Source organism: Oncorhynchus clarkii, chromosome 7, assembly GCF_045791955.1.
Source record: "Oncorhynchus clarkii lewisi isolate Uvic-CL-2024 chromosome 7, UVic_Ocla_1.0, whole genome shotgun sequence".
NCBI lineage: Eukaryota > Metazoa > Chordata > Actinopteri > Salmoniformes > Salmonidae > Oncorhynchus > Oncorhynchus clarkii.
The window spans coordinates 3,679,254-3,801,753 of record NC_092153.1 but is presented as its reverse complement, the minus strand read 5'-3'; the positions used below and the strand labels follow the sequence as shown (position 1 = coordinate 3,801,753).

The 122,500-nt window shown below is 47.7% G+C and overlaps 7 protein-coding genes across 8 annotated transcripts in view; 5 read left to right on the top strand and 2 right to left on the bottom strand.

The window, feature by feature from the left end:
• Positions 1–28,215, top strand: part of LOC139412752 (ras GTPase-activating protein 3-like) — a 141,318-nt gene extending 113,103 nt beyond the window's left edge. Inside the window, exons 15-23 of the mRNA XM_071159438.1 lie at positions 1–69; positions 1,435–1,590; positions 13,467–13,540; positions 14,494–14,600; positions 19,545–19,627; positions 22,227–22,435; positions 25,026–25,129; positions 25,514–25,697; positions 26,090–28,215. The exon at positions 1–69 is cut by the window's left edge and continues 38 nt beyond it. Coding sequence (XP_071015539.1) covers positions 1–69; positions 1,435–1,590; positions 13,467–13,540; positions 14,494–14,600; positions 19,545–19,627; positions 22,227–22,435; positions 25,026–25,129; positions 25,514–25,697; positions 26,090–26,165 — 1,062 coding nt within the window. The 3' untranslated portion in view covers positions 26,166–28,215. The remainder of the gene's footprint in view (positions 70–1,434; positions 1,591–13,466; positions 13,541–14,493; positions 14,601–19,544; positions 19,628–22,226; positions 22,436–25,025; positions 25,130–25,513; positions 25,698–26,089) is intronic.
• Positions 28,216–33,156: 4,941 nt separating this feature from the next.
• LOC139412751 (vitamin K-dependent protein S-like) lies at positions 33,157–70,153 on the top strand. The gene is made up of 14 exons (XM_071159437.1): positions 33,157–33,374; positions 36,368–36,525; positions 39,478–39,502; positions 45,751–45,837; positions 51,754–51,876; positions 52,884–53,015; positions 56,382–56,510; positions 58,521–58,761; positions 58,949–59,135; positions 65,174–65,338; positions 66,464–66,632; positions 68,103–68,239; positions 68,373–68,595; positions 69,812–70,153. The coding sequence occupies exons 1-14, from the start codon at positions 33,293–33,295 to the stop codon at positions 69,973–69,975; spliced, it is 2,022 nt and encodes a 673-aa protein (XP_071015538.1). The 5' UTR covers positions 33,157–33,292; the 3' UTR covers positions 69,976–70,153.
• A 2,350-nt stretch (positions 70,154–72,503) lies between these two features.
• Positions 72,504–75,277, top strand: LOC139414035 (thioredoxin-like protein 4B). Its single transcript, XM_071161911.1, has 3 exons — positions 72,504–73,726; positions 73,906–74,057; positions 74,267–75,277. The coding sequence occupies exons 1-3, from the start codon at positions 73,595–73,597 to the stop codon at positions 74,430–74,432; spliced, it is 450 nt and encodes a 149-aa protein (XP_071018012.1). The 5' UTR covers positions 72,504–73,594; the 3' UTR covers positions 74,433–75,277.
• A 2,986-nt stretch (positions 75,278–78,263) lies between these two features.
• On the bottom strand, positions 78,264–81,206 carry LOC139413982 (cotranscriptional regulator ARB2A homolog). The gene is made up of 3 exons (XM_071161867.1): positions 80,933–81,206; positions 80,284–80,803; positions 78,264–78,510 (listed from the first exon to the last, which is right to left on the bottom strand). The coding sequence occupies exons 1-3, from the start codon at positions 81,204–81,206 to the stop codon at positions 78,264–78,266; spliced, it is 1,041 nt and encodes a 346-aa protein (XP_071017968.1).
• An 8,939-nt stretch (positions 81,207–90,145) lies between these two features.
• LOC139412750 (large ribosomal subunit protein uL16m-like) lies at positions 90,146–96,359 on the top strand. Of its 2 annotated transcripts, XM_071159435.1 has the most exons (6): positions 90,146–90,212; positions 91,425–91,496; positions 92,536–92,684; positions 92,947–93,240; positions 95,833–96,034; positions 96,144–96,359. In XM_071159435.1, exons 1-5 carry the CDS (start codon positions 90,146–90,148, stop codon positions 96,022–96,024), a joined length of 774 nt encoding a protein of 257 aa, XP_071015536.1. In that variant the 3' UTR covers positions 96,025–96,034; positions 96,144–96,359. The 2 variants fall into 2 exon arrangements, with proteins under 2 accessions (XP_071015536.1, XP_071015535.1); XM_071159434.1 differs by having other exon boundaries at positions 95,833–96,359.
• An 826-nt stretch (positions 96,360–97,185) lies between these two features.
• Positions 97,186–110,911, top strand: LOC139412749 (centromere protein Q-like). The gene is made up of 8 exons (XM_071159433.1): positions 97,186–97,458; positions 97,793–97,914; positions 98,010–98,179; positions 100,169–100,237; positions 106,258–106,387; positions 106,474–106,593; positions 108,412–108,483; positions 110,299–110,911. Exons 1-8 carry the CDS (start codon positions 97,341–97,343, stop codon positions 110,464–110,466), a joined length of 969 nt encoding a protein of 322 aa, XP_071015534.1. The 5' UTR covers positions 97,186–97,340; the 3' UTR covers positions 110,467–110,911.
• Positions 110,912–115,630: 4,719 nt separating this feature from the next.
• Positions 115,631–122,500, bottom strand: part of LOC139414034 (C5a anaphylatoxin chemotactic receptor 1-like) — a 10,772-nt gene continuing 3,902 nt past the window's right edge. The window contains exons 2-3 of the mRNA XM_071161910.1: positions 121,032–121,225; positions 115,631–118,323 (exon numbers count right to left, since the gene is read on the bottom strand). Coding sequence (XP_071018011.1) covers positions 117,352–118,323; positions 121,032–121,178 — 1,119 coding nt within the window. The 5' untranslated portion in view covers positions 121,179–121,225 and the 3' untranslated portion in view covers positions 115,631–117,351. The remainder of the gene's footprint in view (positions 118,324–121,031; positions 121,226–122,500) is intronic.

The following is a 122,500-nucleotide window of genomic DNA, read 5'->3' as shown; positions in this document are numbered from 1 at the left end:
ATCTTCCTGCGATTCTTCGCCCCGGCCATCCTCTCTCCCAACCTGTTCCAGCTGCGACCGCATCACCCAGTGAGAACACACTTCTAGCTCCTTGAGTGTTTCATACAGAATTCACCCTGCTGTGGGTCACAGTGTTTAATACAGAATTCACCCTGCTGTGGGTCACAGTGTTTAATACAGAATTCACCCTGCTGTGGGTCACAGTGTTTAATACAGAATTCACCCTGCTGTGGGTCACAGTGTTTAATACAGAATTCACCCTGCTGTGGGTCACAGTGTTTCATACAGAATTCACCCTGCTGTGGGTCACAGTGTTTCATACAGAATTTACCCTGCTGTGGGTCACAGTGTTTCATACAGAATTCACCCTGCTGTGGGTCACAGTGTTTCATACAGAATTCACCCTGCTGTGGGTCACAGTGTTTCATACAGAATTTACCCTGCTGTGGGTCACTGTGTTTAATACAGAATTCACCCTGCTGTGGGTCACAGTGTTTCATACAGAATTCACCCTGCTGTGGGTCACAGTGTTTCATACAGAATTTACCCTGCTGTGGGTCACAGTGTTTCATACAGAATTCACCCTGCTGTGGGTCACAGTGTTTCATACAGAATTCACCCTGCTGTGGGTCACAGTGTTTCATACAGAATTTACCCTGCTGTGGGTCACTGTGTTTAATACAGGATTCACCCTGCTGTGGGTCACAGTGTTTAATACAGAATTCACCCTGCTGTGGGTCACAGTGTTTAATACAGAATTCATCCTGCTGTGGGTCACAGTGTTTAATACAGAATTTACCCTGCTGTGGGTCACAGTGTTTCATACAGAATTCACCCTGCTGTGGGTCACAGTGTTTAATACAGAATTCACCCTGCTGTGGGTCACAGTGTGTTAGTATGTTGCGGGTCACAGTGTGTTAGTATGTTGTGGTTAACAGTGTGTTAGTATGTTGTGGGTCACAGTGTGTTAGTATGTTGTGTGTTAGTACGTTGTGGGTCACAGTGTGTTAGTATGGTGTGGTTAACAGTGTGTTAGTATGTTGTGGTTAACAGTGTGTTAGTATGTTGTGGGTCACAGTGTGTTAGTATGTTGTGGGTCACAGTGTGTTAGTATGTTGTGGTTAACAGTGTGTTAGTGTGTTGTGGTTAACAGTGTGTTAGTATGTTGTGGTTAACAGTGTGTTAGTATGTTGTGGTTAACAGTGTGTTAGTATGTTGTGGTTAACAGTGTGTTAGTATGTTGTGGTTCACAGTGTGTTAGTATGTTGTGGTTAACAGTGTGTTAGTATGTTGTGGTTAACAGTGTGTTAGTATGTTGTGGTTAACAGTGTGTTAGTATGTTGTGGTTAACAGTGTGTTAGTATGTTGTGGTTAACAGTGTGTTAGTACGTTGTGGGTCGGTATTGTTCTAACCTTAGTCCGTCTCCTCCTCAGGACCCCGCCACGTCTCGGACCCTCACCCTCATCTCTAAGACCATCCAGACCCTGGGTAGCCTGGCCAAGTCCAAATCAGCTAGTTTTAAAGAGACTTACATGGCGGCCTTCTACGATTACTTCAACGAGCAGAAGTATGGCGACGCTGTGAAGAACGTGAGTCTCTGCTCTGCTCTGTGGCTGGGAGAATGAGAGTCTCTGCTCTGTGGCTGGGAGAATGAGAGTCTTTGCTCTGTGGCTGGGAGCTCTATAGTCATGTTACTGTCCAGCCCCCAGTGATCAGAATGAGAGCTCTAAGGTTCTGGTACTGACCATCCCCCAGTGATCAGAATGAGAGCTCTAAGGTTCTGGTACTGACCAGCCCCCCGGTGATTAGTCAGTGTGGATAGTCTTTGGGAGAAGGAGAGAGGAAGTTGATAGCGATTTAACAGACTTATGGCCAGGGGATAGAAGCGGTTTAGGAGTCTGTTTGTCTGAACCTTGATGCACCGGTACCGCCTGCAGGACAGGAGCAGGGAGAACAGTCCTTGTCTTATGGTCAGGGGATAGAAGCGGTTTAGGAGTCTGTTTGTCTAAACCTTGATGCACCGGTACCGCCTGCAGGACAGGAGCAGGGAGAACAGTCCTTGTCTTGTGGCCAGGGGATAGAAGCGGTTTAGGAGTCTGTTTGTCTGAACCTTGATGCACCGGTACCGCCTGCAGGACAGGAGCGTGGAGAACAGTCATTGTCTTATGGCCAGGGGATAGAAGCGGTTTAGGAGTCGGTTTGTCTGAACCTTGATGCACCGGTACCGCCTACAGGACAGGAGCAGGGAGAACAGTCATTGTCTTATGGCCAGGGGATAGAAGCGGTTTAGGAGTCTGTTTGTCTGAACCTTGATGCACCGGTACCGCCTGCAGGACAGGAGCAGGGAGAACAGTCCTTGTCTTATGGCCAGGGGATAGAAGCGGTTTAGGAGTCTGTTTGTCTGAACCTTGATGCACCGGTACCGCCTGCAGGACAGGAGCAGGGAGAACAGTCCTTGTCTTATGGCCAGGGGATAGAAGCGGTTTAGGAGTCTGTTTGTCTGAACCTTGATGCACCGGTACCGCCTGCAGGACAGGAGCAGGGAGAACAGTCCTTGTCTTATGGCCAGGGGATAGAAGCGGTTTAGGAGTCTGTTTGTCTGAACCTTGATGCACCGGTACCGCCTGCAGGACAGGAGCAGGGAGAACAGTCCTTGTCTTATGGCCAGGGGATAGAAGCGGTTTAGGAGTCTGTTTGTCTGAACCTTGATGCACCGGTACCGCCTGCAGGACAGGAGCAGGGAGAACAGTCCTTGTCTCGGGTGGCTGGAGGCTTTGGCGATTTTTCAGACACTGACTGTACGTCCTGGATGTCTGGGAACTCATCCCCCAGCTCACTCCCAGCTCACCCCCCAGCTCACCCCCCAGCTCATCCCCAGCTCACCCCCCAGCTCACCCCCAGCTCATCATGGGGCGGCAGGGTAGCCTAGTGGTTAGAGCATTGGACTTGTAACCGAAAGGTTGCAAGTTCAAATCCCAGAGCTGACAAGGTACAAAATCTGTCGTTCTGCCCCTGAACAGGCAGTTAACCCACTGTTCCTAGGCCGTCATTGAAAATAAGAATTTGTTCTTAACTGACTTGCCTAGTAAAATAAAGGTAAAATAAAATAAAAAATCCCCCAGCTCACCCCCAGCTCATCCCCCAGCTCATCCCCCAGCTCATCACTCTCTGTAGGGCCTTCCGGTCGAGAGCGGTGCAGTTGCCATACCAGACGGTGATACAACCAGTCATCTGCGGTGGCCATGCCAAATGGTTTCAGCCTCCTAAGGGAGAAGAGGTGTTGCCGTGTCTTCTTCACGGCTGTTCTGGTATGAGAGGACCCATGTGAAGTCCTCAGTGATGTGGACAACGAGGACCTTGAAGATCTTGACCCTCTCCACTGCGGCTCCGTCGACGGGGTGGGGGGGTGAATCCTCTCACCGTTTCCTGTATTCCACCATCAGCTTGATGACGTTGAGAGAGAGGTTATTGTCCTGGCACCACACTGTCAGGGTCTCTGACCTCCTCCCCATAGGCTGTCTCCTCTCTCCTCCCTATAGGCTGTCTCCTCCCTGTCTGTGATCAGGCCCTACCACCAGGTCTCTGACCTCCTCCCTATAGGCTGTCTCCTCCCTGTCGGTGATCAGGCCCTACCACCAGGTCTCCTCCCTCCTCCCTATAGGCTGTCTCATCGTTGTCGGTGATCAGGCCTACCACCAGGTCTCTGACCTCCCTATAGGCTGTCTCATCGTTGTCGGTGATCAGGCCCTACCACCAGGTCTCCTCCCTCCTCCCTATAGGCTGTCTCATCGTTGTCGGTGATCAGGCCTACCACCAGGTCTCTGACCTCCTCCCTGTCGGTGATCAGGCCCTACCACCAGGGTTCCTCCCTCCTCCCTATAGGCTGTCTCATCGTTGTCGGTGATCAGGCCTACCACCAGGTCTCTGACCTCCTCCCTGTCTGTGATCAGGCCCTACCACCAGGTCTCTGACCTCCTCCCTATAGGCTGTCTCCTCCCTGTCGGTGATCAGGCCCTACCACCAGGTCTCCTCCCTCCTCCCTATAGGCTGTCTCATCGTTGTCGGTGATCAGGCCTACCACCAGGTCTCTGACCTCCCTATAGGCTGTCTAATCGTTGTCGGTGATCAGGCCCTACCACCAGGTCTCCTCCCTCCTCCCTATAGGCTGTCTCATCGTTGTCGGTGATCAGGCCTACCACCAGGTCTCTGACCTCCTCCCTGTCGGTGATCAGGCCCTACCACCAGGTCTCTGACCTCCTCCCTGTCGGTGATCAGGCCCTACCACCAGGTCTCTGACCTCCTCCCTCCTCCCTATAGGCTGTCTCATCGTTGTCGGTGATCAGGCCCTACCACCAGGTCTCCTCCCTCCTCCCTATAGGCTGTCTCCTCCCTGTCGGTAATCAGGCCCTACCACCAGGTCTCCTCCCTCCTCCCTATAGGCTGTCTCATCGTTGTCAGTGATCAGGCCTACCACCAGGTCTCTGACCTCCTCCCTATAGGCTGTCTCCTCCCTGTCGGTGATCAGGCCCTACCACCAGGTCTCTGACCTCCTCCCTATAGGCTCTCATCGTTGTCGGTGATCAGGCCCTACCACCAGGTCTCTGACCTCCTCCCTATAGGCTGTCTCATCGTTGTCGGTGATCAGGCCCTACCACCAGGTCTCTGACCTCCTCCCTATAGGCTGTCTCCTCCCTGTCGGCGATCAGGCCTACCACCAGGTCTCTTACCTCCTCCCTGTCGGTGATCAGGCCCTACCACCAGGTCTCCTCCCTCCTCCCTATAGGCTGTCTCATCGTTGTCGATGATCAGGCCCTACCACCAGGTCTCCTCCCTCCTCCCTATAGGCTGTCTCATCGTTGTCGTTGATCAGGCCTACCACCAGGTCTCTGACCTCCTCCCTGTCGGTGATCAGGCCCTACCACCAGGTCTCTGACCTCCTCCCTCCTCCCTATAGGCTGTCTCATCGTTGTCGGTGATCAGGCCCTACCACCAGGTCTCTGACCTCCTCCCTATAGGCTGTCACCTCCCTGTCGGTGATCAGGCCCTACCACCAGGTCTCCTCCCTCCTCCCTATAGGCTGTCTCCTCCCTGTCGGTGAACAGGCCTACCACCAGGTCTCCTCCCTCCTCCCTATAGGCTGTCTCATCGTTGTCGGTGATCAGGCCCTACCACCAGGTCTCCTCCCTCCTCCCTATAGGCTGTCTCATCGTTGTCGGTGATCAGGCCTACCACCAGGTCTCTGACCTCCCTATAGGCTGTCTCATCGTTGTCGGTGATCAGGCCCTACCACCAGGTCTCCTCCCTCCTCCCTATAGGCTGTCTCCTCCCTGTCGGTGATCAGGCCTACCACCAGGTCTCCTCCCTCCTCCCTATAGGCTGTCTCATCGTTGTCGGTGATCAGGCCCTACCACCAGGTCTCCTCCCTCCTCCCTATAGGCTGTCTCATCGTTGTCGGTGATCAGGCCTACCACCAGGTCTCTGACCTCCCTATAGGCTGTCTCATCGTTGTCGGTGATCAGGCCCTACCACCAGGTCTCCTCCCTCCTCCCTATAGGCTGTCTCATCGTTGTCGGTGATCAGGCCTGCCACCAGGTCTCTGACCTCCTCCCTGTCGGTGATCAGGCCCTACCACCAGGTCTCTGACCTCCTCCCTGTCGGTGATCAGGCCCTACCACCAGGTCTCTGACCTCCTCCCTCCTCCCTATAGGCTGTCTCATCGTTGTCGGTGATCAGGCCCTACCACCAGGTCTCTGACCTCCCTATAGGCTGTCTCATCGTTGTCGGTGATCAGGCCCTACCACCAGGTCTCTGACCTCCTCCCTATAGGCTGTCTCCTCCCTGTCGGTGATCAGGCCCTACCACCAGGTCTCCTCCCTCCTCCCTATAGGCTGTCTCCTCCCTGTCGGTAATCAGGCCCTACCACCAGGTCTCCTCCCTCCTCCCTATAGGCTGTCTCATCGTTGTCGGTGATCAGGCCTACCACCAGGTCTCTGACCTCCTCCCTATAGGCTGTCTCCTCCCTGTCGGTGATCAGGCCCTACCACCAGGTCTCTGACCTCCTCCCTCCTCCCTATAGGCTCTCATCGTTGTCGGTGATCAGGCCCTACCACCAGGTCTCTGACCTCCTCCCTATAGGCTGTCTCATCGTTGTCGGTGATCAGGCTCTACCACCAGGTCTCTGACCTCCTCCCTATAGGCTGTCTCCTCCCTGTCGGTGATCAGGCCTACAGCCAGGTCTCTGACCTCCTCCCTGTCGGTGATCAGGCCCTACCACCAGGTCTCCTCCCTCCTCCCTATAGGCTGTCTCATCGTTGTCGATGATCAGGCCCTACCACCAGGTCTCCTCCCTCCTCCCTATAGGCTGTCTCATCGTTGTCGGTGATCAGGCCTACCACCAGGTCTCTGACCTCCTCCCTGTCGGTGATCAGGCCCTACCACCAGGTCTCTGACCTCCTCCCTCCTCCCTATAGGCTCTCATCGTTGTCGGTGATCAGGCCCTACCACCAGGTCTCTGACCTCCTCCCTATAGGCTGTCTCATCGTTGTCGGTGATCAGGCCCTACCACCAGGTCTCTGACCTCCTCCCTATAGGCTGTCTCCTCCCTGTCGGTGATCAGGCCTACCACCAGGTCTCTGACCTCCTCCCTGTCGGTGATCAGGCCCTACCACCAGGTCTCCTCCCTCCTCCCTATAGGCTGTCTCATCGTTGTCGATGATCAGGCCCTACCACCAGGTCTCCTCCCTCCTCCCTATAGGCTGTCTCATCGTTGTCGGTGATCAGGCCTACCACCAGGTCTCTGACGTCCTCCCTGTCGGTGATCAGGCCCTACCACCAGGTCTCTGACCTCCTCCCTATAGGCTGTCTCATCGTTGTCGGTGATCAGGCCTACCACCAGGTCTCTGACCTCCTCCCTGTCGGTGATCAGGCCCTACCACCAGGTCTCCTCCCTCCTCCCTATAGGCTGTCTCATCGTTGTCGATGATCAGGCCCTACCACCAGGTCTCCTCCCTCCTCCCTATAGGCTGTCTCATCGTTGTCGGTGATCAGGCCTACCACCAGGTCTCTGACCTCCTCCCTGTCGGTGATCAGGCCCTACCACCAGGTCTCTGACCTCCTCCCTATAGGCTGTCTCATCGTTGTCGGTGATCAGGCCTACCACCAGGTCTCTGACCTCCTCCCTGTCGGTGATCAGGCCCTACCACCAGGTCTCTGACCTCCTCCCTCCTCCCTATAGGCTGTCTCATCGTTGTCGGTGATCAGGCCTACCACCAGGTCTCTGACCTCCTCCCTATAGGCTGTCTCATCGTTGTCGGTGATCAGGCCCTACCACCAGGTCTCTGACCTCCTCCCTATAGGCTGTCTCCTCCCTGTCGGTGATCAGGCCCTACCACCAGGTCTCCTCCCTCCTCCCTATAGGCTGTCTCCTCCCTGTCGGTGATCAGGCCTTACCACCAGGTCTTCTCCCTCCTCCCTATAGGCTGTCTCCTCCCTGTCGGTGATCAGGCCCTACCACCAGGTCTCTGACCTCCTCCCTATAGGCTGTCTCATCGTTGACGGTGATCAGGCCCTACCACCAGGTCTCTGACCTCCTCCCTATAGGCTGTCTCCTCCCTGTCAGTAATCAGGCCCTACCACCAGGTCTCCTCCCTCCTCCCTATAGGCTGTCTCATCGTTGTCGGTGATCAGGCCTACCACCAGGTCTCTGACCTCCTCCCTGTCGTGATCAGGCCCTACCACCAGGTCTCTGACCTCCTCCCTATAGGCTGTCTCATCGTTGTCGTTGATCAGGCCCTACCACCAGGTCTCCTCCCTCCTCCCTATAGGCTGTCTCCTCCCTGTCGGTGATCAGGCCCTACCACCAGGTCTCCTCCCTCCTCCCTATAGGCTGTCTCATCGTTGTCGGTGATCAGGCCCTACCACCAGGTCTCCTCCCTCCTCCCTATAGGCTGTCTCATCGTTGTCGGTGATCAGGCCCTACCACCAGGTCTCTGACCTCCTCCCTATAGGCTGTCTCCTCCCTGTCGGTGATCAGGCCCTACCACCAGGTCTCTGACCTCCTCCCTCCTCCCTATAGGCTGTCTCATCGTTGTCGGTGATCAGGCCCTACCACCAGGTCTCTGACCTCCTCCCTCTAGGCTGTCTCATCGTTGTCAGTGATCAGGCCCTACCACCAGGTCTCTGACCTCCTCCCTATAGGCTGTCTCCTCCCTGTCGGTGATCAGGCCCTACCACCAGGTCTCCTCCCTCCTCCCTATAGGCTGTCTCATCGTTGTCGGTGATCAGGCCTACCACCAGGTCTCTGACCTCCTCCCTATAGGCTGTCTCCTCCCTGTCGGTGATCAGGCCCTACCACCAGGTCTCTGACCTCCTCCCTCCTCCCTATAGGCTCTCATCGTTGTCGGTGATCAGGCCCTACCACCAGGTCTCTGACCTCCTCCCTATAGGCTGTCTCATCGTTGTCGGTGATCAGGCCCTACCACCAGGTCTCTGACCTCCTCCCTATAGGCTGTCTCCTCCCTGTCGGTGATCAGGCCTACCACCAGGTCTCTGACCTCCTCCCTGTCGGTGATCAGGCCCTACCACCAGGTCTCCTCCCTCCTCCCTATAGGCTGTCTCATCGTTGTCGGTGATCAGGCCTACCACCAGGTCTCTGACCTCCTCCCTGTCGGTGATCAGGCCCTACCACCAGGTCTCTGACCTCCTCCCTCCTCCCTATAGGCTCTCATCGTTGTCGGTGATCAGGCCCTACCACCAGGTCTCTGACCTCCTCCCTATAGGCTGTCTCATCGTTGTCGGTGATCAGGCCCTACCACCAGGTCTCTGACCTCCTCCCTATAGGCTGTCTCCTCCCTGTCGGTGATCAGGCCTACCACCAGGTCTCTGACCTCCTCCCTGTCGGTGATCAGGCCCTACCACCAGGTCTCCTCCCTCCTCCCTATAGGCTGTCTCATCGTTGTCGGTGATCAGGCCTACCACCAGGTCTCTGACCTCCTCCCTGTCGGTGATCAGGCCCTACCACCAGGTCTCCTCCCTCCTCCCTATAGGCTGTCTCATCGTTGTCGGTGATCAGGCCTACCACCAGGTCTCTGACCTCCTCCCTGTCGGTGATCAGGCCCTACCACCAGGTCTCCTCCCTCCTCCCTATAGGCTGTCTCATCGTTGTCGGTGATCAGGCCCTACCACCAGGTCTCTGACCTCCCTGTCGGTGATCAGGCCCTACCACCAGGTCTCTGACCTCCTCCCTCCTCCCTATAGGCTGTCTCATCGTTGTCGGTGATCAGGCCTACCACCAGGTCTCTGACCTCCTCCCTATAGGCTGTCTCATCGTTGTCGGTGATCAGGCCCTACCACCAGGTCTCTGACCTCCTCCCTATAGGCTGTCTCCTCCCTGTCGGTGATCAGGCCCTACCACCAGGTCTCCTCCCTCCTCCCTATAGGCTGTCTCCTCCCTGTCGGTGATCAGGCCTTACCACCAGCTCTCCTCCCTCCTCCCTATAGGCTGTCTCATCGTTGTCGGTGATCAGGCCCTACCACCAGGTCTCTGACCTCCTCCCTATAGGCTGTCTCCTCCCTGTCGGTAATCAGGCCCTACCACCAGGTCTCCTCCCTCCTCCCTATAGGCTGTCTCATCGTTGTCGGTGATCAGGCCTACCACCAGGTCTCTGACCTCCTCCCTGTCGGTGATCAGGCCCTACCACCAGGTCTCTGACCTCCTCCCTATAGGCTGTCTCATCGTTGTCGATGATCAGGCCCTACCACCAGGTCTCCTCCCTCCTCCCTATAGGCTGTCTCCTCCCTGTCGGTGATCAGGCCCTACCACCAGGTCTCCTCCCTCCTCCCTATAGGCTGTCTCATCGTTGTCGGTGATCAGGCCCTACCACCAGGTCTCCTCCCTCCTCCCTATAGGCTGTCTCATCGTTGTCGGTGATCAGGCCTACCACCAGGTCTCTGACCTCCTCCCTTTCGGTGATCAGGCCCTACCACCAGGTCTCCTCCCTCCTCCCTATAGGCTGTCTCATCGTTGTCGGTGATCAGGCCTACCACCAGGTCTCTGACCTCCCTATAGGCTGTCTCATCGTTGTCGGTGATCAGGCCCTACCACCAGGTCTCCTCCCTCCTCCCTAAAGGCTGTCTCATCGTTGTCGGTGATCAGGCCTGCCACCAGGTCTCTGACCTCCTCCCTGTCGGTGATCAGGCCCTACCACCAGGTCTCTGACCTCCTCCCTCCTCCCTATAGGCTCTCATCGTTGTCGGTGATCAGGCCCTACCACCAGGTCTCTGACCTCCTCCCTCCTCCCTATAGGCTGTCTCATCGTTGTCGGTGATCAGGCCCTACCACCAGGTCTCTGACCTCCCTATAGGCTGTCTCATCGTTGTCGGTGATCAGGCCCTACCACCAGGTCTCTGACCTCCTCCCTATAGGCTGTCTCCTCCCTGTCGGTGATCAGGCCCTACCACCAGGTCTCCTCCCTCCTCCCTATAGGCTGTCTCCTCCCTGTCGGTAATCAGGCCCTACCACCAGGTCTCCTCCCTCCTCCCTATAGGCTGTCTCATCGTTGTCGGTGATCAGGCCTACCACCAGGTCTCTGACCTCCTCCCTATAGGCTGTCTCCTCCCTGTCGGTGATCAGGCCCTACCACCAGGTCTCTGACCTCCTCCCTCCTCCCTATAGGCTCTCATCGTTGTCGGTGATCAGGCCCTACCACCAGGTCTCTGACCTCCTCCCTATAGGCTGTCTCATCGTTGTCGGTGATCAGGCTCTACCACCAGGTCTCTGACCTCCTCCCTATAGGCTGTCTCCTCCCTGTCGGTGATCAGGCCTACAGCCAGGTCTCTGACCTCCTCCCTGTCGGTGATCAGGCCCTACCACCAGGTCTCCTCCCTCCTCCCTATAGGCTGTCTCATCGTTGTCGATGATCAGGCCCTACCACCAGGTCTCCTCCCTCCTCCCTATAGGCTGTCTCATCGTTGTCGGTGATCAGGCCTACCACCAGGTCTCTGACCTCCTCCCTGTCGGTGATCAGGCCCTACCACCAGGTCTCTGACCTCCTCCCTCCTCCCTATAGGCTCTCATCGTTGTCGGTGATCAGGCCCTACCACCAGGTCTCTGACCTCCTCCCTATAGGCTGTCTCATCGTTGTCGGTGATCAGGCCCTACCACCAGGTCTCTGACCTCCTCCCTATAGGCTGTCTCCTCCCTGTCGGTGATCAGGCCTACCACCAGGTCTCTGACCTCCTCCCTGTCGGTGATCAGGCCCTACCACCAGGTCTCCTCCCTCCTCCCTATAGGCTGTCTCATCGTTGTCGATGATCAGGCCCTACCACCAGGTCTCCTCCCTCCTCCCTATAGGCTGTCTCATCGTTGTCGGTGATCAGGCCTACCACCAGGTCTCTGACCTCCTCCCTGTCGGTGATCAGGCCCTACCACCAGGTCTCTGACCTCCTCCCTATAGGCTGTCTCATCGTTGTCGGTGATCAGGCCTACCACCAGGTCTCTGACCTCCTCCCTGTCGGTGATCAGGCCCTACCACCAGGTCTCTGACCTCCTCCCTCCTCCCTATAGGCTGTCTCATCGTTGTCGGTGATCAGGCCTACCACCAGGTCTCTGACCTCCTCCCTATAGGCTGTCTCATCGTTGTCGGTGATCAGGCCCTACCACCAGGTCTCTGACCTCCTCCCTATAGGCTGTCTCCTCCCTGTCGGTGATCAGGCCCTACCACCAGGTCTCCTCCCTCCTCCCTATAGGCTGTCTCCTCCCTGTCGGTGATCAGGCCTTACCACCAGGTCTTCTCCCTCCTCCCTATAGGCTGTCTCCTCCCTGTCGGTGATCAGGCCCTACCACCAGGTCTCTGACCTCCTCCCTATAGGCTGTCTCATCGTTGTCGGTGATCAGGCCCTACCACCAGGTCTCTGACCTCCTCCCTATAGGCTGTCTCCTCCCTGTCGGTAATCAGGCCCTACCACCAGGTCTCCTCCCTCCTCCCTATAGGCTGTCTCATCGTTGTCGGTGATCAGGCCTACCACCAGGTCTCTGACCTCCTCCCTGTCGTGATCAGGCCCTACCACCAGGTCTCTGACCTCCTCCCTATAGGCTGTCTCATCGTTGTCGATGATCAGGCCCTACCACCAGGTCTCCTCCCTCCTCCCTATAGGCTGTCTCCTCCCTGTCGGTGATCAGGCCCTACCACCAGGTCTCCTCCCTCCTCCCTATAGGCTGTCTCATCGTTGTCGGTGATCAGGCCCTACCACCAGGTCTCCTCCCTCCTCCCTATAGGCTGTCTCATCGTTGTCGGTGATCAGGCCCTACCACCAGGTCTCTGACCTCCTCCCTATAGGCTGTCTCCTCCCTGTCGGTGATCAGGCCCTACCACCAGGTCTCTGACCTCCTCCCTCCTCCCTATAGGCTGTCTCATCGTTGTCGGTGATCAGGCCCTACCACCAGGTCTCTGACCTCCTCCCTATAGGCTGTCTCATCGTTGTCAGTGATCAGGCCCTACCACCAGGTCTCTGACCTCCTCCCTATAGGCTGTCTCCTCCCTGTCGGTGATCAGGCCCTACCACCAGGTCTCTGACCTCCTCCCTCCTCCCTATAGGCTCTCATCGTTGTCGGTGATCAGGCCCTACCACCAGGTCTCTGACCTCCTCCCTATAGGCTGTCTCATCGTTGTCGGTGATCAGGCCTACCACCAGGTCTCTGACCTCCTCCCTTTCGGTGATCAGGCCCTACCACCAGGTCTCTGACCTCCTCCCTATAGGCTGTCTCCTCCCTGCCGGTGATCCGGCCCTACCACCAGGTCTCCTCCCTCCTCCCTCCTCCCTATAGGCTGTCTCCTCCCTGTCGGTGATCCGGCCCTACCACCAGGTCTCCTCCCTCCTCCCTCCTCCCTATAGGCTGTCTCCTCCCTGTCGGTGATCCGGCCCTACCACCAGGTCTCCTCCCTCCTCCCTCCTCCCTCCTCCCTATAGGCTGTCTCCTCCCTGTCGGTGATCAGGCCCTACCACCAGGTCTCTGACCTCCTCCCTATAGGCTGTCTCATCGCTGTCGGTGATCAGGCCCTACCACCGTCGTGTCGTCCAGCATATTTGATGATGGAGTTGGAGTCGTGCATGGCCACACAGTTGTGGGTAAACAGGGGTTACAGGAGGGGGCTAAGCACACACCCCTGGGGGGCCCCCGTGTTGAGAGTCTGCGTGGCGGAGGTGATGTTGCCTAGGCTCTGGTCAGAAGTAGTGCACTACATAGTGAAAAGGGTGTGATTTGGCATAGGTAGCATAAGCGATTTCAGAGCTGAAAGGTCACCGGTTCGAATCCCCGAGATGACTAGGTGAAAAATCTGCCGATGTGCCCTTGAGCAAGGCACGTAAACGCTAATTGCTATTGTAAGTCGCTCTGGATAAGAGAGTCTATTAAAATGACTAAAATGTAAAAATTTAAATTTGAGATGCGCCGTCTGTCTGTCTGTAGTTCCTGGACCTAATCTCGTCGTCAGGGAGATGGAACCAGAAGAGTATCGAGACTCCCATCATGCTGAAAGAGGGGTAAGAGAGAGAACACAGGGGGTAACACTGGGGGGGTTAGGGGTAAGAGAGAGAGAACACAGGGGGTAACACTGAGGGGGTTAGGGGTAAGAGAGAGAGAACACAGGGGGTAACACTGAGGGGGTTAGGGGTAAGAGAGAGAGAACACAGGGGGTAACACTGAGGGGGTTAGGGCTAAGAGAGAGAACACAGGGGGTAACACTGAGGGGGTTAGGGGTAAGAGAGAGAGAACACAGGGGGTAACACTGAGGGGGTTAGGGGTAAGAGAGAGAGAACACAGGGGGTAACACTGAGGGGGTTAGGGGTAAGAGAGAGAACACAGGGGAGAACACAGGGGGTAAGAGAGAGAGAACTAATCAACAATATGCCCCAGACTCACTACTGAACCTATATAACCTGGTATCTCTACAGTAGTATTGGATCAGGCCCCAGACTCACTACTGAACCTATATAACCTGGTATCTCTACAGTAGTATTGGATCAGGCCCCAGACTCACTACTGAACCTATATAACCTGGTATCTCTACAGTAGTATTGGATCAGGCCCCAGACTCACTACTGAACCTATATAACCTGGTATCTCTACAGTAGTATTGGATCAGTTCCCAGACCCACTACTGAACCTATATAACCTGGTATCTCTACAGTGGTATTGGATCAGTTCCCAGACCCACTACTGAACCTATATAACCTGGTATCTCTACAGTAGTATTGGATGAGGCCCCAGACTCACTACTGAACCTATATAATCTGGTATCTCTACAGTAGTATTGGATCAGGCCCCTGACTCACTACTGAACCTATATAACCTGGTATCTCTACAGTAGTATTGGATCAGGCCCGTCCTGCCTGTCCTTCACCTCGTGTGTTTCTCTGAAGACCTCTCTGTCTGATTATCTCTCCTGGCGATCTCTTCCTCCTTCAGTCAATCACTCATTTCTTCTTCTCTCCAGGTTCATGATCAAGCGAGCCCAGGGGAGGAACCGTTTTGGGATGAAGAACTTCAAGAAGAGGTGGTTTCGCCTCACTAACCATGAGTTTACCTACCACAAAACCAAAGGTAACTGCTGGAGGTTTGTGGGGGCTCTTCTACGGGTTGTCAGGCCTGGTTCTACGTCTGGTCTGTCTGTGTGCTCAAGATCTCGTTAGATGGTATCCACCGTGTGTTATAGAGGTGTAGTTAGATGGTATCCACTATGTGTTATTGAAGTGTAGTTAGATGGTATCCACTATGTGTTAAAGAGGTGTAGTTAGATGGTATCCACTGTGTGTTATAGAGGTGTAGTTAGATGGTATCCACTGTGTGTTATAGAGGTGTAGTTAGATGGTATCCACCGTGTGTTTTAGAGGTGTAGTTAGATGGTATCCACTATGTGTTATAGAGGTGTAGTTAGATGGTATCCACTATGTGTTATATAGGTGTAGTTAAATGGTACCCACTATGTGTTATAGAGGTGTAGTTAGATGGTATCTACTATGTGTTATAGAGGTGTAGTTAGATGGTATCCACTATGTGTTATATAGGTGTAGTTAAATGGTACCCACTATGTGATAGAGATGACAGTGTGCAGTATGTGGGAGATTGCAGTGTGCAGTATGTGGGAGATTGCAGTGTGCAGTAGGTTTGAGAAGGTACTTTTCTCCAGTAGTTTTCCAGGTGTAGCCAGCCTACTGTTCTCCAGTCCTTTTCCAGGTGTAGCCAGCCTACTGTTCTCCAGTCCTTTTCCAGGTGTAGCCAGCCTACTGTTCTCCAGTACTTTTCCAGGTGTAGCCAGCCTACTGTTCTCCAGTTCTTTTCCAGGTGTAGCCAGCCTACTGTTCTCCAGTCCTTTTCCAGGTGTAGCCAGCCTACTGTTCTCCAGTCCTTTTCCAGGTGTAGCCAGCCTACTGTTCTCCAGTCCTTTTCCAGGTGTAGCCAGCCTACTCTTCTCCAGTACTTTTCCAGGTGTAGCCAGCCTACTGTTCTCCAGTTCTTTTCCAGGTGTAGCCAGTCTACTGTTCTCCAGTCCTTTTCCAGGTGTAGCCAGCCTACTGTTCTCCAGTTATTTTCCAGGTGTAGCCAGCCTACTGTTCTCCAGTCCTTTTCCAGGTGTAGCCAGCCTACTGTTCTCCAGTCCTTTTCCAGGTGTAGCCAGCCTACTGTTCTCCAGTCCTTTTCCAGGTGTAGCCAGCCTACTCTTCTCCAGTAGTTTTCCAGGTGTAGCCAGCCTACTGTTCTCCAGTACTTTTCCAGGTGTAGCCAGCCTACTGTTCTCCAGTTCTTTTCCAGGTGTAGCCAGCCTACTGTTCTCCAGTCCTTTTCCAGGTGTAGCCAGCCTACTGTTCTCCAGTCCTTTTCCAGGTGTAGCCAGTCTACTGTTCTCCAGTCCTTTTCCAGGTGTAGCCAGTCTACTGTTCTCCAGTCCTTTTCCAGGTGTAGCCAGCCTACTGTTCTCCAGTCCTTTTCCAGGTGTAGTCAGCCTACTGTTCTCCAGTAAAATGTAATATGAACTTTTAAGCAAAACATCAGTCAATGTAGCTGACTACATTCTTTCTATGGTAAACATTAGAATAAGATAAGCTAAGATGACCATGCATCGTTTTTTGCTAAACAAACAAAAAATACCTTGTTTTTCATTATCAGCTCATTTACTGGCTACCAACCACATAGCGTTCTGTTGTCATCTGATGAAACTGAAGCTATTTTCTGCAGAATGTGTTGCAGTAATATCCTGTGTATTTCTCTCGTTGTGCTATTTACAAACAAACACATGACTGGCTCAAATGCTTTGAGGAACTATGATAATCTTCATAATGTGAGATAATGTGAGTTAATGTGGGATAATGTGAGATAATGTGGGATAATGTGAATTGATGTGAGATCATGTGAGATCATGTGGGATAATGCAGATTAATGTATGATACCGTGAGATAATGTGGGATAATGTGGCTGGCTCAAATGCTTTGAGGAACTATGATAATCTTCATTATGTGCGATAATGTGAGTTAATGTGGGATAATGTGAGATAATGTGAATTAATGTGAGATCATGTGGGATAATGCAGATTAATGTATGATACCGTGAGATAATGTGGGATAATGTGGGTGGCTCAAATGTTTTGAGGGACTATGATAATCTTCATTATGTGCGATAATGTGTGATAATGTGAGATAATCTTCATAATGTGAGATAATGTGGATAATGTGGCTAATGTGAGATAATCTTCATAATGTGAGATAATCTTCATAATGTGAGATAATGTGAGATAATCTTCATAATGAGAGATAATGTGAGGTAATGTGAGATAATCTTCATAATGTGAGATAATGTGAGATAATCTTCATAATGAGAGATACTGTGAGGTAATGTGAGATAATGTGCGATAATCTTCATAATGTGAGATAATCTTCATAATGTGAGACAATGTGCGATAATCTTCATAATGTGAGATAATGTGAGATAATCTTCATAATGTGAGATAATGTGAGATAATCTTCATAATGTGAGATAATGTGACCCGGGGAAATGAACAACGCTTTATCTCCTAACGTGTTTTGCACAAGTTGACGGCAGGTTCTTACTTAAAAAAGGTAGCAAAAATATTAAAATGTATTGAAAAACTTTGAAGAAATAGTTTTCAACGGTATTGACAGTATTTAAAAACCAACCTGTGGCTACTTCCAAATACCTCGTGTGTCACGACTTCCGCCGAAGTCGGCCCTTCTCCTTGTTCGGCGCCGGCCTTCTAGTCACCACGATCCATGTTTCAGTCGACCCTTCTCCCTGTTCGGGTGGTCGACATCGCCGGCCTTCTAGTCACCACGATCCATGTTTCAGTCGACCCTTCTCCCTGTTCGGGTGGTCGACGTCGCCGGCCTTCTAGTCACCACGATCCATGTTTCAGTCGACCCTTCTCCCTGTTCGGGTGGTCGACGTCGCCGGCCTTCTAGTCACCACGATCCATGTTTCAGTCGACCCTTCTCCCTGTTCGGGTGGTCGACGTCGCCGGCCTTCTAGTCACCACGATCCATGTTTCAGTCGACCCTTCTCCCTGTTCGGGTGGTCGACGTCGCCGGCCTTCTAGTCACCACCGATCCATGTTTCAGTCGGCCCTTCTCCCTGTTCAGGTGGCGTTTGGTGATCGACGTCGCCGGCCTTCTAGTCACCACGATCCATGTTTCAGTTTAGTTTTGTTTTGTCTGTGTTACACACACCTGGTTTCAATCCCCATATCATGTTCCTTATTTAACCCTCTGGCATACATTTCTGTCCTGTCCGTGATTGTTGGAGTCTTACTGGTTGTTGTAGGATTTAGTGTGTATGTATTTTCCTAGTCTTGACTTTTGTGAGTAAACTCTGTTGTGTTGCTCAAACCTGTGTCCTGCGCCTGACTCCGCCTACATATCTGCACCCAATCGCTGACATCGTGTGGTAACCTATTTCCAAATACCCCCCCGTGTGGTAAACCGTGGGGTGTTGGGGCTATGTCTAAAAATACCCCCCCGTGTGGTAAACCGTTGGGTGTTGGGACTATTTCCAAATACCCCCCCCCCCCCCGTGTGGTAAACCGATGGGTATTGGGACTATTTCCAAATACCCCCCCCGTGTGGTAAACCGATGGGTATTGGGGCTATTTCCAACTACCCCCCCCGTGTGGTAAACGGTGGGGTGTTGGGGCTATTTCCAAATACCCCCCCCGTGTGGTAAACGGTGGGCTGTTGGGGCTATTTCCAAATACCCCCCCCGTGTGGTAAACGGTGGGCTGTTGGGTTGAGTTTGCAGAGATGAACACAGAGACGGGGAGTTTCTAGTCAGAAAATCCGACTTTACTTGGAAACAAAATAAACATAACAACAAAATAACTGACGTTCGGCTCGGTCCTTCTTCTCAGACTCTGCGCCGTGTCTGTCTCTCGCGGGGGTGCCATGGTGCTCCCTTTATGTGGCCTGCACGGCTGGTTGGCATGCTCCCCTAATTTCCTCTACTTGGAGCCATCAGCGTCGGGGTACCCAGCCTGTGTACTCCCAGCAGAGGGAGCCAACGTTGGGGCAGTATGAAAATTATAGTGGGTCAAGCGTGTCGTGTGTGGTGGAGATTCTAGCCTTTCAAAGCGCTTCATGATGACAGAAGTCGGTGCTCCAGGGCGATAGTCACTTAGTTCAGCTTTCTTGGGTACAGGAACAATGGTGGCCATCTTGAAGCAAGTGGGGACAGCAGACTGGGATAGGGAGAGGTTGAAAATGTCGGTAAACACTCCAGCCAGTTGGTCTGCACATGGTCTGAAAACGCGGCTTGGGATGAAGCCCGGGCCGACAGCATTGCGAGGGTTAACACGCTTGAATGTCCTACTCACGTCGGCTACAGAGATCTGGAGCCTAAAAATAACATTTGATTTGATTCGGTCCTCGTGAGCAGCGGGGGCCCACGTCGGTGGCTGTGAGTTGTTTTCCTCGAAGGGTGTGATAAAGGTGTTCAGCTTGTCTGGCGGTGAGGCGTCTGTGTCCGCGACTTGGCTCGTTTTTCCTCTATAATCCAGGACTTTCTGGAGTCCCTGACAACTCCACTTTGACCCTATAATATATCTTTGCCTGTTTGATTGTCTGTTTGTACTCGTCCATGTTTCCAGTCCCTCATCGTGGTTAAATGCGGTGGTTTGCGCTGCCATCTGGTTTTGGGTTCTAATGGTCACAGTAGGAACAACATCCTCTATTTTATTTAACCTTTATTTAACTAATCAAGTCAGTTACGAACAAATTCTTATTTACAATGACGGCCCTATGGAACTCCCGATCACGGCCGGTTGTGATACAGCCCGGGATCGAACCCTGGGTCTGTAGTGACGCCTCTAGCACGGCCAAAGACAGAGTCAGTGTTTTTTGTTGATTCATCGTGTTAATGATTAACTTTGTGAACAGGAATCAAAGCTGAGCTGCAATGGGAGAAAACCACCCAATACACACGCACACGCGCACACACACATAGCTGTTTGTTCTGGTGTCTGATGCAGTACCTTGTTTTCTCCAGGTGAGGGCGCTCTCTGCAGAATCCCCATAGAGAACATCCTGGCTGTAGAGAGACTGGAGGAAGAGTCATTCAAGATGAAGAACGTAAGAATACAAACCATCAAACACCAACTACCAAACACCAAATGCCAAACACCAACTACCAACTACCAAACACCAACTACCAAACACCAACTACCAAACACCAACTGCCAAACACCAACTACCAAACACCAACTACCAAACACCAACTGCCAAACACCAAACACCAACTGCCAAACACCAACTACCAAACACCAACTACCAAACACCAACTGCCAACTACCAAAAACCAACTACCAAACACCAACTACCAAACACCAACTACCAAACACCAACTACCAAACACCAACTACCAAACACCAACTGCCAAACACCAAACACCAACTGCCAAACACCAACTGCCAAACACCAACTACCAAACACTAACTACCAAACACTAACTACCAAACACTAACTACCAAACACCAACTGCCAAACACCAACTACCAAACACCAACTGCCAAACACCAACTACCAAACACTAACTACCAAACACTAACTACCAAACACCAACTGCCAAACACCAACTACCAGGGTATTAATTGACGTTATGATCCTAAACACCTTAGCGATCCAGACTCTAGATAGTATTGACTGTTATGAGTCTAAACAACTTAGCGGTCCAGACTCCAGATAGTATTGACTGTTATGAGTCTAAACAACTTAGCAGTCTAGACTCTAGACTCTAGATAGTATTGACTGTTATGAGTCTAAACAACTTAGCAGTCCAGAGTCTAGATAGTATTGACTGTTATGAGTCTAAACAACTTAGCGGTCCAGACTCTAGATAGTATTGACTGTTATGAGTCTAAACAACTTAGCAGTCTAGACTCTAGATAGTATTGACTGTTATGAGTCTAAACAACTTAGCGGTCCAGACTCTAGATAGTATTGACTGTTATGAGTCTAAACAACTTAGCGGTCCAGACTCTAGATAGTATTGACTGTTATGAGTCTAAACAACTTAGCGGTCCAGACTCTAGATCGTATTGACTGTTATGAGTCTAAACAACTTAGCAGTCCAGACTCTAGATAGTATTGACTGTAGATCTATTTAGATAGACATTGTGTTCTAGGACTGTCTGGAAGGACCGGTGTCTGCTGCAGGAGTTAGAGACGGAGACCTGAGGAAGGTGTATACACTGCTGGTTGTAACATGTCCCTCTCTCCCTCCTCCTCCCCCCCTAGATGTCCCCCTGGATGTTCCAGGTAATCGAGCCCAGAGAGGGCTAATGACTGTGTACTCTCCTCTCAATTCAGTGGGCCTCCTCTCAATTCATTGGGCCTCCTCTCAGTTCAGTGGGCCTCCTCTCAAATCAGTGGGCCTCCTCTCAATTCAGTGGGCCTCCTCTCAACTCAGTGGGCCTCCTCTCAATTCAGTGGGCCTCCTGTCAACTCAGTGGGCCTCCTCTCAATTCAGTGGGCCTCCTGTCAACTCAGTGGGCCTCCTCTCAATTCAGTGGGCCTCCTCTCAATTCAGTGGGCCTCCTCTCAGTTCAGTGGGCCTCCTCTCAGTTCAGTTGGGCCTCCTCTCAATTCAGTGGGCCTCCTCTCAGTTCAGTGGGCCTCCTCTCAGTTCAGTGGGCCTCCTCTTAGTTCAGTTGGGCCTCCTCTCAGTTCAGTTGGGCCTCCTCTCAGTTCAGTGGGCCTCCTCTCAGTTCAGTGGGCCTCCTCTCAGTTCAGTGGGCCTCCTCTCAGTTCAGTTGGGCCTCCTCTCAGTTCAGTTGGGCCTCCTCTCAATTCATAGCCTGTCTTCTCTTGAGAGCCATGTCTTTCTACGGCGGCCTTTCTCAATAGCAAGGCTATGCTCACTGAGTCTGTACATAGTCAAAGCTTTCCTTAAGTTTGGGTCAGTCACTGTGGTCAGGTATTCTGCCACTGTGTACTCTCTGTTTAGGGCTAAATAGCATTCTAGTTTGCTCTGTTTTTGGTAGATTTTTTTCCAGTGTGTCAAGTAATTATCCTTTTATTTTCTCATGATTTGATTGGGTCTAATTGTGCTGCTGTCCTGGGGCTCTGTGGGGTGTGTTTCTGTTTGTGAACAGAGCCCCAGAACCAGCTTGCTTAGGGAACTCTTCTCCAGGTTCATCTCTCTGTAGGTGATGGCTTTGTGGTGGACATGTGTGGGCATCTCTTCCTTTTAGGTGGTTGTAGAATTGAACAGCTCTCTTCTGGATTTTTGTTAACTAGCGGGTATCGGCCTAATTCTGCTCTGCATTATTTGGTGTTTATTTGATATTTTGGCAGAATTCTGCATGCAGAGTCTATATTGGGTTTCCCATTTAGTGAATTATTGGTTGGTGAGCAGACCCCAGACCTCACAACCATAAAGGGCAATGGGTTCTATAGATTAATGGGTTCTACAGATTAATGGGTTCTACAGATTAATGGGTTCTACAGTAGTATGTTTAGCCAGACCCGAATTTGGATGTTGAGTTTTATGTTCCTTTTGATGGCACAGAAGGCCCTTCTTGCCTTGTCTCTTAGATCGTTCACAGCCTTACTCATCTCCCTCTCTCTCTCTCTCTCTCTCTCTCTCTCTCTCTCTCTCTATCTCTCTGTCTCTCTGTCTCTCTGTCTCTCTCTCTCTCTCTCTCTCTCTCTCCCCCCCCCCCCCCCCCAGATGTTCCAGGTAGTCCAGCCAGAGAGGGCTCTCTACATCCAGGCCAATAACTGTGTGGAGGCCAGGGACTGGATAGACATCCTGACCAAGGTCAGCCAGTGCAACAGGAAGAGACTGAGCACCTACCACCCCTCAGCTTACCTCAACGGTCACTGGCTCTGCTGCAAGATGTCTGCCGACACAGAACCAGGCTGTACACCCTGTACTGGGTGAGTAACTGGGTTGCTCTCTGTCTGTCTGTCTCTCTCTCTCTGTCTGTCTCTGTCTCTGTCTCTGTCTCTCCCATACGTGTTTTATAATTCTTTGTGGATCTGTGTAATCTGAGGGAAATGAAGGGTCAGTGAAGAGGTCAATGAAGGGGTCAGTAGAGGGGTCAGTAGAGGGGTCAGTGAAGGGGTCAGGGAAGGGGTCAGGGAAGGGGTCAGTAGAGGGGTCAGTAGAGGGGTCAGTGAAGAGGTCAATGAAGGGGTCAGTAGAGGGGTCAGTAGAGGGGTCAGTAGAGGGGTCAGTGAAGGGGTCAGTAGAGGGGTCAGTGAAGGGGTCAGTGAAGGGGTCAGTAGAGGGGTCAGTAGAGGGGTCAGTGAAGGGGTCAGTAGAGGGGTCAGTAGAGGGGTCAGTGAAGGGGTCAGTGAAGGGGTCAGTAGAGGGGTCAGGGAAAGGGTCAGTAGAGGGGTCAGTAAAGGGGTCAGTAGAGGGTTCAGGGAAGGGGTCAGTGAAGGGGTCATGGTAATCATGATGTAGTTGTTTCTGTGTCTCAGAGGCCTCCCAGTGGGTCGTGGTAATCAGGATGTAGTTGTTTCTGTGTCTCAGAGGCCTCCCAGTGGGTCGTGGTAATCATGATGTAGTTGTTTCTGTGTCTCAGAGGCCTCCCAGTGGGTCGTGGTAATCATGATGTAGTTGTTTCTGTGTCTCAGGGGCCTCCCAGTGGGTCGTGGTAATCATGATGTAGTTGTTTCTGTGTCTCAGGGGCCTCCCAGTGGGTCGTGGTAATCATGATGTAGTTGTTTCTGTGTCTCAGGGGCCTCCCAGTGGGTCGTGGTAATCATGATGTAGTTGTTTCTGTGTCTCAGGGGCCTCCCAGTGGGTCGTGGTAATCATGATGTAGTTGTTTCTGTGTCTCAGAGGCCTCCCAGTGGGTCATGGTAATCATGATGTAGTTGTTTCTGTGTCTCAGAGGCATGGTAATCATGATGTAGTTGTTTCTGTGTCTCAGAGGCCTCCCAGTGGGCCGTGGTAATCATGATGTAGTTGTTTCTGTGTCTCAGAGGCCTCCCAGTGGGCCGTGGTAATCATGATGTAGTTGTTTCTGTGTCTCAGAGGCCTCCCAGTGGGGCGTGGTAATCATGATGTAGTTGTTTCTGTGTCTCAGAGGCATGGTAATCATGATGTAGTTGTTTCTGTGTCTCAGAGGCCTCCCAGTGGGTCGTGGTAATCATGATGTAGTTGTTTCTGTGTCTCAGAGGCATGGTAATCATGATGTAGTTGTTTCTGTGTCTCAGAGGCCTCCCAGTGGGTCAGTAGTAATCATGATGTAGTTGTTTCTGTGTTTAGAGGCATGGTAATCATGATGTAGTTGTTTCTGTGTCTCAGAGGCATGGTAATCATGATGTAGTTGTTTCTGTGTCTCAGAGGCATGGTAATCATGATGTAGTTGTGTCTGTGTCTCAGAGGCCTCCCAGTGGGTCGTGGTAATCATGATGTAGTTGTTTCTGTGTCTCAGAGGCATGGTAATCATGATATAGTTGTTTCTGTGTCTCAGAGGCCTCCCAGTGGGTCGTGGTAATCATGATGTAGTTGTTTCTGTGTCTCAGGGGCCTCCCAGTGGGTCGTGGTAATCATGATGTAGTTGTTTCTGTGTCTCAGAGGCCTCCCAGTGGGTCGTGGTAATCATGATGTAGTTGTTTCTGTGTCTCAGAGGCCTCCCAGTGGGTCGTGGTAATCATGATGTAGTTGTTTCTGTGTCTCAGAGGCCTCCCAGTGGGTCGTGGTAATCATGATGTAGTTGTTTCTGTGTCTCAGAGGCCTCCCAGTGGGTCATGATAATCATGATGTAGTTGTTTCTGTGTCTCAGAGGCCTCCCAGTGGGCCGTGGTAATCATGATGTAGTTGTTTCTGTGTCTCAGGGGCCTCCCAGTGGGTCGTGGTAATCATGATGTAGTTGTTTCTGTGTCTCAGAGGCCTCCCAGTGGGTCGTGGTAATCAGGATGTAGTTGTTTCTGTGTCTCAGGGGCCTCCCAGTGGGTCGTGGTAATCATGATGTAGTTGTTTCTGTGTCTCAGAGGCCTCCCAGTGGGTCGTGGTAATCATGATGTAGTTGTTTCTGTGTCTCAGGGGCCTCCCAGTGGGTCGTGGTAATCATGATGTAGTTGTTTCTGTGTCTCAGAGGCCTCCCAGTGGGTCGTGGTAATCATGATATAGTTGTTTCTGTGTCTCAGAGGCCTCCCAGTGGGTCGTGGTAATCATGATGTAGTTGTTTCTGTGTCTCAGAGGCCTCCCAGTGGGTCGTGGTAATCAGGATGTAGTTGTTTCTGTGTCTCAGGGGCCTCCCAGTGGGTCGTGGTAATCATGATGTAGTTGTTTCTGTGTCTCAGAGGCCTCCCAGTGGGTCGTGGTAATCATGATGTAGTTGTTTCTGTGTCTCAGAGGCCTCCCAGTGGGTCGTGGTAATCATGATGTAGTTGTTTCTGTGTCTCAGGGGCCTCCCAGTGGGTCGTGGTAATCATGATGTAGTTGTTTCGGTGTCTCAGGGGCCTCCCAGTGGGCCGTGGTAATCATGATGTAGTTGTTTCTGTGTCTCAGGGGCCTCCCAGCCAACATTCAGCTGGATGTGGACGGAGACAGAGAGGCTGAGAGAATCTACTGCCTGTTCAGCACGTACATGAACAAACTGGTCAACATGCAAGGTCAGATATACACACTGTGTGTGTGTGTGTGTGTGTGTGTGTGTGTGTGTGTGTGTGTGTGTGTGTGTGTGTGTGTGTGTGTGTGTGTGTGTGTGTGTGTGTGTGTGTGTGTGTGTGTGTGTGTTTGTGTGTGTGTGAGTCTCTCTGCCTGACCGTGTCCTCCTCCCCTCCAGAGGCCTGTGTGTGTGTGTGAGTCTCTCAGCCTGACCGTGTCCTCCTCCTCTCCAGAGGCCTGTGTGTGTGTGAGTCTCTCAGCTTGACTGTGTCCTCCTCCTCTCCAGAGGCCTGTGTGTGTGAGTCTCTCTGCCTGACCGTGTCCTCCTCCTCTCCAGAGGCCTGTGTGTGTGTGAGTCTCTCTGCCTGACCGTGTCCTCTCCCCTCTAGAGGCCTGTGGCAGTAGATCGGTATATGACGGCCCAGAGCAGGAGGAGTATTCCTGCTTCCTCATCGACGATCCCCGGGAGACCTATAAGACCCTGAGAGTCATCATCTCCTCTGTTCAGACACTGGAGCAGCAGCACACCAAGTACAAACGAGACATGTTCAGGAAGACCAAGATCGGCAGCCAGTAAGTCTCTTTCTACTGTGGCTGGTTCTGGTCCGGGACAGGTCCGGGACAGGTCTGGTTCTGGTCTGGGTCTGGTCCGGTACAGTACTAACAGTCTAGAAGGGTCCATGTAGTGGACATTCTCACACACACACACATTCACACACACACACACGCAGGCACACACACATTCACAGACACACACACACACACACACACACTCACAGACACACACACACACACACACACACACACACACACACACACACACACACACACACACACACACACACACACACACACACACACACACACACATACACACACACACACACACACACACAGTCACTCTGTAATAATGTTCTGTAACATTTCACCCTCCTGACCACACCCCTCTTCTCTGTGTTCCGCAGGGATCATCCAATCGGAGACAAGAGTTTTCAGTGTTACATCCACCAACAGTCTGAGAGCTCCACCTACTCCATCTAGCCCCGCCCACCAAACTCTGCCATGAAGCGCAGAGCTCCGCCCCCGATGACCTGAGACCTAGCAACACTTCCTGGTTACCTCCTGGTCCACGGCTTCCCATGGTGCATCTTTCAGAACACGGACACTCAGAGCCGAGGTCTAATGGGGTAGAATAGTCTATGATGATGTGCTACAACACAATGCTCTGGACTGTTGGTGTACCAGTGACCACGCACTTTACCCCGCCCCACAACGGACATAAAGCTACTGCCTCAGCACCTTCTGAAACAATCTGATTTCGTTGTTCATGTTTCTGTAATGTTTGATAACAAAATGGTTTAAGTGGTATATTCCTGGTGTGAAAACAACCGATTCCTTTGTATTTCAAGTCACACAGACCAAACTCTAGGTTGAAAGACTGTTCACTTGGGGTCACGTCCGACTATGTATGTGTTTAACCCCCCCCCCCCCCCCCCCCGCACTCCTTCCAGGGAAAGATGATGACAGAGGGAGGAGACGGGCAGGTCATCAGTCAGCGACAGCGACCATGAGGACCCTAGCTGTTCATCTGACTGATTAGTGCAGCCTTCATTTACAATCTGGATCGTCCTGTTTTAATTGTTTAAGAGTTGTAGTGTTTTAATTCCGAGCCTGGTTCTGCATTTTGGTAGTTCTCTGCTGCCTCCTGGCCTGTACCCTGTCCCTGGGTAAGAACTCTGCTGCCTCCTGGTCTGTATCCTGTCCCTGGGTCAGAACTCTGCTCCCTCCTGGCCTGTACCCTGTCCCTGGGTCAGAACTCTACTGCCTCCTGGCCTGTACCCTGTCCCTGGGTCAGAACTCTACTGCCTCCTGGCCTGTACCCTGTCCCTGGGTCAGAACTCTACTGCCTCCTGGCCTGTACCTTGTCCCTGGGTCAGAACTCTACTGCCTCCTGGCCTGTACCCTGTCCCTGGGTAAGAACTCTGCTGCCTCCTGGTCTGGGTCAGAACTCTGCTGCCTCCTGGCCTGTACCCTGTCCCTGGGTCAGAACTCTACTGCCTCCTGGCCTGTACCCTGTCCCTGGGTAAGAACTCTGCTGCCTCCTGGTCTGGGTCAGAACTCTACTGCCTCCTGGCCTGTACCCTGTCCCTGGGTCAGAACTACAAATCCCAGTTGTGTATGCATTCCCTCAGATTTCTCCTGCTGTGAATCTAGTTAATGGTCAGGTCCAGGGCCTATGGAAGGTACGGCCATTATGGTTCACTCTCTGCATTGTGGGAAACCAACTAAACTAACCCGTTGACTGGTTGCTATGTCCAAACCAACAGATCTAACCCTGTGACTGGTTGATATGTCCAAAGCAACAGATCTAACCTGGTGACTGGTTGCTATGTCCAAACCAACAGAACTAACCCTGTGACTGGTTGCTATGTCCAACGCATCAGATCTAGCTGGGCATCCATTCTCTCTGTAGTCCGTGGGTGTTGTTAGGTACAGAGTCTTCCATGATGGCAGACCGTCTTCTGTAGTCTGGCTACCGGTCTGGTTAGATAACATTCCACTCCTATGTCGTTGTTTCCTAATGGAAAGCTAGCTAAACAGGCTGGTACCCAGACTATATTTTCTACATCTGTATTTCTGAACCAAGCCCATATGTGTTGCTGAGATATCTTTGTATATCTCCACACCACAACCTATTTAAAAACCATAATGCCAATTGCTACAAATGTATATTTTCTATCTTTGTGTTTTTTTTTTTTTTTAAATGTTTGATGGTCCTCAACATTGAGTGTGTTTTATATCTTCAGACTAGCGTCTTGTCCTACAGAATAGTCTGTACTTTAATGCTCCTTGTGTTTTATATCTTCAGACTAGCATCTTCAAATTGCCCCCCCCTAAAAATGATAACCCTAATCCACCTTCCCAGGAATTCCCTCTTCTAAAACGCCCCTGCTGAAGGATAACAGTGTAAATATATCAAGAGTATTAAGAAGAAGTTATTATGTATCTCTGTACAGAACAACTGAATGGTTTAAAATGAGCTTGTTTTGTCCTGGAAATAACTAAATGAAGGCAACATTATTGCAAACCGGTTGTTGTCTGAGTGGCTTTCATTCAGAATGTGTTGCAGGAAGATTTTTACATTTATTCATCCGTTATTTTAACCAGGTAAGTTGACTGAGAACACGTTCTCATTTACAGCAACGACCTGGGGAATAGTTACAGGGGAGAGGAGGAATGATTAGACAACGACCTGGGGAATAGTTACAGGGGAGAGGAGGAATGATTAGACAATGACCTGGGGAATAATTACAGGGGATGAATGAGCCAATTGTAAACTGGGGATTAATAGGTGAACGTGATGGTTTTGAGGGCCAGATTGGGAATTTAGCCAGGACACCAGGGGTTAACACCACTACTCTTACGATAAGTGCCATGGGATCTTTAATGACCTCAGAGAGTCAGGACACCTGTTTAACGTCCCCCTACACAGGGCAGTGTCCCCAATCACTGCCCTGGGGAATTGGGATATTTTTTTTTAGACCAGAGGAAAGAGTGCCTCCTACTGGCCCTCCAACACCACTTCTAGCAGCATCTGGTCTCCCATCCAGGAACTGACCAGGACCAACCCTGCTTAGCTTCAGAAGCAAGCCAGCAGTGGTATGCAGGGTGGTACACTGCTGACCAGGACCAACCCTGCTTAGCTTCAGAAGCAAGTCAGCAGTGGTATGCAGGGTGGTACACTGCTGACCAGGACCAACCCTGCTTAGCTTCAGAAGCAAGTCAGCAGTGGTATGCAGGGTGGTACACTGCTGACCAGGACCAACCCTGCTTAGCTTCTGAAGCAAGCCAGCAGTGGTATGCAGGGTGGTATGCTGCTGGCAAGTGTTCTGAGGTTAGTCTGTTTCTTGTAGTACGGAAAGCCCAAGAGTTCATTGAAGGATCTGTCCTTTTGATTGGTCAAACCAAGACGGGGGGGGGGGGGACCAAGGAGTTGAAAGGTCACAGATGTGTGTATTGATGGAACTATTGGCCATAAACTTGCAGTGTGTCCCGTCAATGTGATAATTTATAATGGAGTGCGTGAGAGAGAAAGTGTGTGTGTAGTTTGTGTGTAGTGTGTGTAGTGCGTGTGTAGTGTGTGCTTGTATGTATGCATATTGGCGTCCCCCTGAAGCAAGGACAGCAGTCCCCTGCCTATCTTCTGAAAACATCTGAAACCCTTCCTCTTCATACAGTATCTAAACATCTGAAACCTCTTCATACGGTATCTAAACATCTGAAACCTCTTCATACAGTATCTAAACATCTGAAACCTCTTCATACAGTATCTAAACATCTGAAACCTCTTCATACGGTATCTAAACATCTGAAACCTCTTCATACAGTATCTAAACATCTGAAACCTCTTCATACAGTATCTAAACATCTGAAACCTCTTCATACAGTATCTAAACATCTGAAACCCTTCCTCTTCATACAGTATCTAAACATCTGAAACCCTTCCTCTTCATACAGTATCTAAACATCTGAAACCTCTTCATACAGTATCTAAACATCTGAAACCTCTTCATACGGTATCTAAACATCTGAAACCTCTTCATACGGTATCTAAACATCTGAAACCTCTTCATACAGTATCTAAACATCTGAAACCTCTTCATACAGTATCTAAACATCTGAAACCCTTCCTCTTCATACAGGATCTAAACATCTGAAACCCTTCCTCTTCATACAGTATCTAAACATCTGAAACCTCTTCATACAGTATCAAACATCTGAAACCTCTTCATACAGTATCTAAACATCTGAAACCTCTTCATACAGTATCTAAACATCTGAAACCCTTCCTCTTCATACAGTATCTAAACATCTGAAACCCTTCCTCTTCATACGGTATCTAAACATCTGAAACCTCTTCATACAGTATCTAAACATCTGAAACCTCTTCATACGGTATCTAAACATCTGAAACCTCTTCATACAGTATCTAAACATCTGAAACCTCTTCATACGGTATCTAAACATCTGAAACCTCTTCATACAGTATCTAAACATCTGAAACCCTTCCTCTTCATACAGTATCTAAACATCTGAAACCTCTTCATACAGTATCTAAACATCTGAAACCTCTTCATACAGTATCTAAACATCTGAAACCCTTCCTCTTCATACAGTATCTAAACATCTGAAACCCTTCCTCTTCATACAGTATCTAAACATCTGAAACCTCTTCATACAGTATCTAAACATCTGAAACCTCTTCATACGGTATCTAAACATCTGAAACCTCTTCATACGGTATCTAAACATCTGAAACCTCTTCATACAGTATCTAAACATCTGAAACCTCTTCATACAGTATCTAAACATCTGAAACCCTTCCTCTTCATACAGGATCTAAACATCTGAAACCCTTCCTCTTCATACAGTATCTAAACATCTGAAACCTCTTCATACAGTATCAAACATCTGAAACCTCTTCATACAGTATCTAAACATCTGAAACCCTTCCTCTTCATACAGTATCTAAACATCTGAAACCTCTTCATACAGTATCTAAACATCTAAACACCTGAAACCATCCCCCCTCTAGTCAGGGGTTTAAATACTGTCTCTGCAGTCTACCAGGGTCTCTAGTCAGGGGTATAAATACTGTCTCTGTTCCTCTACAGTCTACCAGGGTCTCTAGTCAGGGTATAAATACTGTCTCTGTTCTTCTGCAGTCTACCAGGGTCTCTAGTCAGGGGTTTAAATACGGTCTCTGTTCCTCTGCAGTCTACCAGGGTCTCTAGTCAGGGGTTTAAATACGGTCTCTGTTCCTCTGCAGTCTACCAGGGTCTCTAGTCAGGGTTTAAATACGGTCTCTGTTCCTCTGCAGTCTACCAGTGTCTCTAGTCAGGGGTTTAAATACAGTCTCTGTTCCTCTGCAGTCTACCAGGGTCTCTAGTCAGGGGTTTAAATACTGTCTCTGTTCCTCTGCAGTCTACCAGGGTCTCTAGTCAGGGGTATAAATACTGTCTCTGTTCCTCTGCAGTCTACCAGGGTCTCTAGTCAGGGGTTTAAATACTGTCGCTGTTCCTCTGTTCCTCTGCAGTCTACCAGGGTCTCTAGTCAGGGGTTTAAATACTGTCTCTGTTCCTCTACAGTCTACCAGGGTCTCTAGTCAGGGGTTTAAATACGGTCTCTGTTCCTCTGCAGTCTACCAGGGTCTCTGGTCAGGGTTTAAATACGGTCTCTGTTCCTCTACAGTCTACCAGGGTCTCTAGTCAGGGGTTTAAATACGGTCTCTGTTCCTCTGCAGTCTACCAGGGTCTCTGGTCAGGGTTTAAATACGGTCTCTGTTCCTCTACAGTCTACCAGGGTCTCTAGTCAGGGGTTTAAATACTGTCTCTGTTCCTCTGCAGTCTACCAGGGTCTCTAGTCAGGGTTTAAATACGGTCTCTGTTCCTCTGCAGTCTACCAGTGTCTCTAGTCAGGGGTTTAAATACAGTCTCTGTTCCTCTGCAGTCTACCAGGGCCTCTGGTCAGGGGTTTAAATACGGTCTCTATTCCTCTACAGTCTACCAGGGCCTCTGGTCAGGAATTTAAATACTGTCTCTGTTTATCTACAATATTCCAGGGCCACTAGTCAAGGGTTCAAATACTGTCCTCAACTCAAAGTCCCAGCACAGCAAAACAGGGCAGGCAGCACAGTGTATGTTTGTAGAGCAGAGAGTAACAGCGCTCCCTCTGTCACCTCCACCCCGTAACACCAGTGTGTCGTGAACAACATTTGCGAGGTCAACAACAGTGGAATGGTCGGTTCACCTTCAAAATAAAAGTCCCCCACTGAAACAGATGGAAACGGATCCTATTTTTGGAATCGTTCCACACTTGTACTAGATAATGCTAAACACGGTTGGAATGTTGTTATAGAAATTCAACAAAAGACAATAGTTTTACATTTTTTTGTTGAAATTGCAATGTGGACGTATAGTCTAAACAGAATTTAAATGGATACCCCCCCCTGGGCACAGATGTCAATTCAACGCTTAATCCACGTTGGTTCAACGTCATTTCATTGAAATTATGTTGAAACAACGTTGACTCAACCAGTGTGTGCCCAGTTGGTAGTATTGCAATGTAGAGCCTTATCTATGGATCGTGGGTCCATTAAATGGGGTATGAGCCTAATCACTGACACTCACAGAACACAACTGGGGAGACTAGTCACATGTGACAGTGTAACTTTAGATCGTCCCCTCGCCCATACCCGGGCGCGAACCAGGGACCCTCTGCACACATCAACAACAGTCACCCACGAAGCATCGTTACCCATCGTTCCACAAAAGCCGCGGCCCTTGCAGAGCAAGGGGAACTACTACTTCAAGGTCTCAGAGAAAGTGACGTCACCGATTGAAACGCTATTTAGCGCGCACCACCGCTAACTAGCTAGCCGTTTCAGATCTGTTACACCAGCACCACCGCTATCTAGCTAGCCGTTTCACATCCGTTACACCAGCACCACCGCTAACTAGCTAGCCGATTCACATCCGTTACACCAGCACCACCGCTAACTAGCTAGCCGATTCACATCCGTTACACCAGCACCACCGCTAACTAAGCTAGCCGTTTCACATCCGTTACACCAGCACCACCGCTAACTAAGCTAGCCGTTTCACATCCGTTAGACACTCATATTACTATCGTAGCTCTTAAAGACAAACAGTTGTGTTCTGTGAGTTTTTCTGGGTATCTGTACTTGACTTGACTATTTACATGTTTGACTACATTTACTTTTACTGAATTACATTCCTAAAGAAAATAATGTCTTTCTTTTTTTAAACTCCATACATTTTTCCTGACATGCACAAGTACTGGTTTCATTTTGAATGTTTAACAGGACAGGAAAACGGTCCAATTTATGCACGTATCAAGAGAACATGGACTCAAACGGATCTGTACAGACCCAGTGCACTACTTTTGTGAAGATATATATTTTTATTTTATTTTGAAGGCTTTTGTTGCTCATGTTAATGTGGTTCACGACACACACGTCTCCCTCCTCTCCTCTCTCCGCTCCCGGTCCAGTCCCAGCTCCCTCTCCACTGAACAGGCGAAAACATTTTCGGGAAGATTAAAGTTTTTGTCGCGGACCTGAGCTGTTCCGAGGATCGGTTTTTACTATGTGGAGAAATAAACCTAGTTTATTAGGAGAATCGGTGGCTTGTTTCATCTTTCTGATGGCGCTTTGCGATGCTCATCGATGTAAGTGAAACGTTATTTTACTTTATGTTGGATAACGGAAAAATGGACTTATGTGGAAAGTAAAAGTACAACTTTGGTGGTTGTTTTACGCTTTTACACAAGATCAGGGGGTGTATGTTTGGTGTTTTTCTTTTCCCAAAGAATTAACGGTAACTTCCATACTAAAATACAATTTATATCCGTCAAAGCCAAATAATTAATTGTAACTTGTTACTAAAAGACAACTTTAATGTGTCGAAGCCAACGCTACTTTTCACAGCATGTTATAAAGTCTGAAACATGTTTTGAGCTGCGTATGTCGACAAAGAGGCAACAGGTGATCGGATGTTTTTACACTGTTCCTGCGGTCCTGGAAGATGAGTGACACCTCCTAGATGATTTATGTTTTGTTTTTAAAAAACAAAATTGCTTTAAATAATTTGAATAAGACCACGTGTTGAGGGGGGTAATTCCCTGCCAAAACAAGAACAAAGACCTGTTGAAATGGGACTGTTAACTAATCCGTTTAATCTACAGTTTGATCCAAATGATTCATCCATCAAAACATGTGTCAAATATCAATATAGATTCCTATGTGGTCACATACACCATTCACACAAACCCCATTACTACCCCCCCGCTGTCATCACATTGTAATAACGGTGTAATAAAACGCGTGTCGTGTGAGTGGAACTGACGTCATCAGGACTTCGTAACTTCTTGCGTTGTGTTTTTTTTAAAAGAAAGGACAGGTCCCAGCCATCGATCACACAGTTGATTTGGTGTTTATTCTGACTATAGACAGAAGGAAACACATTTAGATGTGCAGGAATCAACCAGTATGTTGACGGCCGAACATTCGTGATTCGTCCGCTTGCATGTCAATATCAGTATTAAGCGGGGAGCTAATGTGACCATTGTAATTAGAGCATGCTAGCTAACTCACTCTTACAGCAATAACATTGAATAAAAAGTTCATCCCAGGAAGCCCCCTCAATATCTAACAGGTACTATACATGTACTGTATACATCTGGACACGTACCTAGTGAACTCCTACACATTGTACATCTGAAAATAGAATACAGTGTTTCAGAACGTGACCTAATGCTAGTGTAATCCATGTGAAATGGCTAGCTAGTTAGCGGTGGTGCGCGCTAATAGCATTTCAATCGGTGACGTCACTCGTTCTGAGACCCTGAAGTAGTTGTTCCCTTTGCTCTGGAGCAATGGGGTGACGATGCTTCGAGGGTGGCTGTTGTCGATGTGTTCCTGGTACGAGCCCAGGTAGGGGCAAGGAGAGGGACGGAAGCTATACTGTTACACTGGCAGGTTAATATCAGACTGGGAGGAGTTTGTTTTGTGATCTCCCCCTATCTGCAAGTGTCGCCGATATCATGACACCTAATTGATATGTAAATTCAACCAACCTGACACGCCTGCTCCCGCTCTCCGTCTCTGGCGCTCGAGGGCGCCAGGCTGCCCATCATTACAGACACCTGCCACCATCATTACGCGTATCTGCCCTCATTGGACTACCCTGGCCTCCTTCATTTTGTTGATTGCCCCTTCTATATCTGTCTGTTCCTCAGTTTGTTCCTTGTGTCAGCATTATCGTCGTTGTGTTTATATCCCTTGTCCAGACGCGGTCCTTGTTTGTTTCCTGTCCGTTGTTTATTAACTGTTAACTCCCCTTGTTTATTAACTGTTAACTCTCCTTGTTTATTAACTGTTAACTCCCCTTGTTTATTAACTGTTAACTTCCCTTGTTTATTAACTGGTTTATTAACTGTTAACTCTCCTTGTTTATTAACTGTTAACTTCCCTTGTTTATTAACTGGTTTATTAACTGTTAACTCTCCTTGTTTATTAACTGTTAACTCCCCTTGTTTATGTTTATTAACTGTTAACTTTCCTTGTTTATGTTTATTAACTGTTAACTCCCCTTGTTTATTAACTGTTAACTCTCCTTGTTTATTAACTGTTAACTCCCCTTGTTTATTAACTGTTAACTCTCCTTGTTTATAAACTGTTAACTCTCCTTGTTTATTAACTGTTAACTCCCCTTGTTTATTAACTGTTAACTCTCCTTGTTTATTAACTGTTAACTCCCCTTGTTTATGTTTATTAACTGTTAACTCTCCTTGTTTATGTTTATTAACTGTTAACTCTCCTTGTTTATTAACTGTTAACTCTCCTTGTTTATTAACTGTTAACTCCCCTTGTTTATTAACTGTTAACTCCCCTTGTTTATTAACTGTTAACTCTCCTTGTTTATTAACTGTTAACTCTCCTTGTTTATTAACTGTTAACTCCCCTTGTTTATGTTTATTAACTGTTAACTCTCCTTGTTTATGTTTATTAACTGTTAACTCCCCTTGTTTATTAACTGTTAACTCTCCTTGTTTATTAACTGTTAACTCCCCTTGTTTATTAACTGTTAACTCCCCTTGTTTATTAACTGTTAACTCTCCTTGTTTATTAACTGTTAACTCTCCTTGTTTATTAACTGTTAACTCCCTGTACTTGTATCCTTGTCTCTCAGCGTCCGTCCTTACACAACCAATATGCATACGTATATACTGTACTCTATATCATCGACTGTATCCTTATGTAATACATGTATCACTAGCCACTTTAACTATGCCACTTTGTTTACATACTCATCTCATATGTATATACTGCACTCGATACCATCTACTGTATCTGCCTCTGCTGCTCTGTACCATCACTCATTCATATATCCTTATGTACATATTCTTTATCCCCTCACACTGTGTACAAGACAGTAGTTTTGGAATTGTTAGTTAGATTACTTGTTGGTTATTACTGCATTGTCGGAACTAGAAGCACAAGCATTTCGCTACACTCGCATTAACATCTGCTAACCATGTGTATGTGACAAATAAAATTTGATTTGATTTGATTTGAATAGAAACGCATAAAACATTGAATACATATTTCTGGAGTTGCAAGTGAAAATATAACCAACCCAGTTACACGTGTGTGTCTCCAGTCCTAACTCAGAACAGGGCCTCCCAGTTTCTGTCTCGGCACCGCAGGGCCAACTCCATGTTTGAGGAGAGTAAGAAAGGTAACCTGGAGAGAGAATGTATCGAGGAGCTGTGCAACAAGGAGGAGGCAAGGGAGATCTTTGAGAACTACCCGGAGACGGTGAGTGGCTCCTGAGGGCCCCTGGCACACTACTTACTAGATGGTCATGTCAGGAGGGACCTGGGGAGAGAGAGAGGATAGTCACTAGATAGTCATGTCAGGAGGGACCGAGGGAGAGGGAGAGGGTAGTCACTAGATGGTCATGTCAGGAGAGACAAAGGGAGAGGGTAGTCACTAGATGGTCATGTCAGGAGGGACCTGGGGAGAGAGAGAGGATAGTCACTAGATGGTCATGTCAGGAGAGACCGAGGGAGAGGGTAGTCACTAGATGGTCATGTCAGGAGGGACCTGGGGAGAGGGTAGTCACTAGATGGTCATGTCAGGAGGGACCTGGGGATAGGGAGAGGATAGTCACTAGATGGTCATGTCAGGAGAGACCTGGGGAGAGAGAGAGGATAGTCACTAGATGGTCATGTCAGGAGGGACCTGGGGATAGGGAGAGGGTAGACACTAGATGGTCATGTCAGGAGGGACCTGGGGAGAGGGAGAGGGTAGTCACTAGATGGTCATGTCAGGAGGGGCCTGGGGAGAGTGTGTGCGTGTGTGTGTGTGTATGTAGCAGACTCAGGTCATTGAACTGTTCCCCCCATCATGTGTTTGTTTACGCCGTGAGGTTTCCCGCGTTGACTAGTATTTAACGTAGCTGAGTGGGATGGAGCGGGGCGTTGACTAGTGTTGACGTAGCTGAGTGGGATAGAGCGGGACGTTGACTAGTGTTGACGTAGCTGAGTGGGATGGAGCGGGACGTTGACTAGTGTTGACGTAGCTGAGTGGGATGGAGCGGGACGTTGACTAGTGTTGATGTAGCTGAGTGGGATGGAGCGGGACGTTGACTAGTGTTGACGTAGCTGAGTGGGATGGAGCGGCACGTTGACTAGTATTTAACGTAGCTGAGTGGGATGGAGCGGGGCGTTGACTAGTGTTGACGTAGCTGAGTGGGATGGAGCGGGACGTTGACTAGTATTTAACGTAGCTGAGTGGGATGGAGCGGGGCGTTGACTAGTGTTGACGTAGCTGAGTGGGATAGAGCGGGACGTTGACTAGTGTTGACGTAGCTGAGTGGGATGGAGCGGGACGTTGACTAGTGTTGACGTAGCTGAGTGGGGCGTTGACTAGTGTTGACGTAGCTGAGTGGGATGGAGCGGGACGTTGACTAGTGTTGACGTAGCTGAGTGGGATGGAGCGGCACGTTGACTAGTGTTGACGTCGCTGACTGGGATGGAGCGGGACGTTGACTAGTGTTGACGTCGCTGAGTGGGATGGAGCGGGACGTTGACTAGTGTTGACGTAGCTGAGTGGGATGGAGCGGGACGTCGACTAGTGTTGACGTAGCTGAGTGGGATGGAGCGGGACGTCGACTAGTGTTGACGTAGCTGGGTGGGATGGAGCGGGACGTCGACTAGTGTTGACGTAGCTGAGTGGGATGGAGCGGGTCGTGGACTAGTGTTGACGTAGCTGAGTGGGATGGAGCGGGGCGTTGACTAGTGTTGACGTAGCTGAGTGGGATGGAGCGGCACGTTGACTAGTGTTGACGTAGCTGAGTGGGATGGAGCGGGACATCGACTAGTGTTGACGTAGCTGAGTGGGATGGAGCGGGACATCGACTAGTGTTGACGTAGCTGAGTGGGATGGAGCGGGACATCGACTAGTGTTGACGTAGCTGAGTGGGATGGAGCAGGACGTTGACTAGTGTTGACGTAGCTGAGTGGGATGGACTAGTGTTGACGTAGCTGAGTGGGATGGAGCGGGACATTGACTAGTGTTGACGTAGCTGAGTGGGATGGAGCGGGACGTTGACTAGTGTTGATGTAGCTGAGTGGGATGGACTAGTGTTTACGTAGCTGAGTGGGATGGAGCGGGACGTTGACTAGTGTTGACGTAGCTGAGTGGGATGGAGCGGGACATTGACTAGTGTTGACGTAGCTGAGTGGGATGGACTAGTGTTGACGTAGCTGAGTGGGATGGAGCGGGACGTTGACTAGTGTTGACGTAGCTGAGTGGGATGGAGCGGGACATTGACTAGTGTTGACATAGCTGAGTGGGATGGAGCGGGACGTTGACTAGTGTTGACGTAGCTGAGTGGGATGGAGCGGGACGTCGACTAGTGTTGACGTAGCTGAGTGGGATGGAGCGGGACGTCGACTAGTGTTGACGTAGCTGGGTGGGATGGAGCGGGACGTCGACTAGTGTTGACGTAGCTGAGTGGGATGGAGCGGGACGTCGACTAGTGTTGACGTAGCTGAGTGGGATGGAGCGGGGCGTTGACTAGTGTTGACGTAGCTGAGTGGGATGGAGCGGCACGTTGACTAGTGTTGACGTAGCTGAGTGGGATGGAGCGGGACATCGACTAGTGTTGACGTAGCTGAGGGATGGAGCGGGACATCGACTAGTGTTGACGTAGCTGAGTGGGATGGAGCGGGACATCGACTAGTGTTGACGTAGCTGAGTGGGATGGAGCAGGACGTTGACTAGTGTTGACGTAGCTGAGTGGGATGGACTAGTGTTGACGTAGCTGAGTGGGATGGAGCGGGACATTGACTAGTGTTGACGTAGCTGAGTGGGATGGAGCGGGACGTTGACTAGTGTTGATGTAGCTGAGTGGGATGGACTAGTGTTTACGTAGCTGAGTGGGATGGAGCGGGACGTTGACTAGTGTTGACGTAGCTGAGTGGGATGGAGCGGGACATTGACTAGTGTTGACGTAGCTGAGTGGGATGGACTAGTGTTGACGTAGCTGAGTGGGATGGAGCGGGACGTTGACTAGTGTTGACGTAGCTGAGTGGGATGGAGCGGGACATTGACTAGTGTTGACATAGCTGAGTGGGATGGAGCGGGACGTTGACTAGTGTTGACGTAGCTGAGTGGGATGGAGCGGGACGTTGACCTCAAGCTGTTGACTGAACACAGACGGACACGAGGCGTCTGCTAATAATGTCTCCTCTCTTTTTACAGGAACACTTCTATCCTCAATATGTCTGTAAGTTTCAACCCTTCTGCACTCTGTTGAAGTCCTGTTTTCAGCCCGTCCCTTTCAGCCAGTCCCTTTCAGCCATGTCCCTTTCAACCAGTCCCTTTCAGCCAGTCCCTTTCAGCCAGTCCCTTTCAGCCAGTCCCTTTCAACCATGTCCCTTTCAGCCAGTCCCTTTCAGCCAGTCCCTTTCAGCCATGTCCCTTTCAACCATGTCCCTTTCAACCAGTCCCTTTCAGCCAGTCCCTTTCAGCCAGTCCCTTTCAGCCAGTCCCTTCAAACCCAGACCACTGTGTTGAAGTCCTGTTTTCAGACATGTTTCCATTAACAACATCTAGCGATATAGAATCTAGCTGACCCTCAGCCACCCGTTCCTCAATGAGTTATCATGTGACTGATGTCAGCTTATCAGCTCATCAGTCATATCATCAGACAACAACCCCACTGTGTTGTCTGTCTGATGATATGTCTGATGTCAGCTAATATAACCCCACTGTGTTGTCTGTCTGATGATATGACTGATGTCAGCTAATATAACCCCACTGTGTTGTTGTCTGTCTGATGTCAGCTAATATAACCCCACTGTGTTGTCTGTCTGATGATATGACTGATGTCAGCTAATATAACCCCACTGTGTTGTCTGTCTGTCTGATGTCAGCTAATATAACCCCACTGTGTTGTTGTCTGTCTGATGTCAGCTAATATAACCCCACTGTGTTGTCTGTCTGATGATATGTCTGATGTCAGCTAATATAACCCCACTGTGTTGTTGTCTGTCTGATGTCAGCTAATATAACCCCACTGTGTTGTCTGTCTGATGATATGACTGATGTCAGCTAATATAACCCCACTGTGTTGTCTGTCTGATGATATGACTGATGCCAGCTAATATAACCCCACTGTGTTGTTGTCTGATGATATGACTGATGTCAGCTAATATAACCCCACTCTGTTGTCTGTCTGATGCCAGCTAATATAACCCCACTGTGTTGTTGTCTGTCTGATGTCAGCTAATATAACCCCACTGTGTTGTTGTCTGTCTGATGCCAGCTAATATAACCCCACTGTGTTGTTGTCTGTCTGATGTCAGCTAATATAACCCCACTGTGTTGTTGTCTGATGATATGACTGATGTCAGCTAATATAACCCCACTGTGTTGTCTGTCTGATGATATGACTGATGTCAGCTAATATAACCCCACTGTGTTGTCTGTCTGTCTGATGATATGTCTGATGTCAGCTAATATAACCCCACTGTGTTGTTGTCTGTCTGACTGATGCCAGCTAATATAACCCCACTGTGTTGTCTGTCTGATGCCAGCTAATATATAACCCCACTGTGTTGTTGTCTGTCTGTCTGATGTCAGCTAATATAACCCCACTGTGTTGTTGTCTGTCTGTCTGATGTCAGCTAATATAACCCCACTGTGTTGTTGTCTGATGATATGACTGATGCCAGCTAATATAACCCCACTGTGTTGTTGTCTGATGATATGACTGATGTCAGCTAATATAACCCCACTGTGTTGTCTGTCTGTCTGATGTCAGCTAATATAACCCCACTGTGTTGTTGTCTGTCTGATGTCAGCTAATATAACCCCACTGTGTTGTTGTCTGATGATATGACTGATGTCAGCTAATATAACCCCACTGTGTTGTCTGTCTGATGATATGTCTGATGTCAGCTAATATAACCCCACTGTGTTGTTGTCTGATGATATGACTGATGTCAGCTAATATAACCCCAGTGTGTTGTTGTCTGTCTGATGTCAGCTAATATAACCCCACTGTGTTGTTGTCTGTCTGATGTCAGCTAATATAACCCCACTGTGTTGTTGTCTGTCTGTCTGATGATATGACTGATGTCAGCTAATATAACCCCACTGTGTTGTCTGTCTGATGATATGACTGATGTCAGCTAATATAACCCCACTGTGTTGTCTGTCTGATGATATGACTGATGTCAGCTAATATAACCCCACTGTGTTGTCTGTCTGATGTCAGCTAATATAACCCCACTGTGTTGTCTGTCTGATGCCAGCTAATATAACCCCACTGTGTTGTCTGTCTGATGTCAGCTAATATAACCCCACTGTGTTGTTGTCTGTCTGACTGATGTCAGCTAATATAACCCCACTGTGTTGTTGTCTGTCTGATGTCAGCTAATATAACCCCACTGTGTTGTCTGTCTGATGATATGACTGATGCCAGCTAATATAACCCCACTGTGTTGTCTGTCTGATGTCAGCTAATATAACCCCACTGTGTTGTCTGACTGATGTCAGCTAATATAACCCCACTGTGTTGTTGTCTGTCTGATGTCAGCTAATATAACCCCACTGTGTTGTTGTCTGATGATATGACTGATGTCAGCTAATATAACCCCACTGTGTTGTTGTCTGATGATATGACTGATGTCAGCTAATATAACCCCACTGTGTTGTTGTCTGTCTGATGTCAGCTAATATAACCCCACTGTGTTGTTGTCTGTCTGATGTCAGCTAATATAACCCCACTGTGTTGTCTGTCTGATGTCAGCTAATATAACCCCACTGTGTTGTTGTCTGTCTGACTGATGTCAGCTAATATAACCCCACTGTGTTGTTGTCTGTCTGATGTCAGCTAATATAACCCCACTGTGTTGTTGTCTGATGATATGACTGATGTCAGCTAATATAACCCCACTGTGTTGTTGTCTGTCTGACTGATGTCAGCTAATATAACCCCACTGTGTTGTTGTCTGTCTGTCTGATGTCAGCTAATATAACCCCACTGTGTTGTCTGTCTGATGTCAGCTAATATAACCCCACTGTGTTGTTGTCTGATGATATGACTGATGTCAGCTAATATAACCCCACTGTGTTGTCTGTCTGATGATATGACTGATGTCAGCTAATATAACCCCACTGTGTTGTCTGTCTGATGTCAGCTAATATAACCCCACTGTGTTGTTGTCTGTCTGACTGATGCCAGCTAATATAACCCCACTGTGTTGTCTGTCTGATGCCAGCTAATATAACCCCACTGTGTTGTCTGACTGATGTCAGCTAATATAACCCCACTGTGTTGTTGTCTGTCTGTCTGATGTCAGCTAATATAACCCCACTGTGTTGTTGTCTGATGATATGACTGATGCCAGCTAATATAACCCCACTGTGTTGTCTGACTGATGTCAGCTAATATAACCCCACTGTGTTGTTGTCTGTCTGATGTCAGCTAATATAACCCCACTGTGTTGTTGTCTGTCTGTCTGATGATATGACTGATGTCAGCTAATATAACCCCACTGTGTTGTCTGTCTGATGATATGACTGATGTCAGCTAATATAACCCCACTGTGTTGTCTGTCTGATGTCAGCTAATATTACCCCACTGTGTTGTCTGTCTGATGTCAGCTAATATAACCCCACTGTGTTGTCTGTCTGATGTCAGCTAATATAACCCCACTGTGTTGTTGTCTGTCTGTCTGATGTCAGCTAATATAACCCCACTGTGTTGTCTGTCTGATGTCAGCTAATATAACCCCACTGTGTTGTCTGTCTGATGATATGACTGATGTCAGCTAATATAACCCCACTGTGTTGTTGTCTGTCTGACTGATGCCAGCTAATATAACCCCACTGTGTTGTTGTCTGTCTGACTGATGTCAGCTAATATAACCCCACTGTGTTGTTGTCTGATGATATGACTGATGCCAGCTAATATAACCCCACTGTGTTGTTGTCTGTCTGTCTGATGATATGACTGATGTCAGCTAATATAACCCCACTGTGTTGTCTGTCTGATGTCAGCTAATATAACCCCACTGTGTTGTCTGTCTGATGTCAGCTAATATAACCCCACTGTGTTGTCTGTCTGATGATATGACTGATGTCAGCTATTATAACCCCACTGTGTTGTCTGTCTGATGATATGACTGATGTCAGCTAATATAATCCCACTGTGTTGTTGTCTGTCTGTCTGATGATATGACTGATGTCAGCTATTATAACCCCACTGTGTTGTCTGTCTGATGATATGACTGATGTCAGCTAATATAACCCCACTGTGTTGTTGTCTGTCTGACTGATGTCAGCTAATATAACCCCACTGTGTTGTCTGTCTGATGATATGACTGATGTCAGCTAATATAATCCCACTGTGTTGTTGTCTGTCTGTCTGATGATATGACTGATGTCAGCTATTATAACCCCACTGTGTTGTCTGTCTGATGATATGTCTGATGTCAGCTAATATAACCCCACTGTGTTGTCTGACTGATGTCAGCTAATATAACCCCACTGTGTTGTTGTCTGATGATATGTCTGATGTCAGCTAATATAACCCCACTGTGTTGTCTGTCTGTCTGATGATATGACTGATGTCAGCTAATATAACCCCACTGTGTTGTCTGTCTGTCTGATGATATGACTGATGTCAGCTAATATAACCCCACTGTGTTGTCTGTCTGACTGATGCCAGCTAATATAACCCCACTGTGTTGTTGTCTGATGATATGACTGATGTCAGCTAATATAACCCCACTGTGTTGTTGTCTGTCTGATGATATGACTGATGTCAGCTAATATAACCCCACTGTGTTGTTGTCTGTCTGTCTGATGATATGTCTGATGTCAGCTAATATAACCCCACTGTGTTGTCTGTCTGATGTCAGCTAATATAACCCCACTGTGTTGTCTGTCTGATGTCAGCTAATATAACCCCACTGTGTTGTCTGTCTGATGTCAGCTAATATAACCCCACTGTGTTGTCTGTCTGATGCCAGCTAATATAACCCCACTGTGTTGTTGTCTGTCTGTCTGATGATATGACTGATGTCAGCTAATATAACCCCACTGTGTTGTCTGTCTGATGTCAGCTAATATAACCCCACTGTGTTGTCTGTCTGATGCCAGCTAATATAACCCCACTGTGTTGTTGTCTGTCTGTCTGATGATATGTCTGATGTCAGCTAATATAACCCCACTGTGTTGTCTGTCTGATGATATGACTGATGCCAGCTAATATAATCCCACTGTGTTGTTGTCTGTCTGATGATATGACTGATGTCAGCTAATATAACCCCACTGTGTTGTCTGTCTGATGATATGACTGATGCCAGCTAATATAATCCCACTGTGTTGTTGTCTGTCTGATGATATGTCTGATGCCAGCTAATATAACCCCACTGTGTTGTCTGTCTGATGTCAGCTAATATAACCCCACTGTGTTGTTGTCTGTCTGATGCCAGCTAATATAACCCCACTGTGTTGTTGTCTGTCTGATGTCAGCTAATATAACCCCACTGTGTTGTCTGTCTGATGTCAGCTAATATAACCCCACTGTGTTGTCTGTCTGTCTGTCTGATGATATGACTGATGTCAGCTAATATAACCCCACTGTGTTGTCTGTCTGATGATATGACTGATGTCAGCTAATATAACCCCACTGTGTTGTTGTCTGTCTGACTGATGTCAGCTAATATAACCCCACTGTGTTGTTGTCTGTCTGATGTCAGCTAATATAACCCCACTGTGTTGTTGTCTGTCTGACTGATGTCAGCTAATATAACCCCACTGTGTTGTTGTCTGATGTCAGCTAATATAACCCCACTGTGTTGTCTGTCTGATGCCAGCTAATATAACCCCACTGTGTTGTCTGACTGATGCCAGCTAATATAACCCCACTGTGTTGTTGTCTGTCTGACTGATGTCAGCTAATATAACCCCACTGTGTTGTTGTCTGATGATATGACTGATGCCAGCTAATATAACCCCACTGTTTTGTTGTCTGATGATATGACTGATGTCAGCTAATATAACCCCACTGTGTTGTTGTCTGTCTGACTGATGTCAGCTAATATAACCCCACTGTGTTGTTGTCTGTCTGATGTCAGCTAATATAACCCCACTGTGTTGTTGTCTGTCTGACTGATGTCAGCTAATATAACCCCACTGTGTTGTTGTCTGTCTGATGCCAGCTAATATAACCCCACTGTGTTGTTGTCTGTCTGACTGATGCCAGCTAATATAACCCCACTGTGTTGTTGTCTGTCTGACTGATGCCAGCTAATATAACCCCACTGTGTTGTTGTCTGTCTGACTGATGCCAGCTAATATAACCCCACTGTGTTGTTGTCTGTCTGACTGATGTCAGCTAATATAACCCCACTGTGTTGTTGTCTGTCTGTCTGATGTCAGCTAATATAACCCCACTCTGTTGTTGTCTGATGATATGACTGATGCCAGCTAATATAACCCCACTGTGTTGTATTTCAGTTTGTCTGGGTTCACATCGTGTGGGCATCAACAACCAGAACTCTGGAGACTCCAACGTCCCTTCAAACCTCAGAACCTGTGTCAAAGGTTGGTAAAGGTTAGAGACGGTTGTTGGGGTTCAGAGGTCAGGGTTACGGGTTGGTTTAGAGAAGGGTTGTCAACTAAAATAATTCCCCGCCGGCCTCATTTAGTCTTCAATGAGGTCCGTAGTTTAATTTAAAGTTGTCACCTCCATATTTTTTCACCACGGGCCGTATATTTGACCCCCCTAGATTAGTGGTAGGATGCTGGCCCACGGGTCGTATGTTTGACCCCCCTGGTTTAGTGGTAGGATGCTGGCCCACAGGTCGTATGTTTGACCACCCTGGTTTAGGGGTAGGATGCTGGTTGAGTGGTCGTATGTTTGACCCCCCTGGTTTAGTGGTAGGATGCTGGCCCACGGGTCGTATATTTGACCACCCTGGATTAGTGGTAGGATGCTGGCCCACGGGTCGTATGTTTGACCCCCCTGGTTTAGGGGTAGGATGCTGGCCCACAGGTCGTATGTTTGACCACCCTGGTTTAGGGGTAGGATGCTGGTTTAGTGGTCGTATGTTTGACCCCCCTGGTTTAGTGGTAGGATGCTGGTCCACGGGTCGTATGTTTGACCCCCCTGGTTTAGTGGTAGGATTCTGGCCCACGGGTCGTTTTTTTTTTTATTTTTATTTCACCTTTATTTAACCAGGTAGGCTAGTTGAGAACAAGTTCTCATTTGCAACTGCGACCTGGCCAAGATAAGGCATAGCAGTGTGAACAGACAACACAGAGTTACACATGGAGTAAACAATTAACAAGTCAATAACACAGTAGAAAAAAGGGGAGTCTATATATACATTGTGTGCAAAAGGCATGAGAAGGTAGGCAAATAATTACAATTATGCAGATTAACACTGGAGTGATAAATGATCAGATGGTTATGTAAAGGTAGAGATATTGGTGTGCAAAAGAGCAGAAAAATAAATAAATAAAAACAGTATGGGGATGAGGTAGGTGAAAATGGGTGGGCTATTTACCAATAGACTATGTACAGCTGCAGCGATCGGTTAGCTGCTCAGATAGCAGATGTTTGAAGTTGGTGAGGGAGATAAAAGTCTCCAACTTCAGCGATTTTTGCAATTCGTTCCAATCACAGGCAGCAGAGAACTGGAACGAAAGGCGGCCAAATGAGGTGTTGGCTTTAGGGATGATCAGTGAGATACACCTGCTGGAGCGCGTGCTACGGATGGGTGTTGCCATCGTAACCAGTGAACTGAGATAAGGCGGAGCTTTACCTAGCATGGACTTGTAGATGAGCTGGAGCCAGTGGGTCTGGCGACGAATATGTAGCGAGGGCCAGCCGATTAGAGCATACAAGTCGCAGTGGTGGGTGGTATAAGGTGCTTTAGTGACAAAACGGATGGCACAGTGATAAACTGCATCCAGTTTGCTGAGTAGAGTGTTGGAAGCAATTTTGTAGATGACATCGCCGAAGTCGAGGATCGGTAGGATAGTCAGTTTTACTAGGGTAAGTTTGGCGGCGTGAGTGAAGGAGGCTTTGTTGCGGAATAGAAAGCCGACTCTTGATTTGATTTTCGATTGGAGATGTTTGATATGGGTCTGGAAGGAGAGTTTAGAGTCTAGCCAGACACCTAGGTACTTATAGATGTCCACATATTCAAGGTCGGAACCATCCAGGGTGGTGATGCTGGTCAGGCGTGCGGGTGCAGGCAGCGAACGGTTGAAAAGCATGCATTTGGTTTTACTAGCGTTTAAGAGCAGTTGGAGGCCACGGAAGGAGTGCTGTATGGCATTGAAGCTCGTTTGGAGGTTAGATAGCACAGTGTCCAAGGACGGGCCGGAAGTATATAGAATGGTGTCGTCTGCGTAGAGGTGGATCAGGGAATCGCCCGCAGCATGAGAAACATCATTGATATATACAGAGAAAAGAGTCGGCCCGAGAATTGAACCCTGTGGCACCCCCATAGAGACTGCCAGAGGACCGGACAGCATGCCCTCCGATTTGACACACTGAACTCTGTCTGCAAAGTAATTGGTGAACCAGGCAAGGCAGTCATCCGAAAAACCGAGGCTACTGAGTCTGCCAATAAGAATACGGTGATTGACAGAGTCGAAAGCCTTGGCAAGGTCTATGAAGACGGCTGCACAGTACTGTCTTTTATCGATGGCGGTTATGATATCGTTTAGTACCTTGAGCGTGGCTGAGGTACACCCGTGACCAGCTCGGAAACCAGATTGCACAGCGGAGAAGGTACGGTGGGATTCAAGATGGTCAGTGATCTGTTTGTTGACTTGGCTTTCGAAGACCTTAGATAGGCAGGGCAGGATGGATATTGGTCTGTAACAGTTTGGGTCCAGGGTGTCGCCCCCTTTGAAGAGGGGGATGACTGCGGCAGCTTTCCAATCCTTGGGGATCTCAGACGATATGAAAGAGAGGTTGAACAGGCTGGTAATAGGGGTTGCGACAATGGCGGCGGATAGTTTCAGGAATAGAGGGTCCAGATTGTCAAGCCCAGCTGATTTGTACGGGTCCAGGTTTTGCAGCTCTTTCAGAACATCTGCTATCTGGATTTGGGTAAAGGAGAACCTGGAGAGGCTTGGGCGAGTAGCTGCGGGGGGGGGGGGAGCTGTTGGACGAGGTTGGAGTAGCCAGGCGGAAGGCATGGCCAGCCGTTGAGAAATGCTTGTTGAAGTTTTCGATAATCATGGATTTATCGGTGGTGACCGTGTTACCTAGCCTCAGTGCAGTGGGCAGCTGGGAGGAGGTGCTCTTGTTCTCCATGGACTTCACAGTGTCCCAGAACTTTTTGGAGTTGGAGCTACAGGATGCAAACTTCTGCCTGAAGAAGTTGGCTTTAGCTTTCCTGACTGACTGTGTGTATTGGTTCCTGACTTCCCTGAACAGTTGCATATCGCGGGGACTGTTAGATGTTAGTGCAGTCCGCCACAGGATGTTTTTGTGCTGGTCGAGGGCAGTCAGGTCTGGAGTGAACCAGGGGCTATATCTGTTCTTAGTTCTGCATTTTTTGAACGGAGCATGCTTATCTAAAATGGTGAGGAAGTTACTTTTAAAGAAAGACCAGGCATCCTCAACTGACGGGATGAGGTCAATGTCCTTCCAGGATACCCGGGCCAGGTCGATTAGAAAGGCCTGCTCACAGAAGTGTTTTAGGGAGCGTTTGACAGTGATGAGGGGTGGTCGTTTGACTGCGGCTCCGTAGCGGATACAGGCAATGAGGCAGTGATCGCTGAGATCCTGGTTGAAGACAGCGGAGGTGTATTTGGAGGGCCAGTTGGTCAGGATGACGTCAATGAGGGTGCCCTTGTTTACAGAGTTAGGGTTGTACCTGGTGGGTTCCTTGATGATTTGAGTGAGATTGAGGGCATCTAGCTTAGATTGTAGGACTGCCGGGGTGTTAAGCATATCCCAGTTTAGGTCACCTAACAGAACAAACTCTGAAGCTAGATGGGGGGCGATCAATTCACAAATGGTGTCCAGGGCACAGCTGGGAGCTGAGGGGGGTCGGTAGCAGGCGGCAACAGTGAGAGACTTATTTCTGGAGAGAGTAATTTTCAAAATTAGTAGTTCGAACTGTTTGGGTATGGACCTGGAAAGTATGACATTACTTTGCAGGCTCTCTCTGCAGTAGACTGCAACTCCTCCTCCTTTGGCAGTTCTATCTTGACGGAAGATGTTATAGTTGGGTATGGAAATCTCCGAATTTTTGGTGGCCTTCCTGAGCCAGGATTCAGACACGGCAAGGACATCAGGGTTAGCAGAGTGTGCTAGAGCAGTGAGTAAGACAAACTTAGGGAGGAGGCTTCTGATGTTGACATGCATGAAACCAAGGCTTTTTCGATCACAGAAGTCAACAAATGAGGGTGCCTGGGGACATGCAGGGCCTGGGTTTACCTCCACATCACCCGCGGAACAGAGAAGGAGTAGTATGAGGGTGCGGCTGAAGGCTATCAAAACTGGTCGCCTAGGGCGTTGGGGACAGAGAATAAGAGGAGCAGGTTTCTGGGCATGGTAGAATATATTCAGGGCATAATGCGCAAACAGGGGTATGGTGGGGTGCGGGTACAGCGGAGGTAAGCCCAGGCACTGGGTGATGATGAGAGAGGTTGTATCTCTGGACATGCTGGTTGTAATGGGTGAGGTCACCGCATGTGTGGGGGGTGGGACAAAGGAGGTAACAGGGGTATAAAGAGTGGAACTAGGGGCTCCATTGTAAACTAAAACAATGATAACTAACCTGCACAACAGTATACAAGGCATATTGACATTTGAGAGAGACATACAGCAAGGCATACAGTAATCACAGGTGTTGAATTGGGAGAGCTAGCTAAAACAGTAGGTGAGACAACAGCTAATCAGCTAGCACAACAACAGCAGGTAGAATGGCGATTGATTAGGCAGAGGGTCGGATTAACTACACACAGAGCCTAAGTGCGGCTGGGGCCGACAGATAAAACATAAACAAGCAGAATGGATTACCGTGATTAATGGACAGTCCAGCATGCATCAGCTATGTAGCCAAGTGATCAGTGTCCAAGGGGCAGCGGTGGATGGGGCAGGGAAGCTGGACTGGCGAGTGTTATCCAGGTTAAAACTAACAATGACCAAATAGCTTGTAGCCAGTTAGCTGGTTAGCTTCTGGAGGTTCTTGAGTGTGTTCTAAAAATGTAAAGATAATAGCGGTTCCGTATCACATTGGGTGAGGCAGGTTACCGGAAGGTATAAACAAATTAAAAATCGAAAAGGGATAGAAAGTAAATATGGGTTCAGTGAGTGTTTGGGACGCGGCGATTCAGACGGTTAGCAGGCCTGTGCTAACAAGCTAACAGTTAGTAGACGGTGCTAAACACGGTAGCAGTTAGCGGACCGGGCTAAACAAGCTAGCAGTTAGCAGGCCGAATTTGCAAGCAAGGAGATAGCAAGGGCTAGAGAGTTAGCCTTTGGGGACGTCGCGATGGGGGTATCTGTTTATTCCTCTTCATGCAGTGACATCGATGGACCGGTCGTGGGTCTGGATATTGTAGCCCAGGAGCTCAAAATGTTCCGTTTGCGATGGGAATCCGGGGATGAAAAATAAAATAAAATAATAAAATAGGTCCGTTATGCTCTGGTTAGAGTCGCGTTGTTCGAACTGGCGAGAGCTTTCCGAGCTAAAGGTTAGCTAAAGGTTAGCTGATGACCGGTTAGCTGAAGACCGCTAGCAATGTTTTGCTGAAGCTGGTAGTTCGTTGGCTAGCTTCAGTTGAGGGGTTCCAGGTCCGAAGTAAATATAAATACTTTAGGAAAAATAGCTACGTTGGGTGAGGCGGGTTGCAGGAGAGTATTTAGAAGAAGTTGAGGTTCAGCAAAAAGTTTTAAAGATATGTGAAGAAAAAAACGAAAAAAACGAAAACAAACGATATATACAAGGGACACTACACGACAATACGTCCTACTGCTACGCCATCTTGGACTATATTTGACCCCCCTGGTTTAGGGGTAGGTTGCTGGCCCACGGGTCGTATGTTTGACCCCCCTGGTTTAGTGGTAGGATGCTGGCTCACGGGTCGTATGTTTGACCCCCCCTGGTTTAGGGGTAGGTTGCTGGCCCATGGGTCGTATGTTTGACCCCCCTGGTTTAGTGGTAGGATGCTGGCCCATGGGTCGTATGCTTGACCCCTCTGGTTTAGTGGTAGGATGCTGGCCCACGGGTCGTATGTTTGACCCCCCTGGTTTAGTGGTAGGATGCTGGCCCAGTCTGGATACCTGTATGTGTTCTGTATAGTCCTGTCTGGATAGCTGAATGTGTTCTGTATAGTCCTGTCCTGTCTGAATACCTGTATGTGTTCTGTATAGTCCTGTCTGGATAGCTGTATGTGTTCTGTATAGTCCTGTCTGAATACCTGTATGTGTTCTGTATAGTCCTGTCTGGATAGCTGTATGATACCTCTGTGTGTGTTGTTCTGCAGAGATCAGTGACCAGTGCCTTCCGTTTCCGTGTTACAAGGAGGGTTCTGAACGCTGCATTGATGGCCAGGCCTCCTTCACCTGTCAGTGTCGACCAGGCTGGAAGGGCCCGCGCTGTGAGGATGGTAGGTACCAGACAGACACTGGGTCCTGGCTTAATCCTGGGTCCTGGCTTAATCCTGGGTCCTGGCTTAATACTGGGTCCTGGCTTAATACTGCGTCCTGGCTTAATACTGGGTCCTTGCTTAATACTGGGTCCTGGCTTAATACTGGGTCCTACTTAATACTGGGTCCTGGCTTAATACTGGGTCCTGGTTTAATACTGGGTCCTACTTCATACTGGGTCCTGGCATAATACTGGGTCCTACTTAATACTGGGTCCTGGCTTAATACTGGGTCCTGGTTTAATACTGGGTCCTACTTCATACTGGGTCCTGGCTTAATACTGGGTCCTACTTAATACTGGGTCCTGGCTTAATACTGGGTCCTGGCTTAATTCTGGGTCCTGGCTTAATACTGGGTCCTGGCTTAATACTGGGTCCTACTTAATACGGGGTCCTGGCTTAATACTGGGTCCTGGCTTAATACTGGGTCCTGGCTTAATACTGGGTCCTACTTAATACTGGGTCCTGGCTTAATACTGGGTCCTGGCTTAATACTGGGTCATACTTAATACTGGGTCCTACTTAATACTGGTTCCTACTTAATACTGGGTCCTGGCTTAATACTGGGTCCTACTTAATACGGGGTCCTGGCTTAATACTGGGTCCTGGCTTAATACTGGGTCCTGGCTTAATACTGGGTCCTACTTAATACTGGGTCCTGGCTTAATACTGGGTCCTGGCTTAATACTGGGTCCTACTTAATACTGGGTCCTACTTAATACTGGGTCCTACTTAATACTGGGTCCTGGCTTAATACTGGGTCCTGATTTAATACTGGGTCCTACTTAATACTGGGTCCTGGCTCAATACTTGGTTGCTGGTTTGAATCCGTCTCTAAAAGCTTGGTCAGAAACGTTAGTGTTGCTGACTTACTAGGCAGGAACAGGACTTGGAGCTGAGTTTATAGTCAATAAATCCATGTTTTGCAATTCTTGAATAACGATGTTATTGGTTGTTTTATTGATCAGACATCGACGAGTGTTCAGACCCAGATCACCAAGCCGGCTGCAACCAGAAGTGTTACAACTCCCCCGGGAGCTTCCGCTGTATGTGTGATGATGGGTACCGGTTCAGAACCAGCGAGAAGATCCACTGTACAGGTACCAGTTATATAGATCCACTGTACAGGTAACAGTTACTGTTATATAGATCCACTGTACAGGTAACAGTTACTGTTATATAGATCCACTGTACAGGTAACAATTACTGTTATATAGATCCACTGTACAGGTAACAGTTACTGTTATATAGATCCACTGTACAGGTAACAGTTACTGTTATATAGATCCACTGTACAGGTAACAGTTACTGTTATATAGATCCACTGTACAGGTAACAGTTAGTTATATAGATCCACTGTACAGGTAACAGTTACTGTTATATAGATCCACTGTACAGGTAACAGTTATATAGATCCACTGTACAGGTAACAGTTACTGTTATATAGATACACTGTACAGGTAACACTTACTGTTATATAGATCCACTGTACAGGTAACAGTTATATAGATCCACTGTACAGGTAACACTTACTGTTATATAGATCCACTGTACAGGTAACAGTTACTGTTATATAGATCCACTGTACAGGTAACAGTTAGTTATATAGATCCACTGTACAGGTAACAGTTACTGTTATATAGATCCACTGTACAGGTAACAGTTACTGTTATATAGATACACTGTACAGGTAACAATTACTGTTATATAGATCCACTGTACAGGTAACACTTACTGTTATATAGATCCGCTGTACAGGTAACACTTACTGTTATATAGATCCACTGTACAGGTAACACTTACTGTTATATAGATACACTGTACAGGTAACAGTTACTGTTATATAGATCCACTGTACAGGTAACAATTACTGTTATATAGATCCACTGTACAGGTGACAGTTACTGTTATATAGATCCACTGTACAGGTGACAGTTACTGTTATATAGATCCACTGTACAGGTAACAGTTACTGTTATATAGATCCACTGTACAGGTAACAGTTATATAGATCCACTGTACAGGTAACAGTTACTGTTATATAGATCCACTGTACAGGTAACACTTACTGTTATATAGATCCACTGTACAGGTAATAGTTACTGTTATATAGATCCACTGTACAGGTAACAGTTATATAGATCCACTGTACAGGTAACAGTTACTGTTATATAGATCCACTGTACAGGTAACAGTTATATAGATCCACTGTACAGGTAACAGTTACTGTTATATAGATCCACTGTACAGGTAACACTTACTGTTATATAGATCCACTGTACAGGTAACAATTACTGTTATATAGATCCACTGTACAGGTAACAGTTATATAGATCCACTGTACAGGTAACAATTACTGTTATATAGATCCACTGTACAGGTAACAATTACTGTTATATAGATCCACTGTACAGGTAACACTTACTGTTATATAGATCCACTGTACAGGTAACAATTACTGTTATATAGATCCACTGTACAGGTGACAGTTATATAGATCCACTGTACAGGTAACACTTACTGTTATATAGATCCACTGTACAGGTAACAATTACTGTTATATAGATCCACTGTACAGGTAACAGTTACTGTTATATAGATCCACTGTACAGGTAACAATTACTGTTATATAGATCCACTGTACAGGTAATAGTTACTGTTATATAGATCCACTGTACAGGTAACAGTTACTGTTATATAGATCCACTGTACAGGTAACAATTACTGTTATATAGATTCACTGTACAGGTAACAGTTATATAGATCCACTGTACAGGTAACAGTTACTGTTATATAGATCCACTGTACAGGTGACAATTACTGTTATATAGATCCACTGTACAGGTAACAGTTACTGTTATATAGATCCACTGTACAGGTAAACTGGACTCCAGTTTAGACTCCAGTTTAGACACTAGATTTGCAGGCCCAGACTCTAGCTTAGACTCTAGTTTAGGATCTAGTTTAAACTCTAGATTTTCAGGCTCAGACTTGTTTAGACTTTAGTTTAGACTCTAGAGTTGCAGGCCCAGACTCTAGTTTAGACTTTAGTTTAGAATCTAGTTTAGACTCTAGAGTTGCAGGCCCAGACTCTAGCTTAGACTCTAGTTTAGACTTTAGTTTAGAATCTAGTTTAGACTCTAGATTTGCAGGCCCAGACTCTAGTGTAGATTCTAGTTTAGACACTAGATTTGCAGGTCCAAACTCTAGTTCAGACTTCAGATTTGCAGTCCCAGACTAGTTTAGAATATAGTTTAGACTCTAGTTTAGATTCTGGAGTTGCAGGCCCAGACTCTAGTTTAGACTCTAGTTTAGACTCTAGATTTGCAGTCCCAGACTAGTTTAGAATCTAGTTTAGACTCTAGTTTAGATTCTGGAGTTGCAGGCCTAGACTATAGTTTAGACTCTAGTTTAGACTCTAGATTTGCAGTCCCAGACTAGTTTAGAATCTAGTTTAGACTCCAGATTTGCAGTCCCAGACTAGTTTAGAATCTAGTTTAGGCTCCAGATTTGCAGTCCCAGACTAGTTTAGAATCTAGTTTAGATTCTGGAGTTGCAGGCCCAGACTCTAGTTTAGACTCTAGTTTAGATTCTAGACTAGAGTTGCAAGCCCAGACACTAGATTATTCTCTAGCTTTACAGACCCAGACCGTAATTTAGATGAACAGAGGGAGATGACTGACCAGTTCAGTGTTACATAAGAGTGTTTAAACCTCAGGGTCATTGACCAACGCTGTTACCAGAAACAGGCTTCAGTCTCAATGACTGTTTCTGCTTGTGCACCCACTTGTGTTAATGTTTGTGCGATTGTCTCATGACTAAGCCAAACCTCCATATTACCAACTCACACTGAAGATGTCTGTGTCCCCTCCCCAGAGAGTGTCTGCTGTACCCCAGTATCTCTGAGGGACCAGCTATATGTGTTCCCTCCCCAGATAGTGTCTGCTGTACCCCAGTATCTCTGAGGAACCAGCTATATGTGTTCCCTCCCCAGATAGTGTCTGCTGTACCCCAGTATCTCTGAGAAACCAGCTATATGTGTTCCCTCCCCAGATAGTGTCTGCTGTACCCCAGTATCTCTGAAGAACCAGCTATATGTGTTCCCTCCCCAGATAGTGTCTGCTGTACCCCAGTATCTGTGAAGAACCAGCTATATGTGTTCCCTCCCCAGAGAGTGTCTGCTGTATCCCAGTATCTCTGAGAAACCAGCTATATGTGTTCCCTCCCCAGATAGTGTCTGCTGTACCCCAGTATCTCTGAAGAACCAGCTATATGTGTTCCCTCCCCAGATAGTGTCTGCTGTACCCCAGTATCTCTGAAGAACCAGCTATATGTGTTCCCTCCCCAGATAGTGTCTGCTGTACCCCAGTATCTGTGAAGAACCAGCTATATGTGTTCCCTCCCCAGAGAGTGTCTGCTGTATCCCAGTATCTCTGAGAAACCAGCTAAATATGTTCCCTCCCCAGATATCAATGAGTGTCTGCTGTACCCCAGTATCTGTGAAGAACCGGCTAAATGTGTCAACAACCCTGGCATGTATGAGTGCCAGTGTCCCCCGGGCTTCAGTTACAACTTCACCTTGCGTTCCTGTTTGGGTGAGATGCCACTCCACTGTACCCACACTGACCACATGAGAAAGACACTATCACAGACAGGAACATGTTAATTTAACTAGTCAGGTCAGTTATGAACAAGTTCTTATTTACAATGACGGCCCTAGGAACAGTGGGTTAACTGGTCTAGGAACAGTGGGTTAACTGGTCTGGGAACAGTGGGTTAACTGGTCTAGGAACAGTGGGTTAACTAGTCTAGGAACAGTGGGTTAACTGGTCTAGGAACAGTGGGTTAACTGGTCTAGGAACAGTGGGTTAACTAGTCTAGGAACAGTGGGTTAACTGGTCTAGGAACAGTGGGTTAACTGGTCTAGGAACAGGGGGTTAACTGGTCTAGGAACAGTGGGTTAACTGGTCTAGGAACAGGTGGGTTAACTGGTCTAGGAACAGTGGGTTAACTGGTCTAGGAACAGTGGGTTAACTGGTCTAGGAACAGGTGGGTTAACTGGTCTAGGAACAGTGGGTTAACTGGTCTAGGAACAGTGGGTTAACTAGTCTAGGAACAGTGGGTTAACTGGTCTAGGAACAGTGGGTTAACTGGTCTAGGAACAGTGGGTTAACTGGTCTAGTGGGTTAACTGGTCTAGGAACAGTGGGTTAACTGGTCTAGGAACAGTGGGTTAACTGGTCTAGGAACAGTGGGTTAACTGGTCTAGGAACAGTGGGTTAACTGGTCTAGGAACAGTGGGTTAACTGGTCTAGGAACAGTGGGTTAACTGGTCTAGGAACAGTGGGTTAACTGGTCTAGGAACAGGGGGTTAACTGGTCTAGGAACAGTGGGTTAACTGGTCTAGGAACAGTGGGTTAACTGGTCTAGGAACAGTGGGTTAACTGGTCTAGGAACAGTGGGTTAACTGGTCTAGGAACAGTGGGTTAACTGGTCTAGGAACAGTGGGTTAACTGGTCTAGGAACAGTGGGTTAACTGCCTTGTTCAAGGGCAGAACGACAGATTTTTACCTTGTCAGCTCAGGGATTCGATCTTGCAACCTTTCGGTTACTGGCCCAACTCTGTAACCACTAGGCTACATGCCGCCTCTACACTCTAACCAATAGGCTACCTGCCTCTACACTCTAACCACTAGGTTACCTGCCTCCTCTACACTCTAACCACTAGGTTACCTGCCTCCTCTACACTCTAACCACTAGGCTACCTGCCTCCTCTACACTCTAACCACTAGGCTACCTGCCGCCTCTACACTCTAACCACTAGGCTACCTGCCTCCTCTACACTCTAACCACTAGACTACCTACCTCCTCTACACTCTAACCACTAGGCTACCTACCTCCTCTACACTCTAACCACTAGACTACCTGCCTCCTCTACACTCTAACCACTAGACTACCTGCCACCTCTACACTCTAACCACTAGGCTACCTGCCTCCTCTACACTCTAACCACTAGGCTACCTGCCTCCTCTACACTCTAACCACTAGGCTACCTGCCGCCTCTACACTCTAACCACTAGGCTACATGCCTCCTCTACACTCTAACCACTAGACTACCTGCCTCCTCTACACTCTAACCACTAGGCTACCTGCCTCCTCTACACTCTAACCACTAGACTACCTGCCACCTCTACACTCTAACCACTAGGCTACCTGCCTCCTCTACACTCTAACCACTAGACTACCTGCCATCTCTACACTCTAACCACTAGGCTACCTGCCTCCTCTACACTCTCACCACTAGGCTACCTGCCTCCTCTACACTCTAACCACTAGTCTACCTGCCATCTCTACACTCTAACCACTAGGCTACCTGCCTCCTCTACACTCTAACCACTAGGCTACCTGCCGCCTCTACACTCTAACCACTAGGCTACCTGCCGCCCCTAAATATACAGTCTGACAAATTAAAAAAATGTCAGAGACAATTATATTCAAGGACCTAATGGAACTTTTGGTATCAACTGATCTTAAACCTGACCCTGTACCTCCTGTAATGACCTCTGACCTCTACCCTCTCCGCCTGACGCTCGTGGTTGTCCCCAGATGTCGACGAGTGCGAGGTGGGCGTGTGTGAGGGCGTGTGTGTGAACACGATGGGTAGCTACTCCTGCCGCTGCGAAGGTCGTCAGGGCCTGCGGTTAGCGGAGGACCAGCGTTCTTGCGAGGAGGTGCCGGTGTGTGTCCAGCTCTACGACTACAAACACTCTGAGATGCTGTACCTGGGAGAACAATTCACCGGAGGGCCTGTCATATACCTCCGCTTCAGACTACCGGAGAACACCAAGTAAGGGGGTTTAAACACACCGAGGCAGAGACAGACATGCAGTCCTGTTCACTCTAGAAGCACAAGCATTTCGCTACACTCGCATTAACATCTGCTAACCATGTGTATGTGACAAATACATTTGATTTGATTTGACTACACAACTGTACCCTAAATCGTCTGGGTCGTCTGGGTCGTGTGTCTCCAGGTTTGCTGCAGAGTTTGACTTCCGGACGTTTGATCCAGAAGGGGTGGTTCTGTACGCAGAGTCTTCCCAGGACTCGTGGTTCATGCTGGGGCTGAGGGGAGGACGGATCGAGGTCCAGTTCAAGACCCAGCACTCCCTGAAGGTCACCAGCGGGGGCAAGGCCATCAACGACGGACAGTGGCATGTGGTAAGACTGGCTCGTGGATTACATCACTGATTACGTTTTACTGTCTCTAGCTGGTTATATTAGTCATCTGTCCAACCTTACTGTCTCTAGCTGGTTATATTAGTCACCTGTCCAACCTGACTGTCTCTAGCTGGTTATATTAGTCCTCTGTCCAACCTGACTGTCTATAGCTGGTTATATTAGTCCTCTGTCCAACCTGACTGTCTCTAGCTGGTTATATTAGTCACCTGTCCAACCTGACTGTCTCTAGCTGGTTATATTAGTCACCTGTCCAACCTGACTGTCTCTAGCTGGTTATATTAGTCACCTGTCCAACCTGACTATCTCTAGCTGGTTATATTAGTCCTCTGTCCAACCTGACTGTCTATAGCTGGTTATATTAGTCCTCTGTCCAACCTGACTGTCTATAGCTGGTTATATTAGTCCTCTGTCCAACCTGACTGTCTCTAGCTGGTTATATTAGTCCTCTGTCCAACCTGACTGTCTCTAGCTGGTTATATTAGTCACCTGTCCAACATGACTGCCTCTAGCTGGTTATATTAGTCACCTGTCCAACCTGACTATCTCTAGCTGGTTATATTAGTCCTCTGTCCAACCTGACTGTCTCTAGCTGGTTATATTAGTCACCTGTCCAACATGACTGCCTCTAGCTGGTTATATTAGTCCTCTGTCCAACCTGACTGTCTCTAGCTGGTTATATTAGTCACCTGTCCAACATGACTGTCTCTAACTGGTTATATTAGTCACCTGTCCAACATGACTGTCTCTAACTGGTTATATTAGTCACCTGTCCAACATGACTGTCTTTTTTTTGCTCCGATGGGTTTAATCTCAATCCAGTGTTAAGATGATGATGTTACAGTTGAAGTCAGAAGTTTACATCCACTTAGGTTGGAGTCATTAAAACTCGTTTTTCAACCACTCCACAAATGTCTTGTTAACAAACTATAGTTTTGGCAAGTCGGTTAGGACATCTACTTTGTGCATGACACAAGTCATTTTTCCAACATTTGTTTACAGACAGAGTATTTCACTTATATTTCGCTGTATCACAATTCCAGTGGGTCAGAAGTTTACATACACTAAGTTGACTGTGCCTTTTAAACAGCTTGGAAAATTCCAGAAAATGATGTCATGGCTTAAGAAGCTTCTGATTGGCTAATTAACATCATTTGAGCCAATTGGAGGTGTACCGGTGGATGTATTTCAAACTCAGTGCCTCTTTGCTTGACATCGTGGGAAAATCTAAAGAAATCAGCCAAGACCTCAGGAAAAAATTGTAGACCTCCACAAGTCTGGTTCATCCTTGGGAGCAATTTCCAAACGCCTGGAGGTATCACATTCATCTGCACAAACAATAGTACGCAAGTATAAACACCATGGGACCACGCAGTCGTCATACCGCTCAGGAACGAGACACGTTCTGTCTCCTAGAGATGAACGTACTTTGGTGCGAAAAGTGCAAATCAATCCCAGAACAACAGCAAAGGACCTTGTGAAGATGCTGGAGGAAACAGGTACAAAAGTATCTATATCCACAGTAAAACGAGTCCTATATCAACATAACCTGAAAGGCTGCTCAGCAAGGAAGAAACCCCTGCTCCAAAACATCTCATCAGTTAAAGCTTGGTCGCAAATGGGTCTTCCAAATGGACAAAGCCCCCAAGCATACTTCCAAAGTTGTGGCAAAATGTCTTAAGGACAACAAAGTCAAGGTATTGGAGTGACCATCACAAAGCCCTGACCTCAACCCTATAGAAAATCTGTGGGCAGAACTGAAAAAGCGTCTGTGAGCAAGGAGGTCGACAAACCTGACTCAGTTACACCAGCTCTGTCAGGAGGAATGGGCCAAAACTCAACAAACTTCTTGTGGGAAGCTTGTGGGAGGCTACCTGAAACGTTTGACCCAAGACAATTTAAATGCAATGCTACCTGATAGGTAGTTGAGTATATGTAAACTTCTGACACACTGGGAATGTGATGGAAGACATAAAAGCTCAAATAAATCATTCTCTCTACTATTATTCTGACATTTCACATTCTTAAAATAAAGTGGTGATCCTAACTGACCTAAGACAGGGAATTTTTACAAGGATTAAATGTCAGGAATTGTGAAACACTGAGTTTAAATGTATTTGGCTAAGGTGTATGTAAACTTCCGACTTCAACTATACAGTACCAGTCAACAGTCTGGACACACCTACTCATTCAAGGGTTTTTCTTTATTTTTACTATTTTCTACATTGTAGAATAATAGTGAAGACATCATAACTGTGAAATAACACATATGGAATCATGTAGTAACCAAAAAAGTGTTAAGCAAATAATTCTTCAAAGTAGCCTTGATGACAGCTTTGCACACTCTTGACATTCTCTCAACCAGCTTCACCTGGAATGCTTTTCCAACAGTCTTGAAGGAGTTCCCACATGTGCTGAGCACTTGTTGGCTGCTTTGAAGAATCTCAAATATAACATATATTTTAATTTGTTTACTCTACAATGTAGGATATAGTAAAAATAAAGGAAAAACCCTGCACTGAGTAGGTGTGTCCAAACTTTTAACTGGTACTCTTATATATGGGGGTTGGAAATGACATTGATAGAAGCCACATTCTATCACAATCTATCACAATATACCACAATCTATCACAATATACCACAATCTATCACAATATACCACAATCTATCAAATCTATCACAATATACCACAATCTATCACAATATACCACAATCTATCACAATATACCACAATCTATCACAATATACCACAATCTAGCACAATAATCAAATCAAATCAAATCAAATTTTATTTGTCACATACACATGGTTAGCAGATGTTAATGCGAGTGTAGCGAAATGCTTCTGCTTCTAGTTCCGACAATGCAGTAATAACAAGTAATCTAACTAACAATTCCAAAACTACTGTCTTGTACACAGTGTAAGGGGATAAAGAATATGTACATAAGGATATATGAATGAGTGATGGTACAGAGCAGCATAGGCAAGATACAGTAGATGGTATCGGGTACAGTATGTACAAATGAGATGAGTATGTAAACAAAGTGGCATAGTATAGTATAAAGTGGCTAGTGATACATGTATTACATAAGGATACCGTCGATGATATAGAGTACAGTATATACGTATGCATATGAGATGAATAATGTAGGGTAAGTAACATTTATATAAGGTAGCATTGTTTAAAGTGGCTAGTGATATATTTACATCATTTCCCATCAATTCCCATTATTAAAGTGGCTGGAGTTGAGTCAGTGTCAGTGTGTTGGCAGCAGCCACTCAGTGTTAGTGGTGGCTGTTTAACAGTCTGATGGCCTTGAGATAGAAGCTGTTTTTCAGTCTCTCGGTCCCAGCTTTGATGCACCTGTACTGACCTCGCCTTCTGGATGATAGCGGGGTGAACAGGCAGTGGCTCGGGTGGTTGATGTCCTTGATGATCTTTATGGCCTTCCTGTGACATCGGGTGGTGTAGGTGTCCTGGAGGGCAGGTAGTTTGCCCCCGGTGATGCGTTGTGCAGACCTCACTACCCTCTGGAGAGCCTTACGGTTGAGGGCGGTGCAGTTGCCATATCAGGCGGTGATACAGCCCGCCAGGATGCTCTCGATTGTGCATCTGTAGAAGTTTGTGAGTGCTTTTGGTGACAAGCCGAATTTCTTCAGCCTCCTGAGGTTGAAGAGGCGCTGCTGCGCCTTCTTCACGATGCTGTCTGTGTGAGTGGACCAATTCAGTTTGTCTGTGATGTGTATGCCGAGGAACTTAAAACTTGCTACCCTCTCCACTACTGTTCCATCGATGTGGATAGGGGGGTGTTCCCTCTGCTGTTTCCTGAAGTCCACAATCATCTCCTTAGTTTTGTTGACGTTGAGTGTGAGGTTGTTTTCCTGACACCACACTCCGAGGGCCCTCACCTCCTCCCTGTAGGCCGTCTCATCGTTGTTGGTAATCAAGCCTACCACTGTTGTGTCGTCCGCAAACTTGATGATTGAGTTGGAGGCGTGCGTGGCCACGCAGTCGTGGGTGAACAGGGAGTACAGGAGAGGGCTCAGAACGCAACCTTGTGGGGCCCCAGTGTTGAGGATCAGCGGGGAGGAGATGTTGTTGCCTACCCTCACCACCTGGGGGCGGCCCGTCAGGAAGTCCAGTACCCAGTTGCACAGGGCGGGGTCGAGACCCAGGGTCTCGAGCTTGATGACGAGCTTGGAGGGTACTATGGTGTTGAATGCCGAGCTGTAGTCGATGAACAGCATTCTCACATAGGTATTCCTCTTGTCCAGATGGGTTAGGGCAGTGTGCAGTGTGGTTGAGATTGCATCGTCTGTGGACCTATTTGGGCGGTAAGCAAATTGGAGTGGGTCTAGGGTGTCAGGTAGGGTGGAGGTGATATGGTCCTTGACTAGTCTCTCAAAGCACTTCATGATGACGGATGTGAGTGCTACGGGGCGGTAGTCATTTAGCTCAGTTACCTTAGCTTTCTTGGGAACAGGAACAATGGTGGCCCTCTTGAAGCATGTGGGAACAGCAGACTGGTATAGGGATTGATTGAATATGTCCGTAAACACACCGGCCAGCTGGTCTGCGCATGCTCTGAGGGCGCGGCTGGGGATGCCATCTGGGCCTGCAGCCTTGCGAGGGTTAACACGTTTAAATGTCTTACTCACCTCGGCTGCAGTGAAGGAGAGACCGCATGTTTTCGTTGCAGGCCGTGTCAGTGGCACTGTATTGTCCTCAAAGCGGGCAAAAAAGTTATTTAGTCTGCCTGGGAGCAAGACATCCTGGTCCGTGACTGGGCTGGGTTTCTTCCTGTAGTCCGTGATTGACTGTAGACCCTGCCACATGCCTCTTGTGTCTGAGCCGTTGAATTGAGATTCTACTTTGTCTCTGTACTGGCGCTTAGCTTGTTTGATAGCCTTGCGGAGGGAATAGCTGCACTGTTTGTATTCGGTCATGTTACCAGACACCTTGCCCTGATTAAAAGCAGTGGTTCGCGCTTTCAGTTTCACACGAATGCTGCCATCAATCCACGGTTTCTGGTTAGGGAATGTTTTAATCGTTGCTATGGGAACGACATCTTCAACGCACGTTCTAATGAACTCGCACACCGAATCAGCGTATTCGTCAATGTTGTTATCTGACGCAATACGAAACATCTCCCAGTCCACGTGATGGAAGCAGTCTTGGAGTGTGGAGTCAGCTTGGTCGGACCAGCGTTGGACAGACCTCAGCGTGGGAGCCTCTTGTTTTAGTTTCTGTCTGTAGGCAGGGATCAACAAAATGGAGTCGTGGTCAGCTTTTCCGAAAGGGGGGCGGGGCAGGGCCTTATATGCGTCGCGGAAGTTAGAGTAACAATGGTCCAAGGTCTTTCCTCCCCTGGTTGCGCAATCGATATGCTGATAAAATTTGGGGAGTCTTGTTTTCAGATTAGCCTTGTTAAAATCCCCAGCTACAATGAATGCAGCCTCCGGATAAATTGTTTCCAGTTTGCAGAGAGTTAAATAAAGTTCGTTCAGAGCCATCGATGTGTCTGCTTGGGGGGGGATATATACGGCTGTGATTATAATCGAAGAGAATTCTCTTGGTAGATAATGCGGTCTACATTTGATTGTGAGGAATTCTAAATCAGGTGAACAGAAGGATTTGAGTTCCTGTATGTTTCTTTCATCGCACCATGTCACGTTAGTCATAAGGCATACGCCCCCGCCCCTCTTTTTACCAGAAAGATGTTTTTTCCTGTCTGCGCGATGCGTGGAGAAACCTGTTGGCTGCACCGCTTCGGATAGCGTCTCTCCAGTAAGCCACGTTTCCGTGAAGCAAAGAACGTTACAGCAATAATGTTGTTGTTAGTATGTAATGTTGTAGTTGTGTATTGTTGTTGTTGCTATGTAATGTTGTTATTGTTTTGTAATGTTGTTGTTGTAAAATGTTGTTGTCGTGTAATGTTGTCATGTAATGTTGTTGTTGTGTAATGTTGTTGTCGTGTAATGTTGTTGTGTAATGTTGTTGTTGTGTAATGTTGTTGTAGATCTCAGTAGATGAACTAGAGTCCAGTATCAGTGTTAAGATCAGTAAGGAAGCTGTGATGAGCATCAACAGCCCTGAGAGTCTCTTCACGTCCGTCAACGGGAAACTGGAGACCAAGGTGTACATCGCAGGGCTGCCCAACCGCACCGACAGCGTCATCAAACCGGTAAACAGCCCGCTGCCGCAACACCACAACCACAGAACAACAACACCACAACCACAGAACAACAATAGAACAACCACAGAACAACAACACCACAACCACAGAACAACCATAGAACAACCATAGAACAACCATAGAACAACAACACCACAACCACACCACAACCACAGAACAACCACAGAACAACCATAGAACAACCACACCACAACCACAGAACAACCACACCACAACCACAGAACAACCACACCACAACCATAGAACAACCATAGAACAACCACACCACAACCACAGAACAACCATAGAACAACCACAGAACAACCACACCACAACCACAGAACAACCATAGAACAACCACAGAACAACCACACCACAACCATAGAACAACCACAGAACAACCACACCACAACCACAGAACAACCATAGAACAACCACACCACAACCACAGACCAACCATAGAACAACCACAGAACAACCATAGAACAACCATAGAACAACCACACCACAACCATAGAACAACCACACCACAACCACACCACAACCACACCACAACCACAGAACAACCACACCACAACCATAGAACAACCATAGAACAACCACACCACAACCACAGAACAACCATAGAACAACCACAGAACAACCACACCACAACCACAGAACAACCATAGAACAACCACAGAACAACCACACCACAACCATAGAACAACCACACCACAACCACAGAACAACCATAGAACAACCACACCACAACCACAGAACAACCATAGAACAACCACAGAACAACCATAGAACAACCACACCACAACCACAGAACAACCATAGAACAACCACACCACAACCACACCACAACCACACCACAACCACAGAACAACCATAGAACAACCACACCACAACCACAGAACAACCATACAACAACCACACCACAACCACAGAACAACCATAGAAGAAACCACAGAACAAAACACAGAACAAACCTTAGAATAAACATTCAACCAATAACCACACAACCACACAAATAATGAACAGATAATCACTCGACAACCGCAGAACGACCATAAAAACAACGATTCCACAACCATAAAAACAACCATCACACAACCACCTGATGACATTGATGTGACCCCTGTACAGATCAACCCTCGTCTGGACGGGTGTATCCGGGGCTGGAACCTGATGAACCAGGGGGCGTCCGGGGTCAAAGAGGTTATTCAGGAGAAGAAGAGTAAACACTGTTTCCTGCACGTAGAGAGAGGAACCTACTTCACTGGGGCAGGACTGGCTCACTTCAACATAGACTACAGTGAGTAGTGTACACTAGACTGGCTCACTTCAACGTAGACTACAGTGAGTAAGTAGTGTACACTAGACTGGCTCACTTCAACATAGACTACAGTGAGTAAGTAGTGTACACTAGACTGGCTCCCTTCAACATAGACTACAGTGAGTAAGTAGTGTACACTAGACTGGCTCACTTCAACATAGACTACAGTGAGTAGTGTACACTAGACTGGCTCACTTCAACGTAGACTACAGTGAGTAGTGTACACTAGACTGGCTCACTTCAACATAGACTACAGTGAGTAGTGTACACTAGACTGGCTCCCTTCAACATAGACTACAGTGAGTAGTGTACACTAGACTGGCTCACTTCAACATAGACTACAGTGAGTAGTGTACACTAGACTGGCTCACTTCAACGTAGACTACAGTGAGTAGTGTACACTAGACTGGCTCCCTTCAACATAGATTACAGTGAGTAAGTAGTGTACACTCGACTGGCTCACTTCAACATAGACTACAGTGAGTAAGTAGTGTACACTAGACTGGCTCACTTCAACATAGACTACAGTGAGTAGTGTACACTAGACTGGCTCCTTCAATGTAGACTACAGTGAGTAGTGTACACTAGACTGGCTCACTTTAACGTAGACTACAGTGAGTAGTGTACACTAGACTGGCTCCCTTCAACATAGACTACAGTGAGTAGTGTACACCAGACTGGCTCCCTTCAACATAGACTACAGTGAGTAGTGTACACTAGACTGGCTCCCTTCAACATAGACTACAGTGAGTAGTGTACACTAGACTGGCTCCTTCAATGTAGACTACAGTGAGTAGTGTACACTAGACTGGCTCCCTTCAACGTAGACTACAGTGAGTAGTGTACACTAGACTAGATTCTACTACTACAGTGGACTATATATATTCTACTATAATAGTGGGCTATATATATTCTACTATAATAGTGGACTATATATATTCTACTACTATAGTGGACTATATATATTCTACTACTACAGTGGGCTATATATATTCTACTATAATAGTGGACTATATATATTCTACTACTACAGTGGACTATATATATTCTACTATAATAGTGGGCTATATATATTCTACTATAGTGGACTATATATATTCTACTATAATAGTGGACTATATATATTCTACTACTATAGTGGACTATATATATTCTACTACTAGTGATTCTCAAGAGGATTAGGAAATAGGGGGTGGTCTACATAGACCTCTGTTTACTGGGGCAGTCTTTGGTGCTTCTGTCTGCCTGTCTAACTAACCAAATGTGTGTGTGCGTCTGTGTGCGCGTGTGCGTGTGGTGTGTGTCTGTGTGCGTGTCTGCGTGCGTGCGTTGTGTGTCTGTGTGCCTGTGTGTGCCTGTGTGTCTGTGTGTGTGTGCCTGTGTCTGTGTGTGTGTGTGTGTGTGTGTGTGTGTGTGTGTGTGTGTGTGTGTGTGTGTGTGTGTGTGTAGGGGAGTCAGGGAGATGGAGGGTGGATCTGAAGATGCATATCCGTCCGTCCAGCAGTACAGGAGTCCTCTTCGCTCTGGTCCTCAACGATACCGTCCCCCTGTCTGTCGCCGTGGTTACGCAAGGACCTGACGAAGCTGTGAGTTCAGCAACGATCCCCCCACACACACACACACACACACACACACACACACACACACACACACACACACACACACACACACACACACACACACACACAAACCCATCACCTCTCCCCCTCCTTTCTCCAGGACCTGCAGGTGTTCCTGGATGGAGTGTCCGTGGCAACGCTGCAGTCGTTGATGTTGTGTTACCCAGACCGTCTGTCTGTAGGACTGACTGTCACCCCCACTAGCCTGGAGATCGTCGCCAACACCTCCACCTGGTCCTACAGCCTCCCTGACGGGGCGCTGGATCGACTCAACAACACGATGATGACACACTCTGTCAGGACATGTATAGGAGGACTGCCAGGTAACTAGCTAGTTACTAACTAACTAACCACAATGATGACACTCTGTCAGGACATGTATAGGAGGACTTCCAGGTAACTAGCTAGTAGCTCATTAGCCACAGGACTGCCAGGTAACTAGCTAGTAGCTCATTAGCCACAGGACTGCCAGGTAACTAGCTAGTAGCTCATTAGCCACAGGACTTCCAGGTAACTAGCTAGTAGCTCATTAGCCACAGGACTTCCAGGTAACTAGCTAGTAGCTCATTAGCCACAGGACTTCCAAGGGAACTAGCTAGTAGCTCATTAGCCACAGGACTTCCAAGGTAACTAGCTAGTAGCTCATTAGCCACAGGACTTCCAAGGTAACTAGCTAGTAGCTCATTAGCCACAGGACTTCCAAGGTAACTAGCTAGTAGCTCATTAGCCACAGGACTGCCAGGTAACTAGCTAGTAGCTCATTAGCCACAGGACTTCCAGGTAACTAGCTAGTAGCTCATTAGCCACAGGACTTCCAAGGTAACTAGCTAGTAGCTCATTAGCCACAGGACTTCCAAGGTAACTAGCTAGTAGCTCATTAGCCACAGGACTTCCAAGGTAACTAGCTAGTAGCTCATTAGCCACAGGACTTCCAGGTAACTAGCTAGTAGCTCATTAGCCACAGGACTTCCAGGTAACTAGCTAGTAGCTCATTAGCCACAGGACTTCCAGGTAACTAGCTAGTAGCTCATTAGCCACAGGACTTCCAGGTAAGTAGCTAGTAGCTCATTAGCCACAGTACTTCCAAGGTAACTAGCTAGTAGCTCATTAGCCACAGGACTTCCAAGGTAACTAGCTAGTAGCTCATTAGCCACAGGACTTCCAAGGTAACTAGCTAGTAGCTCATTAGCCACAGGACTGCCAGGTAACTAGCTAGTAGCTCATTAGCCACAGGACTTCCAGGTAACTAGCTAGTAGCTCATTAGCCACAGGACTTCCAAGGTAACTAGCTAGTAGCTCATTAGCCACAGGACTTCCAAGGTAACTAGCTAGTAGCTCATTAGCCACAGGACTTCCAAGGTAACTAGCTAGTAGCTCATTAGCCACAGGACTGCCAGGTAACTAGCTAGTAGCTCATTAGCCACAGGACTTCCAGGTTGGTGAAACTGACTAACGTAGTCCATATTTCAGAACTGATTCAGATTTCATTGATGACGTGTGAAGTGTTTCTGGGTATTTAATCCCTCCGTCCGTCTCCAGATGAGGTCCCAGTCTCCGCCACCCCAGTGACAGCCTACTACCACGGCTGTATGGACGTCAACGTCAACAATCGACTGTTAGACTTCGACGAGGCAGACAGTAAACACAACAGCATTAAGTCCCACTCCTGCCCCCCTGTCTCGCCCCCCCAAGACACTCTCTGACGACCCCCCCCCCCCACCACCACCACTCACCCTACAGGAAGTGACCTCACAGCCAGGTCGACCAATCACCACACATCTCTGTCCTGAGGCCCACATCTGTGTATATGATCCTCTACCTAATGATTAGGAGGAGGGGGAGGGAGGGAGGTAGGGGGAGAGGAAGGGAGGGAAGAAAGGAGTGGGGGAGGGAGAGAGGGAAGAAAGGGGGAGGGAGAGAGGGAAGAAAGGGGGAGGGAGGGGGAGGGAGGGAGGGAGGAAAGGAGTGGGGGAGGGAGAGAGGGAAGAAAGGGGGAGGGAGGGAGGTAGGGGGAGAGGGAGGGAGGGAGGGAGGGGAAAGAGAGAGAGAAAGAGAAAGTGAGGGGAAAGAGAGAGAGAGCAAGGGGAGAGAGAGAGCGAGGAGAGAGAGATGAGAGGGGAGAGAGAGAGTGCGAGAGAGAGGGGAAAGAGAGAGAGAAAGTGAAAGTGAGGGGAAAGAGAGAGAGAGCGAGGGGAGAGAGAGAGAGAAAGTGAGAGAGAGAGGAGAGGGGAGAGAGAGAGTGTGAGAGAGAGGGGAAAGAGAGAGAAAGAGAAAGTGAGGGGAAAGAGAGAGAGAGCGAGGGGAGAGAGAGAGAAAGTGAGAGAGAGCGAGGAGAGAGAGAGAGAGAGGAGAGGGGAGAGAGAGAGAGAGTGTGAGAGAGAGGGGAAAGAGAGAGAGAAAGAGAAAGTGAGGGGAAAGAGAGAGAGAGCGAGGGGAGAGAGAGAAAGTGAGAGAGAGAGCGAGGAGAGAGAGAGAGAGTGTGAGTGTGAGAGAGAGGGGAAAGAGAGAGAGAAAGAGAAAGTGAGGGGAAAGAGAGAGAGAGCGCGAGGGGGGAGAGAGAAAGAAAGTGAGAGAGAGAGCGAGGAGAGAGAGGAGAGGGGAGAGAGAGAGTGAAGAAAGGAGTGGGGGAGGGAGAGAGGGAAGAAAGGGGGAGGGAGGGGGGAGTGGAAGGGAGAAAGGGGGAGGGAGAGATGGTGGGTGGACTTGCACAATGGAGTCATTTCTGTTTATTTAGTTTCCTGCACTCTTTGTTAGACTGTTTTTGAAGATTTCATATTTTTCATTGGACACATCACCATCACCCTCACCATCACCCTCACCATCACCCTCACCCTCACCATCACCCTCACCCTCACCATCACCCTCACCCTCACCATCACCCTCACATCACCCTCACCATCACCCTCACCCTCACCATCACCATCACCATCACCCTCACCCTCACCATCACCCTCACCATCACCCTCACCCTCACCATCACCCTCACCATCACCATCACCATCACCCTCACCATCACCCCAACCTCACCATCACCCTCACCCTCACCCTCACCCCACCATGGTTTGTATTGCCGTGAAATAAACACCAGGCTCTGTTCCTGTTAAGAAGAGGAGTTACCAAAACATGTTGCCATGGACACTGACTGTTCCAGCATCACTTGTTCTGTTGCCATAGACACTGACTGTTCCAGCATCACTTGTTCTGTTGCAATAGACACTGACTGTTCCAGCATCACTGGTTCTGTTGCCATAGACACGGACTAATCCAGCATGACTTGTTCTGTTGCCATAGACACTGACTGTTCCAGCATCACTGGTTCTGTTGCCATAGACACGGACTAATCCAGCATGACTTGTTCTGTTGCCATAGACACTGACTGTTCCAGCATCACTGGTTCTGTTGCCAGGGGTTCCATAGACATGTAGTGAAACAGCTGATCTCTGGAAGGTTCTGATACAGTGGAATGACCTGGGATACATGGTTCTGGTATATACAGTCGGAAGTTTACATACACTTAGGTTGGAGTCATTAAAACTTGTTTTTCAACCACTACACAAATGTCTTGTTAACAAACTATAGTTTTGGCAAGTCGGTTAAGACATCTACTTTGTGCATGACACACGCAATTTTTCCAACAATTGTTAAAAGACAGATTATTTCACTTTTAATTCACTGTATCACAATTCCAGTGGGTCAGAAGTTTACATACACAAAGTTGACCGTGCCTTTAAACAGCTTGGAAAATCACAGAAAATGTCAAGGCTTTAGAAGCTTCTGATAGGCTAATTGACATCATTTGAGTCAATTGGAGGTGTATTTCAAGGCCTACCTTCAAACTCAGTGCCTCTTTGCTTGACATCATGGGAAAATCTAAAGAAATCAGCCAAGACATCAGACAAAAAAAATGTAGACCTCCACAAGTCTGGTTCATCCTTGGGAGCAATTTCCAAACGCCATGTTCATCTGTACAAACAATAGTACGCAAGTATAAACACCATGGGACCACGCAGCTGTCATACCGCTCAGGAAGGAGACACGTTCTGTCTCCTAGAGATGAACGTACTTCGGTGCGAAAAGTGCAAATCAATCCCAGAACAACAGCAAAGGACCCTGTGAAGATGCTGGAGGAAACAGGTACAAAAGTATCTATATCCACAGTAAAATGAGTCCTATATCGACATAACCTGAAAGGCCGCTCAGCAAGGAAGAAGCCACTGCTCCAAAACAAATGGGTCTTCCAAATGGACAATGACCCCAAGCATACTTCCAAAGTTGTGGCAAAATGGCTTAAGGACAACAAAGTCAAGGTATTGGAGTGGCCATCACAAAGCCCTGACCTCAATCCCATAGAAAATTTGTGGGCAGCACTGAAAAGCATGTGCGAGCAAGGAGGCCTACAAACCTGACTCAGTTACACCAGCTCTGTCAGGAGGAATGGACCAAAATTCACCCAACTTATTGTGGGAAGCTTGTGGAAGGCCACCTGAAACGTTTGACCCAAGTTAAACAATTTAAAGGCAATGCTACCTGATAGGTAGTTGAGTGAATGTAAACTTCTGACCCACTGGGAATGTGATGAAAGAAATAAAAGCTGAAATAAATCATTCTCTCTACTATTATTCTGACATTTCACATTCTTAAAAGTGGTGATCCTAACTGACCTAAAGAAAGTGAATTTTTACTAGCGTTAAATGTCAGGGATTGTGAAAAACTGAGTTTAAATGTATTTGGCTAAGGTGTATGTAAACTTCCGACTTCAACTGTATGTAGATGAGATAGATTGAATAGATATGTACCACACACAGGGTGATTTCTGGTTCTCTCTTTTGTCTCTCTCCCTTTCTTCAGACACCCCAATGGTTAACTGTATAGAAAAACATGCTCACTTTAATATATAAGTTAAACGTAGTTGTTTTTGTTGATGGATTGAGTGTTTTTTTGTGTGTTTATTTGAACAAAAGTGAACAAAAGTACGAAAAACTGTGGTTGTGTCTGAAATCTTTCTAGCCTACTGCTTCTAATCAAATCAAATGTATTTATTAAAGCCCTTCTTACATCAGCTGATATCTCAAAGTGCTATGAAACCCCAAACAGCAAGCTAAAATGTACTAGCCATACTACGTACGGATATACTAGTAAAACGCAGTATTAGACGTTAAACAAATATCAACATACTTGGCTCAAACGACAGGAAAGAAGCAGCGGACACTAGCGGCTGTTCGGTCACAGTTTCTGACGGACGTTTTATGGTGTTACACAACATACCGGTACGTCCATTTTCGTTTGTCAAACTGAAGACAGTGCTAGCCAGCAGCTAACAAAATGAGTTTGTTTTTGGCCAAATTGTCATGCAAAAGGGACATAGACGAAGTAATAAAAACTGTCGCTGAAAAGGTTGTAGTTCTTCGGTTTGGAAGAGATGAAGACTCGGTCTGCCTGCAGCTTGACGAGATTGTAAGTAGCTAACATTAGCATGTGTAGCTAGCTGGCTAACTACTACAATGTTGTGGCCAGTAAACATTGACATGCATGTCAGTCGTTACCAATATTTACACCAACACTGTCATTGTAAAAAAAAAAAAAAACGTTTGTCTGTCTGAATCGGAATGCCCGTGTTGTCATTATTTTGCCAGCTGTCCAAAACCGCCCACGACCTGAGTAACATGGCGTCTATCTACATCATGGATGTGGACTCGGCTCCCGTCTACACGAGATACTTCGACATCAGCTACATCCCATCTACCGTCTTCTTCTTCAACGGACAACACATGAAGGTTGATTATGGGTGAGTGGTGACATCTTAGTGTTGAGAAGGAAGATGGCCTACAACTGGACTCGGGCGCTAGAATACCACTGGTTGATTATACAGTCTTAGTTTCAGTGAGTTGTAACACACTCCCCTTTTAATGTCATAGTTGTGGGTACTCCTCATATTAGCTACAAACCATTTCCCCTTTGTAGGCCTATAGCTAAAACACTGTTGTCCCTATACAGGTCTCCAGATCACACCAAGTTTGTGGGCAGTTTTAAGACCAAGCAGGACTTCCTGGATCTGATCGAGGTGATCTACAGAGGAGCTATGAGAGGGAAGATGATCGTCAAGAGTCCCATCGACCCTCAGAACATCCCCAAGTACGACCTGCTCTACCATGGGATCTAATCCCATCACGACCTGCTCAACCATGGGATCTAACCCCATCACAACCTGCTCAACCATGGGATCTAATCCCATTACGACCTGCTCAACCATGGGATCTAACCCCATCACGACCTGCTCAACCATGGGATCTAGATTTCACCACGATTCCCCACCCTTCAGCGCGGTTTCAAGCACCCTGGCTGCAGATCTTGTCTGGGGGCCTTCAGCGCGGTTTCAAGCACCCTGGCTTCAGATGTTGTCTGGGGGGCCTTCAGCACGGTTTGAGCGCTCAAGCTGCCGACAATTCATGGGAAAAGAAAACGTCTGACCAGCACAGAACGGATTGGCCCAGCACAGAACGGATTGGCCCAGCACAGAACAGATTGGCTCAGCACAGAACCGATTGGCTCAGCACAGAACCGATTGGCCCAGCACAGAACGGATTGGCCCAGCACAGAACGGATTGGCCCAGCACAGAACGGATTGGCCCAGCACAGAACCGATTGGCTCAGCCTGGACAATTGTGGTATTGGCGTTATCAAGAGACACCACTGCAGCTGGCGCCATCTCACTTCACCATTCTGATGTAGTGTTTAGTGAAACTGTCCATAACGTGAGGGTTGATATTTCCTAGGGAAATAGATCTCTATAAGAGACACAGGTACATGTCAGAGTGGACAATCCTTTATTTCATACAATGAAGACTCGTTGACAGCTGGACATTTCTTGTTGCCTCTTGTTTAAAGTTGGAATGCTGAATCTAATGTATGTTTGGTGACAAGGTCTGACCCCTTTTGAAATGTGTTAATAAATGTGTCACTTCAAATAATGTTTGGTTTCATCTCTACTGTTTCACCACAATAAATGTAATAAGGCCATTCACAGTGCAGGAGATCCTTGTATTATCTAAGCCCAGGCACCACAGACAGTGCTGGAGATCCTTGTATTATCTAAGCCCAGGCACTACAGACTGCAGGAGATCCTTGTATTATCTAAGCCCAGGCACTACAGACTGCAGGAGATCCTTGTATTATCTAAGCCCAGGCACCACAGACAGTGCTGGAGGTCCTTGTATTAACTAAGCCCAGGCACTACAGACTGCAGGAGATCCTTGTATTATCTAAGCCCAGGCACCACAGACAGTACTGGAGATCCTTGTATTATCTTGTATTTAGTAACTTATTTTGAAGAGGCTGATTGGGTCTAAATGGGCTTTTGGTGTTCGTCTTCAGTGTTACTTGTCGTTAACTGACATTTCCATAAAGTCAGACTTCCCACACCTACTCATTCTTCTCAGAGTCATCTACATTCACCGAGTTGTGTGGTTACCATGAGATATATTACCCAGACTTCCCCAGAGTTGTGTGGTTACCATGAGATATATTACCCAGACTTCCCCAGAGTTGTGTGGTTACCATGAGATATATTACCCAGACTTCCCCAGAGTTGTGTGGTTACCATGAGATATATTACCCAGAGTTGTGTGGTTACCGTGAGATATATTACCCAGAGTTGTGTGGTTACCGTGAGATATATTACCCAGAGTTGTGTGGTTACCATGAGATATATTACCCAGAGTTGTGTGGTTACCATGAGATATATTACCCAGAGTTGTGTGGTTACCGTGAGATATATTACCCAGAGTTGTGTGGTTACCATGAGATATATTACCCAGAGTTGTGTGGTTACCATGAGATATATTACCCAGAGTTGTGTGGTTACCATGAGATATATTACCCAGAGTTGTGTGGTTACCATGAGATATATTACCCAGAGTTGTGTGGTTACCATGAGATATATTACCCAGAGTTGTGTGGTTACCGTGAGATATATTACCCAGAGTTGTGTGGTTACCATGAGATATATTACCCAGAGTTGTGTGGTTACCATGAGATATATTACCCCGAGGGAATTGTTGATAATGCTGTACATTTTTATTCTAGATAACATTTCATTTGTAAAAATGTGCCAAAAAAAAAAAGCATTTTACATAAATGTCTTTAGTATTTTACAGATAGTAAGATGAAAAAAAGTATTTATCCACAATCTGCTGTCGACAAGTCCGACCCTGGAGTGTCTTAACAAAATGAAACTAAATATTTAGGAGGACCTGGAGTGTCTTAACAAAATGAAACTAAATATTTAGGATGACCTGGAGTGTCTTAACAAAATGAAACTAAATATTTAGGAGGACCTGGAGTGTCTTAACAAAATGAAACTAAATATTTAGGAGGACCTGGAGAGTCTTAACAAAATGACACTATATATTTAGGAGGACCTGGAGTGTCTTAACAAAATGACACTAAATATTTAGGAGGACCTGGAGTGTCTTAACAAAATGACACTAAATATTTAGGAGGACCTGGAGTGTCTTAACAAAATGACACTAAATATTTAGGAGGACCTGGAGAGTCTTAACAAAATGAAACTAAATATTTAGGATGACCTGGTGTGTCTTAACAAAATGACACTAAATATTTAGGATGACCTGGAGTGTCTTAACAAAATGACACTAAATATTTAGGATGACCTGGAGTGTCTTAACAAAATGACACTAAATATTTAGGATGACCTGGTGTGTCTTAACAAAATGAAACTAAATATTTAGGATGACCTGGAGTGTCTTAACAAAATGAATCTAAATATTTAGGAGGACCTGGTGTGTCTTAACAAAATTACACTAAATATTTAGGAGGACCTGGAGTGTCTTAACAAAATGAAACTAAATATTTAGGATGACCTGGAGTGTCTTAACAAAATGACACTAAATATTTAGGAGGACCTGGTGTGTCTTAACAAAATGACACTAAATATTTAGGATGACCTGGTGTGTCTTAACAAAATGACACTAAATATGATGACCTGGAGTGTCTTAACAAAATGAAACTAAATATTTAGGATGACCTGGAGTGTCTTAACAAAATGACACTGAATATTTAGGATGACCTGGAGTGTCTTAACAAAATGACACTAAATATTTAGGAGGACCTGGAGTGTCTTAACAAAATGACACTAAATATTTAGGAGGACCTGGAGTGTCTTAACAAAATGACACTAAATATTTAGGATGACCTGGAGTGTCTTAACAAAATGAAACTAAATATTTAGGAGGACCTGGAGTGTCTTAACAAAATTACACTAAATATTTAGGATGACCTGGAGTGTCTTAACAAAATGAAACTACATATTTAGGAGGGCCTGGAGTGTCTTAACAAAATGACACTAAATATTTAGGATGACCTGGAGTGTCTTAACAAAATGACACTAAATATTTAGGATGACCTGGAGTGTCTTAACAAAATGACACTAAATATTTAGGATGACCTGGAGTGTCTTAACAAAATGACACTAAATATTTAGGATGACCTGGAGTGTCTTAACAAAATGACACTAAATATTTAGGAGGGCCTGGAGTGTCTTAACAAAATTAAACTAAATATTTAGGATGACCTCATCCAGAGTCCAGGAAAATGTATTCGCGTGAATTAGACACGTGTCTTTCTGACCGTAAGATAAATACTAAATTCCCACTGTACTCCTGTACTTCACTGGTGCTGTCAGTAAGGCCTGGTGATGCCTCTCCCGTTGTGAGGTCTGATCTGTCCCACTGGTGCTGTCAGTAAGGCCTGGCGATGCCTCTCCCGTTGTGAGGTCTGATCTGTCCCACTGGTGCTGTCAGTAAGGCCTGGTGATGCCTCTCCCGCTGTGAGGTCTGATCTGTCCCACTGGTGCTGTCAATAAGGCCTGGCGATGCCTCTCCCGTTGTGAGGTCTGATCTGTCCCACTGGTGCTGTCAGTAAGGCCTGGTGATGCCTCTCCCGTTGTGAGGTCTGATCTGTCCCACTGGTGCTGTCAATAAGGCCTGGTGATGCCTCTCCCGTTGTGAGGTCTGATCTGTCCCACTGTGCCCCTGCTGCGGGTCACCATACTGAAGGTGGTGGGTGGTTTAGGACTCAGCGTTTTGGAGAAGAACCTGAACACAGACTCCATGCAGACAGATGGAGCCGCGTCATGACTCTGTGTCCCAGCTGACATCTGAGGGCATCCTGCTTTCAGCGACCCCACCGGCTGGTTCAGGGGCTTGGAGCTCAGTACCCACCTAAAAGGCAACATGTTATGTAATGTGCAATGTAAAAGAGAATATATTGTCAATTACTTCCCTGGTTATATAAAGACACCAACCCACCTCCTGGAGCGTGTCCTGACTTCCCTGGTTATATAAAGACACCAACCCACCTCCTAGAGCGTGTCCTGACTTCCCTGGTTATATAAAGACACCAACCCACCTCCTAGAGCGTGTCCCGACTTCCCTGGTTATATAAAGACATCAACCCACCTCCTAGAGCGTGTCCTGACTTCCCTGGTTATATAAAGACATCAACCCACCTCCTGGAGCGTGTCCTGACTTCCCTGGTTATATAAAGACACCTCCTAGAGCGTGTCCTGACTTCCCTGGTTATATAAAGACATCAACCCACCTCCTAGAGCGTGTCCTGACTTCCCTGGTTATATAAAGACATCAACCCACCTCCTGGAGCGTGTCCTGACTTCCCTGGTTATATAAAGACACCTCCTAGAGTGTTTCCTGACTTCCCTGGTTATATAAAGACATCAACCCACCTCCTAGAGCGTGTCCCGACTTCCCTGGTTATATAAAGACATCAACCCACCTCCTAGAGCGTGTCCCGACTTCCCTGGTTATATAAAGACATCAACCCGCCTCCTAGAGCGTGTCCCGACTTCCCTGGTTATATAAAGACACCAACCCGCCTCCTAGAGCGTGTCCCGACTTCCCTGGTTATATAAAGACATCAACCCGCCTCCTAGAGCGTGTCCCGACTTCCCTGGTTATATAAAGACATCAACCCACCTCCTAGAGCGTGTCCTGACTTCCCTGGTTATATAAAGACATCAACCCACCTCCTAGAGCGTGTCCTGACTTCCCTGGTTATATAAAGACATCAACCCACCTCCTGGAGCGTGTCCTGACTTCCCTGGTTATATAAAGACACCTCCTAGAGCGTGTCCTGACTTCCCTGGTTATATAAAGACATCAACCCACCTCCTAGAGCGTGTCCTGACTTCCCTGGTTATATAAAGACATCAACCCACCTCCTGGAGCGTGTCCTGACTTCCCTGGTTATATAAAGACACCTCCTAGAGTGTTTCCTGACTTCCCTGGTTATATAAAGACATCAACCCACCTCCTGGAGCGTGTCCTGACTTCCCTGGTTATATAAAGACACCTCCTAGAGTGTTTCCTGACTTCCCTGGTTATATAAAGACATCAACCCACCTCCTAGAGCGTGTCCTGACTTCCCTGGTTATATAAAGACATCAACCCACCTCCTAGAGCGTGTCCTGACTTCCCTGGTTATATAAAGACATCAACCCGCCTCCTAGAGCGTGTCCCGACTTCCCTGGTTATATAAAGACACCAACCCACCTCCTAGAGCGTGTCCTGACTTCCCTGGTTATATAAAGACACCTCCTAGAGCGTGTCCTGACTTCCCTGGTTATATAAAGACATCAACCCGCCTCCTAGAGCGTGTCCTGACTTCCCTGATTATATAAAGACATCAACCCACCTCCTAGAGCGTGTCCCGACTTCCCTGGTTATATAAAGACACCTCCTAGAGCGTGTCCTGACTTCCCTGGTTATATAAAGACATCAACCCACCTCCTAGAGCGTGTCCTGACTTCCCTGGTTATATAAAGACATCAACCCGCCTCCTAGAGCGTGTCCTGACTTCCCTGATTATATAAAGACATCAACCCACCTCCTGGAGCGTGTCCTGACTTCCCTGGTTATATAAAGACACCTCCTAGAGCGTGTCCTGACTTCCCTGGTTATATAAAGACACCAACCCACCTCCTAGAGCGTGTCCTCAGCCACTCCCGGCCCACCGCGTCCAACTGCTGGTGCCACAGGCTGTGGGAGGAGTCCAGGAAGGCCGCCGCCCACACCTGCCCCACCACTTGTTGTGGGCGTCGGCACAGCAGGTCCACGAACGCCAGGCCTCCGTAACCGTGCGCTACCACGACGACACGCCGGGAGACGCAGCGCGACACCAGGAGGTCCCAGACGCGGTGAACGTGCTCCTCCGGAGTCTCCCCAACACCTCCTCCCTGGTTGGGGTTCATCAGGAGGACAGAGCTGCCCTCTTCTAGGACCCTCTTCACGTAGGGGATCATGCTGCCTCTTTCCAGACCTCGGCTGGCAGCAGCCCTCCAGCTCCACAGCCCGCAGCGCATCGTTCCCCGGTCCTGGACCACCACCAACAGGGTGGCAGGGCTCTCCAGGGCCCCAGGGGAGAGGTACACGTAGCCCTGGCTGAGGGTTCCTTGGTGGGGGCTAAAGTAGACCCTGTGGTCCCCCTGCCCCTGATGCTCTGGTGGAGGAGGGAGGTAGACCTCCTTGCTGAGAGATGGAGGAGGGAGGTAGACCCCCTTGCTGAGAGATGGAGGAGGGAGGTAGACCCCCTTGCTGTGGGGTGGAGGAGGGAGGTAGAGCTCCTTGCTGTGGGGTGGGAGGTAGAGCCTGAAGAGGTGCAGCTGCTCCTCCAGGAGAGAGTGAACGTGTTGGGTGATGTGGAGACATAAGGCCTGGTCCTCTCTCTGGGTGGCGTCTGGGTCACAGCTCCGCTGGAACATGAAGGGCTCCTGGGTGACCCGGTGACACAGACGCCCGTCCGAGGTGAAGCGATAGGGGAAGATTGAGGGAGGGGAGACAGTCTGACCCCCCTGGCTCTGGGTCTGACCCTGGCTCTTAGCGGTGTCCAATATTAACTCCATCCTGGCGCAAAGCATAAAGAGAGATGTCAAACACTGGGCCAACTGATCCCGTTAGTCTCTAGCCTGGGAGTATTGAGGAAGGGCTATCTGATCCCGTTAGTCTCTAGCCTGGGAGTATTGAGGGAGGGCCAACTGATCCCGTTAGTCTCTAGCCTGGGAGTATTGAGGAAGGGCTATCTGATCCCGTTAGTCTCTAGCCTGGGAGTATTGAGGAAGGGCTATCTGATCCCGTTAGTCTCTAGCCTGGGAGTATTGAGGAAGGGCTATCTGATCCCGTTAGTCTCTAGCCTGGGAGTATTGAGGAAGGGCTATCTGATCCCGTTAGTCTCTAGCCTGGGAGTATTGAGGAAGGGCTATCTGATCCCGTTAGTCTCTAGCCTGGGAGTATTGAGGGAGGGCTATCTGATCCCGTTAGTCTCTAGCCTGGGAGTATTGAGGAAGGGCTATCTGATCCCGTTAGTCTCTAGCCTGGGAGTATTGAGGAAGGGCCAACTGATCCCGTTAGTCTCTAGCCTGGGAGTATTGAGGAAGGGCCAACTGATCCCGTTAGTCTCTAGCCTGGGAGTATTGAGGAAGGGCCAACTGATCCCGTTAGTCTCTAGCCTGGGAGTATTGAGGAAGGGCTATCTGATCCCGTTAGTCTCTAGCCTGGGAGTATTGAGGGAGAGCTATCTGATCCCGTTAGTCTCTAGCCTGGGAGTATTGAGGAAGGGCTATCTGATCCCGTTAGTCTCTAGCCTGGGAGTATTGAGGGAGGGCTATCTGATCCCGTTAGTCTCTAGCCTGGGAGTATTGAGGAAGGGCTATCTGATCCCGTTAGTCTCTAGCCTGGGAGTATTGAGGAAGGGCTATCTGATCCCGTTAGTCTCTAGCCTGGGAGTATTGAGGAAGGGCTATCTGATCCCGTTAGTCTCTAGCCTGGGAGTATTGAGGAAGGGCTATCTGATCCCGTTAGTCTCTAGCCTGGGAGTATTGAGGAAGGGCTATCTGATCCCGTTAGTCTCTAGCCTGGGAGTATTGAGGAAGGGCTATCTGATCCCGTTAGTCTCTAGCCTGGGAGTATTGAGGAAGGGCTATCTGATCCCGTTAGTCTCTAGCCTGGGAGTATTGAGGGAGGGCTATCTGATCCCGTTAGTCTCTAGCCTGGGAGTATTGAGGAAGGGCTATCTGATCCCGTTAGTCTCTAGCCTGGGAGTATTGAGGGAGGGCTATCTGATCCCGTTAGTCTCTAGCCTGGGAGTATTGAGGGAGGGCTATCTGATCCCGTTAGTCTCTAGCCTGGGAGTATTGAGGAAGGGCTATCTGATCCCGTTAGTCTCTAGCCTGGGAGTATTGAGGAAGGGCTATCTGATCCCGTTAGTCTCTAGCCTGGGAGTATTGAGGAAGGGCTATCTGATCCCGTTAGTCTCTAGCCTGGGAGTATTGAGGGAGGGCTATCTGATCCCGTTAGTCTCTAGCCTGGGAGTATTGAGGAAGGGCTATCTGATCCCGTTAGTCTCTAGCCTGGGAGTATTGAGGAAGGGCTATCTGATCCCGTTAGTCTCTAGCCTGGGAGTATTGAGGGAGGGCTATCTGATCCCGTTAGTCTCTAGCCTGGGAGTATTGAGGGAGGGCCAACTGATCCCGTTAGTCTCTAGCCTGGGAGTATTGAGGAAGGGCTATCTGATCCCGTTAGTCTCTGGCCTGGGAGTATTGAGGAAGGGCTATCTGATCCCGTTAGTCTCTAGCCTGGGAGTATTGAGGGAGGGCTATCTGATCCCGTTGGTCTCTAGCCTGGGAGTATTGAGGAAGGGCTATCTGATCCCGTTAGTCTCTAGCCTGGGAGTATTGAGGAAGGGCTATCTGATCCCGTTAGTCTCTAGCCTGGGAGTATTGAGGAAGGGCTATCTGATCCCGTTAGTCTCTAGCCTGGGAGTATTGAGGAAGTAAGCACATTGTTATTTGTTTTCGGGGATCATTTTACATTTCATGTAATAGACACAGTGGGCTTCCAAATGATTGACACCCTTGATAAAGATGAGCAGAAATGACTGTATTAAATTATACAAACACTGAGCTATATTGTACGCTGTGATTTTTGGGGGGTAATTATATAATGTTATGCTAATACAACTGTTCCATTGGTGTGTGGCTAAAGAGCTCTCTATTCATGTCATCCAACAAATGTAAACGGCTGGAGTTTTCTAAACGCCGCTTGGATTGGAACCTGGTGCTTTGGGTCAGATCACCTGTAAATAGAGCTCTTTGTCCACGCAGACCAGCGGTGTGTTTGGTGTCCAAATCAGGATGTATGAGCAGAGAATAACCCCATTACCTACTGTGGAATATGGTGCTGGATCTTTGATGTTATGGGGGCCGTTCTGCCTCTGCCGGTCCCGGGGCTCCCGATGCTTCCGCCGGTCCCGGGGCTCCGGATGCTTCCGCCGGTCCCGGGGCTCCGGATGCTTCCGCCGGTCCCGGGGCTCCGGATGCTTCCGCCGGTCCCGGGGCTCCGGATGCTTCCGCCGGTCCCGGGGCTCCGGATGCTTCCGCCGGTCCCGGGGCTCCGGATGCTTCCGCCGGTCCCGGGGCTCCGGATGCTTCCACCGGTCCCGGGGCTCCGGATGCTTCCGCCGGTCCCGGGGCTCCGGATGCTTCCGCCGGTCCCGGGGCTCCGGATGCTTCCGCCGGTCCCGGGGCCCCGGATGCTTCCGTTGGTCCCGGGGCTCCGGATGCTTCCGCTGGTCCCGAGGCTCCGGATGCTGCTCCGGATGCTTCCGCTGGTCCCGAGGCTCCGGATGCTTCCGCTGGTCCCGGGGCTCCGGATGCTTCCGCTGGTCCCGGGGCTCCGGATGCTTCCGCTGGTCCTGGGGCTCCGGATGCTTCCGCTGGTCCCGGGGCTCCGGATGCTTCCGCTGGTCCCGGGGCTCCGGATGCTTCCACTGGTCCTGGGACCTTTGTTAAGGTCAACGGCATCATGAACTCTACCAAGTACCAGGACATTTTAGCCCCATAAAAACTGGTTGCCTCTGTCAGGTAGCTGAAACTTGTCCCCAAGTGGATCTTCCAGTAAGACAATAACCCCAAGCACACATAAAAATCCACAAAGAAATTGTTAATTGGCCACCAAAAATCAACATTTTGCAATGGCCATCTCAGTCTCCGGACTTAAAAACCCCATTGAAAACCTTTGAATTGCAGAGGGCAGTTCATAAACACATTTCATACAGTCCTTTTTTCTCTCATCTTTACCAAGGGTGTCAATCATTTGGAACCACACTGTATATCCTAACCAAGAGTGTCAATCATTTGGGACCCCACTGTATATCCTAACCAAGGGTGTCAATAATTTGGAACCACACTGTATATCCTAACCAAGGGTGTCAATAATTTGGAACCCCACTGTATATCCTAACCAAGGGTGTCAATAATTTGGAACCACGCTGTATATCCTAACCAATAACAGGTCAAACGGTTTGCATTACCATTTATTTAAACTAGGATTTATTTTTGCATTGGATTTATCAGTTCATTTATCACCATGGCTACTGGCTAATAGCATCCCTCCTCACCAAAACATACCTGGCTAAAGTGATGCGTTTGTGGCACTCGTCAGCCAAAAATAGTCGCTGAATGCGTTCTGGTGACCAGTTGTATCCAATAACCCAAAGAAGCCAATGAGAAAAGGCACTAAACGTTACTTTACTCTCGACTGAATATTAGTAATGACCGCTCCGATGATGCTTTGACAGATGGAAGCTACAAACGAAAAGCGACGACGCGACGACTCAACCCCCGTCTATAGGTCAAAGGTGCATGACATAGTGCGCGAATGGCATGGAAATGCCGCGTGACATAATCAGTCACAAGATACAAATATATGCTTTTTTTTTTAAATTTTTTTTACATTTTATGTTTAACTTAGAGATAACAAGCTTTAACCACACAGAGATGCTTTTATTAAAAATATTACGTTTTATTGTACACTTAATTCACACTATTTATTACTGAGCAATATGATATGGCCATTTCAGGACTGTCATCTTTATCCACACATTGGCAATTGTTCCACCATGAACGTATTATGAAGTATATGAGTTTGCATGTTGCTAGATCTTTCTCTATGTCTGCCGGGTGCTGTGAGTGTGTGTGATGATGTTTGGTGGCTTGTATCCAAATTACCTTTCGCCGTGTTGATCCGTCTACTTGTCTGTCTACCCCTGCTGTCATACAGGGGGTCGGACCTCCAGGTGCCACTGCAGGAACACAGGGTCAGAGGTCAAAGATTAGGGACAAGGTCAAGGAGTGGTTGATGAGAGGTGTTGTGGTCAGAGAGCATGACGGACTAGAAAGGGTTCCCGCTACCAGGATAAATACGCCTGGTCTGAAAACAATCTATGCATTTTACATGATTGGGCAGGGGCACTGGCATGAGTGGGCCTGGGAGGGCATTGGCCCACCCACTTGGAGCCAGGACCAACCATTGGCTCACATCAACACCATTATCCCAGAAATCCTAGACCCACTCCAATTTGCATACCGCCCCAACAGATCCACAGGTGATGCAATTTCTATTGCACTCCACACTGCCCTCTCCCACCTGGACAAAAGGAACACCTACGTGAGAACGCTATTCATTGACTACAGCTCAGCGTTCAATACCATAGTGCCCTCAAAGCTCATCACTAAGCTAAGGACCCTGGGACTAAACACCTTCCTCTGCAACTGGATCCTGGACTTCCTGACGGGCCGCCCCCAGGTGGTAAGGGTAGGTAACAACACATCTGCCATGCTGACCTCAATACGGGGGCCCCTCGGGGGTGCATGCTCAGTCCCCTCCTGTACTCCCTGTTCACCCACGACTGCGTGGCCAAGCACGACTCCAACACCATCAATAAGTGAGACAGCCTTTAGGGAGGAGGTCAGAGACCTGGCCGTGTGGTGCCAGAATAACAACCTATCCCTCAATGTAACCAAGACTAAGGAGATGATTGAAGACCGAGCACTCTCCCATTCTCATCGACGGGGCTGTAGTGGAGCAGGTTGAGACCTTCAAGTTCCTTGGTGTCCACATCACCAACAAACTAGAATGGTCCAAACACACCAAGACAGTCGTGAAGAGGGCACGACAAAGCCTATTCCCCCTCAGGAGACTGAAAAGATTTGGCATGGTTCCTCAAATCCTCAAAAAAGTTATACAACTGCACCATCAAGAGCATCCTGACTGGCTGCATCACCAATACACTACAACCTGACTGGCTGCATCACCAATACACTACAACCTGACTGGCTGCATCACCAATACACTACATCCTGACTGGCTGCATCACCACTACACTACAATCTGACTGGCTGCATCACCAATACACTACATCCTGACTGGCTGCATCACCAATACACTACATCCTGACTGGCTGCATCACCAATACACTACATCCTGACTGGCTGCATCACCAATACACTACAACCACTACACTACAACCACTACACTACAACCTGACTGGCTGCATCACCAATACACTACAACCTGACTGGCTGCATCACCAATACACTACATCCTGAATGGCTGCATCACCAATACACTACATCCTGACTGGCTGCATCACCAATACACTACATCCTGACTGGCTGCATCACCAATACACTACAACCACTACACTACAACCACTACACTACAACCTGACTGGCTGCATCACCAATACACTACAACCACTACACTACAACCACTACACTACAACCTGACTGGCTGCATCACCACTACACTACAACCTGACTGGCTGCATCACCAATACACTACAACCTGACTGGCTGCATCACCAATACACTACAACCTGACTGGCTGCATCACCACTACACTACATCCTGACTGGCTGCATCACCAATACACTACAACCTGACTGGCTGCATCACCAATACACTACATCCTGACTGGCTGCATCACCAATACACTACAACCTGACTGGCTGCATCACCAATACACTACAACCTGACTGGCTGCATCACCAATACACTACAACCTGACTGGCTGCATCACCAATACACTACATCCTGACTGGCTGCATCACCAATACACTACAACCTGACTGGCTGCATCACCAATACACTACAACCTGACTGGCTGCATCACCAATACACTACATCCTGACTGGCTGCATCACCAATACACTACATCCTGACTGGCTGCATCACCAATACACTACATCCTGACTGGCTGCATCACCAATACACTACAACCTGACTGGCTGCATCACTAATACACTACAACCTGACTGGCTGCATCACCAATACACTACAACCTGACTGGCTGCATCACCAATACACTACATCCTGACTGGCTGCATCACCAATACACTACATCCTGACTGGCTGCATCACCACTACACTACAACCTGACTGGCTGCATCACCAATACACTACAACCACTACACTACAACCACTACACTACAACCTGACTGGCTGCATCACCAATACACTACATCCTGACTGGCTGCATCACCAATACACTACAACCTGACTGGCTGCATCACCAATACACTACAACCTGACTGGCTGCATCACCAATACACTACAACCTGACTGGCTGCATCACCAATACACTACAACCTGACTGGCTGCATCACTGCTTGGTATTCCCAATACCCATTTAATACCCACTGATTCCCAATACCCATTTAACACCCACCGATTCCCAATACCCATTTAATACCCACTGATTCCCAATACCCATTTAATACCCACTGATTCCCAACACCCACTGATTCCCAATACCCATTTAATTCCCGCCGATTCCCAATACCCATTTAATACCCACTGATTCCCAATACCCATTTAATACCCACTGATTCCCAATACCCATTTAATACCCACTGATTCCCAACACCCATTTAATACCCACTGATTCCCAATACCCATTTAATACCCACTGATTCCCAATACCCATTTAATACCCACTGATTCCCAATACCCATTTAATACCCACTGATTCCCAATACCCATTTAATACCCACTGATTCCCAACACCCATTTAACACCCACTGATTCCCAATACCCATTTAATACCCACTGATTCCCAATACCCATTTAACACCCACCGATTCCCTATACCCATTTAACACCCACTGATTCCCAACACCCATTTGAGAAAAAGGCTCCCTAACCCAATATGTTTCTTATGTATCAATGGTCATCATATAAAGTTTAAACAGACATAAAGCAAACGAGAATAACCAGATCATTGTTATGCATCTCAGCTGAGCAAGTAACCTCGTTTAATTTCTGGACACCTGTTTTGGTGAAGTGTCAATAGGAACTATTGGATTCCATGTATGTGTTCCACACGGTGCAATATTACCAGGGCACCGGATGTTGTTGCCACCATCGTTCCCGCCAGCAAGAATAAGGCAGTGACATCAGGGATTTTCCTTTAAAATAAAAGTCCCGCAATGAATTTGGGTGAAAAATAATACAAATGGTCGAAATTTGTAACATTTTATAAAGAAATGTTAGCATACTTTTGATTAACTATATGAAAATAATAATAAAGTGAATCGCCTTTATAGCACAAATAATATTATAGCATTGACATTATTGTTAACAGCATTAAAAGTAATGATTATTAGATAGTTACTATGGAACAACAATAATACAAATAAACAAAACAATTATTTATAATGCTACTATTAATAATGATAGTAATAACAATATGAATAATAATATTATTATACTAATGAACTTTAGAAAACACTTTTTCTGTTTAGGGGACCTGCGTGGTTCTGGTACCGGTTCCAACCGGTACGTAGTGGTTAGAGTGTTGGACTTGTAACCGAAATGTCGCCGGATCAAATCCCCAAGTTGACAAGGTAAAAATCTATCGTTCTGCCGCTGAACAAGGCAGTTAACCCACTGTTCCTAGGCCGTAATTGAAAATAAGAATTTGTTCTTAACTGACTTGTCTAGTAAAATAAAATAAAATAAAATCGCTTATAAATCAATGGCGTGTATTGAGCAATAGCCCTGGTTCCCATGGATACAGTAGTACATTTTCTGAGCCTGGAATGTCCCGCCTACCATTTTCATTCGCTCTTCCCGACTGTCCATCATCTCCTGGCTGAACTTTACGTCACAGCCATTGACAAAGTACGTGCCTGCAATCCTGACATCGTAGTACAGCAGGCGAGAGCGGGTTCATCACGGGAGTACATGCAGAGATTAATCGAAAATAATATAGATAATAATATACACCTCAGCAATGTATAATTATTTTTTACCATAAAGGTGAGAGTATGCAGCATTACCAGTTATTGTGTATGGTTCCTCTTATGATAAATACTTATTACATTTAAAATGACATTTATTTACATTTATCTGGTTAAATCCCATCGTTAATTAGCCCATTTCATATTGCACGATGTTCAGTACGTTTTTCATATTGGACATACTGCACCGTAGTACACAATTTCCTGTTTGTTGTGTCGCAGTAATATGGTTCCAATTTCTACTCAGGACCACCTCTAGTTTACAAATCTATAGAGTGTACAACCCAAGGAGCGTCACTGCTCGTTCTGTGGCCCTTAAAGAGTGAACAATCAGCTTACAAAAAACATTGTTGATCATGTAGGCTTGACATATATATATTTTTTAAGACATAATATCTTATAGAACTACTTTTAATTATTCTTTGTATGATAACTTAGTATACAATATATTAATAATTATATACATTTTCCATCATTTTCGCCCTAATTATGGAACTTTTATTCTGAAGGGTTGCAAAAATCCATAACCCGGAAGTACTTAGTCATTCTTGCCCACTTCATAGCGACGTGACCTTGTGCAACGCGTGATTTTATGAACGAACCTATTTATCGTAACCTTTAATAGTTGTTTATTTGAAATGATGGTGACGATAACATAAAATATCAATTTCGAACATAGTTAATAGTTAGTTATAACTTGCTGCTATGCTTTCTCTAATCAAATCCGCTCTTGTCGGATTGGCCAACACTGGTAGATCCACGGGGCTCCAAGGTAAGGTTCTGTCACAGTAGCTGGTTTGCGGACGAGGGGTAGACCTGTCACGCTGCAAACTGTTCAATGTTCTTTATCTCATCAAAAAACATGACAAGACTGGCCCGTGTTTTGAGTGTGAGAGAGGGCTTGACAACTAGCTCATGTTGGAAATGGACGCGAGTAGTGTGGACGAAATGGAGAAAAGATTGGAGAATAAATAAACAGCCGAACAATATAGGTGTCAGTTGTGATCTGGAGCGGAAGGATGAGGGTCACGGATCTGAATGGGCTGTAGTCCGAAAGACAGGAAGAAGAGAGATCCTGATACAGGAAACGATGGAGCGTCTAGTAAAGAAAGCATAAAGAGGGCCAAGGCAGGAAACAATAGTAGTGATGTGTTGTAGTGGAAAGTCGTGATGGTGTTTGATGAGACCACAGGGCTTCATTTACACACTATCTGACGAACCAATGTCATAGAGAAAGAGAGAGGTGTGAAGTCAAACTGGCCCGGTTCATTAGAAAAGGTAGATTGCAAATATTTTGTAGTTGTCAGGCTCATCAAGGGAAGATGATGCAATTGGAAAAGCTTAATGGGAAGAAGATGAAAAGTCATGTCCCGGGTTCTTATGCTTGGTTGAGTAGAGTCATCGCTGGTGTCCCAATATGTTCACAGATGATATTAAAGACAATGTGAAGGGAGGCAGAGTGGTTGAGGCCAAAAGGTTTATCAGTAGGAAAGAAGTGAAAGCTGCTGCCGCAGTAATATGGTTCCAATTTCTACTCAGGACCACCTTTTAGTTTACAAATGCATAGAGTGTACAACCCAAGGAGCTTTACTGCTCGTTCTGTGGCCCGAGAGCCTGTCGGGTCGGTCCTGATGAGAGCCTGTCGGGTCGGTCCTGATGAGAGCCTGTTGGGTCGGTCCTGATGAGAGCCTGTCGGGTCGGTCCTGCCGAGAGCCTGTCAGTCCAGATGAAGGAGCTAGCTAGCTGTGAATGGTTGCCCTACAAACCAACCAGTTAGACGAAGAAGGAGCTAGCTAGCTGTGAATGGTTACCCTACAAACCAACCAGCTTGATGATCTTAAATAAATGCTCATGCTGTATTCTTGCAATCTTTTGCAACACGCTTGACTGGCTGCCTGCAGCCACTATTATATTAGCTGGGCTTTCTAGCTAACGGCTTTAGCTAGCTAGCAGCAATATAAAACTATGATTGTTTGTTGTCTAGGTGTCCTGAAGAGTCATCGGAAGGTCCTGTCTGCTGGGATGAAGACATACGAGGTGCCTCCAGACTACAGCGGTAAGCATCTTTCTTTGCCATGTACCTTCAGCATTCAATCAGTTGACCTGGCTTCCTAGAATGGATGAAGCATTGTGTTGACCTGGCTTCCTAGAATGGATGAAGCATAGTGTTGAACCTCTCTTATCTAGAATGAATGAATCATTGTGTTGAACCTCTAACCTAGAATGGATGAAGCATTGTGTTGACCTGGCTTCCTAGAATGGATGAAGCATTGTGTTGAACCTCTCTTATCTAGAATGGATGAATCATTGTGTTGAACCCCTCTTATCTAGAATGTATGAAGCATTGTGTTGAACTGGCTTCCTAGAATGGATGAATCATTGTGTTGACCTGGCTTCCTAGAATGGATGAAGCATTGTGTTGAACCTCTTATCTAGAATGGATGAAGCATTGTGTTGACCTGGCTTCCTAGAATGGATTAATCATTGTGTTGACCTGGCTTCCTAGAATGGATGAAGCATTGTGTTGAACTGGCTTCCTAGAATGGATGAAGTATTGTGTTGAACTGGCTTCCTAGAATGGATGAAGTATTGTGTTGAACTGGCTTCCTAGAATGGATGAAGCATTGTGTTGATGAACCCCTCTTATCTAGAATGATTGAATCATTGTGTTGAACCTCTTATCTAGAATGGCGACAAGTTTGATGGTCATGGTGGTCAAGCATTCAGTTTGCATCATAACAACATTGCATCATATCCGTCAAGGTTTCTGACCGCACACACACATTGGCTACAGGTCAAGATCACCCAGACCCCATATACTGTTTACCGTGACCCCTCTCTGTGACCCCCTCTCTGTGACCCCCTCTCTGTGACCCCTTCTCTGTGACCCCTTCTCTGTGACCCCTTCTCTGTGACCCCCTTCTCTGTGACCCCCTTCTCTGTGACCCCCTTCTCTGTGACCCCCTCTCTGTGACCCCCTCTCTGTGACCCCTTCTCTGTGACCCCCTCTCTGTGACCCCCTCTCTGTGACCCCCTCTCTGTGACCCCCTCTCTGTGACCCCCTCTCTGTGACCCCCTCTCTGTGACCCCTGTAGAGGTTGTGCTACCTGAAAGACCCAAGCTGAAGTTTCTGAACAAGGTGCCCAACTTTAAGAAGGCGAGGAAGGAGATGAAGAAGCTAAGAGACATCCAGGGACCAGCCCAGACAGCCAACACCTTCACCAAGGGACAGTACGGCATCGTGGTGAGTGTGTGTTGAATACACAGAGAACTCCGTCTACATGCCTACGAGGGTTAGGTGTTAAAATAATCTCCCATCAGGGTCTGTGGATGTAGTTATATTGATCAAAACAACCCCCTAAAGGTCAATGTTCCAGAATTGTTCTGTGATTGATAAAAGTTCATTTATTTCTTCACTGTTTCAAACTTCCTCCTGTCATCCGCCTCTCCTCAGGCGCTGGGCGGGGCTACCTCCACTTCTTATCCAATCATCCTCCTCTCCTCAGGCGCTGGGCGGGGGCTACCTCCACTTTGGTCACATGGAGATGATGCGTCTGACCATCAACAGGAGGATGGACCCTCGCACCACCTTCGCCCGCTGGCGTATTAACGCCCCCTACAAGCCCATCACCAGGAAGGGCCTGGGCCAGAGGATGGGCGGGGGCAAAGGGAACATAGACCACTACGTCACACCGGTGAAGTACGGACGGATGATTGTGGAGGTTGGGGGACGGCTGGAACTGGGCGAGGTGGAGCCTATCCTCAAGGAAGTGGCCAAGAAACTGCCCTTCCCTGCCAAGGTCAGCTCCCCACTGGGGACACTTAAAGGGTTAATAAAAGGGCCACATCTAGGGGTGGTGCTGGCCAATCACAGTAGCAGCTGCTCCTCTAAATGCAGGGATATGTTGGGGGGAAAAACTAGTTCCCTATTAGGCTTGGGATATTGAATTATACTGTGGTAGAATCAGAGAGCTCATTACATTCTACTGTGGTAGCATCAGAGACCTCGTTACATTCTACTGTGGTAGAATCAGAGACCTTATTACATTCTACTGTGGTAGAATCAGAGACCTCATTACATTCTACTGTGGTAGAATCAGAGACCTCATTACATTCTACTGTGGTAGCATCAGAGACCTCGTTACATTCTACTGTGGTAGCATCAGAGACCTCAATACATTCTACTGTGGTAGCATCAGAGACCTCATTACATTCTACTGTGGTAGCATCAGAGACCTCATTACATTCTACTGTGGTAGCATCAGAGACCTCATTACATTCTACTGTGGTAGCATCAGAGACCTCATTACATTCTACTGTGGTAGCATCAGAGACCTCATTACATTCTACTGTGGTAGCATCAGAGACCTCATTACATTCTACTGTGGTAGCATCAGAGACCTCATTACATTCTACTGTGGTAGCATCAGAGACCTCATTACATTCTACTGTGGTAGCATCAGAGACCTCATTACATTCTACTGTGGTAGCATCAGAGACCTCATTACATTCTACTGTGGTAGCATCAGAGACCTCATTACATTCTACTGTGGTAGCATCAGAGACCTCAATACATTCTACTGTGGTAGCATCAGATACCTCGTTACATTCTACTGTGGTAGAATCAGAGACCTCATTACATTCTACTGTGGTAGAATCAGAGACCTCGTTACATTCTACTGTGGTAGAATCAGAGGGCTCATTACATTCTACTGTAGTAGAATCAGAGAGCTCATTACATTCTACTGCGGTAGCATCAGAGACCTCATTACATTCTACTGCGGTAGAATCAGAGAGCTCATTACATTCTACTGTGGTAGAATCAGAGGGCTCATTACATTATACTGTGGTAGCATCATAGACCTCATTACATTCTACTGCTGTAGCATCAGAGACCTCATTACATTCTACTGCTGTAGCATCAGAGACCTCATTACATTCTACTGCTGTAGCATCAGAGACCTCATTACATTCTACTGTGGTAGCATCAGAGACCTCATTACATTCTACTGCTGTAGCATCAGAGACCTCATTACATTCTACTGTGGTAGCATCAGAGACCTCATTACATTCTACTGTGGTACCATCAGAGACCTCATTACATTCTACTGTGGTAGCATCAGAGACCTCATTACATTCTACTGCTGTAGCATCAGAGACCTCATTACATTCTACTGTGGTAGCATCAGAGACCTCATTACATTCTACTGCGGTAGAATCAGAGAGCTCATTACATTCTACTGTGGTAGCAGTAAAAACCTCATTACATTCTACTGCTGTAGCATCAGAGACCTCGTTACATTCTACTGCGGTAGAATCAGAGAGCTCATTACATTCTACTGTGGTATCAGTAAAAACCTCATTACATTCTACTGCTGTAGCATCAGAGACCTCGTTACATTATACTGTGGTAGCATCAGAGACCTCGTTACATTCTACTGTGGTAGAATCAGAGACCTCATTACATTCTACTGCGGTAGAATCAGAGACCTTGTTACATTCTACTGTGGTAGCATCAGAGACCTTATTACATTCTACTGTGGTAGCATCAGAGACCTCATTACATTCTACTGTGGTAGCATCAGAGACCTCATTACATTCTACTGTGGTAGAATCAGAGACCTCATTACATTCTACTGTGGTAGCATCAGAGACCTCATTACATTCTACTGTGGTAGCATCAGAGACCTCGTTACATTCTACTGTGGTAGAATCAGAGACCTCGTTACATTCTACTGCGGTAGCATCAGAGACCTCATTACATTCTACTGTGGTAGAATCAGAGACCTCGTTACATTACACTGCGGTAGAATCAGAGACCTCATTACATTCTACTGTGGTAGCATCAGAGACCTCGTTACATTCTACTGCGGTAGCATCAGAGACCTCGTTACATTCTACTGTGGTAGCATCAGAGACCTCATTACATTCTACTGCGATAGCATCATAGACCTCATTACATTCTACTGTGGTAGCATCAGAGACCTCATTACATTCTACTGCGGTAGCATCAGAGACCTCGTTACATTCTACTGCTGTAGCATCAGAGACCTCATTACATTCTACTGTGGTAGCATCAGAGACCTCGTTACATTCTACTGTGGTAGCATCAGAGACCTCGTTACATTCTACTGTGGTAGCATCAGAGACCTCATTACATTCTACTGCGATAGCATCATAGACCTCATTACATTCTACCGTGCCACCTTATAGGGAGGACTATGAATCTGATTCTAAAGACATGTCTATTATTTCCTCTGATTCTAATCCTATACCTGACCTCTAACCTCTGACCCCCCTCCACCAGGTAGTAAGCAGAGAGAACCTGGCTGCGATGGAGCAGGAACACTATACCGTGACCTAGTGTAACCTCTGACCCCTCTCTCCACCAGGTAGTGTCTAGAGAGAGCCTGGCAGCCATGCAGCAGGAGCAGCAGGACATGGAGCAGAACAACCAGAACCCCTGGACCTTCCAGAGGATCGCCAGGGGCAACATGCTGGGGGTCAGGAGGGTCCTCAGCCCCTTTGACCTCCACAACCACGGGAAGTACAGCGGAAAGTTCCACAACCCGGGCAGGGTGTGAGGGAGTCTCCGTGGTGCCCTCAAATACATTTTAACAGCTGACTGCGCTTTGGAACATGGCTTGCATCCAAAATGGCTGCCTATTCCCTATTCGGTGCACTACTTTTGACCAGAGTCCAGGTGCCATGTCAGACACAGCCCATGGAGCCAAAATGGCTGCCTATTCGGTGCACTACTTTTGACCAGAGCCCGGGTGCCATGTCAGACACAGCCCATGGAGCCAAAATCCTGGCAGTCACGTAGAGAATTCTCTCCTTCTGTGTGACTCCCTTATTGGAATGTAGCCTGTTACTTGTCTGTACCAGATCAGTGATTGGTGTCCAATCAGGAAATAAAGATACTTGTCTTCTAATCTTCTGTTTTTAAACGACTGTTTAATCTGGAGCCATCTGAAGAATGAATGTTAGTGTGACAGATTGACATTTGATGACCAACGTTGTTTAAAGGTCATTATGTGCCGATCTCTCCAACCAAAACATTTGACCCCATGACCCCTGGTCATGTGATGTTGTTGGACACAAACTGGTCTTGAGTGACGTATTGATTTGTCAAATGTACAGGATATACACATGGTACACAGTACAATGAAATGCTGACTACAGGTTCACTCATTTAGTTGAAGTCTGATGGCGATAGATGACGCACAATGTCTCCACAGCTGCCTCTCTCTATATAATATAATGGAATGAAACCATAACGTCACCAAGGAAGCAGTGTGTGGGGTTTGTATTCATTACATTTCACCATGAACGCATATGAAATGGAAGTATATTGAATAGACAGGTATTAACTTACAAGTATATTATATTATATAGCTAAACCCCATCTAACCAGTATATTATATAGCTAAACCCCATCTAACCAGTATATTATATTATATAACTAAACCCCATCTAACCAGTATATTATATAGCTAAACCCCATCTAACCATTATATTATATAGCTAAACCCCATCTAACCAGTATATTATATAGCTAAACCCCATCTAACCAGTATATTATATAGCTAAACCCCATCTAACAGACTCCAAAAGGGTCACCAGGAGGGATCAGCGAATGAAGTTGAAAGTCCCACCCAGTTTAATATTTAAAATGGTGAACGCCCTCAATGGCGCTGCCCACTGAGGAGTGGAATGCACCTGGAACGCACTTCCTCTTGAAGACGTGCATTAAATTAAGAAAGCCGTTTGGATTGGGAGTGATGGTGGCTGGGGAAACATGGATAGGCCAGAGAGAGCCATACTTGTAAATTGTGCTAAGGAGAAGAACGCTGCCTAATACGTCCTTTTGGGCCACTAGAGGCCCCTATCATCCTCTATGAGGAGTGCCCTCATTGCCCTTTCCATCATGGCCGCCTGGAGTGGCCTGCTTGCCGCTCATAACGCATGCGCAATGATTACAAACAAATGTTTGAAAGAAATTTACCGCGAAACTGGTAAGTCAAGTTATAAACGTTTGTTTTAAGTGTTTTAACTATTGTTATTCTCCGACATTGGATCTTAACTGCAACGAGAAATTGCACCTCTAAACTGTTCTACTAAAGCACCTTGTGTATAAAATGTAAAAAGGTCCTTAGCTAGCTTAACGTTAGCTGTTGTTGACAACAAAAAAAACTACATCCGTGTTTCGTCTAGGCAGTGCTCATGTTTGCTAGCTTTCAGATTGTATATCATATCATTATCTATTTAGCGGCTATGTTTTTCCCCCACTTTTCACATGTATGCCTTGATTTAGTTAGTTGTCTGTCTGACGTTGTCTCTTTTTCCTAGTTAAAATTATGAAGCCTGTCCGGGGATCTGAACGCGCCGCATCCAAGACACCTAAAGGCAAGAAGACAGGCGAGAAGCCAAATAAGCCCGGTATAAAGACACGTCAACGGAGAGTATCTCAGGTGAGAAAGTTCTGAAGAATTAAACCTCTGAGAGGATACGGTTCTCCTTTTTGTTTTCATCACATCATTCTGTCTGCGTGTACCCTCCTCTCCAGGAGGAGCCCCAGCCAGGAACCAGCAGCCAGATCCCTCAGCCAAAACCACAGAAGAAGAAGAAAGGTGGCACAGTTGCAGGTCCCCGGAAGCTGAAAGGTCAGGAGAAGTGGAAACCGCTGACCAAGTCCTCCATTACGGCTCTAGACAACATACTGGGACTGTCTATACTGTGAGTAACATCCTCCATCATGGTTCTTGACTGGGCCGGTCTATACTGTAACGTCCTCCATCATGGTTCTTGACTGGGCCGGTCTATACTGTAACGTCCTCCATCATGGTTCTTGACTGGGCCGGTCTATACTGTAACGTTCTCCATCATGGTTCTTGACTGGGCCGGTCTATACTGTAACGTCCTCCATCATGGTTCTTGACTGGGCCTGTCTATACTGTAACGTCCTCCATCATGGTTCTTGACTGGGCCGGTCTATACTGTGAGTAACATCCTCCATCATGGTTCTTGACTGGGCCGGTCTATACTGTAACGTCCTCCATCATGGTTCTTGACTGGGCCGGTCTATACTGTAACGTCCTCCATCATGGTTCTTGACTGGGCCGGTCTATACTGTAACGTCCTCCATCATGGTTCTTGACTGGGCCGGTCTATACTGTAACGTCCTCCATCATGGTTCTTGACTGGACCGGTCTATACTGTAACGTTCTCCATCATGGTTCTTGACTGGGCCGGTCTATACTGTAACGTTCTCCATCATGGTTCTTGACTGGGCCGGTCTATACTGTAACGTCCTCCATCATGGTTCTTGACTGGGCCGGTCTATACTGTAACGTCCTCCATCATGGTTCTTGACTGGGCCTGTCTATACTGTAACGTCCTCCATCATGGTTCTTGACAGGGCCGGTCTATACTGTAACGTCCTCCATCATGGTTCTTGACAGGGCCTGTCTATACTGTAACGTCCTCCATCATGGTTCTTGACTGGGCCGGTCTATACTGTAACGTCCTCCATCATGGTTCTTGACTGGGCCGGTCTATACTGTAACGTCCTCCATCATGGTTCTTGACTGGGCCGGTCTATACTGTAACGTCCTCCATCATGGTTCTTGACTGGGCCGGTCTATACTGTAACGTTCTCCATCATGGTTCTTGACTGGGCCGGTCTATACTGTAACGTCCTCCATCATGGTTCTTGACTGGGCCTGTCTATACTGTAACGTCCTCCATCATGGTTCTTGACTGGGCCGGTCTATACTGTAACGTTCTCCATCATGGTTCTTGACTGGGCCGGTCTATACTGTAACATCCTCCATCATGGTTCTTGACTGGGCCGGTCTATACTGTAACGTCCTCCATCATGGTTCTTGACTGGGCCGGTCTATACTGTAACGTCCTCCATCATGGTTCTTGACTGGGCCGGTCTATACTGTAACGTCCTCCATCATGGTTCTTGACTGGGCCTGTCTATACTGTAACGTCCTCCATCATGGTTCTTGACTGGGCCGGTCTATACTGTAACGTCCTCCATCATGGTTCTTGACTGGGCCGGTCTATACTGTAACGTCCTCCATCATGGTTCTTGACTGGGCCGGTCTATACTGTAACGTCTTCCATCATGGTTCTTGACTGGGCCGGTCTATACTGTAACGTTCTCCATCATGGTTCTTGACTGGGCCGGTCTATACTGTAACGTCCTCCATCATGGTTCTTGACTGGGCCTGTCTATACGGTGAGTAACACCCAGGAAGTCGACTGTGAATCTCGGCCACTGTTCATCTGTCTAGGAGAACAGAGGCGCTGTAATGGCCACTGGCCCATCGTTGAACTGACGCTTGAATAGCCCTGGTTTAAGGTTTCACTGGCTTGTTGTTACTAACTGATTCATTTGTAACCCTCTCTCTGTTTCTCCCTCCGTCCTTCCTTTCTCCCTCCGTCCTTCCTCTCTCCCTTTCTCCCTCCGTCCTTCCTCTCTCCCTTTCTCCCTCCGTCCTTCCTCTCTCCGTTTCTCCCTCCGTCCTTCCTCTCTCCGTTTCTCCCTCCGTCCTTCCTCTCTGTTTCTCCCTCCGTCCTTCCTCTCTCTGTTTCTCCCTCCGTCCTTCCTCTCTCTGTTTCTCCCTCCGTCCTTCCTCTCTCTGTTTCTCCCTCCGTCCTTCCTCTCTCCCTTTCTCCCTCCGTCCTTCCTCTCTCCTTTCCTCGCTCCCTCAGGTCTGTTCTGGCCGGAAGACGGACTAACAAAGAGGAGTCGCAGGAACATCTGAACATTGTGAAAAACAGGTGAGAGAACAGAACTCGGTGTAGGACTGGGGACAGTGGACCTACTATGAGCACTTATGTTACCCAAAATAATGGATTATTTTCATATAGTACCAGTCAATTTTGGACACACCATCTTCCAGAGTTTTTCTTTATTTGTACTATTTTCTACATTGTAGAATAATAGTGAAGACATCAAAACTATGAAATAACACATATGGAATCATGTAGTAACCAGAAAAGTATTAAACAAATCAAAATCGATTTTATATTTGAGATTCTTCAAAGTAGCCACTCTGCGGTCCAACTCATCCCAAACCATCTCAGTTGGGTTGAGGTCGGGTGATTGTGGAGGGCAGGTCATCTGATGCAGCACTCCATCACTCTCCTTCTTAGTCAAATAGCCCTTACACAGCCTGGAGGTGTGTTGGGTCATTGTCCTGTTGAAAAACGAATGATAGTCACACATGGCATATTGCTGCAGTATGCTGTGGTAGCCATGCTTGTTAAGTGTGCCTTGAATTCTTAATAAATCACACAGTGTCACCAGCAAATCACCATCACACCATAACACCACCTCCTCCATGCTTCATGGTGGGAAATACACATGTGGAGATCATCCGTTCACCTACTCTGCGTCTCACAAAGACACGGCGGTTGGAACCAAAAATCTCTAATTTGGACTCATCAGACCAAAGGACAGATTTCCATCGGTCTTATGTCCATTGCTCGTGTTTCTTGGCCCAAGCAAGTCTCTTCTTATCGGTGTCCTTTAGTAGTGGTTTCTGTGCAGCAACAGTCTTCTCTGAACAAATCAGTTTATTTGTCACATGCGCCGAATACAACAGGTGTAGTAGACCTCACAGTGAAATGCTGAATACAACAGGTGTAGTAGACCTGACAGTGAAATGCTGAATACAACAGGTGTAGTAGACCTCACAGTGAAATGCTGAATACAACAGGTGTAGTAGACCTTACAGTGAAATGCTGAATACAACAGGTGTAGTAGACCTCACAGTGAAATGCTGAATACAACAGGTGTAGTAGACCTCACAGTGAAATGCTGAATACAACAGGTGTAGTAGACCTTACAGTGAAATGCTGAATACAACAGGTGTAGTAGACCTTACAGTGAAATGCTGAATACAACAGGTGTAGTAGACCTTACTGTGAAAAGCTGAATACAACAGGTGTAGGTAGACCTCACAGTGAAATGCTGAATACAACAGGTGTAGGTAGACCTCACAGTGAAATGCTGAATACAACAGGTGTAGTAGACCTTACAGTGAAATGCTGAATACAACAGGTGTAGTAGACCTTACTGTGAAAAGCTGAATACAACAGGTGTAGTAGACCTTACTGTGAAATGCTGAATACAACAGGTGTAGTAGACCTTACTGTGAAAAGCTGAATACAACAGGTGTAGTAGACCTTACTGTGAAATGCTGAATACAACAGGTGTAGTAGACCTTACAGTGAAATGCTGAATACAACAGGTGTAGTAGACCTCACAGTGAAATGCTGAATACAACAGGTGTAGTAGACCTTACAGTGAAATGCTGAATACAACAGGTGTAGTAGACCTCACAGTGAAATGCTGAATACAACAGGTGTAGTAGACCTCACAGTGAAAAGCTGAATACAACAGGTGTAGTAGACCTCACAGTGAAATGCTGAATACAACAGGTGTAGTAGACCTTACAGTGAAATGCTGAATACAACAGGTGTAGTAGACCTCACAGTGAAAAGCTGAATACAACAGGTGTAGTAGACCTCACAGTGAAATGCTGAATACAACAGGTGTAGTAGACCTTACAGTGAAATGCTGAATACAACAGGTGTAGTAGACCTCACAGTGAAAAGCTGAATACAACAGGTGTAGTAGACCTCACAGTGAAATGCTGAATACAACAGGTGTAGTAGACCTCACAGTGAAATGCTGAATACAACAGGTGTAGTAGACCTCACAGTGAAATGCTGAATACAACAGGTGTAGTAGACCTCACAGTGAAATGCTGAATACAACAGGTGTAGTAGACCTTACAGTGAAATGCTGAATACAACAGGTGTAGTAGACCTTACAGTGAAATGCTGAATACAACAGGTGTAGTAGACCTCACAGTGAAATGCCGAATACAACAGGTGTAGTAGACCTCACAGTGAAATGCTGAATACAACAGGTGTAGTAGACCTCACAGTGAAATGCTGAATACAACAGGTGTAGTAGACCTCACAGTGAAATGCTGAATACAACAGGTGTAGTAGACCTCACAGTGAAATGCTGAATACAACAGGTGTAGTAACCTCACAGTGAAATGCTGAATACAACAGGTGTAGTAGACCTCACAGTGAAATGCTGAATACAACAGGTGTAGTAGACCTCACAGTGAAATGCTGAATACAACAGGTGTAGTAGACCTCACAGTGAAATGCTGAATACAACAGGTGTAGTAGACCTCACAGTGAAATGCTGAATACAACAGGTGTAGTAGACCTCACAGTGAAATGCTGAATACAACAGGTGTAGTAGACCTGACAGTGAAATGCTGAATACAACAGGTGTAGTAGACCTCACAGTGAAATGCTGAATACAACAGGTGTAGTAGACCTCACAGTGAAATGCTGAATACAACAGGTGTAGTAGACCTCACAGTGAAAAGCTGAATACAACAGGTGTAGTAGACCTCACAGTGAAATGCTGAATACAACAGGTGTAGTAGACCTCACAGTGAAATGCTGAATACAACAGGTGTAGTAGACCTCACAGTGAAAAGCTGAATACAACAGGTGTAGTAGACCTCACAGTGAAAAGCTTACTTACAAGCCATTAACCAACAACAGTTCAATTAAAAAAGTAACACAAGGAAAATTACAACAATAACGAGGCTATATACAGGGGGTACTGGTACAGGCTGATCGGTGTGCTGGGGGTACAGGCTGGTCGGTGTGCTGGGGTACAGGCTGGTCGGTGTGCTGGGGTACAGGCTGGTCGGTGTGCTGGGGGTACAGGCTGGTCGGTGTGCTGGGGTACAGGCTGGTCGGTGTGCGGGGGTACAGGCTGGTCGGTGTGCGGGGGTACAGGCTGGTCGGTGTGCTGGGGTACAGGCTGGTCGGCGTGCTGGGGTACAGGCTGGTCGGCGTGCTGGGGTACAGGCTGGTCGGCGTGCTGGGGGTACAGGCTGGTCGGCGTGCTGGGGGTACAGGCTGGTCGGCGTGCTGGGGGTACAGGCTGGTCGGCGTGCTGGGGTACAGGCTGGTCGGCGTGCTGGGGTACAGGCTGGTCGGCGTGCTGGGGTACAGGCTGGTCGGTGTGCTGGGGTACAGGCTGGTCGGTGTGCTGGGGTACAGGCTGGTCGGCGTGCTGGGGGTACAGGCTGGTCGGCGTGCTGGGGTACAGGCTGGTCGGCGTGCTGGGGTACAGGCTGGTCGGCGTGCTGGGGTACAGGCTGGTCGGCGTGCTGGGGGTACAGGCTGGTCGGCGTGCTTGGGGGTACAGGCTGGTCGGCGTGCTGGGGTGCAGGCTGGTCGGCGTGCTGGGGTGCAGGCTGGTCGGCGTGCTGGGGGTGCAGGCTGGTCGGCGTGCTGGGGGTGCAGGCTGGTCGGCGTGCTGGGGGTGCAGGCTGGTCGGCGTGCTGGGGGTGCAGGCTGGTCGGCGTGCTGGGGGTGCAGGCTGGTCGGCGTGCTGGGGGTGCAGGCTGGTCGGCGTGCTGGGGGTACAGGCTGGTCGGCGTGCTGGGGGTACAGGCTGGTCGGCGTGCTGGGGGTACAGGCTGGTCGGCGTGCTGGGGGTACAGGCTAGAGGCGTGCTGGGGGTACAGGCTCGTCGGCGTGCTGGGGGTACAGGCTGGTCGGCGTGCTGAGGGTACAGGCTGGTCGGCGTGCTGGGGGTACAGGCTGGTCGGCGTGCTGGGGGTACAGGCTGATCGGCGTGCTGGGGGTACAGGCTAGAGGTGTGCTGGGGGTACAGGCTAGAGGTGTGCTGGGGGTACAGGCTAGAGGTGTGCGGGGGTACAGGCTAGAGGTGTGCGGGGGTACAGGCTAGAGGTGTGCTGGGGGTACAGGCTAGAGGTGTGCTGGGGGTACAGGCTAGAGGCGTGCTGGGGGTACAGGCTAGAGGTGTGCTGGGGGTACAGGCTAGAGGTGTGCTGGGGGTACAGGCTAGAGGTGTGCTGGGGGTACAGGCTAGAGGTGTGCTGGGGGTACAGGCTAGAGGTGTGCTGGGGGTACAGGCTAGAGGTGTGCGGGGGTACAGGCTAGAGGTGCATATATAATGAACAGTGAGTAGCAGCAGAGTAAAAACAAAGGGTCAATGTAAACAGTCTGGGTGGACATTTGGATTAGATGTTCAGGAGTCTTATGGCTTGGGGGTAGAAGCTGTTAAGGAGCCTTTTTGGTCCTAGACTTGGTGCTCCGGTACCGCTTGCCCTCTGGTAGCACAGAGAACAATCTGACGTGGATGGCTTGAGTCTGACAATTGTTTGGGGTCTTCCTCTGACACCACCTGGTATGGAGGTCCTGGATGTCAGGAATCTTGGCCCCAGTGATGTACTGGGCCGTAAGCACTACCCTCTGTAGTGTCTTGTGGTTGGAGGCCGAGCAGCTGCCATACCAGGCGGTGAGGCAACCGGTCAGGATGCTCTCGATGGTGCAACTGTAACTTTTTGAGTATCTGGGGATGCAAAATATTTTCAGTCTCCTGTAGGGGAAAAGGTGTTGTCATGCCCTCTTCACAACTGTCTTGGTGTGTTTGTACCATGATAGGTCGTTGGTGACGTGGACTTGACCCGTTCCACTTCAGCCCCATCGATGTTAATGGGGGCCTGTTCAGCCCCGTCGATGTTAACGGGGGCCTGTTCAGCCCTCTTTTCCCGTAGTCCACGATCAGCTCCTTTGTCTTGCTCACATTGAGAGGTTGTTGTCCTGGCACCACACGGCCAGGTCTATGACCTCCTCCCTGTTGAGGGGCCTTAATGTTGAGGATCAGCGTGGCAGATGGGGTGGCAGGTAGCCTAGTGGTTAGAGGGTTGGGCCAGTAACCGAGAGGTTGCCGGATCGGTTCCTCGAGGTGACAAGGTAAAAATCTGTCGTTCTGCCCCTGAACAAGGCAGTTAACCCACTGTTCCTAGACCAGTTAACCCACTGTTCCTAGACCAGTTAACCCACTGTTCCTAGGCCAGTTAACCCACTGTTCCTTGGCCAGTTAACCCACTGTTCCTAGGCCAGTTAACCCACTGTTCCTAGGCCAGTTAACCCACTGTTCCTAGACCAGTTAACCCACTGTTCCTAGACCAGTTAACCCACTGTTCCTAGACCAGTTAACCCACTGTTCCTAGGCCAGTTAACCCACTGTTCCTAGACCAGTTAACCCACTGTTCCTAGACCAGTTAACCCACTGTTCCTAGACCAGTTAACCCACTGTTCCTAGGCCAGTTAACCCACTGTTCCTAGGCCAGTTAACCCACTGTTCCTAGGCCAGTTAACCCACTGTTCCTAGGCCAGTTAACCCACTGTTCCTAGGCCAGTTAACCCACTGTTCCTAGACCAGTTAACCCACTGTTCCTAGGCCAGTTAACCCACTGTTCCTAGACCAGTTAAACCCACTGTTCCTAGACCAGTTAACCCACTGTTCCTAGACCAGTTAACCCCACTGTTCCTAGACCAGTTAACCCACTGTTCCTAGGGCCGTCATTGTAAAGAAGAATTTGTTCTTAACTGACTTGACTAGTTTTAAAAAAAATACAGTGGGGAGAACAAGTATTTGATACACAGCTAATTTTGCAGGTTTTCCTACTAAATGCAAATTAACTAAATAAAAATCATACACTGTGATTTTCTGGATTTTTGTTTTAGATTCCGTCTCTCACAGTTGATGTGTACCTATGATAAAAATGACAGACCTCGACATGCTTTGTAAGTAGGAAACACTGCCGATTTTTGCAGGTTATCAACTACTTGTTCTCCCCACTGTATATGTTGAGCGAGTTGAGCCTACTGCAAGATGGCTTTCTTGGCTAACCACGTTGACTGCATTCTGGTTCCAGGTTCCTGTCTAAACTGGCTCAACTGTCAGTCCCAATTCAGAAACAGGAAATGATGATTCATTCTTCCCGTCAACACCAGGAAGAGACTAGGAAGTCAGCCGTTGGCAAGAAGATCCTCAACAAGCTGGTGGTGAGACACTGGAAAGGGTGTGTGTGTGTGTGTGTTTCAATATTTTTGTGTGGTTATCTCATCTGATGTTGCTACTGTGTGTCCAGGCGGAGCTGGGTGCTGTGGTGGGCTCTCTAAAACAGCTAGAGAAGGAGAGAGACTCCCTGGAGAACCAGTGTTTTAACCTCCGACAACTACTGGAGCAGCAGGAGGAGAGTGACCAGCAGGTAAGCCAGACCTGGGTACAAATACTACTTCAAATATCTCATAGACCGTAGGGCTTTCCCACAGCTGGGCCTTCTCCACAGCTGGGCCTTCTCCACAGCTGGGCCTTCTCCACAGCTGGGCCTTTCTGTATGGCTTTCCCACAGCTGGGCCTTCCCCACAGCTGGGCCTTTCTGTATGGCTTTCCCACAGCTGGGCCGTTCTGTAGGCCTTTCCCACAGCTGGGCCTTCCCCACAGCTGGGCCGTTCTGTATGGCTTTCCCCACAGCTGGGCCGTTCTGTATGGCTTTCCCACAGCTGGGCCGTTCTGTATGGCTTTCCGCACAGCTGGGCCGTTCTGTATGGCTTTCCCACAGCTGGGCCTTCCCCACAGCTGGGCCTTTCTGTATGGCTTTCCCACAGCTGGGCCGTTCTGTAGGCCTTTCCCACAGCTGGGCCTTCCCCACAGCTGGGCCGTTCTGTATGGCTTTCCCCACAGCTGGGCCGTTCTGTATGGCTTTCCCACAGCTGGGCCGTTCTGTATGGCTTTCCCCACAGCTGGGCCTTTCCCCACAGCTGGGCCGTTCTGTATGGCTTTCCCACAGCTGGGCCGTTCTGTAGGGCTTTCCCACAGCTGGGCCGTTCTGTAGGCCTCCCGCCGCGCTTCTCAGAAGGCATCACTCCCTCCAGGCTTCTCAGAAGGCCTACAATGGGTTTTGTAATAGAAGGACTAGAAAATAGGAACTAAGCCCATATTTGGGTATCTGGTCTGAGCATAGGCCTCTGGTCATTGTGACATTCATTGTTGGTTCTTTCATTGATACTGCAATATTTTCCCCAGGGCCCAAAAGCTCTGGTCAAAGGCTAATACACTATATAGGGAACAGGCCCTGGTCTAATACATTATATAGGCCCTGGTCTAATACACTATATAGGGAACAGGCCCCGGGCTAATACACTATATAGGGAACAGGCCCTGGTCTAATACACTATATAGGGAACAGGCCCTGGTCTAATACACTATATAGGCCCTGGTCTAATACACTATATAGGGAACAGGCCCTGGGCTAATACACTATATAGGGAACAGGCCCTGGTCTAATACATTATATAGGCCCTGGTCTAATACACTATATAGGGAACAGGCCCTGGTCTAATACATTATATAGGCCCTGGTCTAATACACTATATAGGGAACAGGCCCTGGGCTAATACACTATATAGGGAACAGGCCCTGGTCTAATACACTATATAGGGAACAGGCCCTGGTCTAATACACTATATAGGGAACAGGCCCTGGTCTAATACACTATATAGGGAACAGGCCCTGGGCTAATACACTATATAGGGAACAGGCCCTGGGCTAATACACTATATAGGGAACAGGCCCTGGGCTAATGCACTATATAGGGAACAGGCCCTGGGCTAATGCACTATATAGGGAACAGGCCCTGGGCTAAAACACTATATAGGGAACAGGCCCTGGGCTAATACACTATATAGGGAACAGGCCCTGGGCTAATACACTATATAGGGAACAGGCCCTGGGCTAATACACTATATAGGGAACAGGCCCTGGGCTAATGCACTATATAGGGAACAGGCCCTGGGCTAAAACACTATGTAGGGAACAGGGCCCTGGTCAAAGGTCATTTCAGCCTTCTGTTTGTGCTTCTGTTTGTCTCCTTCTCCCCCTCTTCTTCTTCCCCCTCTTCTCCCTCTCCTCTTCTCTCCCTCTCCTCTCCTCTCCTCTCCCTCTCCTCCCCCTCCCCTCTCCTCCTCCTTTCTCTCCTCCCCCCTCTTCTCCCCCCTACTCTCTCCTCTTCTCCATGTTGTTTCAGATCCTCCAGTTGTCAGAACAAGGAGTCCTGCGTCTCCCCCCTGTACCTCAGCGCAAAGACAGACCCTTACAGGTCAGCAAGCAAGCTATAACACACACCCACCCACACAGGTTTCCATGCATTTTGGTAACCATGAACAGTCCCAGTGAGAGCCTCAGGTTTTCATAGCTGTGGTTGTTATTGCAGCGGTGATCTGAGTTCTGTCGAAGAGGAAGTGGCCAGACACATCTACGACATTCTGCTTACTCGTTCAGGGAAGATTATTTTCCATTTAAGAGCTCTCAGAATAACCTGGAGGTCTATGACAGAAACACGACCGTTCACAAGTTTGGGGTCACTTAGAAATGGCCTTGTTTTTGACAGAAAAGCACTTTTCCCCTCCATTAAAATAACATCAAGTTGATCAGAAATACAGTGTAGACATTGTTCATGTTGTAAATGACTATTGTAGCTGGAAACGGCTGATTTTTAATGGATTATCTACATAGGCGTTCGGAGGCCCATTATCAGCAACCATCACTCCTGTGTTCCAATGGGCACGTTGTGTTAGCTAATCCAGTGTTCCAATGGACACGTTGTGTTAGCTAATCCAGGTTGATCTTTAGAAAACCCTTGCAATTATGTTAGCACAGCTGAAAACTGTTGTGCTGATTTTAAAGAAGCAATGACACTGGCCGCCTTTAGACGAGTTGAGTATCTGGAGCAACAGCATTTGTGGGTTCGATTACAGGCTCAAAATGGCCAGAAACAAATAACTTTCTTCTGAAACTCATCAGACTATTCTTGTTCTGAGAAATGAAGACTATTCCATGACAGAAATTGCAAAGAAACTGAAGATCTCCTACAACGCTGTGTACTACTCCCTTCACAGAACAGCGCAAACTGGCTCTAACCAGAATAGAAAGAGGAGTGGGAGGCCCTGGGGGCACAACTGAGCAAGAAGACAAGTACATTAGAGTGTCTAGTTTGAGAAACAGACGCCTCACAAGTCCTCAACTGGCAGCTTCATTAAATAGTACCCACAAAACACCAGTCTCAACATCAACAGTGAAGAGGCGACTCCGGGATTCTGGCCTTCGAGGCAGAGTTGCAAAGAAAAAGCCGTATCTTAGACTGGCCAATAAAAAGAAAAGATTAAGATTGGCAAAAGAACACAGACACTGGACAGAGGAACTCTGCCTAGAAGGCCAGCATCCCGGAGTCTCCTTTTCACTGGTGTTTTGCGGGTACTATTTAATGAAGATGCCAGTTTTAATTTACTTTTGTTTAAATAATAATAATAAAATAAGGACTTTTCTAAGTGACGCCAAACTTTTGAACGGTAGTGTACATGTCATTAAAAAGTGACATCTTGGCCTCCTGAGTAGCGCAGCATCGCAGTGCTAGAGGCGTCACTACAGCACCGGGTTCGATCCCGGGGCTGTGCCGCAGCCGGCCGTGACCGGGAGACATACAAGACAGCTCACAATTGGCCCAGCGTCGTTCCGGGTTAGGGGAGGGTTTGACCGGCCCGGTATGTCCTTGTCCCATCGCGCTCTAGCGACTCCTTGTGGCGGGCCGGGCGCAGTGAAACGCTGACTCGTCTCACCAGTTGTTTCCTCCGGCTGGCTTCCGGGTTAAGCGAGCAGTGTGTCAAGAAGCAGTGCGGCTTGGCAGGGTCGTGTTTCGGAGGACGCGTGGCTCTCGACCTTCGCCTCTCCCGAGTCCGTACGTTGCAGTGATGGGACGAGACTAACTACCAATTGGAGACCATGAAATTAGGGAGGAAGAAGGGGTCAAAAAAAAGTTACAAAAAAACCCTGTAAAATCTTGAAGGAGAAACAGTTTGGCAACTTCTGAGCAACGTAAGATGAAATAGGAAGCACTAACTGTCCTCTCCCCTTCTAGGAGCAGATGGTGTGTCTGGTTCATAGCAGCCACTCCGTCACCACGGCCCGTTGCCTAGCCAAGACCCTCCAGACATCAGGGCCGGTCCAGGATGCCCAGACCCTACTGGAACGAGCCTACAGACACGCTGACCGCCTGATCACTCCACCTACAGCTGTCAGCCAATAGCAGGACTCCATCCAGCCTGGTTGGACAATAGCAGGACTCCATCCAGCCTGGTTGGACAATAGCAGGACTCCATCCAGCCTGGTTGGACAATAGCAGGACTCCATCCAGCCTGGTTGGACAATTGCAGGACTCCATCCAGCCTGGTTGGACAATAGCAGGACTCCATCCAGCCTGGTTGGACAATAGCAGGACTCCATCCAGCCTGGTTGGACAATAGCAGGACTCTATCCAGGCTGGTTGGACAATAGCAGGACTCCATCCATATATGGCTCTGGCATGGGCTTTGCACGGACCACCTGACTTTAACTGCTACATAGTTAACATTGTATTCTGTAATGGGAGGAGCCCCATTTGTTCATATCTGTATGTATATATTTTTTCCTAAGTGTTTCTTCTTTTAGCTGTAGATGATAATTAAAAACCTGTAAAAGGGTTTTGGTCTGTTTTGATGAGTTCCTATGATGAATATAGTTCTGATAATGCCTCTAGTCCAGACTGGCTGGGTGATAGGCTGACTTCAGCCCTAAGATAATGCCTCTAGTCCAGACTGGCTGGGTGATAGGCTGACTTCAGCCCTAAGATAATGCCTCTAGTCCAGACTGGCTGGGTGATAGGCTGACTTCAGCCCTAAGATAATGCCTCTAGTCTAGACAGGCTGACTTCAGCCCTAAGATAATGCCTCTAGTCTAGACAGGCTGACTTCAGCCCTAAGATAATGCCTCTAGTCCAGACTGGCTGGGTGACAGGTTTACTTCAACCCTAAGATAATGCCTCTAGTCCAGACAGGCTGGGTGACAGGTTTACTTCAACCCTAAGATAATGCCTCTAGTCCAGACTGGCTGGGTGACAGGTTTACTTCAACCCTAAGATAATGCCTCTAGTCCAGACAGGCTGACTTCAGCCCTAAGATAATGCCTCTAGTCCAGACTGGCTGGCTTCAGCCCTAAGATAATGCCTCTAGTCCAGACTGGCTGGCTTCAGCCCTAAGATAATGCCTCTAGTCCAGACTGGCTGGGTGACAGGTTTACTTCAACCCTAAGATAATGCCTCTAGTCCAGACAGGCTGGGTGACAGGTTTACTTCAACCCTAAGATAATGCCTCTAGTCCAGACTGGCTGGGTGACAGGTTTACTTCAACCCTGAGATAATGCCTCTAGTCCAGACAGGCTGTGTGACAGGTTTACTTCAACCCTGAGATAATGCCTCTAGTCCAGACAGGCTGGGTGACAGGTTTATTTCAACCCTAAGATAATGCCTCTAGTCCAGACAGGCTGACTTCAGCCCTAAGATAATGCCTCTAGTGCAGACAGGCTGACTTCAGCCCTAAGATAATGCCTCTAGTCCAGACAGGCTGGGTGACAGGTTTACTTCAACCCTAAGATAATGCCTCTAGTCCAGACAGGCTGACTTCAGCCCTAAGATAATGCCTCTAGTGCAGACAGGCTGACTTCAGCCCTAAGATAATGCCTCTAGTCCAGACAGGCTGGGTGACAGGATTACTTCAACCCTGAGATAATGCCTCTAGTCCAGACAGGCTGGGTGACAGGCTTACTTCAGCCCTAAGATAATGCCTCTAGTCCAGACAGGCTGGGTGACAGGATTACTTCAACCCTGAGATAATGCCTCTAGTCCAGACAGGCTGGGTGACAGGCTTACTTCAGCCCTAAGATAATGCCTCTAGTCCAGGCGGGATTACTTCAGCCCTAAGATAATGCCTCTAGTCCAGATGGGACTACTTCAGCCCTAAGATAATGCCTCCAGTCCAGACAGGCTGACTTCAGCCCTAAGATAATGCCTCTAGTCCAGACAGGCTGACTTCAGCCCTAAGATAATGCATCTAGACAGGGCTGAAGCAGGGACGTCGCTAGACAGAACATCCGGGGGCTCAGGCCTGAAGACCTGGGGCTGACTCCGGGGGGGAGTTGATCCTTGCGTGACTGAAATGAAGCACGCTAGCAGTGAACGTTTTGCAGAAATATGATGCTAGGTTGCATATCTCACTGCTTTCTTCCCTGCGCTGTGCTCTCTTGACGCCAAATAACCAACATTTAATATTAATTCAATGGAATATGTCAATAAATGTTTATTTATTAGAAAGTACAAGTGCAAAACTATATAATTTTCCATTACGAAAAATAGTTGGGAAAAGTATGTTTCATTTGGTTGCAATGTTTTCATAAACCATGTCCAATATTTGATTGGCAATAAAATAAAAGCCTCATGATGTTGATCACATTACTGCTAACTAATGGGGGGATAATATGCACATTACTGCTAACTAATGGGGAGATAATATGCACATTACTGTTAACTAATGGGGGGATAATATGCACATTACTGCTAACTAATGGGGGGATAATATGCACATTACTGCTAACTAATGGGGGGATAATATGCACATTGCTGCTAACTAATGGGGAGATAATATGTACATTACTGCTAACTAATGGGGGGATAATATGCACATTGCTGCTAACTAATGGGGAGATAATATGCACATTACTGCTAACTAATGGGGGGATAATATGCACATTACTGCTAACTAATGGGGGGATAATATGCACATTACTGCTAACTAATGGGGGGGGATAATATGCACATTACTGCTAACTAATGGGGGGATAATATGCACATTACTGCTAACTAATGGGGGGATAATATGCACATTACTGCTAACTAATGGGGGGATAATATGTACAGACGCAGGCACCCAACACCCTTAAATCATGCTTTTATCATATTTGTGGTAACAAATCTGATTCCAAGGTCAATTAGCTACAGGACGTTATTTCTACCAAACTAGTTACACAGAAACAAATACTCCCTCCAACACACCCTGTACATACCAGCATACCGTCCTTTTCCCCCCAACTAAATATTCACAATGTTTGTGAGTTATATTACACACTTCTAGGATGTTAGCCCATCCATAAAGATAAGAGATTAAACTGTAGGTGCAAACCTATGACTTCACTCTTTCCCACGGGTGTTAGTATCTTTAAGATAGATCGCTCGCCGCTGTTTATACACACAGGATGTGGCAGTCGCGGCATATTTGTTTTGAGAAGTAATGTTTAGCAAGGACTACTTTCTGTCTTGAGAGGAATATATCGTGTTTGTCTTTGTGTGGGCCTCCCCTTCTCTCTGTGTTCTCGCTCTGTTTAGCTTTCCTGTATCTCCTATAGTACAGAACACAGCAGAACTATGGAGTATTCTGAACAGACACACACACACAGAATGTGAACTAAATCATGTTTAAATCTGAGATCATTTCTGTTCCTCAATGACCATTAGCAGTTCACTCCCATCTTAAACCCGATTTAACATTCAACTGTCTTCTCCTTTCATTTACCTCAATAACCGGTGTTCTCCAGCTGTCGCTTTAGCAACAAAATGCGCGCGACCAAAACAGATGTCTTAGATTGTTAACGTGGAAACTATATTTAGTCTCCGATGTTTATTGGAAGGAAAAAACAAAACAACATTTGCACAATGACCACTTGTTGTTTCAAATACATCATTACAGTTGACGGTGAGCAAGTTATCACACGTTTGTTTTTTTTTAAAATACATTTGCATTGACATGAAATCAGTCAAAACACCTCAAAACACAACATGGTATCAATAACAAGATGAAACATGCTGAAATAAGCCCTGTATGATTCCTCCTAATGACAGTGTCTCTCTTGCGAGCAGTCTGGCCATCCAGAACCACAACAGGCTGAGGAGGAGCGCACATCGTTGGCAGCCAACCCATCATCCATGTAGCGAGATGATAAATCATTGTAAACACAAACTATTCACTTACTGCTGCAAATACAACAACCGTGTTTGTTGAGCTGCGTCTTCAGTTCCGTATGTCTATCTTCTATAAATTGGGGGAAAAAATGTTAACTCAAGCTATCCAGTTTTGTTTTTTCAACAGAAAGCTAATTGAGCTGAAGCTACCAAAAGTGGCCAACGTCATCTTTATCAGTAATGTATAACATATTTGGACAGTACCTGATTAAACAGTAATTGGTTAGTTATACTTTTTTCGGGTGGTGAACATAGCTTCAGCAGTTGGATTGGATTTGAGTTGTCTAAGGCACTGATGTCAGTGTAAGAGTCGTCACTACAGTCCTCGGCTCGATTCCAGGCTGTATCACATCCGGCCGTGATTGGGAGTCCTACAATTGGTCCAGCGTCGTTCGGGTTTGGCTGTCATTGTAAATAACAATTTGTTCCTAACTGACATACATTGTGAAATAAATAATAATAACTAGCTAGACTGGGTAGTCCCTGACGTTAGTTAGTTTAACGTTATAGCTAGACTGGGTAGTCCCTGACGTTAGTTAGTTTAACGTTATAGCTAGACTGGGTAGTCCCTGACGTTAGTTAGTTTAACGTTATAGCTAGACTGGGTAGTCCCTGACGTACGTTAGTTTAACGTTATAGCTAGATTGGGTACTCCCTGACGTTAGTTAGTTTAACGTTATAGCTAGACTGGGTAGTCCCTGACGTTAGTTAGTTTAACGTTATAGCTAGACTGGGTAGTCCCTGACGTTAGTTAGTTTAACGTTATAGCTAGACTGGGTAGTCCCTGACGTTAGTTAGTTTAACGTTATAGCTAGACTGGGTAGTCCCTGACGTTAGTTAGTTTAACGTTATAGCTAGACTGGGTAGTCCCTGACGTTAGTTAGTTTAACGTTATAGCTAGACTGGGTAGTCCCTGACGTTAGTTAGTTTAACGTTATAGCTAGACTGGGTAGTCCCTGGCGTTAGTTAGTTTAACGTTATAGCTAGACTGGGTAGTCCCTGACGTTAGTTAGTTTAACGTTATAGCTAGACTGGGTAGTCCCTGACGTTAGTTAGTTTAACGTTATAGCTAGACTGGGTAGTCCCTCACGTTAGTTAGTTTAACGTTATAGCTAGACTGGGTAGTCCCTGACGTTAGTTAGTTTAACGTTATAGCTAGACTGGGTAGTCCCTGACGTTAGTTAGTTTAACGTTATAGCTAGATTAGTTAGTTTAACGTTATAGCTAGACTGGGTACTCCCTGACGTTAGTTTAACGTTATCTGTCGGAACTAGAAGCACAAGCATTTCGCTACACTCGCATTAACATCTGCTAACCATGTGTATGTGACAAATAAAATTTGATTTGATCTGATCTGTCAGTGCAGCTTTTGAATCAACATGTTGAATTGTAAATGACTCGAATCTGGTTTACTGTGAGGTCAATAACTCTGAATAACATCATCATTGTGGCCTATATTAATAACACGCTGACAAAGTTGACCTTGCTCTTGTTATCTTTCTCCTTTTTTTCGGCCACAGAACAATATATATTGTTATAGATATTTCCGTGGGTTTTTAGAAGTGAAGCATCTGCTTGGCGTTTCCATGTGGGACTGAGAGGAAGCCCACTGGAGGGCAAATGGGAGAAGGCGGAACGAGATGGATTTTGGCCAACATTTTCAATAAAGTTTTATGTTCCCAAAACTAGAATATGTTATGAAAAAAGTGGACAAATGTTTGTAGTCTTTAACCTTTGCAAATGTTTTAATTTTTAATCGCGTTGTTTTCGGAGTGTAAAGGCGAATTCATTTATTGCACATGCGCACTTCACAGAGGAGGCGTTCCCTAACAGAAATATGCAGATAATAAATAGAACGAGCCAATAGGATCTCGCTAGGTCATGCTTGGTTCTGCCCAACGTGGCTCATTTGTTCCATGCTTTTTTTTGGCGAATCAAAAATGACTTTGAGAAACCACTGTGACTCGGGCCTCCTAAAGTGCCACCGTACACAGAAATGGTGGTTTTAGGCATCGCTGAAGAGGCAGGCCAGGACAGGGCTCATGATTGGAGAGTTCGTTGCAGTGTGTAATGCAGTGTAGCCGAGCTTGTTTGTTTATTTATTTATTTATTTGTATTTATTTATCTGTTATTTTACCAGGACAGTTGACTGAGAACACGTTCTCATTTGCAGCAACGACCTGGGGAATAGTTACAGGGGAGAGGAGGAGGGGGATGAATGAACCAATTGTTAACTGGGGATTATTAGGTGACTGATGGTTTGAGGGCCAGATTGGGAATTTAGCCAGGACACCGGGGTTAACACCCCTACTTTTACACCAAGACTCGGGGCTAAATCCCAGAAAGCCCAGGTCTGATGACGTCATTGGGCTGAAGCAAGCCTGTCACCCAGCCTAAGATAATGCAATATAGTCCTGATAATGTAGTCCAGACAGGGCTGAAGCAAGACTGTCACCCAGCCTAAGATAATGCCTATAGTTATAATAATGCAGTCCATGTAGTCCACACAGGGCTGAAGCAAGCCTGTCACCCAGCGTAAGATAATGCTTATAGTACTAAAAATGTAGACCAGACAGGGCGGAAGCAAGCCTGTCACCCAGCCTAAGATAATGCAATATAGTCCTGATAATGTAGACCAGACAGGGCTGAAGCAAGACTGTCACCCAGCCTAAGATAATGCCTATAGTTATAATAATGCAGTCCATGTAGTCCACACAGGGCTGAAGCAAGCCTGTCACCAAGCCTAAGATAATGCAGTCCAGACAGCGCTGAAGTAAGCCTGTAACGTCTGAGTTCATGTTGGCCAGCAATCACAATGGATCTCTACAGTCTGCTAGTAAAACATGCAAGGTCTTTAACAGGATTCTGGAGCACTAGATCTGTGAATCTCCAATATGTACGGTCCCTAATAGGGCTTTTTAGGGCACTAGATCTGTGAATCTCCCATATGTACGGTCCCCATAACAGGGCTTTTTAGGGCACTAGATCTGTGAATCTCCCATATGAACGGTCCCTAACAAGGCTTTTTAGGGCACTAGATCTGTGAATCTCCCATATGTACGGTCCCTAACAGGGCTTTTTAGGGCACTAGATCTGTGAATCCTCCCTCCTTATGGTCCGTCTACTCCTGGAGTCAGAATAGTCATCATTGAAGACTCTCTCGATGGTGGAGGGGAGCGAGGCGCGGACGGTTCGCCCCAGGCCTCGGGCGGCGAACACGTAGAGGACAGGGTTCAGGGAGCTCTTCAGGTACACCAGGAACAGAGAGACGTATGCCCCCGTGAACGACGCCCGGTAGAGCCCCGTCCGGTCAGGCCGCCCTGCAGCCAGCGCCCGCAGGAAGCGGCAGGTAAAGTAGGGGACCCAGCAGGAGAGGAAGAGGAGCATGGTGAGGAAGAGGACCCGGTACAGCCTGGCCATCTGTCTCGCAGTCGCCGAAGAGGAAGAAGAGGAGGATGGAGAGGTCGGTCCGGAGACCCCTGCCTGCCTGGCGGTCCACAGCACGGCTACGTTACTCACCAGGAACACCGTTAGCGGCAGGAGGAACCCGGCCACCGTCTCGGTCACAAACAGCCCCGTGCTGTACCCCAGGCTCTCCAGACACTGGGTAGTACCGTTGATCTCCAGCAGGTCGGCAGTGTGGAGGTAAGGGGTAGCCAGGGCAGCAGCCAGCCCCCAGAGGAGACCACACACCAGGGGAACTGCCCAGCGAGGACGCTTCAGACTGGACCAGACCGGCCTGAGGAGACACAGACATCTCTCCACAGCCACGGCACACAGCAGGAAGGCTGCGGCGTATAGTCCCAAGCCTCTCAGGAATACCACCAGGCGACAGGCCAGTTTCCCCACGGGCCAGCTACAGCTGTGGGCCAGGTACGCCAGCATCAGAGGGGTGCGGAGGAGGAGGACCAGGTCAGCCAGCGCCAGGTTCACGACGTAGACACGGAAGCTGCTGGCGCCGCGCGTCTCCCCTTGGCCCAAACTGCCACGCCTCGTCAGGCGGCCACGCCCACGCCAGGCCAACGCATACACCACTAGGGTGTTCAAGGACACGCCCACCTGGGGACAGAGAAGAGGAAGTGATGTCATAAATCAGAAGACACTGCAGGAACCTCAAGATCTGGAGTTATGCCAAGTGGGAATGGTTTTGTTCCAGCCCAACACTAACCCCCCCTGATTCAACATGGTCTTGTTCCAGCCCAACACTACCCCCCTTGATTCAACATGGTCTTGTTCCAGCCCAACACTAACCCCCCCTGATTCAACATGGTTTTGTTCCAGCCCAACACTAACCCCCTTGATTCAACATGGTCTTGTTCCAGCCCAACACTACCCCCCCTGATTCAACATGGTCTTGTTCCAGCCCAGCACTAACCCCCCTGATTCAACATGGTCTTGTTCCAGCCCAACACTAACCCCCCTGATTCAACATGGTCTTGTTCCAGCCCAGCACTAACCCCCCTGATTCAACATGGTCTTGTTCCAGCCCAACACTAACCCCCCTGATTCAACATGGTCTTGTTCCAGCCCAACACTAACCCCCCTGATTCAACATGGTCTTGTTCCAGCCCAACATTAACCCCCCTGTTTCAACATGGTTTTGTTCCAGCCCAACACTAACCCCCCTGATTCAACATGGCATGGTTTTGTTCCAGCCCAACACTACCCCCCTTGATTCAACATGGTTTTGTTACAGCCCAACACTAACCCCCCTGTTTCAACATGGTTTTGTTCCAGCCCAGCACTAACCCCCCTGATTCAACATGGTCTTGTTCCAGCCCAACACTACCCCCCCTGATTCAACATGGTCTTGTTCCAGCCCAGCACTAACCCCCCTGATTCAACATGGTCTTGTTCCAGCCCAACACTAACCCCCCTGATTCAACATGGTCTTGTTCCAGCCCAACACTAACCCCCCTGATTCAACATGGTCTTGTTCCAGCCCAGCACTAACCCCCCTGATTCAACATGGTCTTGTTCCAGCCCAACACTAACCCCCCTGATTCAACATGGTCTTGTTCCAGCCCAACACTAACCCCCCTGATTCAACATGGTCTTGTTCCAGCCCAACATTAACCCCCCTGTTTCAACATGGTTTTGTTCCAGCCCAACAGTAACCCCCCTGATTCAACATGGCATGGTTTTGTTCCAGCCCAACACTACCCCCCTTGATTCAACATGGTTTTGTTCCAGCCCAACACTAACCCCCCTGTTTCAACATGGTTTTGTTCCAGCCCAACACTAACCCCCCTGATTCAACATGGTCTTGTTCCAGCCCAACACTAACCCCCCTGATTCAACATGGTCTTGTTCCAGCCCAACACTAACCCCCCTGATTCAACATGGTTTTGTTCCAGCCCAACACTAACCCCCTGATTCAACATGGCATGGTTTTGTTCCAGCCCAACACTAACCCCCCTGATTCAACATGGCATGGTTTTGTTCCAGCCCAACACTAACCCCCCTGATTCAACATGGCATGGTTTTGTTCCAGCCCAACACTAACCCCCCTGATTCAACATGGTCTTGTTCCAGCCCAACACTAACCCCCCTGATTCAACATGGCATGGTTTTGTTCCAGCCCAACACTAACCCCCCTGATTCAACATGGCATGGTCTTGTTCCAGCCCAACACTAACCCCCCTGATTCAACATGGTTTTGTTCCAGCCCAACACTAACCCTCCTGATTCAACATGGTCTTGTTCCAGCCCAACACTAACCCCCCCTGATTCAACATGGCATGGTTTTGTTCCAGCCCAACACTAACCCCCCTGATTCAACATGGCATGGTCTTGTTCCAGCCCAACACTAACCCCCCTGATTCAACATGGTTTTGTTCCAGCCCAACACTAACCCTCCTGATTCAACATGGTCTTGTTCCAGCCCAACACTAACCCCCTGATTCAACATGGCATGGTCTTGTTCCAGCCCAACACTAACCCTCCTGATTCAACATGGCATGGTTTTGTTCCAGCCCAACACTAACCCCCCTGATTCAACATGGCATGGTCTTGTTCCAGCCCAACACTAACCCCCCTGATTCAACATGGCATGGTCTTGTTCCAGCCCAACACTAACCCCCCTGATTCAACATGGCATGGTTTTGTTCCAGCCCAACACTAACCCCCCTGATTCAACATGGTCTTGTTCCAGCCCAACACTAACCCCCCTGATTCAACATGGCATGGTTTTGTTCCAGCCCAACACTAACCCCCCTGATTCAACATTGTTTTTCTTCCAGCCCAACACTAACCCTCCTGATTCAACATGGCATGGTTTTGTTCCAGCCCAACACTAACCCCCCTGATTCAACATGGTCTTGTTCCAGCCCAACACTAACTCCCCTGATTCAACATGGTCTTGTTCCAGCCCAGCACTAACCCCCCTGATTCAACATGGTCTTGTTCCAGCCCAACACTACCCCTCCGATTCAACATGGTTTTGTTCCAGCCCAACACTAACCCCCTGATTCAACATGGCATGGTTTTGTTCCAGCCCAACACTAACCCTCCTGATTCAACATGGCATGGTTTTGTTCCAGCCCAACACTAACCCCCCTGATTCAACATGGTCTTGTTCCAGCCCAACACTAACCCCCCTGATTCAACATGGTCTTGTTCCAGCCCAACACGAACCCCCCTGATTCAACATGGCATGGTCTCGATTAAAGCCGATTGAATTAAGTGCGCTGGAACGAAAAACCTGCACAGCAGTACCTGTATTGATGTAGACTGAACTATAATGATTGTCTAGACTAGAGACTCACCAGGAAGATGAGCACAGTGATTATCATCTGAGTGATGCGGCCTGTCTCTGCCTGCCAGGTATTACTACAGCCCAGTCCTTTACTGGGTCCTGCTGGGCTGGGAGACGGCTGGGTCAGGAACCACTGGCTGCTGTTCACAAGGTTCATAGTGGCTCAGATAGGAAGATATAGGCCTGGAGCTGCAGTGAGGAGACCTGTGGAGACAGACAGTATGGAGATATATGTTAGTGTGGAGACAGACAGTATGGAGATATATGTTAGTGTGGAGACAGACTAGCTAGACTACAGTGAGGAGACAGACAGTATGGAGATATATGTTGGTGTGGAGACAGACAGTATGGAGATATATGTTAGTGTGGAGACAGACTAGCTAAACTACAGTGAGGAGACAGACTAGCTAGACTACAGTGAGGAGACAGACTAGCTAAGCTACAGTGAGGAGACAGACTAGCTAGACTACAGTGAGGAGACAGACTAGCTAGACTACAGTGAGGAGACAGACTAGCTAGACTACAGTCAGGAGACAGACTAGCTAGACTACAGTGAGGAGACCTGTGGAGACAGACTAGCTAGACTACAGTGAGGAGACAGACTAGCTAGACTACATTGAGGAGACAGACTAGCTAGACTACAGTGTGGAGACAGACTAGCTAGACTACAGTGAGAAGACAAACTAGCTAGACTACAGTGAGGAGACAGACTAGCTAGACTACAGTGAGGAGACAGACTAGCTAGACTACAGTGAGGAGACCTGTGGAGACAGACTAGCTAGACTACAGTGAGGAGACAGACTAGCTAGACTACAGTGAGGAGACAGACTAGCTAGACTACAGTGAGGAGACAGACTAGCTAGACCACAGTGAGGAGACAGACTAGCTAGACTACAGTGAGGAGACAGACTAGCTAGACTACAGTGAGAAGACAGACTAGCTAGACCACAGTGTGGAAACAGACTAGCTAGACTACAGTGAGGAGACAGACTAGCCAGACTACAGTGAGGAGACAGACTAGCTAGACTACATCGAGGAGACAGGCTAGCTAGACTACAGTGAGGAGACAGACTAGCTAGACTACAGTGAGGAGACAGACTAGCTAGACTACAGTGAGGAGACAGACTAGCTAGACCACAGTGTGGAGACAGACTAGCTAGACTACAGTGAGGAGACAGACTAGCCAGACTACAGTGAGGAGACAGACTAGCTAGACTACATCGAGGAGACAGGCTAGCTAGACTACAGTGAGGAGACAGACTAGCTAGACTACAGTGAGGAGACAGACTAGCTAGACTACAGTGAGGAGACAGACTAGCTAGACTACAGTGAGGAGACACACTAGCTAGACTACAGTGAGGAGACAGACTAGCTAGACTACAGTGAGGAGACAGACTAGCTAGACCACAGTGAGGAGACAGACTAGCTAGACTACAGTGTGGAGACAGACTAGCTAGACTACAGTGAGGAGACAGACTA

Coding starts and splice junctions, on each gene's coding strand:
- LOC139412751 (XM_071159437.1), top strand. CDS start 33,293: ATGTGGAGAAATAAACCTAGTTTATTAGGAGAATCGGTGGCTTGTTTC. Junction 58,762..58,948: donor AGACTACCGGAGAACACCAA/GTAAGGGGGTTT, acceptor GTGTGTCTCCAG/GTTTGCTGCAGAGTTTGACT. Junction 65,339..66,463: donor CCGACAGCGTCATCAAACCG/GTAAACAGCCCG, acceptor ACCCCTGTACAG/ATCAACCCTCGTCTGGACGG.
- LOC139414035 (XM_071161911.1), top strand. CDS start 73,595: ATGAGTTTGTTTTTGGCCAAATTGTCATGCAAAAGGGACATAGACGAA. Junction 73,727..73,905: donor GCCTGCAGCTTGACGAGATT/GTAAGTAGCTAA, acceptor TTATTTTGCCAG/CTGTCCAAAACCGCCCACGA. Junction 74,058..74,266: donor CACATGAAGGTTGATTATGG/GTGAGTGGTGAC, acceptor GTCCCTATACAG/GTCTCCAGATCACACCAAGT.
- LOC139413982 (XM_071161867.1), bottom strand. CDS start 81,206: ATGGAGTTAATATTGGACACCGCTAAGAGCCAGGGTCAGACCCAGAGC. Junction 80,804..80,932: donor GCTCTACCTCCCACCCCACA/GCAAGGAGCTCT, acceptor CTCCTCCACCAG/AGCATCAGGGGCAGGGGGAC. Junction 78,511..80,283: donor CTGAGGACACGCTCTAGGAG/GTGGGTTGGTGT, acceptor GTTGCCTTTTAG/GTGGGTACTGAGCTCCAAGC.
- LOC139412750 (XM_071159435.1), top strand. CDS start 90,146: ATGCTTTCTCTAATCAAATCCGCTCTTGTCGGATTGGCCAACACTGGT. Junction 90,213..91,424: donor TAGATCCACGGGGCTCCAAG/GTAAGGTTCTGT, acceptor TTTGTTGTCTAG/GTGTCCTGAAGAGTCATCGG. Junction 93,241..95,832: donor AACTGCCCTTCCCTGCCAAG/GTCAGCTCCCCA, acceptor TCTCTCCACCAG/GTAGTGTCTAGAGAGAGCCT.
- LOC139412749 (XM_071159433.1), top strand. CDS start 97,341: ATGAGGAGTGCCCTCATTGCCCTTTCCATCATGGCCGCCTGGAGTGGC. Junction 100,238..106,257: donor CTGAACATTGTGAAAAACAG/GTGAGAGAACAG, acceptor TTCTGGTTCCAG/GTTCCTGTCTAAACTGGCTC. Junction 106,594..108,411: donor AGGAGGAGAGTGACCAGCAG/GTAAGCCAGACC, acceptor ATGTTGTTTCAG/ATCCTCCAGTTGTCAGAACA.